Raw genomic sequence first — 140,992 nt, forward strand, 5'->3', positions numbered from 1 at the left:
GATTCCTTGTCTATTATGTTTATGTATTTATTTTCTTATGTCATATTCTCGATGAAACGAAAATCCATGCTCATATGTTCTTGGTTGTCCTATTAGAATTCTTATTTTGATTGTCTAGAGTTCATGCGATTTTAGATTTTTACAAGAATTATTAATTGGTATCATAGTCAATGCTCTGTTTCATCGATTTCATGATTTAAAATTAAAGATTTCGTTTATCTTTTGGATTTTATATTGGATTAAATTTTACTAGTATAAATTATATTTGATCATCGAAATCTTTATATAGAAAATTTAGGAAATGATTATAGTTTAATCGAGGATTACCAATTTGATTATCAACCCTAAAATATCGAATAGAATCAATGATAATTGATTAAAAAAATTTCTTAATCGATTATCGCATAAACTCGCGACAGATGAATTAGTAATCGATTAAATTTTGATTTAATCGATTACGGTTTAATGCAATCTCTAAACGGTTACGTCTACTATTTCAACGGGAAAGAGCATTTGTATGTATTCGACTGTTTCATGCATTATAAAAACAAAACTGTTTCATTGAAAAGAAAAAAATGAAACAGTATAAAGAGAAAAAAAATTATTTCGTTGAAACAGTACAGGCATATTGTTTCGTTGAAACAGTTTTACATGAAGAAATTAATACTATTTAATTATAGAAAAAGTAAATTTTAATTTCTTAAGAAAAATGTTTATATATGGTCATATAGGCATATCATAAATTTTCAAAACCATTGAGATAATAAATTGAATCATACTAATCGACTATCATAAAATATCAATTGATTAATAAGTCTAATTTTATATTATTAAGGTTGATTAAATAATTTGTTCGAATTAAGTTTTTAGAATTTTCTTGAGTCTATCCACACAATTTACTACTAAATTAAACTAATGTGTCGGGCCAAAAGAATGTACCTTAGGTACGTTTAGTATATTTTGTGTTGGTAGACGTATATCTATGCTAAAAGTAATTGACCTAAAGAAAGATTACTTTTATGTCAGATATATACATAAGGTAGCTTACAATTATAGAACAAAATATTATTTTATTCAGATCATACACAAAATATGTCGACCCAAAGGAATGCATATTATGTGGTTGATTAAGGTTGGTGTGAGCTATGGATCAAAATATAACTCATATAAAGTATCATATTATGCGCACAATGGGTCGACCCAAAGGAAGACACATTATCTGGTCAATTAAAGTTTGAGTTATATTAGATATTATCACTAATAAATAAGGTGTCAGCTCAAAGGAAGACACATTATGTTGTACTTGGTATCTCATAAAAAGTCCATTTATATGCATTTAAAATTTTATTTTATTTGCATAATTTTATATTACTTATATGTTTTTAGCTTTAGTAAAATTGTGAGTTTAAATAAATTTCTCTCTTTAATTTCAATGCAATCTGTAACTGCCAACATTAATAACATCCCAACATTAACTAGTTCAAATTTTGTTGAATGGAAAGAATACATGATCGTAGTCTTAGGCTGCATGAACTCATACTATGCATTAAGGAATGATTATCCCATACCTCTGACTACTGCTAACACTATAAAGCAAAGGACTGAATTTCAGCTGTGGGAGAAATTAAATCGCATATGTCTGAGTATCATGAAGTTTTCCATATCGGCACCAATAAAGGGCTCAATAACCGAGGGAGGAGATGCTAGGAGTTTTTTGGACCAATTGACAGACCAATTCACCTCAAATGAAAAGGTCGAGACTACCATATTTCTTACGAAGTTGTTAACCATGCGGTATAATAGAAAAGGAAACGTAAGGGAGATACTGAGGCTTGAGACACCTGAAAGTGCTCATCTAGCATCTAGATCTCAAGGTTCAAGCAAGAAGAAAAAGAGGATTAATAAAGAAAAAGAAAGCAGATTGCAGATTCTGGAAGTTTTCAAAATTTTATTAGTTCAGAAGTTAATTTATCTATAGTACCCCACTGACACTTGGTGGATAGATATCAGTGCTACTACTCACATAAGTGTCACTATGCAAGGTTGTCTCTAGAGCCGACTTCCGCTTGATGGTGAAAGATATATCTATACAGGAAATGGCAAGAAGGCTAAAGTCGAGTCGATTGGTGTTTTTAGGTTTTTTTTAGGAACCAATATTTTTCTGGATTTAGAAAATACATTTATTGTACTATCTTTTCGACGGAATTTAATTTCAATTTCTTGTTTGGACAAATCAGGTTATTTTTATTCATTTAGAAACGGAATTTTCAATATTTTCTTTAATTCAATGTTGGTTGGCAATAGTTTCTTAGTTGATAAGTTTTATAAATTGAATACCTTTACTCATACTGATCCTGTCAGAATCGCTGAATCAACGGACGTTGGGCACGTGGTGCTCTCCTTGTCGCTGACGTAGATCTTCGGCCGGTCGGACGGCGCTCCGGTGGGCCTACAAAGAAGTCGGGCCAGGAGGGGGTTCCCGGTGACGACCCTCCGACGCTCAAGTCAGGCGAAGCTCAACAAGAAAGTGGCTCCAAGAATCGTAGAATGCATACCTCTGGTGAAGTGCAAAGCTCCTTATATAGAGCTGGGAAGGAGCTCAGGCACACATACCTATGCAAATACGTGTCCTTAGCCCATACCTCAGTAAGGGCCTGTCAGTAAGCTTACCTGCCACCATACTGCCACAGTCCACGCACGTCTTTGATGGGATACCGGAACCCCTGGTCGTAAGATTTGGAGTATGGCCGAATTATAGAGCATGCCCGCTGTCAGAAGATGTCCCTTGTCCTTTTCTCCTTACTCCCTGCCTGGGGTCCAACCGGCCAGCATTCGCCTTACGTCCGGCCGGTCATATATAGTGGTTTACTTAGGAGATTCTTGATAACGTGTTCTGTGGAGACTGTTAGCAGTATGCTACCTTATATCTTTAGCCGAGCGTGACACCCGTTCGGCCTTGCGATCCTGTTCAATGAGCGTCGGAACCCCGACTCCTGCCGGGGCGCCTTTTACCATCAGTCAGACACCGATCGGCCGACCGGGCGGTCAGTCCACCCTTCTCCGGTCGGCCACCTGGCCCTTTGACTTCCACGTGGCGTTGACTCCCCAGAACGGGGGTCCCCTGTTCTTACCGCCGAATCACTTGCCTCCCCTTCAAGTCTAGTCAAAGGAGGCGATTAGTCCGACTGACTGGACTGCTAGCCTAGCCGGGCGGCGCCTTCAGGCACTCCTCCTCCGCTCGGCTTTCCGCATGGATGGCCGTTAGGTTAGTCAACAGCAACCTTCCTCGAATCTCCTCGTATTCTGCGCTAATCTTTGACATTAAGGCTGAGCATGCGCTCATTAAATGACTCGAATGGCTGAATGCCACGTGGCGTACTGTCGTCATCGTACGGCGGCGGCGTGGTGCTGCGATGGGATCGAGGCGGTTCGAAATGGACGGCGCGATGTGCGTTTGATTCCCGTGACCTGGATCCAACGGTGGAGGCCGCTCGGCCTCTGCCATATAAAATCTTCGTTCTCCCCTATTCCCCTCATTTGCTTTCGCGACTTCTACCTTCGTCCCCGGTGTTTCGGTGCTCCGGCAATTCCATTCCTGCTCTCCGACGCTCTTCGGCGCCTCTTCCTTGATCCTTTTTCTCGCAGTAAGGTTCTATATATTTTCTTCCTTGTTTCCGGTGTTTGCTCCACATTTCTACCCCCGGTTTCAATCCTTGGGCCTCTTTTCGCTTGCTGCCGTCTTTCTTCTACCTTTCTGCCTTTTTGATTTCTCCCGCTCGGATCATGGCTAGTTCTTCTCATCCTGAAGACCAGTCCCTCGGCCCATGGTACACCACCATGTAGTCCCGATTCGACCAGCGTGATTTTGATGTTCTGACAGACAATTTTGACATCCCCGATGATTTTGAACTTCTTTTGGCCGGTCCCTCCGCTCGGCCACACAGGCCGCCGCACGGAGCCTTCTGTGTCTTCTGCGACCAGTTTACCGCTGGTCTGCGCTTCCCTGTACATCCTTTCATTATAGATGTTTGTAACTTTTTCGGTGTTCCGCTCGGCAGTCTAGTACCCAACACCTTTCGCCTTCTCTGCGGGGTTGTTGTTTTGTTCAAAATCCACAACATCCCTCTAGCCCAGATCTTTTATTTCTATTACCCCAAGCAGTCCGAGCCGGGCACCTTCATGTTCCAAGCTCGGCCCGGCCTAGTCTTCTTTAACAAACTGCCTTCTTCCAATAAACATTGGAAGGAGTATTTTTTCTACATCCGTATGCCCGAGCAGACCAATTTCCGGACCAAGTGGCAGGTCGACCTACCTCCACTCCTGAACTGAAGAAATTCAAGACCCGACCGGACTACCTCCATGCTGCAAATATGCTAGCCGGTCTACGGCTCGACATCAATAAGCTTCTTCACGAAGGAGTGATGTACATCTTCGGTCTGAGTCCCATGCGGACTCCCCTTCCGAGCAGCTTCGGTAAGAACTTAACTTGGGCATATACTTTGATTGCTAACTGATTTATCTTCTTTCCTATGCAGCGGACATCGTCATGGAGTCGGTAATGGCCGACATTTTGAAGAGAAAAGCGGCGGCGCTCGAAGCCGCGACAACAAAGGAAATGAAGACGCTCGGGATCCAGCCGGTCGGCTCAAATGAAGAAGAGAGCGGGACACATGCCGGGGAGTCGGCCGCTCAGGCTTCTCTCCCAGAACCAGCGGTTGGAGCAACCATCAACCAAGAGCCTTCCGCTCGGGGTGACGGGTCAGCTCCGGAGGCAGAGCAGCCTCTTCCGAAAAGGCGCCGAGTGGAGACTCCCGTCGGCTCAGCCACATCTGCTGTTCAACCTTCCGCCCGAGCCACTGCAAGTGCTCGCGGAAAGGCTCCGGAGATCGAAGCCATTTCGTCCGATCGGACTCCTTCGGAATGGGATGAGCCGGAGGCCCCTATTGAGGCTATTCCGGTCAGCACCCTTCCGCCCCCTCAACCAGTCAGGCGTTCAACCATCCACTCTCAGTTTTCGGCGCCGGCCTCTGATCCTCTTCCGGATGCCGGTCGGACGACCCCAGGTCATGGCCGCACCATACGAGTCACTCTTCATCTTTCAACTGAAAAACTGCTGCCAGAGGCCGACCAACCAACAACGCCCGAGCATACCATCACTTTGAAGGGCCCACTAGCTGAGATGTGGGTCGACGCTCGGGCACGCGTCGCGCTCATCCCCCTCCGAAATTTGGCCAATAGCCATATGCAGCAGGCCACGGGGGTAAGTTTATTTTCTCTCCGAGTTTTGTGTACATTCCTTCCGATCGGCCAATAACAAACTCTTATTTCTTTCGTCAGAGATGGGTGAAGGAGATTGCTGTCTCCAACCGCCTGGCCATGGTAGATGAAGAACTAAGGCAACTGAAGGCGACCGTCGGTCCGTCCGGCTCTAAAGCCCCCTCCTATTCTGAGGTGCAAAAGGAGCTGAAGAAAGCTCAAAATTTGTTAGTGGCCGAGCAGAAAAAGACGACCGATCAGGCCCATGCCTTAGCCGAGTCCGAGCGACAAGTCAAGTCGCTCGACACAAAAATAACCTTAGCCACCACTCGAAAAAACACGGTCATTTCCGACTTGGAGAAGAAGAACGTGGAGGCTCGAGGCCTGGAGCAGAAGGTAAAGGAGCTGATGGAGCAGCTCGATAGAGAGAAGGCGGGCCACTCGGCCGACGCAGACAAGCAGAAGGAAGAGCTTCAAAATACTAAGGAGGCTCTCACCGCCTCTCAGGCGGCCTTCAAAGAGTATCAAGAGGCCGAGCCGAGTCGGGTCGCTGCCCTAAGACAGGGCTACATCCGCTCGCCTGAATTCTCGGAGAAAATCTGCGAGCGGATGTACACAGCCTTCGACTTGGCTATGACCGCCACCACTACGTATCTGAAGTCTAAGGGTCTTCTTCCGGAGTCCACTACTATTCCGGCCGGCGATCAAGTGACGCTCCTGGACAACATTCCCAAGGATCTTTACGATTATATAGAGTAGATATTTTGTATGTAACTCTACTGCTCGGCCAAAAATGATCCTTTTTTGTACTTAGGCTGCTCGGCCTAAAGTTTTATTTTTAATGCAATGCTTTCCTTTCGCGTACTTTGTCCTTTTGCTAGTCAATGTGTGTTGTCCGCTCGTCTATTATCACACATCTAGTATCCGAAAGGGATTTTTACGAAGTAATTGGTGTGACCCTTCCGCTCGGCTAAATATGTAATACTCCGGATACGTAACATTCCGCTTTGATAGCAGAGATCATTCGCTAGATGCTGATGAAGTACCTTTGGGTACTGAGCCGGGCGGAACGCAGAGACGGTCGAACAATATTGACGGCGAGTCCCTTGGACACTCGCATCCTTTTTATTGTCGTCATCCGCTCGGAGGGTTTATAGACGCCGGCTTGTCTCTCGATTTTTAACGTCGGAGCTCGACGGTCTTCCGCTCGGTGGGTTTATAGACGTCGGCTCGTCTCTCGATATTTAACGTCGGAGCTCGACGGTCTTCCGCTCGGATGATTTATAGACGCCGACTCGTCTCTCGATATTTAACGTCGGAGCTCGACGGTCTTCCGCTCGGCGGGTTTATAGACGCCGGCTCGTCTCTCGATATTTAACGTCGGAGCTCGACGGTCTTCCGCTCGGAGGGTTTATAGACGCCGGCTCGTCTCTCGATATTTAACGTCGGAGCTCGACGGTCTTCCGCTCGGAGGGTTTATAGACGCCGGCTCGTCTCTCGATTTTTAACATCGGAGCTCGACGGTCTTCCGCTCGGAGGGTTTATAGACGCCGGCTCGTCTCTCGATATTTAACGTCGGAGCTCGACGGTCTTCCGCTCGGATGATTTATAGACGCCGGCTCGTCTCTCGATATTTAACGTCGGAGCTCGACGATCTTCCACTCGGATGATTTATAGGCGCCGGCTCGTCTCTCGATATTTAACGTCGGAGCTCGACGGTCTTCCGCTCGGATGATTTATAGACGCCGGCTCGTCTCTCGATATTTAACGTCGGAGCTCGACGGTCTTCCGCTCGGATGATTTATAGACGCCGGCTCGTCTCTCGATATTTAACGTCGGAGCTCGACGGTCTTCTGCTGGAATGATTTATAGATGCCGGCTCGTCTCTCGATATTTAACGTCGGAGCTCGACGACCTTTAAGGCTAACTTGACACAGCCGTTCGGCGAAGCTATTTGCCACCCTTCAATTATTTTGGCTTCCTGCATTACAGGTACATGGGCGACCAAAACGTATACGAAATTACACCAGCGCACCTCTTACCCAGCTCGGTACGGCTGAAGATGATTCGCACTCCACGGCCGATCCAGCTGCCGCCCGTCTTCGTCTTCCAAATAATAAGCGCCCGAGCGGAGCTTTTCGATAATTTTGAAGGGGTCCGCCCAAGGAGCTTCTAGTTTGCTGACGTCGCTGGCCGGCTTCACTTTCTTCTAGACAAGGTCGCTGACCTGGAATGATCTGGGGATGACACGCCAGTTGTAGTTTTGCTTCATCAGGTTGTCGGTACGCCATCAACCGGACGAACGCCTTGGCTCGCTCCTCGTCAACCAAATCTAGCTCCATGTTCCTCCGCTCGGCGTTGCCATCATCATAATTCTGGATCCGGGCGGACTCGACGCCGACTTCAATAGGAATCACCGCTTCGCCGCCGTACACCAGATGGAAAGGCGTGACGCCCGTTCCTTCCTTTGGGATCGTTCGGATGGCCCACAGAACGTCCTGTAAAATACGGCAACAAAATAATAATTAAAAATAGGGTTATTTGACAAATAATCTTATTGGAATTTTTAGAAATTTTTAGAAATTTTCTGAGATTTAATTGGAGCTCGTATGACGTACTTAGAGGAGATGCGTTTATGGGCTCGAGAAAAGTCTGTTTGGATATTCTAATTAAGTGGGAGTTGATTGAGAAATTAATCTAGGGCTTAATAAAAAAATACCTAAGTCTATAAATTCGAATTTTGCCTCGTGCCCTAGCTTCTCTCAACGCCGATCCTCTTCCCTAGCCCTCTCCCTCTCGCGACTCACCTCCCTCGCCGAGCTCAGCCGGCCTCTCCCCTGTCCCGCGCACGAGCACCACGCGGTCGCCGGCCTCTTCTTCCCTCACGTGAGCCACACGACCGGCGATCTCCTCTTTCTGCGAGCACCTAGCAGCCGTCGGCTCTCGCACGAGCACCACACCGCCGACCTCCTTCCCTCACGCGAGCTTCAGCCTATCTCCTCTCGTGATCTCCTCACCGAAGCCCTCGAGCCACAGCCGACTACTCCCCTTTGCACGCCAGCACAGAGACGTCGCACCATCGCCGATCGCGACGAGCCAATGCCAGCCCCCTCTTCCTGACGCTGACTGTGCCCTAACCGATCCAGCAATTAGAATTCCTTGGTAAGTATGAGATGAATGTTTCTTTCCGTAGGTTACAATATGATCCGGATGAGGTCTTTCTTCTTTTCTTTTCCAATACTTCGGGAATTTGGGCATTTTGAGTGAGCTTGGTTTTGTCGGATTGAGATCTGGACCAAGTTACTGGTGGCTTAGGGTAGGTTTGATGGTATATGGCTTCTTTCTATTTCCACCAAAGGTTTGGGTCAGATTGTTAGTGTCCTAAATGTTTTCTTTGGTTCCTATTGCTTTAGAAATGTCGGACTGCTTTGCAAGGTGTGGGTTTAGTTTTGGTAATGTTGTTGGAATTGCCATGGATTTAGTATTAAGGCAAATTTGATGTGTCCTACTACTTTGAATAATTATAGATCTTGGGTGGAGGCAATTTGATGTGGTTCATGCCTCAGAGAGGGTTAGGAACGTCAGGACAAACTGGAGGTTGAGGTTTTGGTTGTGAGGTGTGATTAGTTTTGGTGGTTGTTTTTATTTTCTGTGCTTTGGGATGACTTCAGTTTGCTGGACCAAATGGAATTAATGGTTGAAGTGTGATTAGTTTTTGTTCCTTGCATTAGTTTTAACTTACTGGATAACTGGGGATGTTGCCTTGGTTGTGTTGTATCTTGCTCCCTGTGTAAGTTTGGATGTCGGTGGGAAAGAAAGTGTTGCTCTGGGTGAGTGTGAGGGTGCTTTCGCTCCTTGAGTTAGTGTTGGTTGGCTGGGCAGATTTGTTTATTTTGGTTTCGATGTTGGTTCTATTTTGGGCATGCTAGTCTCAGATTTCTGGATGGATTTAGATGAATCGAGGTTCGTAGTTGGATTGGGTTTTTTTCCCTAATTAGGTTGGGTTTGGTTGTAGTTAGATATTGTTTATGGAATTAGCTAAATTGTATATCACATGATTTGCAGGACTCTGATTTAGGGCAAGCAGCACAACGTGGATTTATTCTGATACGATCGATAAGTAAAGGCGGGTACTTCTTCCTTTGATTCTCTAGTTCTACGAACTTAGTGCATGAGCAATTTTGGATAAGAATTGCTTTACCTTGACTCCACTCGAAAATTTTCCTATGCTTGATACTTCCACTCAAAACCTTTGAGTTACTCGTTTTTATATTTATACAGTCTCTTGTTGTTGTCCATGATCAGTAGCAGATATTAAATATCATATTTGTATTCTTTAACTGTTGTTTATTTATGTACTATATTGAGCATGCTGGCTTCATGTAGCATACCTGTTTCTGCTATATATATATATATATGATGACTGTTGCATTGTTCGCATCATGTCATTGCATGCATGCCGCATCCTCGGCCACTCGTGAGAGTGGTAGCTGGAGTTGATGCCGCTTGTCCTGTCGTGCCGCACTCGGCCACTCGTGTGAGTGGTAGCTGGAGTACGAGCAGCAGGGACCCCGTCGCAGATGTAGCTAGTTAGCTACTATGCAACTGTCCCCTCGGCCACTCGTGTGAGTGGTAGTTGGTGTAAAATACCGGAAAATAGGCAAATATTAATAAGGGAATTTTCCGGAATTTTTGGAAATTTTTTCGGGAATTTTTCGGAGCTCGTACGGACGAGTTGACGGGGATAAAAATGGGATCCGGAAAAGCCTGTTTAGGCTACCCCATTTAAATGAGGAAAAGTTTGCTTTTTCTTTTATTTCTTTCTTTATTTGTTTTTTTTATTTCCTCCGTTTTTCTCTTTGTCGCCGTTTCTTCCTTGCCGAGCCACTCCCGCAAGCCCGACTTCTCCCCCCGTGCCTTAACCGGCCGCACGGGCGGTTTCTCCTCCCCGAGAGCACAAAACCCTCGGCCACTTCTTATTCTTGCTTCTTCTCGCCACTGCCGAAGCTTCCTCTTCTTCCTTGACTCTGAATTGGCGCCGACTCCTCCTCCTCTTTGGGCTTGCGACACCGCCGGCGAACCATCTCCTTTCTTCTTACCGCCGGCCAAAGCCAAGCAGTGCTGATCAAGCCGCCGACCTCCTCTGTGCCGCGACGCTACTGCTTCCTCTTCTTCGAGCCTGATCTCTGCCCACCGACGCTGAGTTGTGCCCTAGTCGCCACTGCCGCCTTCTACTGTTGATCCTCTGCCCTATTTGTAAGCCGAGGCTTTTGAATTGGGTCTTCTTCTTCCTTTTCCTCCCTGTTCAAGACTGCTCCTTCTCAGCCCTAGCCGACGCCACTACTGCTTGTTGGAGGGGAAGGGTTAGCCGACCATCAGGTTCTGCCGAGCCCTAGAATTTCCACTGTCGGGTTCTTTCTTCATCTATCGCAGCAACCAATTCAGCTTTGGGTAAGATTGATCTATATAAGAGTTAAATTGAGTATATGGCATGAAGGTCAATTGTTGCTTACTGCACAATTTCGGCAGTGGGTTTCCCGGATCGCGTGCAATAGTAGAGTGCTGCTGGTCGGATACAAGAATCGCTAAAGAGGAAGCGATTGACACCAATTTGGGTAAGACATGGTTGATATCAAATTTGGTAGGGATTGGAGTTGTGTTTGTGAATATGGGTGCATTGATCATTAGGTTTGTGTAGATTTATTTGGTTATCTAGATTTGGATCTTATAATTGTTTATGGGTAATGGATCCTTGATGTAGATTGGTTTGGTTTAAAATGGAACGAGGGTTAAGACAATTAACCCTAGTCAATTGTTAGATTTAATTTAGGGTTAAATAATTTATTTAGCTATTTATAAGCATTTAGCTAAATAATCGTATATGTATTGGTGACACAGGACTGTGACGCGAGACGAGTATCTCGGAGTCAGATTTGGACTTTTCTTATCGGAGGCGGGTACTTTTGACTTATTGTCTTTGATATGCTTAGTAATTAAATTAACAAGATGCATTAATTGTGTTTCTTACTTGTTTCGGTTAATCACTGCCCAATACATGCTACCTGTTGATTGATTGTTTGTTTACATCTTGTATGGATATATATACCTGATTCCACATGCTCATGGGTAGTGATATAACCATATTTTACCATGTCAGGACCTAGGTTTTATACCTTATATGATCAGATACCTTGATATGATTCATTCGCTTTGGTGCACATTATGATATGTCCAGAGATTGGTTTAGTATATTACCATGTTTAGTGACATGCACCATTCGCATGATTGCATGCTGAGTGATTGATTGCTCCTTTATTGTTGAGCACTTTGCGGTTTTCATTGATTGCTCGTTGTGGCCTTCGTGGGTAGCGGGACCTGCGTAGTAAGCGTCGTTTAGCTCTTCCTGCTCCGTTGGTCCGTTCGTGGGTAGTGTGTGTGTAGCGTTAGAGATCCCTCCCGTCGCGTGTCAGGGAGTTGAGGCATTCGCTCCCCATTTATGATTTGGGGTAGAATGATGTGTACTCACAGCATCCGTCCACTCGATCACTCGTGAGTAGTGTTCTTTGAGTCTGCGGTTGTCATGACCTACCCTCGGTCCCAGCTGTTGTTGTGAGTCGGTGGTGGCGTCGGGGGTGACCGTGCATTAGCGTCATATCGTGTCATTTATTGTTGTGTTTGTGTTTGTTGCACTTATATCCTGCACGTTGCTTGGATACCTTGATTGACATACATCTTGTCCCTCTGACTGTTTGTCCTTTCTTCAGGTCCTGGTTAGTACAGATTCTCTCCTGTCTTCTTCGGTTTGTAGTTACCTTTATCTTTATCAGGAGACTGTACGCATGATTAGTGCTAGGTGTTATTTCTTTACTTTGCATATCAATTGTGCCTGCTGAGTGTTGGACTCACCCGGCCTCCATTGTTGATATTTTCAGGTTGATGCTGTCAGGAGAGAGTTCCAGTTGCTGGTCCCTGCAGACCTCGAGGATGTGATTGGCTTTTCATTTGGTTTCTTTTTCTGTTCTAGACTATTTGGACTTGTTATGTTCTGGATTTATTTACTTATGGACATGGTATAGATTTTATTATATCGATGGATTTGGATTTGGTTTTTATTCTACTACATGCTTGCCTGGACGACAGAAGAGGTAAGAAAAATCGGATTTGGGCTTTACGAGTGTAGTTGAGTAGGGTTGTTTTCGAGTCAGAGTATTACTATGTTGTGACAGCCAGAGGCTGAATACATATATAAACTGCGTGGTGATTGATTTTATTTACTGTTGTTATTCCAGCCGCCTGTGGCTGAGGTATTTGTGAGATGTAGAAAAGTTTCAGATTGTCCACCGTACAGGGGAGATGCTGCCAAAATTTTCTCGGACAGGGACTCCTCTGGGGGCGTGACAGCTGGAGTGGTGTACAGTCTGTCACTGACCCGGCCTCTCGACTATACAGGGGTTATGGTGCAGAGAGGTGGGCGGGAGTGACCATCCGTGCATACGCTGTTATTATATTTGCTTGGGCTGCTGTTGTTTATATATGCTGTTATTGCTAACTTACTACTGTCGGTTACATACGCTGTTATTGCTTGTATATACCTTGCTTGTTGTCTCTGTAGTTATGAGTAGTACTGTAGCAGATTAGTACCAGTTCTGTCTTACTATACCTAGCCTAGGATATGGTTTCAGGTATGAGTGCTTATTTTGGTCCTTTTGTAGTATCTGCTATTTCTTTTATGAGACTGTATACTCTTGGCTCGCTTTCTACTTATATGTTATGTTCATGCACTATCTCTCTCCTTAGCCGCTGAGTTCCAATACTCACCACCCCGCAAAATGGTTTTCTTTCGCCAGGTAACAGGTAGATGAGTCATGGATGCTTGGAGAGTCCCAGCTGCCAGTCCCACGACGCACTCGAGGATAGTTTCTTTTTTTTCTTTTTTTTTTTTTGGTTTTGGTTGCTAACGCTATTTATGTTTTGGTTTTGTGAACTTGGTATTGTATGCTTCGATATGGATTTTGGAGTCTAGTCTGGTGGTTGCAGGCAATTTAGTCAGTGACTTTGTCGGTTATACATTTGTTTTCTTTTTGTGATTTTCGCTGCGTTTACATCCTGCCGTGTAGGCTGAGTATTTATCGTTCTGTCTTTCGCTGTGTGTGTGTTTCGATTTTGTTCCAGCCGTTTAGGCTGATGGTTATATATGGTGGTTATGTGTTATTTCATTTTGTCCAGCCGGGTAGGCTGAGTATATTAAACTGCGTGTTATGTTGTTTCTATTTGTGCATATATTCCAACCGAGTGTGGCTGATGTATATTTTGTATGTAGTAATGTTTCAGATTGTCACCCGTGCAGGGGAGATCTTGTGAAATTTCTTACGGGGCCCCCACAACATGCTCGGGAGCTTGTCGACCCAGCTACCTCCGATGTGGTCGAGCCGAGCGCGAAGGATTCGAAGAATCTCCCGATTGGCGAACTCCACTTGCTCGTTGCTCTAGGGATAGGCCACGGAGGTGAAGGTTTGTTGAATACCGTAGCCCTCGCACCATTACCTGAGCATCTGACCGGTGAACTGTCTCCCATTGTCTGATATGAGCTTACGCGGAATACCGAACCGGCATATGATGTGTTGCCAGATAAACTTCACGACCATCTGCTCGGTTATCCTTCCAAGCGGCTCGGCCTCCACCCACTTCGAGAAATAGTCCACCACAACTAGCAGAAATTTTCGCTGACCGATCGCCATGGGGAACGACCAGACAATGTCTATGCTCCATTGGTCGAACGGACAAAACACTATGGACGTCTTCATCTTCTCGGTCGGCCAATGCGAGAGGTTATGATATTCTTGGCAGGACAGGCAGGTGACCACTGTCCGAGCGACATCCTCTTGGAGAATCGGCCAAAAGTATCCGGCCAGAAGTATTTTCCTAATGAGCCGTCCGCTCGGATGTCCTCCGCGGGATCCTTGATGCACCTCTCGCAAGATATATTCAGCATCCTCCGATCCGAGCATTTGAGTAGAAGCCTGGAAAAGGCTTTTTTATATAATTGATCCCCGATCAGGGTGAACCGTCCGGCTCTTTTCCTCAGCAAGCGAGCTTCATCCTGATTAGAAGGTGCGGCTCTTGACCGTAGGAACTCTGTTATAGCCATCCTCTAGTCGTTCGGGAAGGTGACCCCTTCCATTCAATCAATGTGTGCGACCAAAGATACTTGCTCGATCAGCTGTGCTATGTCGATCGACGATAACACACTAACTAGTTTGGCCAGCTCATCTGCAGCCTGATTCTCCGATCGGGGGATCTTCTGTATAATGACCTCCCGGAAGTTGGCTCTCAGTTTTTTGAAGGCTTTCGCATAAAGCTTGAGTCGGGCATTGCTTATCTCGAACGTCCCAGACAGCTACTGAGCGACCAACTGGGAGCCCGAGTGGATGAGGACTTTGACAGCTCCCACATGTGAGCGACCTATAGTCCGGCAATCAGTGCCTCAAACTCAGCTTCATTATTGGTGGCTTTGTAGTCCAGCCGAACGGACAATTACATCCGGTCTTCTTGTGGTGAGATGAGCACTATCCCGATGTCGCTTCCCTACTGAGTGGACAAACCATCCATGTATATCCAAACGGCTTCTGGTTCTGGATTCTGTACATCGATGATGAAATATGCCAAGGATTGTGCTTTGATGGCTGTTCGGGGGTTGATACTGGATGTCGAACTCACTGAGCTCCGTCGTCCACTTGATCAGCCGTCCGGATGCCTCAGGATTGAGGAGGACTCTCCCCAGGGTATTGTTGGTCATTACAATTATTGAGTGTGCGAGGAAGTACGAGCGAAGTCTCCGAGCGGCGAGCATTAATGCATAAGCCAACTTTTCGAGACCAGTGTAGCGGGACTCTGCATCTTTTAATATATAGCTCAAAAAGTACACAGGTTGTTCTTCGCCATTCTACCTAACTAAAGCCGAGTCAACCGCGTGCTCGATAGACGACAAGTAGATCCGCAGTGGCTCGCCGACACATGGCTTAGCTAGAACGGGCAAGGAGTTGAGGTACTCTTTGAGCTCTTCGAATGCCCGATAGCTGTTATCCGACCAGTCAAGCGCTGCACTTCCCTCAGGTTTCTTGGAGGCGGCATATCTTGTAAGGCTTTCACCTTGCTGGGATTTGCTTCGATACCCTGCTCGGTCACTATGTAACCCAGGAAACACCCTCCTTTTGCTTCGAACAGACACTTCAGGGGATTAGTTTAACTCCATACCTTCTTAGCGTTCAGAAAGTCTCCTCTATGTCTTCAAAGAGATCGGCCGCTCGGACGGATTTGATGAGAATGTCGTCCACGTATACTTCCAAATTTCGCCCGATCTGCTCCTTGAACACTTTGTTCATCAAGCGTTGGTAAGTGGCTCCCGCGTTCTTTAGTCCGAACGGCATCACATTATAGCAGTAGGTGCCGTCGGCCGTAACGAAGCTTACTTTTTCTTGATCTTCCCGGGCGAGCGGCACCTGATGATATCCTTGATAAGCGTCGAGCATGCATATCAACTCGCAGTCGGCCGTAGAGTCCACCAGTTGATCGATCCGGGGCAGGGGATAAAAATCCTTTGGGCATGCCTTGTTAAGATCACGGAAATCGATGCACACTCTCCACTTATTGCCGGGCTTGGAGACAAGCACCACGTTCGCCAACCAGCTCGGGAATTGGACCTCACGTATGTGGCCGACCTCCAGGAGTTTCTCCACCTCCGCTCGGATGATGGCATTCTGTTCGGCGCTGAAATCCCTCTTTCTCTGCTTCAACGGCCGAGCATCCGGTCGGACATGGAGCTCATGCTGCGCTATACTTGGTGAAATTCCAGGCAGCTCATGCGTCGCCCAGACGAAGACATCATGGTTTCTCTGGAGGCATTGGATCACTTCCTCCTTCTGGTTCGCCTCCAGATCGGACGCGATGAATGTCGTGGCCTCCGATCGGGTCGGGTGAATTTGCACTTCCTCTTTTTCTTCATAAATCAAAGAGGGTGGCCTTTTAGTGATAGCGTTCACCTCGATCCGGGGCGTCTTCCGAGCGGCATTGGCTTCTGCTCGGACCGTCTCGACGTAACATCGCCGAGCTGCCAGTTGATCCCCTCGTACTTTTCCCACTTTGTCCTCGACGGGGAACTTGATCTTTTGGTGGAAGGTGGAAACGACCGCTCGGAATTCACTGAGAGCTGGTCGCCCCAATATGACGTTGTATGCCGACGGAGAATCCACCACGACGAAGTTTGCGGTTCGCGTCACTCCTCTCCCAGCGATATGGCCAGCCGGATCTGTCCGACCGGCTGAACTTCATTGCCCGTAAACCCGTAAAGGGGGGTTGTCATGGGCAGCAGCTCTGCTCGATCAATTTGCAGTTGCTCGAATGCCTTTTTGAATATGATATTGACCGAGCTTCCTGTGTCAATAAAAACGCGATAAATAGTATAATTGGCTATTACCGCTTTGATGAGAAGAGCGTCGTCGTGGGGGACTTCAACTCCTTCCAAGTCCCTGGGCCCGAAACTGATTTCGGGTCCACTTGCCCGTTCCTGGCTGCAGCCGACCGCATGGATCTGGAGTTGCCGGACGCTCGCCTTCCTTGCTCGGTTAGAGTCACCTCCGGTCGGCCCGCCGACAATAATGTTGATCTCGCCTCAGGAAGTATTACTTTTATTTTCTTCTTCCCGAGCGGACGGTCGGGGCCGTTCTCTAGACATCCGGAGATTCTCCCGCCTCGGAGAGCGATGCCGCTCAGGAGTCTGTTGTTGTCGCCTGTCAACTTGCGCCCGATCGGCTTCACGAGGCCTCTGTCGCCTGTCGGCTGATGGCGATCGACGACCGCCACTCCGGGGAACGGGCTGAGCGATCAAGGGAAGACTTCGACAATCTCTTGTGTTGTGCGTATCCGTCCGGTGGAAGGAACAGAACATTAGGGTCCATTTCTTCTTTGACGTGGGCCGAGCGGCAGCTACCTCTTGCACGTGGGACATAGCATGGGGGGAGCGGATTGCTTCGGCCCTCGGTCCTCTAGGTGGCTGATGAGCGGCGTGCTACTTTCGCTCGGCAGGGGGAGCCCGCTCGGTTGGAGTTTCTTTTTTCCGGGCCGCTTAGGCTTCTTCCACGTTGATGTATTCGTTGGCCCGGTGTAGCATGTGGTCGTAGTCTCGGGGCGGTTTCCGAATGAGTGATTGGAAGAAATCCCCATCCACGAGGCCTTGTGTGAAGGTATTCATCATGGTCTCCGAGGTGGCCGTTGGAATATCCATGACCACTTTGTTGAACCGCTGGATGTAGGCTCGGAGCGATTCACGGGCTTCCTGTTTGATGGCAAACAGACTAACACTGGTTTTTTGATAGCGCCGACTGCTTGCGAAGTGGTGGAGGAAAGCCGTTCGGAAGTCTTTGAAACTTGAGATAGATCCGTCCGGCAGTCTCCGAAACCACCGTTGAGCCGATCCAGAGAGGGTGGTGAGGAAAACCCGACACTTCACCCCATCTGTGTATTGATGCAGGGTTGCCGTGTTATCAAACTTACCCAAATGATCATCAGGATCGGTGGTTCCATTGTATTCGCCGATCGTCGAAGGCACATAGTGCTTGGGCAGAGGGTCTCGTATAATAGCCTCTAAAAATTGGCGATTGATCCGCTCGGGCGATGCGTCCGTTCGGGGGGCTTTCCCTTTTTTGTCGTCTCGTCTTGGCATTTCATCCGAAGAAGATCCCCGATCTCGATTAGTTGCTGCGGCTTCAGGGGTGTAGAATAGGGCCCGATGGAATGCAACTGTGGCCTGCGGTGCTTCCGCTCGGCCGCCTGATGCTGATGTCGCTGCTGCTCCGCCCGCTCGGCTTGTGACTTTTGTCTCTGTTCCATGAGCTTGGCGGCTCTTGTCTCGATCAAAGCATCGAGCTCCTCTGTGGAGAGCATCACCGAGTGCGATCGTCCAGCTTCATCCATTGTTTCCGATCGGATGCAGGAGCGTTCCCATAGACGGCGCCAAATTGATCCTGTCTGAATCGCTGAATCAACGGATGTTGGGCACGTGGTGCTCTCCTTGTCGCTGACGTAGATCTTCGGCCGATCGGACGGCGCTCCGGTGGACCTACAAAGAAGTCGGGCCGGGAGGGGGTTCCCGGCGACGACCCTCCGACGCTCAAGTCAAGCGAAGCTCAACAAGAAAGTGGCTCCAAGAATCGTAGAATGCATACCTCTGGTGAAGTGCAAAGCTCCTTATATAGAGCTGGGAAGGAGCTCAGGCACACATACCTATGCAAATACGTGTCTTTAGCCCATACCTCAGTAAGGGCCTGTCAGCAAGCTTACCTGCCACCATACTGCCACAGTCCACGCACGTCTTCGATGGGATAGCGGAACCCCTGGTCGTAAGATTTGGAGTATGGCCGAATTATAGAGCATGCCCGCTGTCAGAAGATGTCCCTTGTCCTTTTCTCCTTACTCCCTGCCTGGGGTCCGACCGGCCAGCATTCGCCTTACGTCCGGCCGGTCATATATAGTGGTCTACTTGGGAGATTCTTGATAACGTGTTCTGTGGAGACTGTTAGTAGTATGCTATCTTATATCTTTGGCCGAGCGTGACACCCGTTCGGCCTTGCGATCCTGTTCAATGAGCGTCGGAACCCCGACTCCTGCCGGGGCGCCTTTTGCCATCAGTCAGACACCGGTCGGCCGACCGGGCGGTCAGTCCACCCTTCTCCGGTCGGCCACTTGGCCCTTTGACTTCCACGTGACGTTGACTCCCCAGAACGGGGGTCCCCTGTTCTTACCGCCGGATCACATACGATTGACAACGTAATAATGCATAATATAGGTACGAAACGCAAATTAATCGAGGAGAATTCTTCTATGTTATAGTATAGACGTTTAGGACATATATTCAAACAACGCTTAGAAAGATTAATGTCACATGGAATTCTCGATTACCTTGACATATCAGACTTTGATGTTTGCATAGAGTGTATTAAGGGGAAGACTACTAACAAAAATAATAAGGGGGCTAGCCATTATAGTGATATTTTGGAGCTAATACATACGCATATATATTTGTGGACCATTTCCTAAGGCATCTTAGAATGGACACACATATTTTATTAGCTTCATAGATGACTGTTCCAGATTTGACTATCTGTACCTTATCCATGAGAAATCGTAATATTTGGATATGCTCAAAATTTTCAAAGCCAAAGTTGAACTTCATCTAGGTAAGAAAATTAAAGTTGTCCAATCCGACCATTGAGATAAATATTACGGTCGATATGATGAATCAAGTGAACAACGTCCAGGACCTTTTGCAAATTACCTTGCTGAGTGTGGAATTGTGCCTCAGTATACCATGTCTGATACACCCAGTAATAATGGTGTAGCTGAGCGTCACAATCGAACTCTAAAAGACATGGTAAGAAGTATGATGACTTTCACTTCTCTAGCAGAATCCTTGTGGGGTGAAACACTTAAGACTGCAGTTTACCTACTCAATAGAGTACCTAGTAGTAACTAAAACCTCATTCGAGATGTGGGCGGGTAAGAAGCCTAGAATTAGACACTTACATGTCTGGGGTGTCCAGCTGAAACTAGGTCTTACAAGCCTAATGAAAGGAAACTGGACTCAAAGAACAGTTAGCTATAATTTTGTAGGATACTCTGAGAAGTCAAGAGGGTATAAATTTTATGATCCCTCTATCCTTATTCGAAACGAGAAATGCCAAGTTTTTTTAGGATAGAGGGAGTAATAAAATCAGGGAAATGTCTTTTAAGGAAAACATTGGTGATCCTCCTGTAGTTACTACTAGTGCGATCAGTAGCGGTATGGTAACCGCACATTATGGGTATCACATATCTAGTGAGCGTAGTGAACTAAGATATTCTCATGACATCTCCAATGCAATTGGGGGAACCTACCACTAAAATTGAAGTATTGTCTCATATTGATGAGCAAATACCTCAATCACCTCAAGCACAAGTGCCTTTAAGGTGATCCACAAGGGAACGGAGAACCACGAATTCTCGTGATTATATTTATCTCTAAGCGTATGATTTTGACATAGGGTTGGAGAGTGATCTTACATCTTTATAAGAAGTCGAATAGTGTTCTAACCCTAAAAGGTGGGTTAACACCATGCAAGAAGAGTTGAAGTCTATGGCGGACAATGACGTTTGGGAACTTGTCAAATTGCCTGAAGGAAAGAAGCCCGTTGGCTGTAAATGGATATTTAAAATCAAGCGGGATTCAAGGGGCAATGTCGAAAAGTATAAACCTCGTCTTGTTGCCAAAGGATTCACTCAGAAAGAAGACATTGATTATAAGGAGACTTTCTCCCCTGTGTCGATGAAAGACTCCCTTAGGGTAATCATGACACTTGTAGCTCATTATGATTTAGAGCTACATCAAATGGACATAAAAACTGCATTTCTTAATGTAGACATGGATGAGTTTATATATATGGTGTAACTAGAGAACTTTGAGTCTAAGGACTTAAAGCACCTAGTATCTAAATTAAAGAAGTCCATTTATGCTTTAAAGCAGGCGTCCCGACAGTGGTACCGGAAATTTGATCAAGTGGTTACCTCATTTGGATTTAAAGATAACCTCGTTGATCAGTGCACATATGTCAAGTTCAGTGGGAGCAAGTTTGTTATATTTGTTTTGTATGTGTATGATATATTGCTTGCGAGCAATAATAAGGATTTGCTTCAAATTAAGTTATTTCTATCTGGTAATTTTGAAATGAAAGATCTTGGTGAAGCATCTTTTGTTTTAAGCATATAGATCTATCGTGATCATTCAAGAGACATTCTTGGACTTTCACAACATGCCTATATTGAAAAGGTACTTATAAGGTATGGTATGCAGAATTGTACACCCGATGACACACCTATGTCAAGAGGTGACAAGTTCAGCTTGCAGCAGTGTCCACAGCTTAAACTTGAAATAAAGAAGATGGAGCAATTCCCATATACATCAGTAGTGGAAAGTCTCATATATGCACAAGTTTGTACTCGACCAGACATAACATTTATAGTGGGGATGTTAGGCAGATATATTAGTAACCTAGGACCGTCACACTGGAAAGCGATAAAAGAGAATGATGCAGTATTTACAGGGAACTAAAGGACATATACTCACGTATCGGAGATAAGATCATCTGGAGGTGATTGAATATTCAAACTCTGATTTTGCTGGATGCTTGAATAGCAGAAAATCTACTTCGGGTTATATTTTCATGTTTGCTGAAGAGGCTATATCTTGGAAGAGCGTCAATCAGACGCTAGTAACCACTTCTACTATGGAGGCGGAGTTAATAGCATGTTATGAAGCATCCAATTACGAGATTTGGATGCTGAACTTCATTACAACATTACAGATTGTTGATGATATTGATAGGCCACTGAGGATCTACTGTGATAATAAAGTCATAGAACTTTATGCCAAGAACAACCGTAGTTCGTCGAAGTCTAAACACATCGACATCAAGTTTCTAACGGTTAAAGAAAAAGTTCAGAGTTGTCAGATTATGGTAGAGCACATCAGAACATATTTCATGTTGGCCGATCTACTCACCAACAGCTTGGTGCCTAAGGTGTTTCATGCGTATGTTGTGGATATGAGAGTTCTTCTTATGGAAGAAAAACTCATCTAGTAGGAGTCTGTATTTATTTTTATTGCTCTATGTTGATTAATAAAGATAAACATTTGTTTTGATTATTGTACGTACTTAAAGTTCAAAACATTAATGAGAATTTATATGCTTGTTTGACACTTTGACTGTGATATCATCATTTACTATTGCTGTTTAGCATTTGATATTTGTAAATATGATAAAAATTTCTTTTGGAATCATAAAGTTGATCACAATTTGCTATTGCAGTTTAGCATAAAATATTTTGCAAATATGATCTGACCTTTTTTGAGGTCATCTTAGGACCAGTTAAAAATTGTCATTGATTGATCACATTTCATGTAATTTCCACTCCACACATCCACATCTTATCTATGTCATTAATGACATTGGTATTGTGATTACTGTTGGGGCTTGTTACGATCATATACAGTAGCTATGACCTCTTTAGTTCAATACCAATGAAGTTAATGGACCATATTGTTTACAAGGGTATTTTGTGGCAATAAAGTTTGATATCAACTAAAGTTTTACTTGTATTTCACATACAACTCATATATAACTCAAGTAGGAGATTGTTGGAATTAATTATCCCTATTAGGTGGATTTATTTGTAAGTTGCACACGTGAATACAATCCGAACCCTTTAAAATGATTTAACTTATGCCTAGTGGGTTTCGGGTAATTGGATGTGGATCTCATATGTATAGAACATATAGTCCTGCATCTATTATCATCTATTTGCTGATAATAGATGTTCAGTATATATATGGACTTATAGTCTGACATCTATTATTATCGATGGACTAATAATAAACGTTCACTATATATAGGGTTGGTTCCGAAGAGCTTAGGGAATAATCTTGACATAGTTTCTTGTTCCCATTGACAAAAGGTTTTACAACGACATCATCCCTTAAGTCCTTTGGAAGACTTTCATTTTTACTGCATCTTCTTCCATAAAGATTAAACCGATGACACTAAAAATAAAGATATGACTCTTCAATCTAATTTACACGACTTAAATTTTTACCAGAACTATTATTATTTGTTAAGTCATCATAATTTATCTATTCTGTATTTAATCCTGAGATAGATGGATGACAATACTATAAAGTGAAAATATTCACCTTTTACCGAATAGTTTGTGAAGGTTAGTAAATTGGTAAGTTTATAACCGATCCTGAATGCATGCAACTTTTTTATTATTGTATCATATGCTGGGGTGCCGCCGTGCCAGTTGGCAATGTTCTTTGTTTTTTCTTTTTTTTTTTAATAAAAATGTCTTATTTTGTTTTATGTAAAAAAGTTTTCTCAGTGTGTTTCCAAATAATTGTATGTAGTACAAGTTAGTTTGTAAATTAAATTATAATACATTTTAAAGTTAACAAATATATTTTTCTGCTTCAAAAAGTTTGAAATGTCTCAAAATTTAAAATAAGAAAAATTTAAGGTTTTCAAATGTACAAATTACATTTTTTTCTATATACAACCAATTACGAAAACTTTTTTTGGGGGTAAAATGCTAAAAAAAACAAAAAGGAGCATTTTGATTTAATTCATTACTTTTGACCCGTAGCTATTGAAAGTTCAAATGCCTCTAAATCATATTTTTCAGAATTGGCTATTAAAGGCTTAATACAATGCTCTATTTTTAAATTTTCCGTTCGGGCTTGACATCCACAATGACTTCTTCTGCTGCAGTCGACTTGAACTTCTTTCGACAGATCAGTACTCAGAATCAAGACTAAAGAGCAGGTAGCAACACCAAGATGCATAGTTTTCATCAGTGTCAAAAAAAAAAAAAAAAAAAAAACAGACGTCTCAATCTCCAACGAGATTTAACTTGTATATGGTGGGGATAAAACTAATAAAAACAGTCTGAAAAAAAAAGAAAAAATTATAGAGCTGACCACTTACATTGCACGTGAGAAATTTCGACAAGGTTGCATCATATAAAAATTCCAAAGCCCCATGTGCAATAAGTGTCTCTTCTTCGTAAGAAAGAAATAAACTTTAGAGCCAGAATGTATCATAAATTTCATGTGTGCGCATCTATTGTAGTATTGCTATGGAATGTTTCTTCAACCCACAAAGATTCAATGCAGGGGCGGGCGAGAAGAACGAGGGCGCACAGGAGTCTTGGAAGGGCTCACCCTGCAAGATCAACAGTTGGCTTAGTTTAGGATGGTTGTTTCAACTGATTGAAGAAATTAAGTCACTGAAAAATGATATTGGATAAGAGTAGGCTTATATACCTCGAAACCAATAAACCCAACTGAACTAAAGTGATTCAAATAGAAAATTTTATATTATAAGTTTAATGGTTTAATTTTGATTTTCAAGAATGGGCATTATTGGTTTTGGTTTGATCAGATACAAACGGTTAAAAAAAAACAAACAATTAAGGTTTTATAAGATGTGTGTGTATATATCATTAAGTTAATATGATAATTAGTATGATTTTGATTGGTATTACAATATTTTTCAGTCTTATTGAGGTTCTATAATATCTATATGTGTGTGTATATAAGTTAGTATGCTAATAATTATAATTTTTTATTTCTGTTTACTTGTTATATTCACTAATTAACATAAATCTTAACTTTCAACAGAAGTTATTAGTGTCCTCAATTTGCTTGGAATATATATATATATATATATATATAAACTTTTGTTAGCCTAAACATCCGTTCGGTATACACTCCGTAGGCTAACAAACATCTCTCTCTCTCTCTAACTAAAACGAAATGGTTCAATTTCAAATTGAATTTTAAAACATGAAATATTTCAATTTGGTTTCTATTTCTCACATTAAACCGATAAACTGAATATGGATACATATATAAAAATGTACCTGATTGGCAAGGATCCTAAGACAACTCCACTACAGCTCAAAGCATTAGTTGCGCACTCAGCCTGGAGAAAGAGTTTCAAGCAACAAGATTCAAGTTTTGACACTAGCATTTCATAATCAAAGTGAAAAAAAAGGACACGGTGCATGAAATTCCCACCAATGTGGGGTCCCAAGGATGGGTGTACTCAGCCTTATCTTGTATTGCAAGAGGCTATGATGTCTAGGTCTATTTCATAATCAAAGTGAATGAGATAAAAAAAAACAAAGTTCAAAATTTTGTTATGTCTCATTCTGTGATTGAATATTCAAGCAGTTGAAGAGCAGCCTAAAAAAGCAAGTTCGGGCGAATATTCAACGTATTAAAGCAGTTGATAAGATAGTGGGAGCACCGGCATGAAATAATACAATAACATTGTAACAGTGTAGCATTGGGGCACATTTGCAAGAGTTTGATGCCATGCTAAGGGGATAGATCTAGCATGAAAGAAATGCCCTTCGTGCAATTTCACATGAAGACTCCCCTAATAGCCACATCAGCCAGCCTGGATTAAAGCCACCAAATCATGCAGTTGTAGACGGAACCTTCATCGACTTAATGGTAACAACATGGCAGTTTTTAACTCAAATAAAATGAGTCCACACGCTTGTCAGGCCATCATTTTGTTGAATTAAGGGTGTTAGTGGTTGGGTCTAAAATAACAAGAATTTCATAACTCTCCAGGCCATTTTGGCAAACTTCAAACTCTGGGAAGCATTTTGAAAAAGTAAAAAAAATCATATGCAGTAAAATAAAATTCCCTATTTTTTAATTCTCACATACTCTCATGATTTCTTCCTTTTCTTCAATCTAAGCAATGATGTAAATGACGGTAAGTGGTGGCGGGGTGGTGAGACCTACCACCTTGGCTGCTTAGGAGGTTACTTTTTTTTACTATTTTTATATATAATATTATAAATAATCATTATTTTTTATAATATTACTTTTAATAAAATATATTAATTTAAAATTAAATATTTAATCTATATATATATATATATATATATATATATATAAATTAATGGAATAATTTTATTAGACTTTAATTAAGGTTATTTAAATTATTTCAATCGTAGCTAGGAGTTGATTAAAATTATTAACCTAAAGTTATTTAATTAAAATATAACTTACAACTTATCCACGTACCCTATTTTTGCCAAGCGACGAGTTGACGCGTCGTCGTGATCACGTGAAGCATCCAAATACATCGCCAAGCTTGGCAAAGCGTCCGATGGGCCCGGGCGAAGCCCCGAGCCTAGGAGACGCATCATGGCCCATTGCCGAGCTTGAGTGACGCTTGCTTACAAGGAGGTGAGTTACCGCCTAAAGCACTGCCTTAGGCAAAGACAATGCGGTTGATGCCTGCCGCCTAAGCGGTGCGTAGGCAACCACCTCGGCCGCCATTTAGAACACTAGATCTAAGTTTATATTTGTATTTGATAAATTGCTTGTCCAAATACATGAAAATCAAGGAAAGGGCATCATATAGTCTAACCAGTCAAACAAGTAATACTAACCCTTACAAACTCAACAAAAGCGATCCGAGTAGAATGATTTTGGTCTCCGAGAAGCCTTAGCCGGTAAACCTGAAGCATAAGAATCATGATTTGTATTGGAAATTATTCTAACCAGAAATGCTTTCAAAGAGTGAAAATGACTATGAACAGAGGAAACAAACCTCTCCACATAAAAACTCAAAGAAAAGTCTAATTTCTGCTTGAGAAACCTGAAAATATAATACCGTAAGAACAAGGAACGCATTGAGGCACATGATGCTCAGACAAAAGAAACCAAGAAAACAAAGCCGGGAAGAAAAATCTTTCTCAATGGGCATGATTTAGAACAAATAGGCGGTGCTGCAATTTTCTTTTTAGGGCAACAGAAGGGAAATTAACCACCCTTATGTATATATATTAAAAATGAATATTTACATGTTTACATTTTTTTTGTACATGGAGTGCGCTCTTTTCCTATGTATATTACACTTATGGTTTGTTAGCATTAAATATGGAACTTACATTTAGGTCCATATGTCTTACCAATTGGCATACAATAGTTAAAAGCGATTGGAGGGATTACATATGAATTTATGTAACTTTTTGCTATATTCTCCATGATGGAAAGATAGGAGTTTTCAATGCAATGGAGATGGTTGTTCTTCAACATATAAGGGAGAAATAAAAGGTGGAGAAATCAAGTACAAGAGATACAAAAAAAAAGTGAAAATAAACTGCAATTTTTATGTTCAAGAGGCACCTAAAATTGTAGTGACTGACAACAGAGAAGCTAGTGATCAACACATAGCTAATGCAATTGTAACGGAAACAATACTGCAGTGCAGAAATATTATAACTATTCAAGTATCAGGTTTGAGTTTGGCATTGTTTAGTGAAAAACTGAAGTCTAGACCATAATGAAATATTTATCCATATATCAGACCAAAGTTCTTTGTTTGTCAAAGTAATGGACAAATTGTCGTTTCCAACTTAATGTTCACAGCTTAACTAACCCAAGGAGAATGAAATACCTAAACAACAACTATTTAAAATTAACTAATTTGTAAACTATAAAAGAAGTTGTACTAAACTGCTATGAGAATGATGGATTGACCAACATCAGAATGTATCACCTACCTTCTTGTCAATATTTGTGCAGTATACAGTCCTTGAACACATCTCGCGTTCATCATCCGACTAAAACCAGAGGAAAGCTAAGCAATCAAATATAAAACAATTGCAATACACAAGATGCATGAGATGATATTGATGAACTGATTTCTCATACGCTTGGCAAAAATGTAGGGTTCACAGGCGCAATTGCAGTCTTTGAAGGAAGCACCCTAAGAGGGTAAGACCCAAGCATGGCTCCTGACAGATTTAAAGCAGCTCTTGCACTCTCTGGATTTGCATAATCACAAATAACGAAAAGAACATGAAGTATCAAATCAATTTAGTTGCAGAATAAGATGTAAAATACACTGAACCATAACTTACCATCATCCTCAAATTCTATGAAAGCAAACCGAAGAATAGTTTTTGGGTCCCCACACATTCGACAGTCAACAACCTGAAAGATTAAATGATCTTACATTTTATACATATTAATCAAATTGAAGTGGCTAGAAAAGCATTAATTTATTTACATGCCCACAGCGGTTGAAAAGTATTGCAAGCTCTTCTTCAGTAACCTACATATCCGAGGCACAAAAGTTTTAGCTATTTTAGCCACGTTTTAAATTGCAAGTGGAAGGTTTGTACAATCTGACATTAAACTACATATGATGAAGTGACAGAATAAGCTAAAAAACTCTTAATCGACAATGCAAAAATCCATCAACTATGAAACAACATTAGCTCAATTTAAATATTCTAAAACATGTTTCTTAGTGTAATTCTTATGCATTTCTAAAATATCAAAATAAGAGTAAATCAAAACCTACATGGACAAGAAACTCTAAGCATGATATCCACCATGACCAGAACTGCATGATATCACACATTATCAAAGGCATGCTTGCTTAAGTTCACTCCTCCTGTGAATGCATTAGGAGATTTACAAACCCCTAAAAAAACTATGGATAAAATATTAAATCAATAGAACAAAAGAATGAGTGAAATAAAAGATTGTGGATCCTAGATTCCTAGTTGTAGATTCATTTTTGCCAATGTTGCAATCTTAGTAGCTTCCCTGTTATTCATCTGAAAATGTATACATCTTTTGACGATTATGTTAGTCTACATTCTATGGATATGTCGGCCCTTAAAAAATGCAAAATGCAAAATAAAAAAAAAAACAAAGTAAAAAAAAAAAAAAAAAAAATGCAAGGAATCAATAGTCTTTCTTCTTTATAAGGTTGTAATGATAGATATAGGAAAAAAAAGATTTTCTAGTCATGGCTCGAAGGTATAGCTCTACTTCTTTCTTATGATTTTATGATTTTAGATGAAGGAACTTCATTGTTGATTATTAAGCAGCCATTACCACCTGGGTCATCCTCCACATTTAAAATTCCTATTTACATTCAAAGCATCAAACAAATCTGGCTAAAAAAAAATTGAATTGGTCAGAAGTTATGCATCCAAGGACCCCATGACAAGCCCTTAAAGCCCTAACATGTAACACTTCTGTAAATTGAGAAGAATGGTATGCCTATATTGTTGGTTTTCGAGATCCTAGAGCCACAGACACTTAGCAAGATGCCTTGCTGAATCTCAATCTATCTAAAATTTGAAACAATTTCTTGAAGCTAGTTTATCATAAAACGGTCATGTAGGTATATGGACAACACATGTTTGAAGACAATGTAGCATCCAAATATCTTTCAACCAAGTTTTGTAACCAAAATTTAGAAAAATCTAGATCTACTGAATCTCTTCCAGTGCATGACTTCCACGGTTCCACCCTTTACAGATTACCCAACATTGCATGCCCATTTCATCCCATCTTGTGCTCCTGTGACTAAGGACATTTGGTGAAATAATAATCCGTTTCTTCAAAATCTACAGTTAAATATTCGCTCAAAAATTGCACTTGCATGAGCCAATATCTATGGGCGCACAACCCCATTTGACTCAGCTTGCTTAGATAAATTCAATCCCTGCAGGACTCTATGAAACCTGCAATAATCAAAAGCCATCCTTCCAAAAATGTGACAGCAGCACAACAGCAAAAAGGAAGAGGATACAAAAAGTATAAAACACATCCTAGTTCACCAATAACATTTTCCGAGGACTCTATGAAACCTGTAATAATCAAAAGCCATCCTTCCAAAAATGTGACAGCAGCACAACAGCAAAAAGGAAGAGGATACAAAAAGTATAAAACACATCCTAGTTCACCAATAACATTTTCCGAGAGATAAATTGCCACCCCGGAGCCAAAATTGAAAAGAAGAATGTCTCAAAGCCTCTTCACCTGACGATCTACATCTGCAACGTATACAGTCCTTCTGATCACCTCATCTCTCTGTGCCAGACTCGTCCGGCTATTCATCCGACGATTCCCCTGACCGTATCCGTTTTTGTTCTAATCGAACAAATTAAGCCTAATAAGAAATTAACAAAGAGAGTAAAAGAATAAAATAACAGAGGAGAAGACCATACCCTCCTTCCACTGCCTCCATCGAAGCCACCATTTCCCAAAGCAAGGGTCGCCCCAAATCCACCCCCATAAAATCCGCCACCAAAACCAACGCCAAGACCTCCGTAGGGTGCGGCCAGTCCACCTCCGGCGATTGAAGGCGGAACGAACTCCGCCGCCATCGGATTCAGCTTCGACAGGAGCTCCTCCAGATCCCTCATCTCCTGCTCCGACCCCTGGGGTCGCTGCGACGCTGCGGCCGGCCCCGGACTGGAGACGCGGTGCAGCTGCTGATCCTTGAGGTGGAAGCCATTAGGATTGGGGTGAGGGAGGAAGGTGGGAAGAGAATCGCCGACGGCGACGACTGTAGCGCTGGAGGCGAGATCCACGGACTTATTGGAGTCGGGCGCTTCCTTGCGGTCGAGATCGCCGGTGGCTGACGCCGAATAGGCGGCCAGATCAACGCCGTTTGCGGTCTCGGAGACGACCATGGACAGGTGGTGAGCAGACCAATTCGTAGAAACTCTCTCTCTCTCTCGGAGTCGTCGGCGGCTGCTTCGGTTGAACTATGAATCGTATTTAACTCGACGGATGTCAGCATCGATGCCATCGAATAATCCTCTCCGTCTGGACAAAATGGGGCTATTTTCGCCACTGATTTTTTTTAAGAATTAACAAAAGGTTAATTTTGTCTGGCACTTTATCCAGTTTAGGTCAATCAATCATTCAGAAGTTTTCACTAAATTAATTAAATTGGATAATATCGAGTCTAGGATAATCAATTCGGTCTATAGAAATTTTTCATCGATCATCAAATAAATCAGAAAGCACATGTGACGGCCAGCTCAGAAGTCCAACATCCTTTGATTACGCTTCCCATTTGAAAGAAAAATTCCTGTAAATACGAACCGCAGGTGCTTGAGAGATAATTTTAATATCCTACCATGACATCATGACCCCGGGGACAGCTACTAAGCTATTAAGATCAATAAGAAAGTGATTACAGTAGGGAGCCGATTAACACTCAACTATTTTAGATCAACCTTTTATTAAAAAAAAAATCATTGGTTAATTTATCTAATATAAACTCGATTGTTTACGAAATTGAGAAGACAAATGCAAAAATAATTTTGACATCCGTTTACTTGTTGAACGGCCGATGACCATCAAAATTGTCCTTTCCATAATATGGGCCAACGTGGGCTTCATAGGTGGTTCTCGGCCCGAAACAGGAGCACGTGCTCGTCACGCCCTCCCACTCCATCACTAGTGCTACTCCACGCCGACGCTCGCTATAAATTACCCACTCGGGTTCGAATCGCCTTGCATCCAGCGAGGGCTCGATCGCGAGCGTTAGAGGGCGGAGCTTGAGCTCGTCGAAGATTGATTGTACATTCCTCTTTCGGTTTGCTCTCTTGAACGACCTTTTTTTTCCCCTTATTTTTCTGTTTATTAGCTGTTGTTTTGCTTGATCTGATCACACCTTCAGGGGTTTCTTTGCAATACGTGTTAGACATGTGTAATTTGTGGTGTTGTCGCCCCAGATTTGTTTTTATCCAGATCAGTTTATGATTTACTTATTGCATCTGAGGCTTGAGGATTGATTCATGCGACGTCGATTTTGTGTAGGTGTTTCTGAGTATCATTCCCGTCCTAGGGTTTTTTTGTGAGATCGGAATTTTTCCTTCCGCAACATCCTCATTGGTTTCTTCCTGGTAGCTTATTGATTTTTATGTCATCCCCTGAGTGCTTTTCATGACGAAATTTCACCAAGCTTGCTGTTTTAGAAAGTATGCTACCACATAAAATTACTCGATTATATGATTTTGCCTGTTTTTCCTATACAATTAGCCATCAGATAGTTTTTGGATTTATCTTTTTTAACCTTGTTTTGCAGGAGTCCAGCATCTAGTATAATTGTGTTTTTTTTTTTTTTTTTGCTAGTTTATACAACTAGTAAGGGCTGTTATTTTATATTGTTTCAGGTTTTAAACTCGTCATTATCCTTTGAAGAAACCTTGAAAGGTAAATGAATAGATCTATTATAAACATTTCTCTATGCGTTGATACCCATACATCCTTCATGATAGATGATGTATGCTGGGAATGGGAGCTTTGGAGCTATCAATAGTACTATAGAGGAGTGGGAGGAGTCTATTTGGAATTTAGGACTTTTGAGAGGTTCTGGCATTCACAGAGGAGGTCTAAAGTGGATGATTTACCCTACATATAATTTGCATTGATTGTTGCTTTGGAGCATTGTGGAGGGCTTGGGGGCAATGGAGCTTGTGGAGCACCATTCACATCAAGAATTGCTTTCTTGGTTTGCTTCACAGTTTTTGGCCTTTTTACTCATCTTTATTGTCAAAACTCAAAATGAGTGTCTGTTGTGTTAAATCAGCATTAATGGAAGTGAAGGACTAACCTAGTGCAAGTTTAGTAGTAAACCATTTTTATGTCTAAGCTTTCTTTTACAGGGCATACATTTACAGCGGTGATCATGAGTGCTCGACTAAGTCATACAATTTATGTGGGCAACCTCCCTATAGATATCCGGGAATCAGAAGTTGAAGATTTGTTTTACAAGGTTCATATTTAAAACTGATTTCTTCATCTGTTGCTGATCAGCACATGAATTAATGTAAACTTGCATGTGCTTTATTTCTTTTGTAAGTTGCTACTAAGATTCCATCCATATGTTCTTCGCAGACTTATAGAGAATTAGCAATAAACATTGAACTCATTAACATTGAAAATAGTTATCATTTATGATGACTAATTCTCATTTTAGAGTTCTTTAACATTGATGTTACTATATTTGATGTATAGTATGTTCAATCTAGTTGTTTTTCAGCAGATGTTTTTTTTTGCAACAGTGGATTCTATTTGAGTGCTTGTGCTTTATGTCAAAAATCTTTATGATTGTTAGAGGCATTAATTTGTGTAAGAACAAGAGATTGTTAAGTGTGCAAATGGAATAAGGTGACTGCATACACTTGTGGCTATTTTTATATTTGTAGACATGAAATATTTGTGATTTGAATCTTCTGGATAGTATTGCATAGCATTGTGCTGTGATTAGTCTCAGACTGTAGACAATCAGTTCTTATTATTTTGATATGTTCTTGTAGTATGGTCGCATTGTGGAAGTTCAATTGAAGAATCCACCTCGACCTCCTGGTTATTGTTTTGTTGAGGTATGCACTTTTAACTTGAGCTGCATTGTGTTTCATTTCCTTCAGTTACAACTTTTATAACTTAAAATTTTTCATAGTTTGGAAGTTCACGGGATGCTGAAGATGCAGTGAGGGGTCGTGATGGCTATGACTTTGATGGTCATCGTCTCAGGGTACTAAGTTCTCTATAATGTTTCGAACAATCTATGCAAATACTAAGTTTTTTCATGTTGCTCCATGCAGGTTGAGTTAGCCCATGGTGGTCGAGGGCAGTCATTTCCAACTGGACGAGGTACTAGGCATGGAGGCGGGGGAAACAAACAAGGAGTGTCACATCGTTCAGATTATCGAGGTACTTTGCATTGACAGGTTGATTCTTATTGTTGTGTTTTACTTGGCGTGTTACAAAATTTGTGATTACTTTTTACAGTGATGGTCCGAGGACTTCCTTCTTCAGCTTCATGGCAGGATCTTAAGGTATGGAAAATCCTTAGAGATAATGTAAACAATTTTTCTAATTTTTTTTGGGTCTTACAACTTCCAGGATCACATGAGGAAGGCCGGGGATGTATGTTTTGCACAAGTTTTCCGTGATGGTGATGGTAGGTTTCAAATATCCATTGTAAATTAGTTTCTATTTCAATATGATAGATAGCGTTTGGAAAAATGTGAAAAGCACCATAGCTCTTGAGGAAGTTTACTGTTTTTTCCACTCTTTCAATGATAACTATGAAAAAAATAAATGTTTCAAATGGTTATCTTAATTATGCTTGGTGCCTTTATGCATTGAACAAATTGTAGAAACTAATTAGTGAATCATTTTTTGAGTGGCAACCATTTGTCACTTGACTTGAATCACCACACACACCCCACACCCGATATTTATGTACACAATTAGCATATGGGATAAACTTAAAGAGATTAACAATATACTCAAATAGGAAAAAATATAATTTGGAGATTTAATTAAATACTGAATTGCAGATACATTGAGGATAAGTTTTTTCCTTTTCTTTTTGAAGTATCAATTAAACATATTAGATCCAAATGATCTGAGCTTTGCTGTCAATATATCCTTTACTTAAAGTTGTGGGTTAAAATTTAATGTTGTTCACCCTAAATAGTTGGTACACATGCTTGTTGCTGCTATTGTAATACATATAATGACCCATCAATAGAATGTTATGCAATGCAAACATGAATCATTCATCATAAACTATATGAACTCTTTTAATGAAGATGCTATAAATTGGCAAAGTCAGCCTGCTTTGTCCGTGACACATGAAGCACATTTTCCTAAAGAAAATAACATGAAAACATATGTTTTTTGACTTGCTATCATTCAACAGCCTTTTCTACAGATACTTTTTAGTGAACCTAAAACCTTTTCATTTCTTTTTGTGTTACTAGATCATGAAATTTTGGATTTTACAAATAACGTGTGAACAAAATTTGAGACATAGAGATCATTTTAAACATTCCATATAGTGTTCAATACAACTCTATGGCCAAATTTATTACTTTGGCTACGTATTTGAATTTTGTTATGCCTGCTTAAATGAAACAATGTTCAGTTTACTTAGAGGAGGAAGTATAAGAGAAATGAAATAATTTAAGTGAAAAGAAATGAATTGTATTTTCACTATATTTCAATTTTATTTACATCTTTATGAGATGAAATTTGCATTTCAGTTCATTTCTTGAATTGGGTGGAAACAAAATAAGATGAAATAGAGGGAATTAAGTTCCTTCTTCTTTATATCCTTGCAAGTTAACAAGATGAAACAATCATTGTATTTCATCTTTTCTTTTCTCAGTTCCATACAATAAACACAACAAACTCCATGAAGGAGAATGAAAAGTGTACATATTTTTTAAGTTTGCATGTAGTGAAGCATTTAACCAGAACATAGCACTAGAGTCTAGACGCTTGATTTCTTTTATTTGTTTGCCTGGCCAATTTACTACTTCTGAGTTTGTTTATTTTTCTATTTTGTTCCTCAGGTGTTATGGGTTTGGTCGATTATACAAATTCTGAAGACATGAAATATGCTGTAAGAATGTTCCTTCGCACTTAATATAGCACATTTGATGTTTCAATTATATACAGTTTTTATTATTTCAATTCTAGTACGTAGATCAGATTTTTTCAGATTAGGGAAGTAAGTTAAAATTTAATTGATTGTAATAAAATCAATAATAAACTTAAGTACATTTTAATTAAAATATAAATAAATTGAAATTTTATTATATCCTTATGAATGGAATTCTATTTTTAAAATGAAGTTCTCAAATTGATTTACAATTTTGACAAAAAAAATTACGTTCTCAATTTATTAGTTTCAGACTTTCAGTAATGGTGTCATATTTAACTAAAAAGATTTGATATATATTAAAATGAATCTAATTTAGTGCATATAATTTAAACTTTGTAAAGTGTTGTAGAATTTGAAATTTACCTTTAATTATGTGTTGTTACATTGTGTATTTTCTTTTTCCCAGATTCGTAAACTTGATGACACGGAGTTTAAAAATCCTTGGTCAAGATCCTACATTCGGGTATGTTTGGTAATGGCAAATATAAAATTACTGAATATACCAATAATGAATTATTTAGCCCGTTCTTCTGAATTCTTTGTCCAACTTGTTTTTTTTTTTTGTTGAATACTAGGTTTAGAAAATTTCATTACTGGCATTTTTAGTTAAGCATTCTAGTAAACATGATGATGAGATCATGAGTTGAGGGGGGAAATTGCACCCTTTTTTCTTAATGATTTATAAGAAAAAATATATTTTAGGGAGTGCGGCCATCCTGACCCTTGGCTTTGTGTCAGTCTCTGCACACGCTAGATTAGTTCCTAATATTCTTGATTGTCTTCTACGATGCAGTATTGCAGCTTAACTTACTAGATTAGTCATTCATATTTAAAATCTTAAATTTGAGTTTGTTATCTCAATTTAAACAATTTTCCCACCTTTGGATGCTACCAACGAGATTAATCTAGTGTTAAATGGACGGCGTAGAACATGATAAATCAGTCTGTTTCGAACTACCTGATGGCTGAATTGTGGTTTGACATTCTTAAAGACACTTTGAATGGTGTCATTATTAGACATCACATGATAATAACACAGTCAAGGTTTCAAACACAGGAATCAGAATCTAGCAAGATATTTGAGAATTTAAATGATGAAAATTATAATATTCTTGTTTTCTATTCTCTTGCCTTTTTCTTTTGTCTAGTGATATATCAGTTTGTGGATGAGATTCATGAAACCAGACTGCAACTTGTTGGAACTAATCTAGCTTGATTGTGATGAGCATGTCTAGGTCAAAAGCTACGAGCGAAGTAAGTCGAGGAGCCCAGGCTCAAGCCGGAGCCCCAGTAGAAGTAGAGGACCACGGAGGAGCCGGAGGTGAAATTCTTGGTTTTTTTCATCATAGTAAAACTCAGCTTTAGTGTTAATTATACTCAAATATTTAGGGGCGATGAAAAATTTTTAGTTCTGTTTTTTTTTAAAAAAAAAAAAAAAAAAAAAATCTCCAGCAAATCAAATGACCGATCACGTTCAAGATCACCATCAAAGTCTGCTTCTCCACGACCTAAATCTGCGTTTCCAGCCAGACTGTCAAGGTGGTTCTGTATAATTATTTTTCATATTTTTTCCTTCTAGTGAATTTTATTGATATTCTTATTTATTTCACTGCAATGAGCGGATGAACATTTTTGCTTGCAGATCAAGATCTAGGTCTCAATCTGGGTGATTATTCCAGGTATTCGTTGAATCACTTGCTACCTTTGTTTTTTATAGGAATGGAATCAATAGCAAAAAATGGAATAGATGGTTTTTTTTTATTGCTGTCATTGGTTTATAGAAATGTTAATAGACAAGAAATAATGCCCCCACAAAGATGGTAACTATTTCCAAGTAATAAGCAATGGTTTGCTGGGCTTATATGGTTCCCCAGGTCCACCCTAAACTCACTTGATGAGTTCATTTGGTCTGGACTGGGTTATCTGATCCCGTCAGTTCTGTTTTTATGTCCAGCTTCGCTAGGTTGGCGTGCTTACATCTTTTCAAGTGCTCAGTCCACCTATCACTCCGATATATATAATGAAATAGAGTATGAACAAATATTTTTATATGGAGTAAGGAATAGAATATGAATAAATAATTTCATAAATAAATATCTACATACGCATTTTCATTTGGTCTGGACTGGGTTATCTGATCCCGTCAGTTCTGTTTTTATGTCCAGCTTCGCTAGGTTGGCGTGCTTACATCTTTTCAAGTGCTCAGACCACCTATCACTCCGATATATATAATGAAATAGAGTATCAACAAATATTTTTATATGGAGTAAGGAATAGAATATGAATAAATAATTTCATAAATAAATATCTACATACGCATTCACAGACAAATTGAAGTATATTGGAATTGAGTGCATGAGGCTCTCGCCATATATATTATGAAAAAGAAGGGAAAAAAAGCATACCTTTGGTTGCCTTAGTAATTAGAAAGATTGAAGATTTTTGCTTTTGCCGGAGCGAAATATGTAGTCTGGTTCATGGATAAAATAGATTGGACAGATACAAGGTCAATGAACACCGGATTCTTTTGATTCAAATATATATATATATATATATATATATATATATATATATATATATAAACTTTGTCAGAAGTCCTGAATTGCTGTTCGCTTGTTCAATTGCATATTTATCTTTTTTTTGGCAAATTTCAGGTGATGAAGATGTGTATGAACGTAATGCTCTCCGCCACTACTGCGTGAATTATGAAAAAACTTTGGGACTTTATCAGCACGTTGGACTTTTGTTTGTAAACTGGACTACTGTTTCCTCTTAGTTGAATATTGATTGAACCTTTTTATGTTGGACGTTTTTCCTATTAATTTGTGGCTTGAACTTTTTTTTTTTCATTTCTTCTTTAACTATACCCTTGTTTTTTTACGATCTGCATTTATTAATACTTTTTTTTTGTGCACTTAAATTATTTTAAGCATTTTTATTAAAATAATGAAATGGATATTACAAAACCGGACCCAGACACTCTGGCATAGCTCGATCGGCCCCTGAAAAATGTTGTCCGATGGCCCACTAACTGTCCATAATGGGCATGGATCATTGACGAGCATAATTATTTGCCTCCGTTAGTAACCCATTAATGTCAAATATCGCTAGTAACCCATTAATGTCGAATATGGATTAGTTTTTGTTATATAAACTATTTCTTGTATTCGCAGTTAAAATGATCTATATTAGTTTGCTTATTAAAAATGCAAGCGCAACAAAAATCATATTTTAAAAAATGCATAAAAAAACGTTAACATGATAATTCATCTGGCATTAAAACTGAAAAAATGTCATAATAAAAATCTAAAATTTTAGAAACATGACCTAGCCATGCATGACAAACTCAACTGACACAATGGAGAACATGAATTTGCGAGAAGTTGACCCAAGGCTCAAAAATATATAAACTTCATAAAGGCACAGATGATAGAAAGTTTGGGAACGAGGAACATAACTATCAGGCTTTATGATTCTGAGATCGTCACCTCAACCTCCACACCAGGTTCAATTGTGATTGAAGTGATCTGCTTCACAACCTCAGGGGAGCTACGAAGATCAATGACTCTCTTGTGTACCCGGAGCTCAAAACGATCCCATGTGTTTGTTCCTATAACAAAATGTTCAATATTGAATTCCACTTTAACAGAGCTCATTCAATATCAAATTCAATAGGTCTACTTGAAGAGAAACATCAAAAGGTAAGAACATTCTCATTATTGAATTCAACATATTAAAAAAATATAAATGTAGTACGAAGTCATTGAAATGCACCGAATTGATTGGACACGCACATCAGCTTTTCCTAGGGCCTACCCATCTATTCACTCCTTTCAGCGGCCAACAAGCCCTAACAGTTTCGCTCTAGACCCAACCAATTCAACATGTCAGCCAGCTTAATCCGCTCAACCCAAATAATCTGACGGTCCAATTTTATCTAACCCCTCAGCCGGATTGGTCAAACAAATCTTATCAAGCCATTTGACAAGAACAGACGCATTCATCTAGACTAACACAATCAAACCATTAGGACCAACCGCATTCAAAATATATATAGTTTTCAGAGGTAAATTAGAAAGTTCATTTTTGCAACAATATCAATTCTTAAATTTATGAAATCAAATAGAAATTAAAGTAGAATGTTAATACAAATTAATTGCTAAAATGACAATATTACCTCTTTTCTGTTAAATGATGTAAATGCAGTACAAAGTTATTAGTTACTACTAGATTCAAAACTTGTCCAGAAGTTCAAACCAAGCCACAAAAAAACTCAAATTAGAGGAAGATTTGGAAGTGACATTATACCCAAGCTTCAGAGATAGTGAAGGATTCTGAATTGTGCATCAGTTTTAAAAAGCTCGATATTTTGACACTTCATCGAGAATATCTCAGTGTTAAACTTTCTTGATCATCATATGCACAGACAGTCAAACCCACACAAAACCATTCACATCTTTATTTTGTTAGAAAAACATCAGTGGATGAGTACACTTTAGATTAGGCATATAAATGAAACTGAATATATATAAAAAATAGTTTTCAAAAGTAAAAAAAAAACTAACAATAGTAAAGATTGGTGGGCATGAAATTTCTGATGAGGTTATCATTAACTGGAAAATGTCATTAATCATACAGAGTTGATAGTACTAATAGAGTAACAGTTTCAAATCTAGTACCATTGTCATGTGTTTCTCAAGCAAAGAATGAAAAAAAAAAATATAGCATCACATGGTGTTTCTCCACACTAGATTCAATCATGATTGAAGTGATCTGCTTCTCAAATAATTATTAAATGCAATGATAAAACGCACAGTACTTTATGGATATTTTCCACCGGATAATAGAATGACTAACTGTGTTATCCATAGATGATATCCTTTAAATTACATGATCACTAGACTACATATATAATAGTGTTATACTACTACAACCGATAGGCTAATTGTACCTTATCTTGAACTGGATGTGCTAAAGACAATCTTATGCCATATAATACAAACTAAAGTGTTGCTTTACAGGATATAGTGATTATAGCATACATATACTGAACATAATGTGCACTATATTCCTCAATATACACTAATTAACACTAATAAAACAGTGATTAAAAACTAGCATTAGGTGTAAAACCATCCAAAAGAGAGATTGCAATACCTTCGCCGCAAGGAGATTTCCTGGTGGTAATGTTAAGAACCTTAGTGGGCATTCTAACAGGCCCTTTAACATTGAGCCCTTTGTCCTTCGCACCCCTTACCAGATCCGCGCACACTGAACAGACAAACACGATCAAAATTCAGAAACGAGAAACGAAAGATAAGAGAGTAAACCACCCGATCGGAGGTCAGACAACGCCTCACCCTTCTCCAGATTCTTCACGTTCTTGGAGGACAGGGTGATCCGGATACGATGCAGCTCCTCCTGGGGCTGTTCCAGCCCTATCTTAGTCGACTTCATTGCACCATACGCCACCGCCGCCATTGTTTTGAGGTTAAGACGACCTTACACGCACGATCTAACACGAGAAATCACAGGGAATCAAAGAGAAACACCTCAGATTAGAACTAGAACTCGTTATATCGAGACGATTCGGGAGAAAAACGATACTCTTACCTCACAATACGCCGCCGCGCTGCTGCTCTTCCGCGAGAAGTAGACAATTGATCAGATTAGGGTTTGTTAGTGCGCTCTTATATATAGACAAATCGAAACGGGCCTACCCGTCAAACCACATTTGGGCTTCTAGAACTCGATATGAAACAACCCAGTAGGAAGCCCAGCACCAAAATTTTAAAATTTGAAAAAATTTACGTGCAGTCCCACACAAACAAAACTTTACGTATAATCTTACTATTTTATTAAAAATCTTCCCCTTTTACTAACTAATTTTGATGAAGCCTAAAATGTATTTACGTTAATATCTTTTTTTCTATTTACACTAAAAATAATTCCAAGGTTTATTAGTAATTCCACAAGCGAAACAATTAGTGATCTATAGTTTGAGACTCAGTTACAACATATTATTATGAATTTTTCTGATTGTTTTATATAAAAAAATATAGTTCTCTTTAGTCCCATATCTTAAAATTAACAATACTATGATCAAAAAAACTTCTATAAATAATTTAGGCCAACAATGTTAAAGAATATACTTTTTTTAGTTTTTTTTACTAAGACAAGTATAATATTAAATTAAAATATTTTTTTACATAGGGAAGCCCGTTAGAGTAGTCACTATTGCATGGGTCTGACGAATCTTACCCAAATAATTAATTCTTTGTTTATAAGGATGACACTAGAAAATTCAAACAATTTGAATTTTCAAAGATCTAAATAATTTATATATTATTATATTACACACGCAACGCGTGTGCACGATCACACTAGTTAAATATAATGAATACTATCTAATTACCTCTATTTCTGGGTATAAAAAAGAAATAAAAAATGTAAAAATAACATATATTTTTAGGTAAAAAATTAAAAAATAAGTATAATTTTTTAAAAATTTAATATATTAAACTACAATCTAGTATATTTTTTATTAAATTGAACAATATTATTAGATTTTGTTTAAATGATATTTAATTTGATGAAAAATATACTAGATTTTCTTTAAATAGTACAAAATTTGGGATGAAATATATTAAGCGGAAAAAATGTTATGATTAATTTGATACAAAATATATACTCAGTTCTAGTTTAACGTGCTAAATTTAAGAGAAATTATACTCATTTTTAGATTTTTTATACTTAAAAAATCTGAGCGGTAATTAGGTAAGAGTATCCACATCAGTTACCCTATTCAAAGATTTTATCCTAACTTTTGGATAGGTTAACTAAAAATCCTCTGTATCAGTTACCCTATCCATTCCCTAAATTTAGATTTGATGAATAGTGATTTTTTAAATTTAGAGAATGAAAACTCTACCCTAAAAATAAAATAATATTTCTTTTTAATCTCTCTCCTTCCACTCATTCCATAAATATAATAATAAAAAATAGAAGAAAGAGAAAAAATAAAAAAAAAATTAAAGATGATAGAAATTTTAGGATATTTAATGTAGTGTGTAGTGAAAATTGATTATCTAAATTTAATAAAATGGGTCATTTATCCTAAATTTTAGATATAGTAAATATGGATGCTATAACGATATTTGTACAAGAAATTGAAGCAAATAAAATTTTAGAGGTAAGAAGTGGAGATAAAGGTCTCTAATTTACCGAAATTTAAATGGCAAATTTCATTTCACGCCTTAAAGTGTTACTTATCTTTTCTAAGACGTCCTCCACGGTTTATAAAATTAAAACTTTAAAATTATAAAAAACAAATAATTTAAAGAAATATTTAAAAGGATAAGATACATATTATTATTTTTTTTAAAGTGTAGGTAAATTTAAAATAAAACATCAATAAATTTAAGCATTAACTTAATTTTTATTTCACTAAATTTGTTGTCTCCCAAAGGACATCCACGTGTGATGCTCCTCATACGCACCTTTCAAGCTCATAGTGACTGATTTCAAAACTAGAACCACCTTATCATACATCTCATTCCAATACATTAGAAATGATAAATTCTAATTGCTGCAATTATTTGTTTTATATTGTTATAATATTTCGAGAACACCCTAGATTCAATGTACGTGTGGCACTATATGCACAAATCCTTATTAATCATTAGAATTCCCAAATAATGTTTTAAAGAGAATGAGTTCACCCTCCAACAAATAACTAAGCATATACTATATAAGAGATTTTTTCTTTAATAAAAAGTTGCTTTAAAAATATGCATCGTCTAAATGAGTCTCTAGAAGTGATTTTCGATCTTGATAGTTGGTAGAAATTTTTTTTTAGTACTAGACCGATTTCCTCCATAATTAATTCGTTAAAAAAATTAAATACCTGAATTATATATAAGAAAACCAAATTAACATAATTAGATGATTTAGAGAGCAATAATGAAAAAATAATAATAGGAAAATGAGCTTAGTAGAAATAATTACTTAGTTCAGATTGTGTTTTTGACTGTATTTGATAGGAGAAGACTTGGAGTATTCATATCAATTTCTTTATAACATTTTTAAAATTTAAATAAATCATTCCCTTTATTAAATTTAAATAATTATTTTTTATTACACACTATAAATTTTCTATTATCATTATCTTTTTTAATTATTTTTTCTCTCTATTCTATTTTTTATTATTTTTTCTTTCTTTCTATTTAATATCTATTTTTAATTCTTCAATCTATTTCCTTTATTTTTTTTCTCCCAAATTAAATATATTTTTTCCTTTCTCCCATATTAAATAATATTTTTTCTTTCTCTAAAATTAAATAATATTTTAATATTTAGGAAATGAATCCTTTCACTAAAGTATTATTAATGAAATTTAAATTTAGAAAATAAATAAGATAATTAATGTAAAAAAAATTAAGTAAAATATAATTTTTTTTAAAAAAAAAATCTATATTTACGGAAGCTGATGCTCTCATTTATCTTCAGGATTATTTAGAATCTCTCGTTAATTTTATAAAGATAAATTGTGCAATCTGAGTGTCAATATATTGAATAAAACTTAAAAGAAAATCCCTGCTGACAATGAATATCGAGTTATGGTTATAAAGAGGTATATATGTTCCTAAGGGATCAACTGCGAATTATTAGTGTACTTAATTAGGTGTTTACCAGGAGGGACCATCCCCATGAATCATCAAGGCTGTGATGGGACCATTACAAGCACAAGCTCCGGATCATGCACATGAGAGATGCCAAACAAGTGCATGCATTCTCCTTGTATTCTAATAAATATTTTTATACATGTACAGCCAAAGGTTATGATCTCTATCATTTTGTTCAACAATATAATAGTTATTAATAATTATTTCCTTTAGTAGCTAACGAGGTAGATTTATATATTTATTTATTTTACTAATATGCGAAGATTAAATATTTAGGTAAATATTTTTTATTTGATTTTCACATTTTAAGGGGTTTAAATAAGTGTAAAATCGTCTCTGGGACTATGGTGTCAAGTAGGGCATTCAGATTGTCATCCAAATATTCATAGATTGAACCTCAGCTATGATATATTTGTAGAAATTTTTTTCTCTAAATGAGGGGCATAACTAAAGGATGTTGGACTTCTGGCCTGTCCGTCACATGCGCTTCCTGATTTACCTTAGTGACCGGTGAGAAACTTTCTTAGGACCTGCCCGGTCACTCCAGTGATAGTCAATGAGGTCAACTGGAATTGTTATTATTATTTTAAATAAGTATAAAATTATTCCCAGATTATAATGCAACAGTAAAGATACTCAGTTATTTAGAAATTTTTTCTTCAAATAAAATTTGTAATTAAGAGATGTTGTGCAAAGAGGGGGGCAATACCTCTCAACCTTTCTGAACCGCGGAAGAAGAGGAAGAGAGAAAAGAGATCGCGCGGAATAACAAGACAAAGACGCACAAAAGAGAGCAAACACCAGGAAGGAGAAGAAGAAGAGAAAGAAAAAGAGTTACCGTGGTTCGGCGACTTGCCTACTCCACAAAACGGCCGAAGCTTTATTAGAATTCTCTTCTACACAAGAGAATCACATCTAATGATTCTTGTGTTTTCTGATCTACAATGGGTTTACAATGATCCCTATAAATACTGCTAAACCCCCAGACCCAGTAAAAACGTAACAGAATTTGTTATGAAAAACATAACAAAATTTTGTTATATAAAATCTTAACAGAATTTTATTACGAAAAATCTTAACAGATTTTTCTTCTATGACATCCCTTCATCCAAATATGAGCCACTCGTCAACAATCTCCACCTTGGCGAATATTCACCCCTTCGAAGAATACGAATATCTGGACAAAACTCCATCTAGATCTCTGGGTCTGGGCTTCCTTCCTCTAGCATCTAGAGATATGGATCAAGTTCAAGCAATGCTTAAACTTCTCTGTGGTCACTGGCTTTGTCAGCATATCTGCAGCATTGTCTGCAGTGTGAACCTTCTCAAGTTGAATTTCCCCGGAAGCAATCAACTCTCTGATCTTGTGAAACCTCACATCAATATGTTTGGTTCTCGCATGATACACCTGATTCTTCGCCAAATAGATAGCACTCTGACTATCGCATAACAACTTGACTCCACCTTGCTGAACACCCAGTTCTCTGACCAACCCTGTAAGCCATAAAGCTTCCTTCGCTGCTTCAGCTGCTGCCATGTACTCGGATTCCGTAGTAGACAATGCAACAATAGATTGTATCATAGATTTCCAACAAATAGGTCCTCCTGCCACAGTGAATACGTATCCTGTAGTAGACCTCCTGTTATCTAAATCTCCTGCATAGTCTGCATCTACGTACCCAGCAACTAAAGGATCTTCCGGTTGTCTACTGAACATGATGCCATAATTAGTTGTATTTCTCAAGTATCTGAAAATCCATTTCACTGCATCCCAATGTGGTCGACCAGGATTTGAGAGAAACTTGCTTACCATACTAACTGCTTGCGCCAAATTTGGTCTCGTGCAAACCATGGCATACATCAGACAACCAACTGCACTGGCATAAGGAACCTTTGACATCTCTTGGATCTCGTCATCCGTCTTTGGACACTGTGTACTGGATAACTTGAAGTGATGCGCCAGGGGTGTGCTCACCGACTTTGCATTCTTCATGTTGAACTATCCAACACCTTCTCCACATAGCTACGTTGAGACAACCATAATCTCCCTGCAACTCTATTCCTATGAATCTCCACCCCAAGAATCTTCTTGGCCTCTCCCAAATCTTTCATGTCAAATTCCTTGCTCAGTAGCCTCTTCAATTTTTCAACCTCTCTCATCTTCTTCGCAACAATGAGCATGTCATCTACGTATAGTAGTAAGAAAATCAGTGATTCATCTTCAAGGCCTTTCACATATATGCAGCAGTCATACTCGCATCTCCTATATCCGTTTTGAATCATGTATGAATCAAAACGTTTGTACCATTGCCTAGGAGATTGTTTCAGTCCATAGAGTGATTTCTTCAACTTACAAACCAACTGCTCTTGTCCGGACTGACTAAATCCCTCAGGTTGTGACATAAAAATCTGCTCCTCCAAATTTCCATGAAGAAATGCCGTCTTCACATCCATTTGCTCCAAATACAAATCGTGATGTGCCACCAAAGCCAATACCGCTCTAATTGACGTATGTCTTACCACTGGAGAGAAAATTTCTTCATAGTCAATCCCCTTTATTTGTGAATACCCCTTTGCTACCAACCGAGCCTTAAACTTCACTTCTTCTCCCTCTGACATTGCTTCTTTCTTCTTGAATATCCACTTGCACCCTATAGCTTTCTCTCCTTCAGGAAGTTCCACTAGATCCCACGTTTGGTTCTTATGCAACGACTCCATCTCCTCTGCCATAGCACCCGTCCACCTGTCCTTCTCAGAGCTATGTATTGCCTCCTGAAAAGATGTAGGGTCTCCGCTACTAGTGGTAAGTGCATAAAATACCAAGTCTTCGAATCCGTATCTAGTGGGTGGTTTTACGACTCGTCTCGTTCTACCACTAGCTATAGTGCGATGCTCCGTGTGCTCTGAGCTAGAATCATCGAAGTCATGAGTCTCTAGCTCCACCTGCACAATATCTTTCTCTTTGTTGCTTTGTGGTGTTTCCTTTCCTTCTTCCTGAGTACGTTGTAACATAGCTTTCTCATCAAACACCACATCTCTGCTGATCACCACCTTGTTTGCCTTAGGTTCCCAAAGCTTGAAGCCTTTAACTCCTTTCTGATAGCCCAGAAAAATGCATTGCTTTGACTTTGCATCCAGCTTTGATTTTTCCTCACTAGATATATGCATATAGGCTGGACATCCAAAAACTCGAAGATGAGAGTAATCTACTTGATTCCCTGTCCATACTTCCTCTGATACTTTGCCTTCTAGTGCTGCCCTTGGTGATCTATTAATGAGATAACATGCCATGTTAACTGCTTCCGCCCAGAAATTCTTTGCAAGCCCTGCATTCAGCCTGAGATATCTTGCCTTCTCAATGATTGTCCTGTTCAACCTTTCCACTACCCCATTCTGCTGAGGTGTCCTGCGAACCGAGAAGTGCCTCATTATCCCATGCTGCTCACAGAATTCCTGAAACTTTGAATCTGTGTACTCAGTCCCATTATCTGACCTAAGGCATTTGATCTTCCTTCCGGTCTGGTTCTCTACTTCAGTTTTCCACAATTTAAACTTTGCAAAAGTTTCTGACTTGTGACGCATAAAGTATACCCATACCTTTCGTGAGAAATCATCAGTAAAACTCACAAAATACAAGTGCCCTCCACGTGATGCTACACTGGCCGGTCCCCAGAGATCCGTATATACGTAGTCCAGAATCCCCTCCGTCTTGTTTGTTGCCGTCTTAAATTACACTTTGCTCTGTTTCCCAAGAACACAGAATTTGCAGAATTCAAGCTTGCACGTTTTGACACCCTTCAACAAATCTCTCTTGTGAAGTTCTAGCATCCCACGTTCACCCATATGCCCTAGCCGCATATGCCACAAGACAGTACTATCTGATTCAGACTCCACCGAGGCGACTCCACCTACAACTGTAGTCCCTATCAACTTGTAGATGTTTCCTGCTACCTTTTGTCCTTTCATTACCGTCAGAGCTCCCTTGCTGACTTTCATCACCCCGCTCACTGATTTGTAATTACAACCAATATCATCCAGTGTGCCTAGTGAGATCAAGTTCTTCCTTAGCTCTGGTATATATCTGACATCACATAAAGTTCTGATCACACCATCAAACATCTTGATTCTGACATTTCCTATGCCGATAATCTTGCATGATGCATCGTTTCCCATCAACACTGAACCAGAATCCACTGCCCTATAGGTGTCAAACCAATCCTTGTTTGGAGTCATGTGATATGAACATGCAGAGTCTAAAATCCATGCATCCGTCAGCTGCTCCGAACTTGACATAACTGATAGCATATCTCCATCACCGCTTTCTGAATTTTCTTCTTCAACTATGTTTGCAGACTTTGCCGAACTACTTTTGTTCTCTGCAACATATTTCTTTATCTCTGGATAATTTCTCTTGATATGACCTTTACCTCCACATTTGTAGCACGTGATCACCTTCTTCCTTCTCGACTTAGAACGAGTCTTGTTGTTGTTGTCATATCCATGTCGAGATTTGCTCCTACCACGCTCTTGGTTGCTATTTACCACAAGTCCTTCTCCTTGAGAAATTTCATCGCTTGTTTTCTTCCTTTGGTGAAAACCTAGCAACGCACTTGTGATCTCCTCCAATTTGAGAGTTTCCTTACCCCACATCAAAGTAGTAACCAAATTCTCGTAGGAGATGAAGGTAGAGAATTCAACAACATCGCGCCTTGTCTTCGTCTTGATCTTCACATCAATCCGCGGATCACTTACAATCTGGTTGAATACGTTGATGTGCTGGCTCAGATCGGTTCCTTCATTCATCTTCAGCCCGAATAATTACTGCTTAAGATACGACTTGTTTATCAATGACTTTGGCATGGATCGACTTTCCATCTTTTGTCAAATTGTAGTCAGTGACTCCTCGTACATGACATAGTACATCACATCATCCATAAGAAAAAACCTAATTGCTGCCACTACCTTCACCTGAAGTTCTTCCCAATTTGATCTCTTCATGCTTTCCAATTTTCTTTCTCTTAGCGCCTTCGCCATGCCTTGTTGCACCAACAAATCCTTGAACCTTCTCTGCCATAATCCAAAGTTTCGGATTTCGTCAAACTTCACCATATCAAACTTAGAAGTCGTCCTCGACATGTTGAAGAAATCGCCAAAACCGGGCTCTGATACCAATTGTTGTGCAAAGAGGGGCAATACCTCTCAACCTTTAACGAAGAAGAAGAGGAAGAGAGAAAAGAGATCGCGCGGAATAACAAGATAAAGACGCACAAAAGAGAGCAAACACCAGGAAGGAGAAGAAGAAGAGAAAGAAAAAGAATTACCGTGGTTCGGCGACTTGCCTACTCCACAAAACGGCCGAAGCTTTATTAGAATTCTCTTCTACACAAGAGAATCACATCTAATGATTCTTGTTTTTTCTGATCTACAATGGGTTTACAATGATCCCTATAAATACTGCTAAACCCCCAGACCCGGTAAAAACGTAACAGAATTTGTTATGAAAAACATAACAAAATTTTGTTATATAAAATCTTAACAGAATTTTATTACGAAAAATCTTAACAGATTTTTCTTCTATGACATCCCTTCATTCAAATATGAGCCACTCGTCAACAAGAGATATTGAATTTCTAGGTCGTCCACCCAAGTATTTTCAATTTACTCTAGTGGTCAGTAATTTTTTTTTATAGAATTAGACAAGTCATCCCAGATTCGATGTTACCCCGTTAGAATAATGGATTTCATCTTTGCATAATTAAATATGCACAAGATTATTAGATAATTATAATCAAAATTATTTTAGTATTGATTAAGACAACTTAAATACTAATTCAAACTATTCTAAATCTAATAAAAACTGATCAAATATAATTGAAGTGACTAAAGCTGCTACAAAGTGGAATAATTTTGATCAAATTGCTACAGTATAAATGCAATCGAACAAATTGCTCAGAGAATTTCCTGTTAGAATAATTTTGCTCAAATTGTTATTTTTAACGTAGGTATCCAATTTCTTTTCAACCGACTAATGTTGTTAAAGATGATTGATCCAACCCAGGTAAATACAGAAAGTATAAATAGATCAGATAGACATGTCTAATGTTACAAGACATTCGAACACAACAGACATATAAGGTGTCCTGTATATATGAGTTTTTAACCCTAATTATCTGGGAGTCTGTCCTACTTCTTAACATCGTGTCGTACCTGACGGCTTCAAATTGCATATTTTGACAAATGACTAATTCCGAAGATAATCGATTCTATCAAACTTTTCTATAAAAATTCAAACCGATCATCTATATAAATCTAAAAATTCAAACGGTTCATCACTTTAAAACCAGTCGTCTCCCAGGTTATCTTTCCTCTGTAGAAAATTAACTTACGCTGCAGATTGGAATCGATCCAAGGGTTTTATCGTTCGACTGTTGCCGGGGCAAAATTTCTCGATATTGAAACTTTGATAGGAACTATTTTAATTGAAGTAGTTTTTATTAAAATTATTATTGGATAACAATATTTCTAAGGTTCCATTTATTATTATTTTTTAAATAGATCGTTGTTAATGAAAAATAAGCAGAGCTAGTGTGCATATCTTGAGCTTGATGACGGTAATTACAATGTTAATTACTTCCATTATTCAATTAACTAGATGACAGTCGCCAGACAAACTGTTTTCTAAAGAAAAAAAAAGAAAGAAAATAAAAAAAAAAGTTACTAATAACGAGAAGAGACGAATAGAATTCGTTCAGTTCTAGTGTGCAATGCTCGAGCTGTCGCGGAGCAACGGCAGGGAGTCGCCGGCGAAGGAAGAACCATTAGGACTAGAAAGCACGGCCTCGAAGCCCTCGAGGCTACAATAGTTCTGTGACCGCGAGGAAGAAGACGAGGAGGAGGAGATGAGGATGATGAGGCGCTGGAAGAGGGCCTCGTCGCAGGGGAGGGCGAGGGGGCCAGGGTGGCCGCCGGAGGAAGGGGAACCGTACTCCTCTTCCTCGGCCCGGCGGAGCAACTGCCGGAAAGCGGGGTGGTTGAGATGGGAGGCGCGCACCACGAACCGCCGCCGGGAGGTGGCCCCCACGCACACCACCGCCACATGGCCCGCCGGGACGTCCGGAGGCGCCTCTGCGGCGTGGCGCCACCGCTGCAGCAGCATCTGCCGGAGCTTGCTGCATTTGCCCATCTCTCTCGCTCGCTAACTGTAATCGAAGTGGAAGGAGAGAGCACAAGGAGAGTAGACAAGAAGGGGTTTTATTTATATTGAAATCAATATAAAATATTTAAATAATTAAAAAGATAAAGAATAATTAGTGACTAATTGCTATTTATAAATTGGGAGTATTAAAGATTTTTTTTTTCAACTAAATATATTAATTTTTTGAATGCATAATTATTTCTCTCAACAAAATGCACATTAACAGCACACTACAAACTTATGTCAACAAAAGTCTGGGTAGTTCTCCAACATACTAAGAGACTGTTTGATTCTTTTTCACAAAAGAAAAGGTCGACAAAGCACACAGTTCCACAATAAGATTATAGCAATTCACTGTGGTCAAATTTTATGACAATCTACACTGAAATATATATGGAAAGTATGTTACGTGACACGAAATATCGAAGGTGCAGTTCAGTGATTAGGCGAACGCTGATAGTCACCTTCGTACTAGTGTCTTCGTGCTTCAAATCGATTGTCTCAGAAGTAGGTGCCCTCTGGAGGTTGAACCAGTTTGCGATTATGCGATGCAGCCATTTCCTTTTTAAGTTGTACCAAGATATGCTCCATTGTGTAATCCCGTTGCCAGTTCCCTAGAACTGCAAATTTCCTTGGATCAACCTGTTTTTTATTGATCAAACATCAATGCTAATCAAAATTTCGACCACAATGAAAATATCACTCTTTAAACAGAAATTGCATACCATTCCAGTGTCAGGATTGACACAAGTCATGTTGATGCGGGAATGGAAACGGACATTAGGCGGTTTCTCGGGATAGTCTTTGTCGCAGAACAACTTGAGTTGATAGATGCGGCCCTCATGGACAGTCTGTGAGAGTGCCAGCAGAAGAAATTACGAAGCTTCACTGTGACAAGGTATTAAAATGGATTTGAGAATGCTTACATTATGAGGACCTAATATTGTCCCAGTCCAGGATCGCATATAAATGTCATCTCCATCATCCATACCATAGCTTACAGTTCCATCTCCTATGCCCTTTTCTCCACGTTCGAGCTCTTCGAGCAATCTGAAGTTCCGAGGAACTGCAAGAAATGGAGGCAAGAGTATAGTGATGATAAGTGAACAATCTAACTGAATGATCGCACTTAAGATGGAAAAATGGGCACAACAAAGGGACATCTTGAGCAAATGTGCATCATTATGTCATTTCTCAAGCATATCTGCTGACGATGTTTAGCAAAAATACTAATTATACAAAAGAATGGTAAAAAGGACAACCCGATACACAAAGCTCCTGTTAATGCAGGGTTCGAGAAAAGGGTCGGACTACGTTGAATCTATTATTGTACACAGCCTTATGTGCATTGCATGAGATTGTTTCTGCAACTCAAACCAGTGATCACAAGGTCACACAACAACTTTATGTCGTGCGAAGGCTCCCTTTCATACAAAAGAATGGTACAACCTAGAAAAATATAATTTTCACGAACAAAGAAATTAATACACTATACAATATTTGAAGGAATTATAAATCAACTATATGTATTGTCTAGATCTCTACTGATAAAAGAAATCAAGGCATACTATAGCCTTATAATAATGTAGGTAACATCAAAGGGCTAATCAGCCACTTTAACATAAGCTATGATCTAAGCCTATCCATGCTAAGTAGAAAACGTTGAACACTTCCATCTATGTCAATGGATGACACCAAAGGAAAAACGGTTTGTGAATGTTAAGCTATGTCACTGTTAGGTAGATTATTCGTACTAAATGTTGACTTTAAACGTTCAAATGCTAGAAGAAAGACAGTGCTGCATTACATTTGCCTTCTCAACCAAATTACAACGGAATTACACAGCATCATATAATTATTTTACGATTCCAAGTGATACAAGATAGCACAGTTCTGTGTGCAAATGTCTTGGTTGATCAAGTGGTTAGCCATTGTACCAAAAATGTCATCAGATTCATACGTGGATGTTCACTAGCTGATCCTGGTACATGACTTTAGAGGCTAGCACCATAAGGAGACATTTCAGCAAAGGTTGCTGTCCAAGGGAGATTGTGAAAAAGAGAAAATAGAGGATAAAGGAAACAATAAGGGCACCACACATTGGTGGGATAAGTAGTATGGAATCAGATGAGTTCTTCTAAAACAAGCACCATGAGAAGGGTCCAACATCTTCATGGTTTCAATGATGCGTGATACATAATAAATCTTCAAGTTGCATAAAGAAACTGCAATTGCGTTAATGCTGGAGTAAGGTGAAATATTACTCAGAGTATGCGTTTTTGGTAATTTGTGCACACAGTTTAACTACTACGGTGTGAAGTGGGAAGAATACTTTTTCAATGTAAAAAGTATAAATACAACAAACGATCAGAAAAAACAAGTATACATCAACTGGCGAGAATGAAAAACAACTATTTCAAGTAAGTGACAATTTGTTCCTTGTTCATGTGGGAAGCCATAATATAGTTTCCACTCTAAACCATAACTCAAATCAATGTAAAGCAATGGATGTACTTCCACGTAGACATGCCTAACTAGTTTGAATTGTTTTCTTCTTAATCACCAATATTGAATGAGTAGATACAGTTTACATACAATTCTGCCACATTGCTATACTTCTAATGGAGTATCTTGCTTTCTCATGGTTTCTAAAAAATTCATACTTGTTTTTTTTTTTAAATTCTCAAGCTTCATATAGAACAAGGAGAGACAAACATGAGTTACAATTTTCTCATGTAACAAACCAAATACAATGTACCATTGAGGATAGTTTTTGACCATCCATGAAAAGGCCATAAATGCTAACAGATCAGTGTTTAAAGTTTGGTTTAACTGATTGGGTAAAAGATGAGATATTAAGATAAATTTACTCATCATGCATAAGGTATATAGCTAAATGGGTGCATAAACCTGTAATTTTAATTGCAAAAAATTGAGAAGTGTGTGTGGCAAGAACTATAAACAGTATTCTGATAGCTATGATTGTGAAAGAAAAAACAGATATTGGATTAAAAGAATTCAGGGGACTAAAAACAGCAAACTCCCACAGACACTGTGCAAAGGCTTGGTGATGAATTGAACAGACATATCAGACAAATGATTCCAAGTTCTTGCAAGCAAGCCGCAGCCTACAATCTGAACTGTTGAGGTTAGCTTATCCTAATGGGATCATGATCCTTTGGTCCAACCATTGCAACATGTGTGTCAACATGGACATAAGAAGCATGATGAGAACATAATCTCCTCACCTTCCTCAGGTTTATCCCTGGCAATTCTGTTCAGGATTTCACAATAACTGGAATGTTGGCTACTTTGGCAGCTCTAATGAACTAAGAAAAACTAGATTCTCTGCAGCAAATAGGGCAGAATTTTCAGTCCAAACCCGATAGAGACCTTGAAAGTGCTTCAAGAGCTGACCATGCAAATATGAGCTAGACCATAGGCAGACATCATAAAAAATGAGTCGCTTTACCTACTTGACAAAGGCGATCAAGAAGATTACATCTTTGAAAGAACAATGAGTCTAAAATAAGGGGTGTAGAGAAGAGATCTTGATAGGATACATTTTGGAGTTGACAGATCCCTCTCTAAACAGATCTTGCATGACTAATTATACTCATCAATCGTTAGCAATCTCAGGGCTTCTGTTACAAAGCAACGGAGTGAAAACAATTAAATACATAAGAAAATCTTCAACCGTGTAGCACTACATCCTGGGCATGATATTGAAGGTGAAAAAACTACCAAAAGGTTGAAATTTATTGAAAATCCAGATTGAAGTCCTAGAAAAAGTAGAAAGCCCATCTTGACAAGTCGCCCTCTTCTCAACAATCTGTGATACGTTCGGCACGGCCACAAGGAAGAACAATCGTGCCGATCAATAATTTCTAAACGAACTCCTACGATCCAGTTACAGAGAACCCTCGGCTCAACAAAAGTTGGGCCATTGATCAGCATCAAATCCCCAATCGCCTAGGTTGCATTGGATGAGAGGAAAACTCACCGACGACGCTGGATCCACCGGAACCGCCGAGCGTCATTGATGGCGAAATCTTCTACGGCGATGGATGATTCGCCTTCGAGCTTCGTCGTCGCCTGGTTGGCACGGGCGACGGAAGAAGAAGACGCAGAAGATGCGAGATTGCAATGGACGGTGTCCTTGGGATGTTGGGCCTTCGACGCCCGCTCGTGATTTATGAGGTCTGGATCAGAATGTAAATTGACGACCCAAAGATGAACCGGGCCGAACCGGAGAGATCAAAGATGTTGCTCAATTGTGCCCTTTTTTTTTATCACGATCTCTCTACCTCGCCGCTGCTCGAGACTGTTCGGCGATCTCATTCCTCCGATCGCATCGAGCGACCTGCGTTGCTCACCGTCCTCTCTCCCTCGGGTCACTCCCCTCCCCTTCGTCTTCGCATGCCAGTCCTCCCCCTTGATCTCATTGCGGGTGTGCCCACGAACCGCACAATCCAAGTGAATGCATCTTCCTGAATCGGTCCCGAAACCGACCGCCGAACTCCTCTCTCTCTCCCCTTCCTCGCGTGATTTCGTTCCTCTGATCTCGCAGGCCCTCCTCTCCGACGACGCAGTTCATCTTATTCGACCGTCGCAGCAGGATTGTGCTTTCATGTTCCAAATCGGATCCAAACCTAAATCCGATCAGTGACCGTGCTCTTCTCGGTTGGTGTTTTCCCCACCGATCGAGGACGGAGGTGCTCCCGAGTCGCTGCCGCTTGCGACGGTTCTCTTTTTTCCACTCAGTTATTCCTTCTGCTCTTTTGCTCCCCTCGCAGTCGCCCTCTGCCGGAACTGACGTAGCCGCTGCCTATACCTGACCTCAGGTACTCTCATGCCGTATCATCTCGTAGCTCCATTTGTCGTGCTACTGCTACCTTAATTTTGACCTCTTTTTAGCTTTGTTTTATAGTCATAGTATTTTTATGAGTCTGTTCTTTTCCCGAGTTCAGAAAGAGATTAGCTTTTGTTGAATGATGCATGATGCAACCCGAGAATACTTGAAAAAATTATTTCCTGTTGATTCTGAAAATCTGATCTTTTCTTATAGATTTCAAGAATTGAAATGTTCTGCTATGTTTCTGTTCATCAAAACAGAAATTAAATTAAGGAGACGATTAATCTATTGCTTCTTTACAGGGGGTGAAGTTCTAAATGTGATTTCTTTTGCCCAATAAAATCCATCATACTATTATAGCTTCTATTCTCTGTTGTTTATATAGCCCCTTGAATTCAGTAAAATCATAACCTTCAGTTTTTTGCTCTTACTTTTTAATGTCCTTGCTCTGTGTTCAAATTTAGTAATTTACATAGCTTTTCTATCTATCAATCGGCATGGAATCTCATATGTTTTTTGTTGCACAATGCATGACTTTTAAATTTTTTTTGGTCGCTTAGGATTCTATTGGTGTTTATATGGAGTCTCTTCTGACACCAAATAGGAAAGTGAAAATGAATTTGAGAACCTTTACCGAGCATACATTTGAAAATTTTCAAATGTTTTTCTCTTAGGTCTAATCGACTTATCAACTACTGTTCATTTCAATAGTCAATTATTACATTGGTATGCCACAAAAATGAACTGGTTAATTCTGTAATTCCTCATATCCAAGAACATGGAAAGGCACTATGATCCACAAAAATGAAAGATATTGACATTTTTATATGGAAAGTACCATGTTATTGCTCGTGTCTTTCCTGCACTAGCATTGAGTTTTGCCAACTTTGCTCTGCAATTCTATTGGGCAAGGTTATCTCGCTGTGCAATATCTTATTCTTCTGAATAGTTTAATAACTCTAGAAATTTTCTTATTGTCTCTGGAAGCATACTTTGTTTTTTTTGGTAATAAAGGAACTGATGTTATCTATATATAAGAAACCATCGAAACATAAAAAGAAACGAATTCTCAGTACTCCACTTTTAGTGCATTTGTAGGAACTTCTTTCCTTCAATTGCATTCACAGAAATACTTTGTTTCATGGATCTTGGTACAGTGAGAACTCATCATCTAAGTATATGCAAAGCCAAATGTTCAATTGATTGGAACTAACCTTCTATTCCGGAAAAGACATTATATGGCGTTAATTCTTGTTGCTAGCAGATAGTGGAGATCAATAATGCAGATAGTGGAGATCAATAATGTAACAGAGTTATGGGTTTTGGTTAGGCTTTATGATTGATTGGTTCTCTCTCTTTTCTTTTGAAGTAATTGATGTATGAATTCATACAGGAGTTGCAGACTAAGGGAACATTAGCTGCAAGGAACTGATGAGTAATCCGTCTGCTTATAGCAAGAACATTCGTGCAGCCTTCTCTTATTGCGTGCAGCAAGTTCGTAGTTATGATTACCATCACTACCTTTGCCTTCTCCAGCTTCTTCCAGATATGCGTAAGGCTGCATTTGTTCTCCGTGCTTTCAATGTTGAAACTGCACGGGCCATGGATGTTGCATCTGATCCCAATACTGGGCTCATGCGCCTTCTATGGTGGCAAGATACAATTGACAAATTGTTTGCGAAGAAAAAGGTTGAACACCCAGTTGCGCAAGCCCTCTCCTCGGTGATTTCAGATTATAAGATCAGCAAGCACTGGCTGAAGCGCTCTGTTGATGCCAGAATAAAGGATGCAAGTCGGGAAGGAGTGATTCCTGAAACTATTGCGGATTTGGAGCAGTATGCAGAAGACACTGCGTCAACAATGCTCTACATGACTCTTCAAGCTGGTGGCATTCGCTCAACAAACGTTGATCATGCAGCTTCCCACATTGGCAAAGCCAGCGGGCTTCTTCTCCTGCTCAAGTCCTTGCCATACCATGGGAGTCGCCAAGGAAGGATTGAATACATTCCTGCCGACGTTGCTAGTAGGCACGGTTTACTAACAACAAGCAATGGAGGACCGGAGATCAAGATAGAGTCAAGTGAGGCACTTCCAGATGCTGTGTTTGAGGTGGCCTCTGTGGCTAGTCTTCATCTGCAAAAAGCTCGGGAGTTGGCTCCCACAATTCCTCCTGAGGCTCTTCTTGTGCTCCTGCCAGCCGTGCCTGCACAAGTGCTTTTGGATACTTTACGACAAAGGAACTTCAACGTCTTCGATTCCAGGATTTCACGCGGTATCCATGGCATCTCTCCGCTATGGTATCTATTGAAGCTAAAATGGCATGCCTGGAGAAAAACATATTAACTTGATCTTCTGGCAGGTCAAATTGTTGTTTGAAGTTCTTTTTTTTTTCAGAGTTTATAATCTTTTTTGTCCCAATAAATTCATGATCCTTTGTTTCAGGCTTCAAAAACAATAGAATTAGTTTTGCAGAATTTTTTTCTGGAAATGTTATTATGATCCAGTGTCTAAGTAAAACAGCAGAAAAATACAAACCGTGACTTTTCTCCATTTATGTTTGTCATCTTTGCTTAGGGCCTCGCTATTAATCTTCTCTTTATGTTATAATTTCGTCGGAAACTCCAAAGTGATCCAAACTTTATCATTTTAGTTAGAACGTGAGATCTTCACATATGACGAGAAATTTTAGTCGGACAAACTCTAGGTAACAAGGTTCAAATCTCATCCTAGATATATTACACTAGGTCATCCTTCAAATTTATCTATACTTTTTGATTTATTTTAATGTAACTTGATTATAAAAAAAAAGGTTAAATATTAGTTTATGAAAATTGTGATATCTTATCGATCTTAAACTTTTTCGAATGAACGGGTCTTTTTTGATCCGGCCTAACTCGACTCAGCTCGACTTGATTCACACCAATGAGAGCATCAGCAACGTGTAAACCATGGCCAATAAATCCCACCCAGCTCAAGGTGGGACAAGGTGGCCCGAGCAGTACAAGCCTCCACCCGCTCTGCCACCGCACCAGCACCCAAAAATTAAAAGGGGGCCACCCTAATGATCGGGTCCATCCACGCCGGGCCCCACCCAGCCATCATCATATCCTCTTCCTCGCTCTTCTTCCTCCTTTGGTGCCCAAGAAGCCACTAGAGTGGCCGAGTCAAATGGGTAATAAAGAAGAACAACTTTTACTACTATTCTTTAAGTTTAAAACTGCATTGCATGTCATGCCTTCTTCTTATTCCCTTCTTTTTCTTCTTCTCTTGTTCTCAATGTTACGAGCTGAGGCAAGAAGGGAAAAAAGGAAGAAGAAGCATGCATGATGTTGGAAGGTGGGAAAAGGTGGGTGGGGACAATGAGTTTTTTCTTTCTTTTTTTAAAGAAATTTTTTAAAAAAAATCATTTTACTTCTTATATTTTAACATTTTCTAAAAATATCCTATACTTTTAATTTTTTTTTATTAGTGTCAAAATTAAATAAAATTTAATGATGTTCAACCCCATTTAATAAAATAACTAATCCAAATTAAATTATTTTTTATACTTTTTAAATTTGTTTGATGGTTGGTGAGCTTGATATTAGCCAACAAAATTAACTGTAAAAATATTAACGGAGTGAGAGGAAATGGTAATCTTGAGACTACAAGAATGTTTTAAAAAATAGGTAAAATATTTTTCTTTCGAAAGAATTAATTAATTAATTTAATTGAGCAGAAAAGGAAGAGATCATATAAAAGGCGAGGGATGGCGATATTTTAGAAGGTGCAGAAGGGTCCCACACATTGCTGGATTACAGGGACAGTGGAGGTGGCCGTTCAGTTACGTCTCCGCCATTATATGCCTTTCTTTCTTTCTTTCTTTTGTATTTTCCCCACACCCTAATTTTACCTCCCCTCTAACTAAACTCCTTTATTTTTTAGGGTAGCCATGATTTTTCTATCGTATTCAAATTTCAATGATATGAATTAAAGAAAGGCATGGAAAATAATGACCTTTTTTTTTAAAAAAAATTGCTAATTAGTTAGTAGGGAGTTAGTTTTGTTAGGGTTCACATATATTTCTTTAGAAGCTCCATTGAGGAAGTATTCAATTGCACTCATATTTGATCATGGCAATATTGCACAAGAATGTCGATCAACTCTATTTCACTATATAGTTACGAAATCTAACTCATGTAGATAACTTATTACTTGTAAATAATGTGATGGCTAGCTAATTACAATAAAGTCTATTCTAACTCGATCTACTTGGAACTTGTATCTCACACTAACATGTTCGTCGCAATTATGACTCCACCAACAACGAACCCTCATTCGAGGGCTGTTATAGTTGGTCGATCAAATCCATCACGATATTAGCTGGTCAAGTAAGTTACTAAGTTACACTTGAATTTATGTAGCTAGGGTTTCTTCAACAGTACTCAGAAAACCCTGTTTAGAAGACTATTCTATTGTTTACTTACTTGTCAAAACTCAAAATTCTTTGAAACACATGCGCTTATAAATGATACTCGGGAGATAATTATAAGTACTGAAAATAATAATAATAAAAAAGAGAGTAAAATCTTCTGTAGGGTAGAAAGAATCACATATATAAAGACAGGCCTGTTCCTTGTTTGTTTTCTTTATGGTCATATATAATTATAAGCAGCAAAGAAAAGTTGGAGGAGGTGGTTGCAAGTGCAAGAGGCCAACCCTCAAAACCTCAACCAGAAGCTTTCTTCCTTATTACACTCCTTCACTCTCCTCCTCCGTTTCCGTTCTCGGCTCGCTCCTCCTCCTCCTCCTCTCTCTTGCTCTTTGTCGAATGTCGGTTTATTGAAGCTCAACGACAAGGTTTTGATCTATGCCATATCTTATCCATCTCTGATAGCCTACCTCCATCCTTTTCTCCTCGTCTCCTCGGCACCCAATTTCTGTGTAGATCGATAAAGGGACCGATCGACGAGAAAGAGAGCACCAGGATCTTAAGGCACCAGTAAGCCAAAGTAATATTCTGAAGGTTGCAGGTGATCACTCTCAATGTGTCTGCATATATGGTACATAATATTTCATGTTCGATCGGTCGGGTCTTCCTCTTCTTCTTCTTTTTCTTTTTTCTTTTCGCTTGGACTATATATGTGCTCTACTTAGATCTACATATGTTTCAGCTCAATGATCATAATGATTACTCATAATTACATACATTTCATAAATATTATGCACACACTTTGATCATATATATGATGATTTCTTGTGGATCTATTCCTTTAATTTTCAAGTGCTTTTGTTTCTCTGAGTAGAGAATTCTACAAAACTAAATTATTTTTCAACAACTACTTTTTTTTTATTGAAGTAGAGAATAGGGCAACATTAGATCTTTGGTTTCATTTGAAGATTAATTGTGTTTTATTATAATGATTAAGCAAATTAATGGTTTAAGAACTTTACATAATTATGATTTGGGGTTTGTAAAAATATTTCTAATATGCAGAGAATTCATGAGAAGAAAATTAAGTTATTTTCATTTATTGAACATAAATGCAATGAGGATATAGTGAATTTCCTCACTTATTATAAAGTTAATTTTATGCATAAAATTGAATCTCTTGTCTATCAAATTTGATTAATTTCATTTGATTGAAAACATATAAAATATTTATTCTCATAAAATGAGAGATTATAAATTAACAGAAGAGACTCATTACATGTGATATAACTTGCACCATCTAAACATTTCATGAATTTTGCAGGACTTGACTCCAAGTACATCCACAAGATCAAGATGAACACTGTTTTGCGCATTCCACCCGGCTTTCGGTTCCACCCCACCGACGAAGAATTGGTAGACTACTACCTTAGGAAGAAAGTGGCTACTCGAAGGATCGACTTAGATGTAATAAAAGATGTTGATCTATACAAAATTGAACCTTGGGATCTTCAAGGTGCTACACTACAAGTTCATGATTTTAATTTCTTATGTTTGTGGGATCTTTGTAGCATTTGCCTCTATAATAATATGAGTGATTGATGATACATGTTTTCGATAAATCCTGTAGAGATATGTAGGTTTGGTGCGGAAGAGCAAAGTGATTGGTACTTCTTCAGTCATAAGGACAAAAAATATCCAACCGGAACTCGAACCAACCGAGCAACAACAGCCGGGTTTTGGAAGGCAACTGGGAGAGACAAGCCAATTTACTCCAAGCTTAGGTTGATTGGGATGAGAAAGACTTTGGTCTATTACAAGGGAAGAGCCCCCAATGGACTAAAGTCGGATTGGATCATGCATGAGTATCGCCTTGAGACGAACGAAAATGGACCTCCACAGGCAAGTTGATTTGTTTCTTTCCAAGATATTTTCATTTTGAACAAGTTGATTATACAAATTTAGGAACAGTAATGAGCTCAAACAACCATTTATGGGTTTTCTTATTTAACCCTAAACCCTAAACTCTAAAAGCCTAACTGCTTGAGATATAATTAAATAGGTGCCCTAACCATTGAAACTTATAACATATGTGTTCAAAGTCTTAAATTTTGTGTTACATTTCTTTGCAAAATTCAGAATTTGAATATTTCAAGATCTCAATTGGGTGTGATTCTTGAACCATTTACAGGAAGAGGGTTGGGTGGTGTGTAGGGTGTTCAAGAAACGAGCTCCTACCGCTCAAAAAGTGAGTGACGATATGCCGTGGTATGACATGGAACAAGGATCGCTCGTTAGAGACATCGACTCACCGAGGACTTTGCCTTTGCAATCTGCCTTAGAATACAATCGCCAACTCTTCTACAAGCACGAGAAGAAGCTTCAATACCACTCCCCACAAGAGTACACTTATCATGAAGTACTTCCACCAATTGAGAGTCCCAATAGCAATGGCAATTACATGAACCATGGAAGCTCTCTCAGATCCATCTTCTCGGAGAACAATGAAGCAATTGTGCAACCTAGACACCAACTTGAGGTGATCGAGATTGACAACAACACTGAGAACATTAGCCAAGCTTCTGACCTAGTGACCGATTGGAGGGTTTTCGATAAGTTTGTCGCCTCCCAACTTAGCCATGATGCTTCAAAGGAAGCAATGTACTCAGAGGAAGCTGAACACATACTTCAAGTCACTGAAGAACAAGAAGTTGGCATGGAGCTACCATCTACATCGACCGCAAGCTGCCAAATTTATCCATGGAAATGAATCAAACAACAAAGCAGAATTGAATTCTAGAACAATTGAAACCATATATATAGCTAGCTACTCTTATTGTGCAAACTATATGGTGCAATATGAATCATTTGTGAAATGACAATATATATGATGGTATTGTACATACGAGCAAGACGATTGCAATGCGGTTGTTTCTCTAAGTATTCCTACTTATTGATCAGTAATAACTACTACAAACACATTGATGGCTGTGTTCTTGCCCAAGCTTTTGTGATTCTGAACTAATTTATTTATTTATTTATTTATTTTCATCAGAGCAAATTAGACAAATGTGTAATGTAAACACTTGCATCAGACCATGTTTTATCCAAGTAAACAGACCTAAATGTAATTGATTGTGTGCTACAATAATTTTTAATTTTTGTATATCAAATTATATAAATAGCCATCAAAATTTGTCTCTAATGCAACAGTGAAAACTAATCTTACTCTAATGACTCATTGTTTATATAGATTATACAGTTTGTGCACATAATTACAGTTCTTAATTAAAAACCTATATCTATCTATCTATATATATATGAACTTAATCATCTACTTATAAACAATCACATTAAGGGAAGTTTTTGTTCATACAGGAGGAGCATATAATTAATTACATCTTCACAATATAATTTTTTTTATCATAATTCTAAGGTTTGTTCATGCATATATTCAACACCTACTTACAGCAAATATAAAGAGTATATATAAAATAAAGATCCCTATAAGAACTTTAAGGTCTGAGAACAACAAGAAAGCATAATGATGTTATATATGGTGTCATTCTTGTTCTTGAGATAAATAATAAATAATTGTGACCAAGCAATATAATTGATCATTGATATTTAGAGCTAATTATGCTCCTAAATCCTAATTAAACCATACACTTCTCTTCCTTAGTTTTGTACGAACTACACCTCTTATTTAATCCGGCAAAACAAGTACTAAAACACTATATATAATCAATACAGATAATCTGAGTCAGTCACATAACAAAAGATATTCACCATCAAACATGAATTTTTTTACCTTGTTGTTGGCGTTTGAAAATATATATATTGAAGTTGATCGTCATGGAAAGAAGAACTTTGTTCGCCTGTGCTCATATTCAATACTCCTCCAGAGTAGAATCAAACCATGCATATGAATCAGAAGCAAAGAAGAAGAAGAAGAAGAAGAAGAAGTTTTCATATTCCTTCAAATGGAACTAAATCACCATGACTTTATGACAAGGAGGACGAGGACGAGGACGAGGACGAGGACAAGGACGAAGACGAGGACGAAGAAGACGAGGACGAAGAGGTATCCATGCAGGGAAGCATGGGTATGACTTTGATATTCCTTGAAAGCAAACTAACTGTTTTAGTGGGTTATATATGTGTGTCAGAGGTGATGAGGGTTGGGACTTGAGAGAGAGAGAGAGAGAGAGAGAGATTCATTTAGGTCAAAAAGGAGGGCTGTTGGGAACCAAGTGGACATGAGGATTAATGCATGCAAAGATGTACATAATTTAGGGTTGAGGAGGAGGTGAGTTTAAGTGCATGTTGTTTGTGGAGGAAGATAACATGATGTGTGCGTGAAAGCTCTCATGTGAAGACTCATCATGCCCACCATATCATCTTCCCTTCCACGCCTACTGTGTGCAATTTTGCATGCACAAACAATTGTGGGAGGATTTTTAATCGAACGAATTTACCCAAAAATGTATTATTAAATTAACTTAATAATTACTCTAGCTCTCATCAATCTGCATCATCATGCATGCTTGCTTCTTCTCTTCTCCTACTCTTATGCTTAGTTTATGTGGATTATTATGGAGGATATATAGGATGGCCGGTGTCTTGTTAATTACCTACTTTAAGTTACCACAAACATTTCATTGGTTATCCATTACATAATTATATTAATTAGTTCGAGCAATCAATTAGTTAACTAATTATCCAAACACTATATAATAATGGAACAATTCTTCTACTTACATCACTATATGTGTAGATTAATGAAGTTAATTATAATAATGGTTATCATATCACGTGCCTAACTTGACAGTGAATTTTTTTGATTAATTAAAGAAACTTGTCGAGCTATAAAGTAGCTGATTACTTTTGTTAAACTAATTAATTAAGTTCTTTTTGGACATTCATTCATAAGCTAGAGCTAAGCAATCGACTTAAGTGTTTATAGTTGGATTAATTAGTCTCTTTTTTTTTTCTTTTCAAGATATCTAAGTGACAAGTACACAAACATGCTTAACTATTGAAAAATTCATCATCTAAATTAAATATCCCGATATATATATTTTAGTCGTTCTAAAAATTAAACACGTAGAACATATACATACACCAACACATACACTACACATACAATGATATGATTAATATTCTTTGAGGGTATATTCTATTGACTTTGGAGCCCTACATATTCGCCAAACATCGATCGCGAACAGAAGTAGAACTCATGAGGAAGTAGAACTCATGAGTAGGGCAAAAAACAGCTTATAAAATATAATTGTTTAGCATATTTGTGTATTACTATACGTAGGTCCTTATTATTTTTTCTTGTAATTATTTTGTTGGGAATTCATTCATTATATCTGTGGAAGGCAAAGGCCAATAATTGTACACATAAAGGTGGATGATGTAGTACACAAAGATTTATGTTACTTGTGAAGGGAAACACATGATGAGGATGAAGAGCATCTGTAATAATTTGAAGTGGTGGAATTGATTAAGTAAAGTAAAGGAGACAGTGCTTCTGACTCCACTGGTTCATGCTTACTCTCCATGAGCCAGACAGCATGGGGAGCCAAACCCTAAACCCCATCATCATGTTGCTTTTAAGCTCAGCCACCTCACACCGAGAGTGTCGCGGAGAATTGTATGTTAGTCGTCGTGTTGTTATAATTAATTAAAGTAGTATTTGTTGCCCTCTCCTTTCGTTAGAAACTTATGTTGATTAGGTCCAATTGAGATTTTTGACCTAGCTATGTTATGTAAGTGGCATAGCTCTTGCACATTTGATTATCACCATTGACTACTTGTCCTCTTGCCTTGAGAAAAAAAGGCCATAATATTGTCCTCACGGGATGGACAATTGGTTAGTGCATAATGGTGTTGTCACCATGAGATCTGGAGGTTAAATCTTGACTAGTAGCTGGGTGTATGCACTCCGTCATGTCTTATTCAATTGCCTAAGATTAATAGTTACTCATGATTTACCTTTTTCGTGTTGGCCTGAAGGCCCATTGACGGGGACACTGAGAGCTAACAAAGCACCTCTTGCCACCATTTGAGAAAAAGGCCATTGCTCTTGCCACCATTTGAGAAAAAGGCTATTGCTACAAATTTTGCTACAATTGAGAAAAAGGCCATTAAAAGGGGGAGAAATAACTTTAGGATTAAGCTTTCTTCAAAATTTAGAGTTAGAAATGATAAGTCAAATCATATAAATCAATATTATAAACATTTGTATTAATTTAAGAGTAATATATAAAATTGATATAACTTAGTAAATAAATTAATTCTTATTTATATAGTTAAAAAAATTAATATATTTTTTAAAAGTTTTGTCTATTATATTGAGTTAGCTCATATCTAATATTATAAGTTAAGTATTTGTATGTGTGTTATATCTAATTTTCTTATATTGACTTTGTGGTTCTTCTCTTTTCATTAGGAGTGCTAACTTCAAATTAACTTTTATTAGAGTAACAGCTTGATGTATATAACAGAATAAATCAAAGTAAAATTTACTTCAAGATTAATAAAAATAATTAACACTGGCACGTTTCGATACATTAAAAAGAACATAGTGAGTATCTTAAAGGTCATAAGCCACTAAGTTTGACAAGAGTTAAAATAGAGAACTGGCCTTTGTAGCAATGTCTTCTCCTTTTGCCTAAAACCAAAAGAATACACAAATTGAGTTAGAGATTTGCCTTCAGCAGTAACATCTCATGGTGTTTGCTTCCTTTTCATTCTTAGAACATCTTCTGGCGAATGATTAGTTGCATTTTATCTATAGATTCAGCAATCGTTCAAACTCCGAAAAGCAGAAGTCCGATCGACGAATGAGTAACAGAGTGCGCTGGTGAACACGTGGCCGTCCAACCTGTCAAGGATGCCTCCTGCGTGGAATATAGGAAACATTTTAGGTCGAAGAAATGTAAAATATTACAGAGCTTAGCTGTATGATGTGGCACATTGGAAGAGGCAATAGAGGTTGTGTTTCATATTGATGCTTCAAATTCACAGTCAATCAATCGAGACACATACAGTTTGAAGCATAAGACTATAAGAGATTCGAATTGCAGTGACACAAGAAGCAAGTATCCTGACTCCTAACTATTTGAGATTTAAAACACAAGAATTACTGGGAGTAACATAAATGAAAGTAAGCTCCCCAGTTCATTTCAAGCCAAACTTTCGGTCTTCAGAACAATATAATATCGGCGCTATGGTGGCGTATGCCAACACATGGTGCCAGAGACTAATCTGTAAATTCATAGCACCATTTGGGCCATTTGGCCTTTCATTTAGATCTATTTTCTATCTTAATGATTTCAGATTTGTTTCAAGATTACTCAATTCTGTAGTTCCTTTTGATCCTTCAAGTCTTCAACCATTCACGCGAATGTACTTCACAATCGTGAAAAAACACTACTGTTGCGTATACTCAGTAATTACTCTCTTCTTTTCTCTCATGCCATCCACAGATTTATTGCAAGTAGCTTAGCTGAATATCATGTCTTATGTTACTCAGATTCTTGTACTAGTGCCTGACATGACTATTTTAAAATATTTTTGCATGCAATTAATAGAATAATTGAATACAGTTAGAGTGCCATTTTAAGTGTCGATATCTGACAACAGGTATAGAGTAGGACAGATGAAGAGTACAAGTAAGCTCATGTCAATTAACTATGAGATATGCCACAAAATTGTTGTATGATCATGTCAAATTAATCTGAGATATCCCACAGCTACAAGGATCTTTCACGAAAACACATCAAAACCGAAACAAACAGAGACCGCTGCATTTGTGTCTAGAAGAGTGTTCCAGTGGAAGTATAAATGTAGGTCTCAAGAACATTAGTGAATGTCACAAAACAATTAGTTAAGTACCTTAATGATGTTGTAGGCCGGCATCAAATCCGTGACCATATGACAGAAGTCGTGGTGCAGCTAATTAAACCAGCAATAAGATCTTCTTTGGACTAATACCTGTAAGCGGTATCTGGCCAAATGCCTAGAAATTACAGAAAATTGCATTATTATATGGTGGGGAAGTAGGACAACAAGGAAATAGAAAGAAACTTAGGAGATATGCTAATTCAATTTCACAAAACGAGCATGAAAAGAAAATAGACAACTCTATTCTCAATATTCTTCTTAATCCAAAAATCCTCCCCAACTCCTTTGCATACAAACTATTTAAAGACTTAAGTTAAATGCAATAATAAAGTGCTTTAGTTTTTCTAAGCGTTGGCACAATTTCCCCAGCTTTTGACTTAACTCCCAAGCATTTTTGACTTCAACTCCCAAGCCTTTGTAATTTACTAGCAGCCTTTTCAATTCCCCAATCTTTGACTCCATTCCCTAGCCATTAGCTATCTGCCCTGCATCATCGTGGATATGAAGATGATATTGATTTCTAGATCATTTACCAAAAGTGCAAAGAGGAAGTACACGACGATTAATTGCTACATATGACTTTCTTTTTAAGGGAGCGCGTTTATGCATTCCCAAATGTTCTCTAAGAGATCATATCATAAGAGAACTTCATGGTGGAGGGCTTGGTGGACATTTTGGATGAGATAAGACTTGGCTGCTTAGGGCATCTCCAATAGTTAAGAGTTTTACAAAAGCTTTTTTTATGATCTCAATATGTCACATCATGCCACATCAATATTCTAAAAGGGTAATGCTAAATGGCCAGAATCTGGCCAGCTAGAATTCATGCATGCATGCATGTACAAGGGTATTTTAGTAATATCATATGCATATATTAATTACATGCATGTACATGCATGTATTATGATTAGACGATAGAGAATTCTAGTTGGCCAGATTCTAGCCAACAAGATTTACTCATTCTAAAAATCTATTGAAACATCTCCAATAGTTAGAGCTTTAAATGATTTTTGTGTGCTCCATTTTATAATATATAATTGCATGACTACATGCATGTTACATCAATTTCAACATAAAAAAGCAGCTGTGAAATTTCACTCCTGTTCTTTAACAACAAACTTCAAATCTTACATCCACAATTGTTAGAACTTTTTTATTTAGCTTTTTCATTTTACAAACCTCTTTAAAAACCTTGCATTGGAGATGCTCTTATAACAAGAAGTATTTTTTGGCCTATAGTTTATCGAGATATTGTGAAATTCATGAAAAGGTGCCGAATATGCCAAACTTGCAAGGGACAAAACCAAAACTTGGGTGCTTATACTCCCTTACCTATTCCTGATCCTCCTTGGGAAGCTGTTAGCATGGACTTTGTTGTTGGGTTGCAAAAGACACGAGGTATTGATTCTAACTTTGTGGTGGTGGATCGCTTTTCAAAAAAGATGCATTTTATTCCTTGAAAGAAGACCATGGATGCTTCATATATTGCTTATTTGTATTTTAAAGAAGTCATCAAACTCCATGAAATCCCAAGACTATTACGTCAGATTGTGACTCAAAATTCCTTAGTCATTTTTGAAGAAGTTTGTGGCAGAGATTGGGTACTAAACTACTTTATAGTAGTGCATACCATCTTGAAATGGATGGATAAATTGAGATTGTGAATCGCGCATTGGGAAACTTACTTCGAAGCTGTGCTTCAAAAAGGCCAAAGCAATGGGATACCGTCCTTTCTAAAGTTGAGTTTTCTTATAATTCTGTTGTGAATCACTCTACAAGAAAAACTGCTTTTGAAATAATGTATGAGAGCAATCCTCGTTACTATCTGAACTTTGTTGATGTTCCTACCCTTAGTAAGGCGGCTGAAGATTTTGCAAGAACAATGACAAGGGTCCAAGAAGAGGTTTAAAAGAAGCTACATGAAAGTAATAAATCCTATGAAGAAGTTGCAAATACCCATAGAAGAATTCAGATTTTCAATGAAAATGATCTTGTCTGGGTTTATTTGAAGAAAGAGAGATTTCGTGCCGGAACCTACAACAAGATCAAAGAAAAGAAGATTGGACCATGTGACTTTTGAAGAATATAAATACAAATGCCTACAAGGTCGAGCTCCCATCACACGTGCATACTCATCCAACGTTCAATGTTCACGATTTGACTCCTTATCATGGAGAAAATGAGCTGAACTTTGAGTCGAGTTCTTTCTCGCGTAGGGAGGATGATATAGGGAAGATCACTAGTGGCTAGGCAATGGAGTCAAAAGGTTGGGGAGTTGAAAAGACTGCTAGTAAATTACAAAGGCTTGAGAGTTGTTGTAAAAAATGCTTAGGAGTTAAGTCAAAAGCTGGGGAAATTGTGCCAACACTTAGAAAAACTAAAGCACTTTATTATTACATTTAATTTAAATCTTTAAATAGTTTTTATGTAAAGGAGTTGGGGAGGATTTTTGGATTAAGAAGAATATTGAGAAGAGTTGTATATTTTCTTTTAATGCTCGTTTTGTGAAGTTGAATTTGTTGGTGCAATTTTCCTAGGTCAAAGTTGACCAATTTGACTAAGCTTGAGTTGACTCAAGCTTGAATCATGATGTTTGAGTTTTGATATTTGACAATATATGAAGATTGTAGGTGTAATCGTCCGTTTGTGAGAAGAGTCAAGTAAGTCAAGATTGACTGACATTTGGGAAGAGCCGGTGAGTGAAGCCGGACAGATGAAAAACCCTAGTGAGTGAAGTTAGATAGTTGAAAAATCCTAGTGAGTGAAGTCAGGTAAGAAGTCCCAATGAGTGAACTATGCAGTTGGAAAATCCTAGTGAGTGAAGTCAGGTGAGAAGTCTCGGTGAGTGAAGTCTGGCAGATGAAAGCCAAGTTAGGCAGCTGGAAAATTCTGGTGAGTGAAGCTAGATGAAAAGCTCTAGTGAGTGAAGGTAGGTAGTGAGGAAGTCCTGGTGAGTAAAACCAGGCAGTTGAAAGTCCAAGTGAGTCAATGGTTGACCCGACACTTGGTGATTGGAAGTCAAGGCTGATTGGACACTTGGCATAAGGAGAAAAAATCCAAGTGGGTCAAAGGAGTGACCGGACACTTGGCATAAGGAGAAAAGTCCAACTGAATCAAAGGGTTGACTAGACACTTGGTGAAGAAGTTCCAGCAGGTCAAGGTTGACCGATGCTAGACAATGAGGAGTCCCAACAAGTCATGGTTGACCGGATGTTGGGTAGAGGAAACCTAAACTTAGGTTTGAAAGTTAGATAATCGATTAGGCTAATCGATTACCATAGCTTAAGCGATTACCCTAATTGCTTAAGCCCGATAAGCAATCAACTTGATCGTTTAAGTCAGGAATTCGCAAATACACAGAAGCTTTGGTAAGCGATTAAGCAGGGTTGCTTAATCGCTTACGGGTCGTGATCGCACAAACAGAAGAATGCCTAATCGATCAAGCTAGTCGATTAGGCATGCGTAATCGATTAGGGTAAATGATTAAACTTCAGAAAAATAGCCGTTATACAGGTTGCTGACGTGGTAGTTGATTAAGGAGATTCTTAATCGATTAAAGCATCCGAAGAGCCGAAGAAAAAGGTGGACGTAAGCACTGTTTCAGTAACTCTCCTGTCCCACTCTCTTCAACGATTCTCTCCAACTCACCACCAGATTTCTTGAAGATGTTGCATTTCCAAATTGATCAAGAGGTGGACAAGCAAGAAGGAGTTTCAATGTTGTAAATTTTGTAAGATTTGTTTGTATTAGCTTATTTTTTCTTCTTATTGTATTGGAGTCTTGTACGTGGTTTCTCCACCTCTAGAGTGTTTACGAGGAGTGTTTTGATAGTGGATGTGTGAGAGAGGGCCGGATCCTTGGATTAGTCACCTCATTTGAGGTGGATACCATGTAAATCCTTAGCGTTAGCATTTGCTTGAGTGTTTTCCGTTGCAACAACTCATCGACCAAGAGAACGGAGCTAATCACTCCCCCTCTAGCTCCCGAAGTGTCCCAACAGTATATCTCCTAAGTTTCTTTCTATTTCCTTGTTGTCCAACTTCCCCACCATATAATTCCTGCATCACTATATCATGCATGTCTAACAATAACACATTTCAGAATGAACATACTAAAAAACACACTTATGTTAAAAGACCTTTGCATCCTACAACATGGAAAAGAAGAGGGAGGAAAGTTAGTATGAATTTGTTCATAAAGGAACAACCTAAGGGAAATGATATACCCTTGAGTTTTAGTTCATAATAATAGAGATTTTCAATAACATAAGAAAAAAAGGTGTCCTCTAGGTAAATATTGAGTGAACAGCTTAATAATTAAGCATGCATAACCTAATATAATGGTTAAGAGAGTGAATGATCAGGAAATCCAAGAGGCATGCAAATTTTGGATCTATTACAAGAATACCAATTGGCGGTTTCTATTTTCTTTAACTTCATAAGAGATCAATTTTAGTGAAGACTTTATATGTCTTCAATGCTATCGGACAGAATGGAAGAAGAGGTTGGAGAAACTATACTTAGCTTAGTCACCAAAGAAATTAGAGAAATAGTTATCTAAAAAGTAGTATGACATCGACATTCAGAGAGAGCTACTCTCCAGTTAAGTTACTCGATGCATGAATAAAATTCACACTACACATGTTTAAATATATAGCAGCAATTTGAAAACTTCTAATAAAATAGAATGCAGTGACCACTTTGGCACAAATGTGTTTCGAAACCTGTATAAATCTAATGAGAAAAAGACTTACCATTCCACCTTAAAAAGCCAAGGTGTCTGCTGCAATTATGCTGCTAATAGATATCGAGGTTGCTACAAGTCCAAATATGCAAAGTATCAAGAAAATACAAACTTAAGGCAATTACAAAAATAACTTGGAATGTCTGTGATGTGAAAAATAAAAACCACAGCTCGTAAAGCTAATGACTCAATACGTTGAGTATAACGAGGTCTGCAGCCAAATGGTTAAAATTCACAGAGAAAGCAGGTTTAATTGACTAGATTTCACCTTGCATAGCTCAGAGAAAATGAGTGGCATCCAGCTTAAAGCAAGGAACATTTACAGATTTCCACACCTCAGTTTAATTTTTACAGTGTATCCAAAAGTTAAAGCATTAGTTCTGTATGATGATGTTTAAAACTAACGACTGGATGAACTATAAGCTCCATACCTAGATTTTTCTATATATCTCATTGATAAATCCTATGCCTCCATACTTAGTGAGCATATAATAAGTTTCTCTAGCATTCATAATGGATCCAGGCCATTAAACTGAAGAAGACAGAATTTAACATCCAATGATATTCATTAAGCGAATATGAAACAAATTTTCTGTGAAGTATTGAATAATAATGGAAAAAAAGAAAAAAAAAAACGTTGACATTGATCCCGTCTAGAAGCGGTGGGAGATGGAGGGCCGGTGAGATGGCACTGGTGTTGACTAGCTTGAAGAACTCCAATGAACACCTTGCTATGAACTCCAAACAATTCTGTGCAAGTGATCAATAGCAAAAAGGGGAAAAGAGATCGTTAGAAGGTGAGCCGGGGGGTCCCTGGGGCAGTCACAGAGCCACTCCGATGATCAAGTCAAATAACGACGATAGCACAAGAACAACAAGAACAGTAAGAACTTGTGCCAACGGAGAGGGACTCCCTTATATAATGTCTCTCACAATCTCCTCATTAATGAGGCATTATCCTACAACCAGTCAAGCTATCACATCGGTATGTTTACACAGTGTCGCATCAATCATATAAGTATGGTCAAGGCATATTGTGCATGCTGCATATTTGTACGCAGATACATCCTCTAACAACTCCATGTGTTGCATTAATGGCAGAAGGTAGGCTTTTGGGGCCGTTAGATTTAGAGGAACCTATTGGACCTGTTTGTCCCGAATAATGGGCCTGAAGATGGCCCCTTTTAAATGAGGGTCATGTCCTTGGACTTAATACTGTATGTGAATCAAAAGGGATATGAGGCACGTGACTATTTTGGTTGAACCATATTTGTCCTTCTTATTGCTTTATCTGATCGACAAAACTGATTGGGAGACTAAGGAGGGCCAATGACCATCTCTTTCAGATCAAAGTAGACCAAGGTCCCCCAGACAGAGCCGCTCAGATAGGGTCGTTCAGACAGACCAGGACCTTCTCAGACCAGGGCCGCTAGAGCATCCGACCGACCAGTCTTTCTAGCTAAGCAGAGCATCCGACTGACCAATCTTCTTGGCAAAGCAGAACTAAGTCAATCCATTAAAAGCCCCATTAGACTGCTGGGCGCATCACCCCTCTTTTTGCCTCATCTATTGACATTTAGACAGAGGTAACATGACCTCTGACATTTTTGTCTGAATATGACCCTCTAACACCTAGACAAAGGTATCATGACCCTCTGATATTTCTTTGTCTTGACATGACCCTTCTATAAAAAGTCTTGCCCTGCATGCACGCAAGGAAAAAAGAAAGAAAAGGGAGGGGGGGTTAGAGAAAAGGAGATTCCTATTCTCCTGTACCATTCATCTTCTTCATTCAAGAGATCACCGAAGACAGACTTAAGCAGTTACGACCAACTCATCGATCTATCCGAGGACGCCCCCGGGCCAAGGAATGTGGCCCTCGTTTATTTCTCACACGTTTCCTTAATCTCCTATTTAACCCACTTCTTACTACATTTTTGGGACCGGCCTAGAACGTCGGAGTGCAAGGCCGGGACAAGTCCGATCTATTTGCAAATTCTTCCAGCGACGGGGACAGTTCACCCCCTCCTCCTGGTTTCTAGCTCGAAGTCTCCTCACGATCAATACTAACACCACATCACCGGTGGTCCACTCTTCTCAGCTTCCCGACGGGATCAATATAGAAGAGCAAGAATATGCCAATGGAACCATGAGTTTGACATATCCATTTATGTAAACCAATTTGCCTAAAAGAATTCTTTCTTTCTCCATTTGTATGGCATAGTTCTAACATGAAGCATCTTTCCCCACCCTTTCTGATCCATTATGCAACTCTAGCTCAGGAACATACAATGCCCGTCCTGATTGAAGTGTAAAATTTAACGACATCGAAAAACAGTGAACTTACAGAGTCAGTATGGGCATGAGAGCATAAATAGGCGAGCAAACTCTCGATACATATCTTGGTGGCGGCGTCATCCCAGCGGCAATCCCCCAACTTCGAACCAACTCAAGGCCGCAAGGAAGGCTGCAGCAGCCTCCCCCCACAGTGAACATCCATCCGCCAGCCAGAACAATTCCACCAGCACCCAGCCCGATGCCAAGGCCAAAGATCACCCGCTTCCTCTTTCGGCTTCACGACCACTGCCTCCGCACCCTTCGCCTGCAGATAGGCAATTTAACTATACGCCGACAAAATTGGGACAGAAAAAACACAATCTTGATGGGAAAAGGGAGAGAAGAGTACCTCGACGGCCTTGCGGAAAGGAACGAAAGCCGCAGGCCCGCAGAAATACGATAAGGGAGGAGGCGGCTGGAGGGGAGGAGGCGAAGCAGGAGAGATGGGATTAGGACGCCACCGCCCAACTGCAAGGGGCGGCGAAGGGGGATGTATTTGGCACTGTGGGGGGAGAGGGAGGTGGAAGAAGCCGCATCGGCCGACTTCAAGGAAGGAAGCAGCGGCCGGCATCGAGGCGGAGAGCGTTGGGCGAGGCGAAAGGCAAATCAGAACTAAGTCGGCGGCGGAGGAGATCGAGATCGCCGAAGAAATCGCTGAAGGTCATCTCCTCCGACTCTCCCAATTCACATTTCTTTTTTCCTTTTCTGTAAATGTAAATCGAATATATAAAATTAAATTGAAGTTTGGTAAAATGTGGTGAAACCAATCCATTTCCCTTCCCATCTCCTCTCCTCTCTCGCTCGCCCACTTCACGCAAAAATGAGAGACTGAAGAATGAAAGCGAAGTGGTTGGCAGCGGAGACAGAAGTAGCATCGAAGGTTAAGGCGGCGGCATAGCCGGACGTGAGCAAGGTCGGTGATCGCTCTCTGTTTCCTTCTGTCTTTCTCTCTCACTCAACTTTGTTTGCGATCCGTACTCGCCTCTTGGCTTCGTTATCCCTTTTGGACTCCGATCTCAATAGTGGGAGCTCGAAGATCGCATTAGGAGCAGGAATGCAACATTCCGTTCCGTAGATTTTTCGGCGGCGACCGCATTTTGCGAAATTTCTACTTTTTTATGTGTTGCCATTGTTCGCAAATACTTTGGTTGATCGATCGATCGATCGGCCCGTAGAAACCATCCTATTTCTTCTGATTCCTTCGGCCGCTGTTACAAAAGGGGTGAGCCTTCGCTTTTTTTTTTTTTTTGTTCCGCTCAATTTTCTGCTGTTTCGGATAATGTTTGAGCTCGGATCGCCTCTGAGCATTCTGTTTTGAGCGATTCTCCTGGGAATCTTTCTGTAAACTTTTGTCTCGCAACCTGTTCACAAGAAGACAAAATTCTCAATGAGAAATCGCTGCCACTGTTCTGCCTTCCTGTTCTTCCTGTTTGCTTTCAAACTGCCTATAATGCCTTTTTGGTCTGTTTTCTCTTTCGTGAATGCGTTCTCTCTTCCTTCATCCTCTTCACTTTCCATCATCCTTCTTCGTTATTCACCATCTTTCTTCCGCTGAAGATCACCCTTCTTGCGGGATCAATCTCTTCTTTGGTAACAATTTTTGTCGCTGTTGTTCTTGCAGTAGGTGCAGAATCCTTGGTTGTTTCTAGTTCAATGCTTTAAATGCCAGATTTTTGTTTCATTCTTCGAATTCTGCTACGAAACTATGCTTCATCATCAGATATTGTTCTATCCGTCTTCTTTACTATTTTGATGAAATTATTTTGAGATATAGTTCATCATTAGATTTACGTGACGGTAGTTTACTTATTGTATCTCTAGCATTGAAAACCTTGATCCGGATGAACTGTAATTTTCATGCCCCAGCTGCCATTCATACTCAATATATTAATTTCTTGCAGCTGGTAAAGAATAGGATCTAATGCAGTAAATGAGGTCGATTTATCCAGTTGTCAAAGATATGGAAGGAGAACAAGTAAGCAATCGCATCCTTCGGAACTTGGATGCTTGTTTTTATCTTGTTCTAATTTGTATCTAACTACAAATAAGCTGTGAGTGGAGTAGATCTCCAAATAAGATTTTGAGTGAAACCCCAACTGATATGCTTGTATCGCAGGAAACTGGTAGTGATACTGAATCTAGATTGATCGCACCGGGTGTAGTAGCGAGGCTAATGGGGCTTGATTCTATGGCAGTGCAGAATTCAATGAGAAGGAAAGCGAAAGCTCGAAATAAGAACTGTTTAAGCACTGGTTTTGTGGGAGAGTTTCATCAATGCCAATGGCAGGAGGGTGGCAACTCTATGCCATGTGAGGTTCATTCTTTCGCAGGTGAAGAAGATTGTAGAGATATATATGAAGTAGAACAGCCGCTAAAGAATACCTGGTCTGAAGAACAGTTGTATCAACGACGAATGGCCCTTGTTCGGGAGAAGTTCATAGAAGCAAAAAACTTGGCCATTCATGGCAAGTTCCTTGAGTCTAAGGAGTTCCAAGATGCAGTAGAGGTTTTGAACTCGAACAGAGATTTGTTCCTTAAATTTCTGGAAGAACCAAACTCAATGTTCAGAAAACATGTCTTGGAGCCACAGAGCGTTTCTCAACCCTCTCAGATGACTCGTATTACTGTGCTGAAACCTTCCAATACCATGGACAGGAAAGCTAAAAGATTGATGGAAAAACGACGGCTATCAGATTCTGATGAAAGTGTGGGGAAAGCAAATAGGCATTGGAGCACTGGTTTCTCTGAGCCTGGATGCAATGCTTTATCCTCACCGACAAGGATAGTTGTTCTGAAGCCAAGCCCTGGAAAACCCTATGACACAACGACTATACTTCCCAACAATTTCCCAACATTGATGGGTACACATAGTTCTATTGGAGATGTGACTTGTGATGATGAATCAGTAAGTTCAAGAGAAGCAGTTGAGAAGATAAGTTATCAGGAACAAGAAATCCAGGGTAGAAGCAAAAAAGATGAAGCTTTATCGTCCTCAGTATTATCAAATGTATACATTGGCCATCAGAGCTCATTCAACAAGTCAGGAATTGCATACTTGGACTATGAGGTTAAAAGTACAAGGCATTCTGAGATGGCAACTTCAGCTACAGAGCGTTCTTGGGACAGAAGTGGTAGTCCAGTAACAGCCTCATCCTTTGATCAAACATCTGATTCTCCTGAATCGTCGTTTATTATAGAAGCCAAGAAAAAGCTGTCGGAGCGGCTAGCTTTGGTGGCATCAAATGCCAATTTTCAGGAGCCAAGGCATGTAAGGAGATCCAGAAGGATGCTAGGGGAGATGCTTGCTATTCCTGAGTCGACAAAAGAAGGAATCAATGAGGAGCTAACTCATTCCAAGTTTGATGCAGAATATGACCCAAATGCACTCTCCGAATTCTTGTTAAAACTTAGGCCCAAGGATGAATATACTGAAGAAATTCCCCAACTTAATGCAGGGATGTCTAGTTACTCAATCTCTAAATCTAGTGTTCAAAAAGTAGCTCAAAAGCCAAATAATGGGAGGTTATCTGTGAAGGATAAGATCTCAAGTTTTTTCTTATCTAGAAGCAAAAGGCCAAGAGGAGACAAGCATTCTATAGCTCGTTCAGTTGATGATGTTTTATCATCTTTTAATGCTACTTTCACACCACAAATCCTAGGTGCTTCTGATGGACCATATGATAGACCAACTGAAATCTTGATGTTTCCTGAGGTATGAAATCCCCCTCAATTTTTTTCTTCCTTTGTGTCGTATAAATAATTCATCATAGGTTACTAAATCATTCTTTTGGATTCCTACATTGGGGTGTACATGATTTGCAGGTTGCCCCTATCGAAAATTTTGAGGAAGAACAAGATAAGTCTAACAACGGTTCAGTTTCACAAGCAAAATTACGATTCGATGTAAACATTGGTATATCTCCAGCATCTGGAGGTTCTATTGTTAGACGTCCATGTAAGTACCACATATCTAATTCTACTTCTATTGATGCATATACTCTACTGGAAGTTACTAACGATGCCAATCTAATTAAGCAGCAACGTCTAGATCCCTACCGATTGAATCCATGGCTCGTTCATTATCACATTGTGCCTCTTGCTTTGATTTAGCGTCACCAAAGTCCTTGAATTCTTTTATGACTTTCACGAAGGCAGATGAAGAGCATGATCAATTTGTCTTTCTTCAGAACTTGTTATTGTCCTCTAGACTGGACAGCAAAAAGAGGATGGTTTATGAAGGGTGGCATTCGATCGATAGTCCTTTGAATCCATCTCTGTTATACAAGTCGTGCCACATGGAAGACAAGGAAGAGAAATGTCGAAAGAGATGTTCCAGCAGGAAGTTGCTGTTCGACTCTGTAAATGCTGCATTATTGGACATCGACCAATCTGCACTGTTTGCAGCATATCCGTGGAACCGAAAGCAATTCCATGAGTTCTATGAAGATGGTGATGCTGCAGTGACAGAGCAAGTATGGAAGATTGTTAGAAAAGGTGTGGTAGGCGATAAGGGGGAGCTGAGTTGCAATGGCAGTGTGGTAGATCGGTCGGTGAACGAAGAGGTGGCCGGGAAGGGATTGGATCAAACAAGGTGGTTGGAAGTGTGTGAATTCAGCAAGGAGATTGGTGGGGAGGTGATGGAGGAGCTGGTCGAAGAGTTGCTGTCTGAATTACTATCTTCTCGCTGACCCAACCAATCAAAGTTCTCTTCTTTTGTGTTTGTGAATTCTTTCAATCGAAATCCATTGTTGAAGGTTATGATAAGGTGGTGCTCGGTTGGACGTCACACACCTAATAGAATATCAAGTTGCCCGCAATTTGTAATGTGTTTGTCATTTGTGTTTCTTTTGCGATACATGGAATGCAGGGGGAATTCCTTATTTCACTCGATCATCTTGATTCATGGATGAATCAGACTCCCAGTCGACCGAAATTGCCTACTCATTTATCAAAACCAAGGGGTTAAGATGATCATCCATCTAATATTTCAGAAATCAAGCGTGTCTGAAAGGAATTTCCCGACTTTGCCTTCTTACTTACCCGCAGGATGAGGCTGGTAACCATCGAGCACCATCATTGCTGCTATGCTGAGTTTGCGAGTGAGAGAGGTTCATTTTCGGATATGATTAGAGAAGAGCAGAAGTGTCGATAGTCTGTGCCCGTAAGTAGACGTTGTCGGCTTAGCATGACCAAGTTGTTCCTTGTGTGCTGGCTTGAGTTGTAACTAACTTGACATGTGCAGAGTTAATTTTTAACTCTCAATGATGATGTTCAAATTTATTTATTTTTAAAATTTATCGAGTTTGAGATCGGCATAAGAAAGTATGCATAAATTATATTTTAAATTTATAAGACGAAGTCATTTTTTTTTCAAAAATTAATGACAAAACTCAAACACCTAAATTATATATAAAAAATAATTACAATAAACTAATAATAACACATGAATATATATGGTAAAAGTTCCAAGTGGACATAAAAATATGTAATTTACTCTAACCTAACCTAACCGATCTGACAGTGACCAGATTACGAGAGCAGCAGCAACAGAGTAGCAACGTTTTAAGTTTTTTTTTTTAATTAATTAATTAATTTTTAAATTTTTACCATTAAATTTCCAGCTCTAATAGGCCAACCCAGACAGGCATGAGGACAAATAGTCAGTTTGTCATTCCATCAAACTGCTCCAACATCCAACTTCTCCGCTTGAAATGCTGATTGGTGAAGCAACTTGATAAACAGAGGATCACCAACATTTTTTTATTTAATAATTCAAGTATCCAAATTTCTTTCGACTAAGTTTGGAGATAGAAAGTCTTCCTCCTGATTCGTCTACGGTCTACTGGATAAATCCAGAGCAACGACCGACCTTCATTAACATTGATCCATCTTTTTACAGCCCTAAATGTTTTGTAGAATCTAAATGCTTACCGGCCAAATCGCCATCTTCCTTCCCAGCATTCTCTTTGAATCTTTGGGTCCACAGAGTTGCCTAAGAGTCCACTTTGGTTTAAGCTCGATACTGCAAGACAGGAAATATCAATGACCAGAAGGCTTAGGTTATAAAGATTGCATATGAAGATTCTGATGTATATACCTCAAAAGGGAAAAGGATAATTGCTCACCATATCGACGAGGACACATTGGATGCTGGTAAATGTCTAGTTTGTTTGCAAAGATACGTAACATGTATGTTTATAAGAATACATTTGATTAGACAATTCATAAATAAGAGAGTATTGAAAAAAAAAAAAAAAATCCGGTGCACGAAGCTCTCGCCATACAGGGTCCAGGAAAACATCCATTGTACACAGCCTTACTCTATTTTTTACAATAGACTGTTTCCAGGAAATAAGAGAGTATTGAACTTGAGAAAAATGGAAAACTAGTTAAAACATGCATACAATCATTTACAAAACCAAATTCCACACTGGGAAAGAGCAATATATGATCTATAAGATGTTTCATAAAAATAGGGGAGTTGATATAGCCTTCATGAAACCCCATCTCCACTTGGCTTTCAGAGTTTCTCTGAAGCTTAATGTACATTTTATGCATTGAATCATGGGGAAAGGAGAGAAAATAGATTGTTTGTTACATATATTTCATACTGTGTCGACAATTAATAGGAACAGATCTTACAATACATAATGAATGAGAAACAGCAACCCAGAAAAACGAGAGTTTATTTAGGTCATCCAGAAAACAGTTGTGCAGGATTAAGATTGCAAGGAGAGGAAGGATTCACTAGGCAGCTACAGAATTCATCTTCATCCTCTGGAAATGGAGTTGGAAGGGGATGGTCTGGAATTATGCCAACCTGAAAAAGTTTTGCCATTAGAACATCAAATTCTCAGAGGACATAATTTACTTAAAAGTAGCTCAACATTCATAAAATTTTATAAGTAACCTGTTTTTTCCTTAAAAAAATCTTATAATAATAAACCGTTAGTGTGAAGGATTAGGAGTTGTCTCAAAGGTACAATTTCTAGCAGGTATAGTCATGATTAAAAACATAGCCTAATTGTTTTATTACAATAAGAAAGTCATGTAACAATTTAAATGTGATTGTTGAATTAGGATACCAAATGATTCACTAAGCTGTAAGCTATAGTTTCATCTCCGTTACAAAGGGCGAAAACAGAAAAATGCAATGAATGGTGTCTTGAAGAAGAGAGAACCAGTTATGGACCTTGTCGATATTTGTGTGCGCAGGGGTTTCATATCGAGCAACTGTAACAATTAACCCAGAACCATCGGACAGCTCGAAAACAGACTGTATTTTCCTGTAGATGCATATTGTGTTAGTTTGAGACCACAATAAGGAATAACTCCAATAGGAGCAGTTACCCCTTTCCAAAAGTAGGTTCCCCAAATAAAACGGCTCGTTTGTTGTCCTTCAGTGCTCCAGCTAATATTTCACTCGCACTTGCAGTTCCTTTGTTTACCTAATACAAACAGAATAAAAATGAAGCTTTTTAGTATCCTTAAAATGGAGGAAAAAAAGTGATTACTGCTTTAACAGAGATCAAAGGCAGAATACTCCATAAGGTACACTGTATGAGTATGTACAAGATAAGTTTAAGGCAACAGGGGAAGCACTTGAGCATAGGATGAACCGAGATTGCTGCAAGCATATGATGGATGATAGAATCCATATCTTAATGCTATTTTCTCAATTATCATGAATAAAAAATAGGTGCCGACTTCTTGTTCATATACAGACAGGTGATTAGAAGATTCTAGTTCCAAGAGCAGTCATAACAATAATATATACATGAAATTTGATGGTTTTGAAATGATCCAGAAGCATCCAGAAGAACAACTGTCAACTGAATTTTTCTATATATTCTTGGAACTTCACTTTAGAATGTTTTTATGCATTGAACTGTACAGTTATATATCTGACAAAAGCTAATGAAGATGTCAGAGCAGTATCACGTGAATTCATTTGCAATCTAGAGTCATGAGAGACCAGATCATACCAGCACAGCTAAAGGTTCAGATACTGCAACACTATTGCTTCCATCTGCCTCATAAATATCTCGAACACCACGGTTATCGCATATATAAACAATAACACCTTTGTCCAACCTTATATCAGAAATAAGTTTTAGTAGAATGAGATGGGAATATAAGATAGTATCATGAATTTGGATATGCAATGTAAAAGCTAGAGATCTTACACAAACAGTCTCCCATCTATTTTACCAATAACAGCACAACTATTTACATAAAGAAAAATCATAAACCATCTATATGCATAACCTGTGTAGTTTGGAATGATGATGAAAAAAGAGATATATGCTAATATCAGTACGAATATATTCAAAGAAGATTAACAAATTCTATAATAAGAAAAGTTGAGTAACTTAGAAGTGAGTTGTAAGAGGAAGAGTTCAATCATGGTAACATTCAATTTATAGATCAATATCACTGTATGTGCATTGGAAGCATCTTTGCATGGGATTTGGGAATTGTGTTTTGCAATAATTTTCAAGGGATCATTGAAATTGGGCATGTTTCTACTCATAGCACTGTCCTGGATGGAGCCTTCAGATGGAATTCCCATTATTTTTTTGAGCTTGAAGTTCTTGTACCACTCTGTTGAGCTAGGAAGATCACAAGACACTTTGCTTATAGTGTTTTTACTAGAAAAGAAAATTCCAAATGATGAAAAGAACAAACTTGGAAAAGAAAAATTAGATCAATAACACGCCAAATATGTTTGAGCTTTGTAGTACTCAGACTATAATCATACAATATATAAATAATTATTCTCAAACAGCTCCGGCTACACGTGATGCAGATACACTAGAATCAATCAAAACTGGTTTCTTAATAAATCAGACTTTTGTAAAAAAAAAGTGTCACATCAATCTCTTAGAAGGAATTTGCGATATGTAGAATCTTACCAAATCTTTGAAATCTCAATTCCTTCAGGGAAAAGGCCGCCACTGTTCCAGAGAGGAGCATATTAACAATAGAATATACTTGAGAAAGAGACTTTATCTTACAATGTGACTACCTATTATTTCTGAGATCCAACACAAAGGCTTTCACACCATTGCTTCTTAAAGTATCTATCGCATTCTTAACTTCTCCTGTAAAGAAGTAAAATGGTAAAAGACACAATTATATATGCACAAAGTTAATGCACATTAATCTCTAAAATTAAAAAACTTGTTTATGAATTTAGCCAGGTTGCAGAAAGATTGTCTATTACATGGATAATTTTCATCATTAAGACTTCCATGACCATCTAGAACTTCAACAGTCATGGAAAAAAAACATGGAGAGCTATGCGTAAATCAATATAGTAAAGCTTGAATATATACAAATTAAAAGAAGTTTAGCGCTTTCTAATATTTGAGATATTACTTCCAAAGGTACAGTGAATTAAGGAACAAGATGTTGATAATTTGAGTATTAATCCACTAACAATTATATATCACAGAACTGTGTTTCCTTTGTCACAGTTATGTTGATATTTGATTATTTTCTCTAAAACCATGCAATTCTTGTGTGATTCCTTCAATTCAGTAATAGAATCCTATCTCAATTCTCAAATTTGAAGAATTAAGTGAAGCTCCTACTTTGTATAATAATAACACATATCAAGGATCAAATATCTTGGCCAAGTACAATTTAACTAAAACTCTGACTACACCTGTGACACATTATTATGCGATCAAGGCAGCATATCAAAGTAACCAATTGAACTGTCATCACTACATTTTCAAACTCCAGCTCAAAATATTTTGTTTACTGCACAAGCCGCTACCTTCAATTGCACAATTTATGTGGCTAATAGTTGCAGATTGAAATTGCTAGATCAGTTCATTCATTTAGTCAAACTAACAACAATATGTACTAACCTGAAGCATTTTGATTAAAAGATGTCAGTTTGATATATCCAACCATGGATTTTTCTGTTCCTGATCTTGAAACTTCACAGAGTCGTGACTTGACTGGACTAAACTTCACTTTTTCACGCCTAGACATAATTCAAATATATCACCAACAGAGCATCTGTAGCTTCTGGATATCTCAAATGTAATTGAATATTGATGAATCAATTAGAATTGATAATTAATAACAACGGTACATAACTCTATAGATCAACAGACAACCGCACTAAAATTACCTCAGGTTTACATTCTTAGTCTCAATTCCACTGCAAATGACTAATTTAACCACACTTCCTTCAGTTCCCCTGAATAATATATGCACAGCGGAGAAATAAACTAGTCAGTATTAGAAAACATATCTCAAAGCTTATTTTAGTATGCCACTTCTATTCAACTTATTGCTTCTTTTCAACTTAAAGGCCAACTAAATCAAAAAAGATTAATTAGGTGAAAAGACTATATTATCAATCCACTAGAATAGGCCCATGCATTGGTTGGATCTTTTGAACAATAAAATAAAGGCACTCAGATCTCAATGCTAAAATTTAGATTTTTCTGCAATATATCTGAAGGGTGTGACATTGTTCCTTTGAAACAACAGAATATAAATGCGGCCATCAAAATAGGTATTAATTCAACTTAATCAAGAAAACAAGGCATAAGGATAGTAATTCACATGCAATGTCTCTGAACTAGGTTCCATGGATATGAGTATGTGTATAATAAGAGCTTGAATTACAATATTCTTCAAAACCAGTGTTTAACTAAAATGCTCTTTTTGTAACAGCGTAGATTACATGAATCAGATATCAGGGAGGTAATTCTTACTGTAAACGGTCAGCAGCATCATATATATCCATGTCTTCTGTACTTTCACCATCAATTGCCAAGATAATATCTCCAGATAGAATGCCAGCTTTATTAGCAGGACCTCCTGGTGCCGAAGAGACAACAACAAGCCCAGAAGGTGTTCCATCAACAACTAAAGGGTAGCCGATTGACAACCCTACACCTGTGAGAGCACCTTGTGTGCCAGACTGCCTTCATATTTACATATCTCATAAGTAGACATAACAAGTATGTAGTGACATCAAATTACCAAACATCATAGTAGACCATGGTTATGAATTCAAAGTATATGCAATGTCTAAGATGCAAAAAAATTCATACCCGCAAGCTCTTGAATTTCTCAGGTTCTAAGAATCGGGTGAAAGGATCATCCAATGTTGAAAGCATTTTCTTTATTGCTTTGTCTGGAAAAAAAAAATATAACAAAAATGTTTCACCCACATGACAGTTGTTATATCTTATGCAGTGGAAATATGATAATGAATCAAAAGCTTGTTTTCCATAAATTGAAAAGGTATAATCAACATGGTGGATGTTTTTATAACAAGTGTAATTGTTCATGTCTAAACTTGGTCTAAGTCATTAATGGAGCCAAAGAAAAAAAAAATCACATGACATTATATGTTCACGAAGCTAAAGAAGATAACTGTGCTACAAACTATAGAAAAAGACTGAGTAAAATACATGTTTCCTCCCTAGTAGACATTGGTTCATTACGAAGCGCGCTTTCCCGATAACGAAACCAACTTTGGCCATTGAAGGTTTTGTCAACATATGCACGATCCACTGCTCTCCATGCCTCAAGGAAAAGAAGATTTTCCTCAGTAAGTGCCACTGCATTAAAGTAATGTACAATAATTATCAATAGATTCATCTTTGCAACATATCAAGAGGATAAATGATGAAAAATTGGCCAAATACTCACATGCAGGTGTTTTATTGATGGTCACAGATAATGATATGACAAGCATCACACTGATGAGCAAGCGATAGAGAAAAATGGAGACATAGTGCTTGAACCCCTCTTGCCAACCAAGACATTTATGGATCTTGGCATGAAATCCTACAAGATTGCCAACTCTGACCGGCAATGAGACATACCAAGACAGTTTTTTGTTGAGTCCCTGAGAGGTCTGAAGAAAAGAGCTGTACAATAAAGATTCATCAGCTCTCTTAACAGCTCCAGAGCTTTTTGTTCTTCCTTTCAAGCTAAAGGATACACATTGTAGTGACCTACTAGAATGGCATATAGCAATAGTATAGGCTCGAAATTTCCACATAACCTGGAAGAGACATATATGAGATATAAGGCAGTATTGTAGGATAATAAGTATTAAGTTGCATGTAAAGAAAATAAAAATTTAGATGCTCAGCTTATCGAAGCCAAATGTTTAAAGCTCAGTGGCCTTTTTCCAATCTACCAAAGCTAACAAGGAACAAGAGGAATTTTGTTGATATTTAGATTTTCAATAGCAGTTGTGACTCTATTTTTATTTCTGCCCATTTTTCTCTTTTGTGCCAAAAATAAGAATAAATTACCCTACGGTTTCAAGGAAAAAAAATGAGTTTTTTTAGCAAAAACTACTGATTTTTATCGTTCGAGTAAAAGCTGATTTACGTAAATTGTTTTACAGTAATAAGAAACTAGAATTTTATCAGTGAAAGTCACTAAATTCCCTATCAACCAAAAGCCTATTTTTTGTTCATCTGCCCAAAAATTTGTTATACAGGAATCAAAAGACTCCAATTCTCACGCATGTGTCGTGAAAACGATATACGACTAAATTTTGACCACGACTTGAAATAAATTAATTGAAATCGACCAAGATCGAGGATAAATAAGAATTCCAAGATAAATGTTTCACAAGAAAAAAAAAAGGTTTAGTACACGAGCATCCTCGCGAGGGGTTCGAGAGCACGGATGCTGGTAGCATCTAGAATTCCTGTCCGTCAGCGTGAACCTTGACGGAAGACATCGAGAGTGGAGAGGAAACCGAGAGAGAGCAACGATGGCTTCCATCGACGGCGAGAACAAAACTGAGACAAGATAAAGGAAGCGACTCCTATCGTTCGCTTGCTCGGAACGGCGAAGCGAGCAGCTCTCACCGTCTTCGAGACAGCAACCGAAGCCGACGCTCCGAGGAGGAAGGGAAGAGGGAGTGTGGCGGAGGAGTTCCGACCGTAATCGTCTCAGATATAGGGATTGGATTTACAACAAAATTTCATTTTGGCCCCTACAATAGTGTTTATCATTTTTTTTTACAGAAAATCAAAAGAACCCTTTTATTTACCTACATCATAAAAAAACACACTCTTCTTTTAAAAAGTATCAAACCAATATCGCATTTATTATTTTCTATCTAAAATATTGCCTTGCACTGCACATTAAAACTGCGTTATATAAGATAAAACCACCTTAAAAAAGAATTGTTTTGTATAAAACAATACAAAATAATTTTAAAAGGGAACACATTAAAGTATTTTCAAAATTAAATAATGCATAGAATGCTATTTTAATAAATTTAAAAGTAGGAGGATTCTTTTAATAATATGGATAAAAAAACTTTTTAAATTTTCAGATTCTATCATAAAGTAACAGTCTTAATGCATACCAACTTGCAATCCAAAACAAGATCCAATAACTAAGTTTACTGGTTCAAAAGGTTCAGATTCATCTTAGGCCACGAGCTTTCTAATTCAGCAGAGGAGTAGACACTAGAACCCGCTAAGCAAAGCTAGCACGTTACAAAGATATACAAAGTTTCATAATAAAACGAGCTCCTAGAAAACTGGTAAGCTTGAGTTACAATGGCGCAGGTCCTTTGGATTCCTCCAATTTACTTGAATTTTGGTCTCTTGGAAGGCAGCATCCTTTTTGGGGCACTTCTTTCCGGAATGTGAGACTTCCCGAGAACTTTCACCTTCCTCCTCCGCTTCTCCTCTTCGCTGTCTGACTCGTCGCCCTTGTCTCTGTCAGCATTGCTCGCCTCCCTCTCTAACTCCTCCCATGTCTTTCCTTTCTCCTCCTCTGAGTCCTCACTGGATTCCTCCTCCTCGTCATCCTCATCGGATTCCACCAATGACTCACTGGCACTGTCTTCATCCTCTGAAGCGGACTCTGGCTCGATATCAGATGGCTCGTACCCTTTGTCTGATTCCTCAGTGTTGTCAGAATCCGACTCACTGGCATCCATGTTCAAGAACTCCCATCCACCATCCTCAATAAACTTCTCAGGGTCCTCAGTAATAGTTTTCAGAATTGGGCGCCAATTCAGATTCAGCCTACTCTCATAATACTTCAAATCAGTCATGTCCAGCCACTCCTTAATTCCATCGAGAGATGAAGATGGAATCGAATCTATGCGCAGCACGTCCCTTTTGAAATCCTTGAACACGATGGCCATGTCAACATTCTTCTGTCCAAACCCAATCCTCTCAAGATTAACAATTTCAACCTCGCCCAAGGAAACCACCAAGAAGGGTGTCTCAATGAGTTCAACCAAACAACTTGAGGTCGGAACAATGAAAGCTGACGACTTGTGAGGAACTCCATAGAATCCAAGCTCCCTCAATGGCATATCAAACTCCAAATCTAAACCTTTAAACTGTGGCTGTGCCCAGATGTCATGTACCTTGTTCACAAAGTTCTGAAAATCCATATTTATCTTATTCTTTCTATCCCTCTCTCTTTGCTCTTCCTCAATCTCATCGGGATCGAGTGCCGATCTTCTCCCACCACCTAAAGTCTGCACAACATCCATAACTTCGACATAGAACTGAATATCTTTGGTCTTCTTGTTGCCTACCATGATATGATTGTGAAGGTGGAAGTGCAACAGAGTAATCATCTCCTTTTCTGCAGGCTGGAAGAAGGCATGCTTTATGTTTGCAAACATTACATCGACTCGCTCATCCGGTTTTGATGTAGCATAGCGGAAGCCATTAACATGAGCCTCCAAACTGCCAGTGAGCTTTCTTCCACGGCCAACGAATGCAGGACGTATCCACAAGTCTTGTAACTTGATTGGCTTCATCCGATTTCCAGCGAGCTGCAGCCTCTCCTGGGTAACCAAAGTGGCCCTTTCAGCTCTCTCTGACTCCCTTGATGTAACCTGCCTTCGGAGGGTCTTGATTTGTTGAACCACTTCACTTATATGCCTGGAATCCTTAGACCTAAAAGTGATCTCTTTTAAGTAGATCGAGCCTTGAAACTTGAGAGTGTTGGCATCATGGGGATTGAATGGTGTACCAGGCACATAAAATATAACACGGATGGTGCAAGTTCCATGATCCTGATGGGAGGTCACGCTCTTTACAGTAGAAACATGGAAGGGTACCATGCTTCCATAGATTGGTAAGAGCACAGCCTCATTCTTCTGATCGACTTGTATAGCGAGTTGTTTAGCAAAGGGTATATCATTAACATTTTTGTAAGCAATCAGCTCACTGGATGTTTTGGCAGGACCTCGGCCTTCTCCAGCAGCAGATACACTGCCAGCAAGCCTCCTGGCAATCTCCTCATTCTTTTGTCGCGCAAGCTCTGCCTGATGCTGTCTCCTCAACTCTTCTTTCGACATCTCCTGCTTGTCTGATCTCAGTGTTGCTTTGGAGGAGAGCACCCCAGTGCCATTCAAATCAGATCTTACTCTAAGAGGCTCTTCATCCTCTTCCTCGCTGAAAGAGTAAGCAACATCCTTAACTGCTTTGGAGCAGCCTGCAGTCAAGACCTCAGGAGGTTTCTTGCCCACTATAACAGTATCAGCCAGCAACAAAGAGTACTTTTCAGTCTTCGGATTCTTAGTCCGTGCCTGAAGATTCTGGAAACCAAGTGAGACATTGAAAACCATCCCTGATTTCAATACCCGGTCATTTTTTGAATTTAGACTTAGCCCAGACTCACGGAACTCAAGACCTATCCCTGTTCCAGCAGATTTGGTCAGGTTTGGAAGAAGTTCTGGTGCTTCCTTTTGAATGACAGAAAGAGCAGCTTGATACACAGCTCCGACAATGTTTCCAGGCTTTAAAGCTCCTACTGCAGCATCATGGGCTTTAAGAAGCACCTCATAGGCCTTCCTCTGAGTCTCAGTTGCATCAATCAAAAATGTTCTGGCAATATTCGAGCAGTAGCTGTTATACCGTGAGCCAATTGCGCAAATGATCACACTAGTTGAATTGTAGTATAGATCATCGTCATTGCTGGCTGCATTGGGTCGGAGATCAAACTGTCCTCCACTTTGGAAGATGGGAGGATAGCATATATCCACATCTTCTGCCTTCAATTCAACCTTGACCCTTGCAGGATTAAGTACTGCCTTTTCTGCATCATCCATCAATGAAGAATGAGAAACTTTCTTTTCTTCATCAATTACCCGCTCAAGCTTCGGAACCACAAAAATTTTCATCACTGATGTGGTTAAATGTGCAGCTTCCTTGATGCAGATAAGCTCCGTGCCATCTTTGATGGAAAACAATTCAGAGAAACCATTTGTAACATCAGTAAGTTGTAAGTTTGAGTTGGCAAGCTTCTCAGACCAAGTCTCCAGAAGCTTCCCTTCAGGTGCTTCCTTTGAGATGTATCCAACAATGGGAGACTCTGATTTTGATTGTGTGTGAATAGAACCTATGATCTCCTCCATCAGGGATGTCCCATCATTATCCTTTGCCTTAACATGTATAGTGAGATCAACTCCAACAGCCTCACGGGCAGATTTTATTGTGGTTTCAAGCAGTTTAGCCTTCTTCTGACTACATAAGAAATGAATCTGCTTGTTCATGAAAACCATGATGGTCTCTGGAAACTCATAACCAAGTAACCAGATATTCAAAGCTGACGACTTGAGGTACCGAAGATCTTCTGAAGTAGGAGGTGTAGCAATTGCAATAGCATCTGTAAAGCCCCATAGATCAGATTTATGGTCACTCCAACAAGTGTAAAATCCCTTGAGGCGTTTCCTGAAGTTATCAAGATTGATTGTATAGGCACTAGCAGCTGAGGCTGGTGGTTTTGCAACTCCATTTTGATGATTCACCATCAGAAGTCATCAAATGGAATTCACAAGGGCAAGGATGACACGAGTGCAAACAATCTAAAAAAGGAATAATAAAAAATAAGGTAAACATCTGAAATTTGAGACGTAATTAATATTCATATATAAGGTACAAAATTAGATGACCTCATCCAGTGGGATAAGGCTTGGTTGTTGTTTACAAAATTGACTAGGACAAACAAACTTATTGAGCAAATGGAGAAGCAACAAAAAAAATGTTTACTCCAACATGATTTCATAGCAAGGATCTAAATAATACAAGGAGTAGAACAAAATGTAAAATATTTCATTTTAAACCATGAAAAAAATTAAAATAATCCAGCCATGAATAACCTATTTTGAAGTCTTTGTTGTATAGGAAAGTATGAAAACTAGACCATACACAAATTAATAAAAATTAGAATAATGAAATTAAGATAACAAGAAAGAAATGTTAGTTAGTGAACAGAAATGCTAATCCTAATGTGCTTGTACAACAATTAGATATCAAGTTAGTATCAACTGTTGGGCCCTCCCTTTTCTTTGTGTTGCTCAAATTTACGGATTGTAACTCACTAATGCGTCTAGTATGTTCCAGTCTTCTACATGATTTTCAAAAGCTCCCACTTGGGCATTCTAAGCAGTTACATGGTGGATTTTAAACGACACAGCATATTGATCCCATATGACCGCATATCATATGCAGACTATGTTTGTTGTTAAAAAAAACTTCATTTGTTCATTAAACTAATTAAACTTAAAACAAAATTGACCTAAAAGCCTAAGCTACCATATTTAGTAGCTTTTAACCTGTAGGTGTTGATCATTTTCTAAGTGATAAATATTTAGAGATCAATATAAATATTTTTAATATTTCAATATTGACTGCTTCCACATTATGCATTGGTTCAACATCATAGTTTTTGAAAACTTGATCTTCTCTTCTCCAATCCTATGTATTCATTGACTCTTAAGCATTGAAGAAAATGAAATCCTATATACCCGTTTCATTCTCTGAAGCATGGAAGGAAATGAAATCATGCACGCTCATTTCACTCTTTGAAGTATTGAAGGAAACAAAATTCTATGTAGTCCTATGTAAGTTTTTTAGACAACGAAACATATTTTTTGTTACGTTAAATATCCATACTGACAATACAAACAAACAAACGCGACAACTGAATACTTGTACAGACAATCTGTGTTAATTAACTATAGCAATAAGCTAACTTGTATAGACAGCAGACATCACAAGATCAAACGTTGATGTACTGGAACAGAGTATAACAGCAACGATCTCAAGCAATCTACGGGAGTATCAAAACCTTCAAATCCGGAATCCATACATCAGAAAAAAGAACATATAAAATAGTTCTCTAGGGTTCTCAAGAAATATTTTATAAAAAATATAAAAATAATAAATTGCTCTGTGAACCAAAACCTAATCGAAAAAAAAACCATCAAGTATCGAAGAAAATACAGTAAAAATACGAAGATCGACCGTACAAAGCATCCATCGAAACCCAAGACCTGGCCTGAAAGCGCACGAACAAGCCACTTTTTTCGCTCGAGACGCAGTAAATCTTCGGTGAAAAACAAGGAAGGCAGGAAGGAGAAGAGCGATTACCTAGTAGAAGCTATGAAAACAAAGACTTGGCTTTCCTCGCAGGATCGAAGCTCCAAACGAGCAGGGGGCGCATCGAGAAGAAGTATTCAAACCTTTCCTTACATAAAACAATTATCTACCCATAGAAACACCCAACGATTCTTTGGGAGACTCTCGCAGGTCCCTTAAAAACTCAAACTTACCCGGACGACTATCGAACAGAGGAAGCGACCACGTGATTTTACTGCCATGAGAAATGTAATATTAAAAACTGTTCTATTTATTCAATATATATAATTTTTTTAAGAAATTAGAGTATAGTTAAATATTATGTCAATTTATTTTGAAAGACTTTCAATTCAAATTTATATAATGGCATTTTAAAAGGGGGGAAAATAAAAATAATTTTACGTATAATATAACAAAGTTAAAAAAAATATTAAAAATTTAATATACCATTTATATCAAAAATGATCTCTATATCGTTTTTTATGAAGAATTTTTTTAGATTATTTTTATGATATAGAAAATGGAGGAGTCTTAGATCATTTTTGTGATATAGAGAATTATCTCTTTATATTTATTGATGGGGATAGATGATCCCTATCTATTTTACAAGTGAAAGTCATCCATCCCATCAATAAATACAAAATGATCATCCTCTAAACCACAAAAAACGATCTAGAGGATCATGATCTAAAAGATCTCCTCCAAAAATGATAGTCCTTTTGTATACATTGATCGGAGGAATAACCTCCACTTATAAAATAGATAAGAATCATTCATCTTCAAAAGATCATCTATATCATCTTGTAATTTTTAATATCAATATAAAATTTATATTAAAAATTTTAGTATAGTGATACTCAAAATTTATTATAAACAATATAAATTTTTTATACTGAAATTTTGAAAACGACATGCAGTTTAGTATTTGATATACCTTTTGAAGCACCTTAATCTCGGAAAAACATCAAAATCATTTTAAAATTATATATATATATATATATATATATATATATATATATATATATATATATAATACTTTCTTATAATTTTAAGTTTTTTTAATAGAATTGATAAAATAATTTTTCTACCGGCATTAATATTGTTATACAAATTTAAATCTCCAACTTTTTATAAAAAAAATACAGAAATCCGTCGATTTAAAAAATTCAAACGAGATGATAAAAAGACAATATTTATTCTACAGAATCATTTAACATTAACCAAAAGCCCCAAAATATAGCATCTCATGAAATAAATATACAAACTTGGCGGATTCTATGAACAATATCAAGCTTATTGCATACAATTGCTTCTCTCTCACACACACAAATCTATTTGGTATTTGATATGTTGTTGTGATAAACATTCTCTTTTTGAAGTCAAACTTTCAACTAGAAACTAGGGGTAAAAAAAAAAAATTTGAAATGGAATTTTGGTGTTAATTTAGGACTAATACCTTCGATTATGCGGGCAACACAAGAAATGAATACAATGAATAAGCATCTGTTCCCAACTCAAGGAACTGACAATGGAGCTGTAAAAAGAGTTGCCATCCATTATCATGATTTGCATAGAAAATAGGTCTACATAATTTTAGAGAAATAAGATCTAACATACTTATCCTCGGAGTCGTTCGAATCACTGTAAACAAAAGGATGAAAATTAGATAAAAGATATATTTAATCGAGCATAATATAATTAAAACCATACAAATATAACTATGTAATTAATTTTGTTGCATAATCATCCCAACTTATATTTATATCCACCAATTATCATATATGATAGCCGTCTCAATCCTCCATGAAACTCAATTTGTTGAATGGTTGAAATAGCTTATATTTGGGACCTAGTTTATCCAATAAAAAATAATCAAGTCCTTTTATGATGCACAGATGGATCCTCCTCTCTTCCAGAAATATGCATTTATTACGAATAGGACCATACACAAATACAGTTTGTGAAAATACACTATTCTTCAAACACAATCATATAATAGAAACATGAAGGATAGCACTAATTGGAACTTGGAAATATGAACAAAAATTCGAGAGAGTATCAATGTCAAAATTAGTATTAAAGAAGAAACTAAAGGAGAGGTTTGGTAGATCAAAATTAAAGGCTTATATAAAAATCAATTGTCTGACCTTATGTAATGCAGTTTACCTAAACTAAAAGTCTAAATCCTACCTAAAATGGGCATTGGAGATATCAAATTATGGAACAAAATTATTATCTTAAGAAATAATACTCATCAACTAAGCTTGATTCAATTGTACATGGAAATAGTGACAAGACTAGAGAGATTTCAAAATAGTTTTCAACCTCTAATTGAATCCAAATTTGATCGGAAGGGCACGGGAATTTTAGGACACATTGTACTAATGGAATATAAATTCAATCGGTAGTTACCGACGGATTTGTATTCAGTCGGCATAGTACCGACGAAATCCAAAATATCAATCAAATCCAAATTCGGTTGGTATTTGGCTGAAGGCTTGAACACTAGAATTTTAAAGGCAAATGTACCAACGGAATACAAATTCTTTTGTATTCAGTCAGAATCCAAATTACTGATTGAATCTAAATTCGATCAGTATTTGACGTAAGTACCAACGGAACCCAAATTCAGTCGATATTTACCGATTGAATTAGAATCCGTTGGTAAGTTTCGACTAAATTCTAATTCTATCGATAAAATCCTATTAATTGTGATGGATTGAAATTTCGTCGTTAATTCCGTAGCTATTTGAAGATTTTCTTGTAGTGACTCCCATTGAAAACATGTTGCTATTTGTAGTTAGGTGACAGTATCCTATGCAGTTAACCAGATCTTTCACAATCATTGGTGCAATTAGGGTGCCGACTAACCTGTAATTTGTCTAAATTTGTTATTCTAGATAAAGAGTTGCTTGTTATCATACAGTGCAATCTAAATCTATTACTAGTGCCGAATAACCCAAGCAAATGATTTAGCAAAAGTACAAAGAGAGTTTTCTTTCATACTCACTCGAGTGATTAAATAAACAAACATGATATTGAGATGAAATTAACACCAGCTCATGATGAATAGCTAAATTGAATTACCCAATACTGAAATGAAAAACAAATTCAACTAAATTTCTCTTCACAAAAATCAGCAACTAATCATTTAACCCTAACGTAAGTGATGATAACAGAACAGGCAGGAGCATCTGCCACGGAATTTGATCGACAATTTTTGTGAATCAAAATATCAACAACTGACCTTGGCTCGAATTCCAGCACCTCTACAAGGTTGTTGCCGCTGCGATCATTCCACTGAACTTTTCTCCTCGATCCCTGCTCCCCATTGGCCGAGATGCCAACATTCATAGCTGGCACCAGCAACATGGTCGTCTCCCCCTCCTCAGACTCCTCCTTCCTCGAATCAGAAATATTCTCTTCTGTGGAACAGTTGCGGTCCAACTCCATCCGTATTCTCTCAACGGCGAGTTTTCTAACTCAATCGATCTAGCGGCATAACAATAATCCCAATATTCCAAAAGAAATCGGCGATTTCGCCCCAAACAAACATCTTCCTCCGATCTTGAAAAAGCAAAATCCGAATCTACGATGTCTGTGCAAAAGTAGACTTTTTTTTAAAAAAAAACCAAAATCAGCAACAATTTCAACTCAAAACCATTTAAAACTAGATCGGCCAACGAACCGGGGGAACAAACCCCAGACAAGTTAAAATTACAAGTCAAAGATCAAAACTTTGAGATTGTGAAACGGGTTACAACTTACAAAAGGATGGAAGAAATTGCGGCTGAAAGTAGAACCAGAAGAGACAATAATCCGGGACCGAAGGATGCCAAACCCGAGGCTTCGATCGTCGCCGTGGAAATTGTTCGGAGGAGGACCGCGGGTGATGGGGAAGGACAGAGAGAGGAGGAGGAGGAGAGAGAGAGGCGGGAAGTGGACTTCCAGCTCGATGGTTGCCTTTTATTATTTGGTGCGATTCGCTATCGTGCACCGAAGGAAGCGGGCCACTCCTGCTCCCTCCCGATGTAGCGGACGTTACATGTTCCGAGCGAAATATCAGCGCTACGATGAGGAGTTAGAATCGTGCGTTTTAATCGTTCGTTGTCGGGCGAAAACCGTTACGTTATATGCAGATATATAATGGTGTTCATTTGGGCCGCACCGAACACGAAACTGGGTCAGACCGAGCATGACAGTCTTCAACAAAACCTACTCATTTTTTAAAAAAAATTATTTACACATAAATTATTTTATAGAAATTAAATACTACTATTTCCATACCATTTTCGATGTTGATGATTTCGATACATCAAATATTCGAGCAAATTCATTCTTCAAAGGCACCGTTAATCTGTTAACGCTCACCAGTCACATAAAATATCTCTTTTACTTTTGTCTCTTTTCCTTTTGAAAGTGCAACAGGAATGAAAATGCTTCAGAACTTTTTCAAAATTATTATTATTATTTTAATTTTTTATACCAAGTATAGAGATGTTACAATATAACTTTTTCAATACTATTGTAGTACGCTCAATGCTAAAACAATCAATCATGAGTGAGGACCAATATCCAAAATCAGACACAAAATGGAGCCCATTCTCCCAGGAATTGGAAGTCTTTTGCCACTAACACGTTTTAAAATCTTGATCGAAATCCTAAAGAACAAAGATTTCTCACACATCTGTATTCCCCAAAATTCTTTTCAGCCAAATTATCTGCAACACATGAGCTGGGGGCACGAGTTGTTTAAGGATCACTGTCGGAAGGACAAAGCTAGCAGGAGACATTGCAATTTGGTTTAGATTTTAGGCCTGATCTCGATTCCCTCAATGATGAGGCCATCCTTCCAGTGCCCTCCTTTCACTTCCAACAAACTAATATCGACTTCATTATCCTCGCCCTCTTCCCCATTGTTGTAGAGCTCACCCAGCTCGATTTCCATCCATCCATCGCCCCTTGACTGCGGAACAACATGCCCAGTGGCTTCCTCATCAGTATCTTCCTCATCTGTGTCTTGATTCTTGTTGGGCTGCAAGCAGACCAAGTTAGTGGACGACTGTGTTCCTAGTTTTACTGATGCCTCTTGAGGTGGATAGTCTAGACCGACAGCACTATCAGATAGTTTGAAGATGAGATGTGCAGCATATTTTGTTTTTGAAGAAAGCATTTTGCTGTTAAAGTGCCCATGAATCTCCAACCAACATACATCTAAGAGCTCAGCAACCTCTGAGAACCTGTTGGAGACAGTTTTGCTCAGTTAATTGTTCAGTAACAAAGCTTATTTAAATTTCAAACATGAAATCAAACATATAAAAGATCTGATAGGTTAAAACAGAACTCAATAAAAATTGTGTTTCTATGCAACTATATGGGGATTGTGGATGGACTAGAAAAGAAATAATGGTATACGGAGCATCGTATATTGAGGATATAAATACAAAAAATTGATCCTTTCATGAATAGCTCCAGCTTTTAGAATAAGTAGATGGTAATCAACTTTAACAATGCTGTCATCTGAGTGAAGGTCTTAGGTTTAAATCTTAATATTATCTCATTAATTCATGTATTTTAATTTGGGCTTGCCAAACAAAGTAGATCCACCTAAACATTAAAGGGGGGAATATAAAGGATACAAATACAAAGATTGGTCTTTTACCTAAAAGTTTAAGCTTTTAGATAAGAAATTAATCGATCAACTTTAACATTATACATACTCCTTGCTTTATGAAACTCGTGGCCACTCTGGCACTAGACAGATAGATTAGCCACGACATGGAGAACAAGTATGATCCAAAATATTGCTGATTGATTTGTGTGCTCGATTTGGATTTTTCAAATGAAGTGCATGCACATAGTCATGAAGGGGAGTATAAATACAAAGATTGCTTTGTCTCCCTAAAAGTTTAATAGTGGTTAGTCGTTCAACTTTGACATTATGAATCATCTCTTTATGCTTTATGCTTCATGCTTTGTGAGACTTGTTAACACTCTGGCACTAGACAAAGGTATGGCAAGAAGAAAGATCATGATCCAAAATGTTGGTCATCTCAACAGAAAGACCAAACAGATAACAAGCATGATCCAGAGAATTGCTCATCTCAAGAGAACAGCAACTGTTCAGAAAGTTAAAACTTTGATTACAGAATTATACTTCAAATTAAGCAAGCATTCAGTGCCAAACAAAAAGAAAAGGAAGAACATTTGTTAATTAGTGCCAAACAAAAAGAAAAGGAAGAACATTTGTTAATTAGTACATACCTGGAGTCTGGATCCGGAACCCACCTCCAGTAGACGTTCGTATCTGCCCACGTAATGACTAGCTCTCTAGCAGAAAGCATATAGCACTTCGCTCCGCTCGATCTATCCAATGATAAAGTCTGCGACACAATCCGATAAAACAAGCACCAAATAAAAAGAACTGGTGCTTCGCTAAAAGTTCCCCCCATGTCTCTTGAGTTATCAAAATGAGTTGAAACGAACCATTTTGCCGCCGTCGAAGAAGATCGGTCTGTCGCAGAGCCGGAAAAAGAGCTCCCTCTTGGACGAGAAGTCGACCGGATGATCGGCACGGGCGAGGATCGACTTCAGATCGGAAGGGAGAAAGCGGTCCCAGACGGTGTCAGAAGCAACAGCCGAGCGGAAGGCGGCGGAGACGGCGGAGCTGCGGCAGGCGTCGCGGGGCGACGTGAGGGAGATGGCGTTGGCGATGCACGCCTCGGGAAGCGCCTCGATTCCCGGCTCGCCACCGGCCATTCCAACTCGAACGCTCTCGGATTCCTCCGCCATCTTCCCGAAACCTAGCGAAAACAAAAGCGGTTCCTTTTCTATGGATCGGAAGGGAAACGTCGAAGGGCGGTATCCATAGCGGCGCATGGCCACCATGACCAGGCTGTCGATGGAGCAAGCTTAGACACACCACATGCGAGATTAAGAAAATGGTAAAAAGCTTGTAAAAAAAAATGGTAAAAAGAAATTTTAGAAGGTGTTAAATGCAATAATACTATTTTTTTTTTTTTTTATCTTCTGGTTATTTCAAGCTCACTTTTTTTATTGTCACCACCTCTTGCAAAAATAAACTCACTTTTTTATTGTCATCACCTCTTGATAAAAAGTTTCTTCGGATGACTATTTATCATTAATTTAGATGACTTAGATATAAGAAAGATATACTCGAACAAGTTCATCTAAGATATAAAAAAGATATACTCGAATATATCAAGTTATGATACTAAGATCATGAATTTCTCAAAAAATTTCTTGCTTTTGATATTGATCGGCAATAAAATATGAAATAGTAGTTTTAACCCGACTCCTTTATGGTTGTCCTTCGTTATTTGAAAAGAAGATAAATCATAAAAGTTTCGTTCAGCAATAACAGTCTATATCAAGAGGGGTTAAAATAATATGAAGGATATTATTACCTTTGTCTTTGATATTAATGGTATGGTAAAAGTTCTTACTATTTTCCAATTAAAAAAAAAATAAAAATAACCTTTTAATTTTTACCATTTTTCTTTATTGATACGAGATGTTATGAGTAGATTCAGATATGACATGGTAGTTAAAGTCAAGATAGCGTGACAGATAAATTCAAGGAGAGGTGGCAGCCAGCGTGTCATTCTCCAAGAGGCTTTGCTCTTCCCAGTGCTAAGGCCTTTAGTATGAGGTCGATCGGCCTATGAGTCGATCGGACCAAGGATACCTAGTGCTCCATTCCTGTATCAAGACATCTATTATATATCTGATCAATCGATAGCCGATAAAATTTAAGGGATGTCTGACCTACTATAGATCCTACTGGTCATACGTCCGGGCAGAGTAAAGAGACCTAACTTCCCACTCAGTACAAGTCTTTCAGCATATGACCGGTTGACCCCACTGTTGGTCGACCCCACTGTTGGTCGACCCTATGAGTTTTCTCACATGTCAGTCCTCCTTCATATAGCCAGTCAGTAATAATGTCAGTCAGATTTATACGGTTCAGCATGCCCATCTCCTTTACATACAAAGATAAAAGTGTAAAACAACTCTCCTTATAAACTCGGCAGAACTTCCAGATCTCAGGTTCTCACTTCAAATGCAAGTCTTCTCTTATATGGGCGATCAACTTAAAGTACTGATCGAATCCCTGGGGACTCAGTTCCCCATTTCTCAAAGGTAAGTATTTTGGTATATGGCCAGTTAGCTAAAGAATTGATCGAACCTAAAGAACTTAGCTTCATATTACTTCCAGAGTGGATCTCCAGTAACACCTAGTGCATAACCAAGTGGCTTAAGGGAAGAACGGCTATACACTCAATCAGTTTAAAGATCTGGTCGAGATACATTCAGTAGACAACATGATTAAAGAATTACAACAACCTATCAGAATAATAATCGTTTTGTCAAAAAAAATATTCTTCTATTGTAATACGAGCATTCACTAGAACCTTTTTCGAAAGTGATTACACTTCCCATCAACCGACAACTTATGACACCATATTCCCTCATTGATGGTCTAAGTTACAAAAGGGGTGCTTGCGAGTAATGAAAATTCCTTGGATGGTGACTATACGTCTCCCAGGATGTATATATTCTCTTGACAACTTCTGACATCTGACATTCTCTGTCACCTCATGATTGTAGAGGTTATGAGAGGTGGTATATAAAGGAGGGGTCTTCTTCGTTGGCAAAGTAAGTGAAATCATATTAAGTATTTCTCCAGTTTTCATACCAGATCAAATTTTGCACCATTTGTGGGAACTTTTCACCTGAATATGAAGCGTAGAGATGGAAGAAACTAGACGATTCATTACTATCACCTTGTCTCAAGAAGATTTTGAGTTGCTAGTCACAACCCATGCTCAAAAGATGATGCAACAGCAACATGTAGTTATCGCTAGCATGTTGTCGCACGATCCGGCTACATCCAAGATGGGTCCTCATATTGAAAGTGCTCGAGTAGAAGGTCCGGTTGGGTTTCAGCCAATTTCTCCACTAGCTACGAGGTCATCCATCCAGCCAGTCGACCTACAACATGTGCAACCATCTCCGATACACGCCACCGTGTACTATTCCACACTCCATTCGGGAAAATGAGCCGAGAGGAAAGGCACAAAGTATCGTCTACTAGGAATGCGCCTGTGCGGGATATGTGTAAGGGAAAAGCCCCGAGAATCAACGACTCTCCCAAATGGGTAAGCATGTTGTTCTCCTAGGAGATATTGGGAGACAAACACCAAAACACTATCAACCCCTAACGATAGGAGAATATGGAGGGTCAAGTGACCCCAAGATCACCTCCTCAAGTTTGAGAACGTCGCCCTCCTTCACCAGTACACGGACGGCGTGAAGTGCCGAGTGTTCCGCACTACACTTTCTAGCTTGGCACAGAGGTGATTCAAGCGATTGCTAGCCGAATTTATTTGTTATTTTAAGGATTTCCGTAAGGCTTTTCTTCATTATTTCGCCAACAGTTGTTGTTACCACAAAACCCCCTGAGCCTCTTTTTGCTCAAACAGGGGCCCAAAGAGACGCTCAAGGCCTACATCAAAAAATTTAATCAAGTGACCATGGTTGTCCCCTCGGCCACTCCGAAATTCTTGTGAGCATATGTTCTCAAGGGCTTGAAGACAACGATTTCTTTCTCTATATATCTAATCAGGAAGCCCCCCATGAGATTTTGATCACCTACTCGCTCGAGCGATTGAGTATATCAATGTCGAAAAGGCATAGTCCATCCGGACGAAGGAAGTCGCCACACCCGCTTAGGCCTCAGCTCCTGAGCATCAAGCGCCACCATCTCTTCCACATAAAGGAACTCGGACGGGCCTCAGCCTCATCATCAAGAGTCATGGCCCCACGTCTTACAGCATGTGGAGGTAGAGTGGGCAAGATATCCTAAGCCCCCTAGATGGGCTCCTCGAAATTTTTGTACATACCATCGGTCGGAGACGCATGATATCTATTGTGATTGTTACAATCTGGAGAATCACCAAGCAACCAACCAAGGATTCTGTCGACACTCACCATCACCCAATCGTCGTAGTTACCAATGGTAGAATGGACCGCCATGAAGACATTACCAAGGCGCTAAACGACATCAAAGAACACCCCAACCGCAAGGAGACTAGGCCCAGACTCCCACCCAAATCCAACAAAAGCCCCCCCCCCCCCCCCCCCCCCCCCCCGACACGACAAGAGGAGAACAGCAATAACGCTGCTCAGGGGATATTGGCATGATTGCTGGACTGGAGGACCAACCAACAAAGACTCCAACTGAGCAAGGAAATCACATGTTCGTCGACTAGAGATCTACACAATCGGCTGCAGTCAGGAGCAGGCCTAGGGACTTGAAATAAGCTTTTGGCCCAAAGATCTAGAAGGGGGCAAAGTACCCCATGACAATGCTTTAATAATTAAGGTTGTTATAACTAATTATAATATCTATCATGTCTTTAGCAATACATGTAGTTCGATTAACATCATCTTCAAACAGACGTTCAAATAGCTATAGATCGATTAAGGCGAGGTCCTTCCTATGATGACTCCGTTATATGAATTCACGGGCAATGAGGTCCAACCGCTTAGCCAAATTAAGCTAGTCATATCCTTAGTGGAGGAGCCCTCAATAAAGACATGTCGATCAACCTTTATAGTAGTGGGTGTGCTCTCAGCCTATAATATTATTTTGGGTCGACTGACCCTAAATAAATTCTGGACAGTCGTATCAACCTTATAAAAAATAAATAAAGTTCCCTGTGTTTACATGAAAATTGAAAAAAAAATTAATATTTAAAAAGACCAGCATTCCATTTTGCGTTTGTATGGATAAAATGTTCGACAAAATAATCTGCAGGAGATATTTGGTACTTTATCGAACTTAAATTACACGAAATTAGATTCAACTTATCTGTAGAGATGACCTGAACAAATAATCTTAGGCTATCGGCAGGGGCTGATTTCTGCTAATTTTTTAGTACAGACCGAACTCCGAGTCCGACCAGCAAAGTCCGAGTGGACTGAAGGGCTGAGCTAGCAAGTAGTAGATTGGTCGACCGGGCAGACAGGTTGAGTGGGCAGTTAGCCTTACAGTGGAAGGTAGGGCGGCCTAAAGGCAGAGAGGCCGAGCGATCTAAGCAAGCGGCCGGGCAAGTGAGCGACAGAACGAGCCAGTCGTAAACCAAGTGACCGAACTGGCGAGTGAGTAAGCGAGCGGTCGAACGAACTGACTGATCGAGCAGCCGAGCAAGTAGAGGGGCCGAGCGGTCTAGCAGACTGAGCGGCGTAGCAAGTGACCGACCAAGGAGACTGATCTAGTGGCCGGGCGAGCAAAGGGCCAAGCGAGTGTGCAGCCGGATGGGAGAACCGGGCGAGCAAACGACGGACCGAGTGAGTGAGCGGTCGAACGAGCAATCGAAAGAGTGGCCTAGCAAACTAGGCGAGTGGCCGAGCGAACAAAGTGAGTGAGCTGTGGTCGATCGGGCGTGCGTCTGTATGGACAAAGAGGCTAACTGGGTGATCAGAGAGGCAGACCGAGCAGTGAGATCGGGCGGGCAAGAGGCCGACCGAGTGAGCGTACCGAGGCCTGTGCTGGACGCAGTTTTCTTGAAACAGATTTGCCCCACCTCCGGCTATGCTTTGAGGTTTCCTCGGGTCGTCTGTTTCCCAAGATATAACGGTGAACCGTGATTCCCACCAAGCACTGATGGTCAGTGTCAACTGAGAGATACCCGACTGCTATTATGGGCTCTCCACCAAGCAAAAGTTGCATGATAGAGGACGAGGGGGGGCATAGGTGTAGAGCTTTAAATTTTTGAGTATGTAACCTTTTGCATGTGGTCGCAGTCTCCTTATATAACAAAAGTTTAATGCATTGGATAAATTTTACTCCAACTGATCCGGCATTTGACGCACGCAGGTGGTGCTCGCATGCGAGTCAACTTGGTTTAGTGCAATCCGGACCCTGAATTTATACCCCTGCACACCCATGCGTGAGAGAGAGTCTCTCTCCATGCATTTGTTCACATCATCAAAGCATGTGAATCAATATAAACCAACAAAAATATCTTAAAACTCCTAATATGGGACTAAAGTCATATTCACAATGAAGTTTATTCCCTCTTCTACCTCTCTCTCTCTCTCTCTCTCTCTCTCTCTCTCTCTCTCTCTCTATATATATATATATATATATATATATATTGTTCCTGTCGGGAAGCTGAGAAGATGGACTTGCCGGAATGACGCGTTTGGAATGTTGACTGCATCTCCATAACCCGGATGGTGAGTCATCTTCTGTGTTGACCAAGTCGTTTGATGTCCTCTGGTCAACACTACCTGCAGCCAGCGACCGGGTCACCCCGGTCTCTGGTACCCGGATGCTCGAGGCGAGTCCCACGAATATATAAGCAGCCGAATAATGATAACACAACTAAATAAATACAAGACGAGTATAATGACGTACCCTGGCCTGGGGGGGCACCCTCGGATGGGTCGATGAGTTGGCCATCGTGTTGATCGAGTCATAGCGGCCCGAACGAGTAGATGGGTGTGAGCCAGCTGAGGAGCCGGCTTTAGGGGCGACGACATGGAATCCGGTGCAGTATGGATCCAAGAGGTGATATGTCGGCCGAAATATGACGGCGGCTCCTGGGTCGGAATACTACAACGGTTCACAGGCCGGGATATGATGAAGGCTCGCAGGCCGGCACACGGCACGCAACCTGGACATGATAGCGGCTCGTAGGCCGGATGATACAAGTAACTTATAAGCATGATAACAATATGAATAGCAAAACACAACACGGCTTGATGGTCGAAACCTCATCTCGACTCGAAGGTCGGAGCAAACAAATAGTACGCAAGCGACGACTGCCCAGAGGGTGGCGGCGTCCACGGGAGACGGCGGCTGTGACAGCGGGAGGAGGCGACGGCGGTTGCTGGAGGCAACATCCGCTGGAGGTGATGTTGGCAGCTACTGGAGGCGTCGGCGGCAACGGCGGGAGGCACCGACGGTCGATGGAGGAGGTGTTGACGCCCGCCAAGGGCGTCGGCGATGGCCTCTGAGGCGGTTGTGGTGGCGTGATGCGGCTGGAGGAAGCGTCAATGCTCGCTGGAGGAGGCAGCGCCGGTGGCGTCGGAGGTGAGAGGCGACCCAGCAGCGTCGACAACCTGGGCAGTGTCGGCAAAGGGAGGTCGGTGGTGTACGTGAGGGCAAAGGGGCGTTGAGTCCGTCCTGTGGCGACACCGCGAGGAGGTGATCTCAGCGCACAGGAGGCGAGAGGAGAAGAGGTGGCGGTCGGCAGTCGACGTCGGCGCCGGCAAGGAAAGTGGGAAGGAGGAAGAAAGGCCTCCTCATTCCTGTCGGCGGTGGTGCGAGGAGGAGAGGAGTCGGTGACACTGCAAGGAAGAGAAGAGGAGTCAACGGCGTTGCGAGGAGGAGAAGGATGGGAGTCGGTGCTCTAGCACCCATCGAAGCCACCCCCTGTTTTGTGGCGACGGCTTGAACTACACAAAGCGCCTCCCCCCTCTATGTAATCTCTCTTATGCCATATAAGACATCCGCATCACAAGCCTCCCCTTCAAGTCTAGTCGAAGGATGCGTGTGTCCGACTGACTAGACCAAGCCCAAGGTAAAGCAAAATCACCCCTAAATGTAGAGCCAGATCACTAGGCATGTCTTATAACGTCCTATGAATAGCGACGAAGGGAGAGAGTCTGATAGAGCGACGAGCAAAAAATAAGTGCAAACTGAGTGGTGAAAGAATATGTCAAGCATATGCCAATCAATCGGTCAAATGCCGAGTGAGACCGAGTGATATCGAACAGACGATCGGGTGATGTTGAGCAGAGCGATCGGGCGCGATCAAGCAAACTGTCAAGTGATATTGATCAGATGGCTACGAAGATACCAAGCAAACTATGAGAAATAACACAGAGTCGATAATCAGACAGATGCCGAGCAAGCGACCGGACGACAAGCGGGACGCCGAGCGAGCTATCAAAAAAGTGTCAACCGGGGTAGTCAGAAGAATGCCAATCAGGTGGAGAGACGCTGAGCAAACGAGGCAAAACATGCAACCACGAAGATGCTAACCGAGAGATCAGGAGAATGCCGACCGAGCGACACGTGGGATGCCAAGCAGACCGAGTGAACGAGCGGGCGATGCTGAGTGCGCAACCATGAAGATGTCGACCGGACGATCGAAAGGATGTCGATCGGGTTGATAGACGCCGGGTGGACGATGCCGAGCGCATAACTGTGAAGATGTCGACCGGGCGATCGAAAGGATGCCGATCGGGTGGATAGACGTCGAGCGGACGATGCCGAGCGTGCAACTGCAAAGATGTCGACCAGGCAATCGAAAGGATGTCGAGTGAAATAAGCACGTGACTAAGTGGATGATTGGGCAAAGGATCAAGCGGCTACCAACGTGTCGATCGGGCGATGAAAAATAGTGTCAAGCGATTGCCAGGCAAGCTCTCGGCCGAACGCCAAGTGAGTGCATAGACGAATACCGAGCGAGCGATAAAACAGTGTCGGGCGGAAGTGGAGCTCGAAAACGGAGTGGAAGCCTAGCCCGCAAAATCACATGCACACGGAAACAGAAATCATGAGCCGAACGGGCGTATCACACGTGAATTGAACTGGAGTGTAGCCTGTGAGTTGAAGGCGCATGGACACGAAAGTCGTGAGCCAAACGGGTGCATCACACGTGAACTGAACTGGAGTGTAGCCTGTGAGTCGAAGGCGTATGGACGCGAAAGTCGTGAGCTGAACGGTTGCAGAGCCTATGCGATATCCGGGTTCGAAACTAGTGGAGATACTCTTGTTCACGACCATTAGGGATAGTTCGACCCCGAACGGGGGAGATAAGCTGCTCTGATATGCTTCGTGACCAATGAAGACCTCTGGACCCCGAACGGGGGAGATATGAAATCCGATGAGTTGGTCCGAGACCAGTGAAGATCACTCGACCCCGAACGAGGGAGATAGAATATCTGATGCTGGTCCGCGATCAGTGAAGACCGCTCGACCCCGAACGGGAGAGATAGGAGATCCGATATGTAACGATCGCTCGACCCCGAACAGGGGAGATAGGAGATCCAATGAGATTGGTCCGTGACCAGTGAAGATTTCTCGACTCCGAGCGGGGAAGATAGATGCTCTGATAAGCTGGTCCGAGATCAGTGAAGAGCACTCGACCCCGAACAAGGGAGATAAGGAAATATGATATGCTGGTCCGAGACCAGTGAAGACCACTCGACCCTGAGCGGGGGAGATAGATCCTCTGATTAGCTGATCCGAGATCAGTGAAGACCACTCGACCTTGAACGGGGGAGATAAGGAAATATGATATGCTGGTCCGAGACCAGTGAAGACTACTCGACCCCGAGCGAGGGAGATAGATGCTCAGATAAGCTGGTCCGAGATCAATGAAGACCACTCAACCCCGAACGGGGGAGATAAGGAAATATGATATGCTGGTCCGAGACCAGTGAAGACCACTCGACCCCGAGCGGGGGAGATAGATGCTCTGATAAGATGGTCGGTGAAGACACGAGTTTAAGGTCGTCGCTCGACCGTCGGTGGAGACCTGGGTTTAACGTCGCCGCTCGACGGTCTTCTAAGGCAGGGTTTAAGGTCACCGCTCGACCGTCGGTGGAGACCTGGGTTTAACGTCGCCGCTCGACGGTCTTTAAGGCAGGGTTTTTATAGTCGCCGCTTCGACTCTGGGATTTAACGTCGCCACTCGACAGTCTTCAAGGCGGGGTTTTTATAGTCGCCAAACCTGACCGATCGACACGGGAGTCTTTGACAATGAGCTCGTGGCTCTAATAAAATATAAGCTTGGCCAATCGGCACGGGGTCTTCGACAATGAGTCTGTGACTCTGATATAATATAAACCCGGTCGATCGGCACAGTGTCTTCGACAGTGAGCCTGTGACTCTGATATAATATAAACCCGACTGATCGGCTCGGGATCTTTGACAGTGAGCCTTTGACTCTGATATAATATAAACTCGGCCGATCGGCTCGGGGTCTTCGACAGGGAGCCTGTGGCTCTGATATAATATAAACCCGGTCGATCGGCTCGAGAGTCTTCGCAAATATAATCCCTACCGATCGGCGCGGGAGTCTTCGCAATTATAATCTCGGCCGATCAATGCGGGAGTCTTCGCAATTATAATCCCGGCCGATCGACGCGGGAGTCTTCGCAATTATAATCCCGGCCGATCGGCGCGGGAGTCTTCGTAATTATAATCCCGACCGATCGACGCGAAAGTCTTCGCAATTATAATCTCAGCCGATCGGCGCGGGAGTCTTCGAGATTGAGCCTATGGCTCTAATGTAGGACAAGCCCGGCCGATCGGCACGGGAGTATTCGACCGGAGAACTATGGCAGATCCTATGATCAAAAGAGAAAATACAACGGAAAAACTGATCTACCGTCTAGCAGAGGATCTGACTCAATTACTCGACTCCCGAATACCCGTGGAGTGAGGAGAATATGATATAATCGTCGAAATCCATCAAGGTCATGAGTATGATAGAATTTTCCGGTGTCGTCCATCTTCACTTCCAGATCAGGTGTGTTCCCACAGACGACGCCAATTATGTTCCTGTCGGGAAGCTGAGAAGACGGACCTGTCGGAATGACGCGTCTGGAATGTTGATCGCATCTCCATGACCCAGATGGTGAGCTGTCTTCTGTGTTGACCAAGTCATCCGATGTCCTCTAGTAAACACTACCTGCAGCCAGCGACCGGGTCACCCCGGTCTCTGGTACCTCGATGCTCGAGGCGGGTCCCATGAATATATAAGCAGTCGAATAATGATAGTACAACTAAATAAATACAAGACAAGTAGAGTGACGTACCCTGACCCCGGGGGGGAGGGGGCGCCCTCGGATGGGTCGATGAGTTGGTCGTGGTGCTGATTGAGTCGTAACGGCCCGAACGAGTAGATGAGTGTGAGCCAGCTGAGGAGCCGACTCTGGGGGTGACGACATGGAAATCCGGTGCAGCATGAATCCAAGAGGCGACATGTCAGCTAAAATATGACGACAACTCCTGGGCTGGAATACTACAACGACTCACAGGCTGGGATATGATGAAGGCTCGCAGGCCGGATGATACAAGTAACTCACAAGCATGATAACAATATGAATAGAAAAACACAACACGGCTCAATGGTCGGAACCCCATCTCGACTCGAACGTCGGAGCAAATAAACAGTACGCAGGCGGCCACTGCCCGAAGGGTGGCGATGTCCATTGGAGACGACAGCTATGACAGCGGGAGGAGGCGACGGCGGTTGCCGGAGGCGACACCCGCTGGAGGCGGTGTCGGCAGCTATTGGAGGCGTCGACGGTAGCGGCGGGAGGCACCGGCGGCCGATGGAGGAGGTGTTGACGCTCGCCATGGGCATCGACGATGGCTTCCGCAGCCTTTGGAGATGGCAGTGGGGGCGTGAGGCGGCTGGAGGAAGCGTCAATGCTCGCTGGAGGCGGCAGCGCCGGTGGCGTCGGAGGTGAGAGGGGGCCCGACAGCGTCGACAACCCGGGCGACATCGACAAAGGGAGGTCGGTGGTGTACGTGAGGACAAAGGGGCGTCAAATCCGTCCAGTGGCGGCATCGCGAGGAGGCGATCTCAGCGCACAGGAGGCGAGAGGAGAAGAGGTGGCGGCCAGTAGTCGGCGTCGGCGCCGACAAGGAAAGTGGGAAGGAGGAAAAAAGGCCTCCTCGGTCCTGTCGATGGTGGTGCAAGGAGGAGAGGAGTCGACGACACTGCGAGGAAGAGAAGAGGAGTCAACGGTGTTGCGAGGAGGAGAAGGATGGGAGTCGGCTGCTCTAGCACCCATCGAAGCCACCCCTTATTTTGTGGCGGCAGTCTGAACTACACGAAGCCCCTCCCCCCTCTATGTATATATATATATATATATATATATATATATAGCATCACTAATTTATGTTTTTTGGGAGAAAAAGGAACAGAGTGGGAAAAAATATTACCGGCAACGAAAAAGGACATCATGCCTTCCTCTGAGAGTTTCACTGAGGATCCGAGGGAGGAGATGATGTGAATCCAAAGAGAAAGATGTTAGGATCCTTCGTACGCGGCTAGAGAGGGGGGTGTGAATAGCCGACCCCAAATTACTCGTTTCTTCCTACGATTAGGTTAGTGCAGCGGAAATACAAATAGAAACGAAAACAGGAGAAGAAATCAAACCTCAACGCAAGGATGTAACGAGGTTCGGATATTAGGGCTCCTACTCCTCGGCGTGTCCGTAAGGTGGACGAGTCCAGTCAATCCGTCGGTGGATGAGTCCCCGGAGAACCGGCTAATACAATATACTCCTTGTGGGTGGAGAAACCTCGCCACAAACGTTTGCAACAGCAAACAAAGAGTACAAGTACAAAGAATAAGCAAGAAATACAAATAAGAATACTCAAGCACTCTACCAATCTTGCTTTCTCGTCGACTGGAGTCCGGATGAAGCAGCAGCTTCAAAAACTCTAACAGCAGCAGCTGTTCCAGTCGGGGAAGCTCACGCGAAGCTTTGGACGAGCTCAACAAGGCTCAAGCACAGCAGCACTTAGCAACAGGAAGGAGGAAGAAGTTCTCGCGCAGCAGCAGCCCTCGACCCCTTTATACCTGCGAAGAAGACAGCGAAGAAACTAGCCGTTGCGTCGCAACGGCTAGAACCCTGATCGGTCTGCAGACCGATCAGGTGTCGCGATCGAAGCCCTGATCGGTCTGTGGACCGATCAGGAAACATCCTGATCGGTCTGCAGACCAATCAGGAAAGAAGCCTATGCTTCTGTTCCGTCCCTGATCGGTCCATGGACCGATCAGGAAACCTCCTGATCGGTCCACAGACCGATCAGGGAACCTCCTGATCGGTCTACGGACCGATCAGGCTTCTTTCTCCGCTGCCACTGATCTCCTTCTGATCGGTCTCCAGACCGATCAGATAACCATCAGTAGCATACTGATCGGTCACTGATCGGTCACCAGACCGATCAGATGAGCCATGTATCATTGGATCGGTCCGCAGCCCGATCCAAACTTTTCAGCCCTAAACCTAAGGCTTCCACACCAACATCCGGTCAACCTTGACCTGTTGGTACATCATGCCTAGCATCCGGTCACTCCCTTGACCTGCTAGCACTCCCCGCTAAGTGTCCGGTCAATCCCTTTGACCCACTTAGACTTTTCAACACCAGAAGTCCGATCATCCCTGATCCATCTGGATTTTCCCTTGCCTGGTTTCACTCACCAGGACTTTCCAACTGCCTAACATCCCAGTTAGGACTTTCCCACTGCCTAACATCCCAGTTAGGACTTTCCCACTGCCTCACATCCCCTGCCTAACATCCCAGTTAGGACTTTCCCTCGTGCCAAGCTCCCTGCTTGGACTTTTCCAGTACCAAGTCTCCATACTTGGACTTTTCGCGTGCCAAGCTCCCTGCTTGGACTTTTCCAGTGCCAAGTCTCCATACTTGGACTTTTCTAGTGCCAAGCTCCCTGCTTGGACTTTTCCGTTGCCAAGTCTCCATACTTGGACTTTTCCCGAATCAGGTCAACCAGGTCAACCTTGACCTACGGTTGCACCAATAATCTCCCAAACATCTATTCTTGTCCCATATCAAGAATACAACTCTTCCACGAGTGTCAAACATCAAAATACAACTCAACTAGGTCAACCTTGACCTAAGGTTGCACCAACAATCTTCCTAAGTCAAACATCAAAATACAACTCGAGTCAGGTCAACTCGAGTCAGGTCAACCAGGTCAACCTTGACCTAAGGTTGCACCAACAATCTCCCCCTTTTTGATGTTTGACAAAACCATAATCAAGTTAGGTTAACCCGATAACCTAACTTAGGTTTTCAATCATCTTCCAATGTCCAATGTTCTTTCCTTGAACATTCTCTGGACATTCTCCCCTTAGGTTAACCCGATAACCTAACTTGGGTTCTCCAATAATTCTCCCCCTTTTTGACACACATCAAAAAGTATTCCAATGTTCTTCCTCGAACATTCCTTGACATTCTTCCCCTAGCTTAGGTTAACCCGATAACCTAGCTTGGGTTCTTCAATAATTCTCCAATGAACACTCTCCCCTTTTTGACACACATCAAAAAGAACAAGGAGGGTATCAAGGTCAAGAGTTTCTTCCTAATGAAAGTCTCATACCTTTCATTTGAAACTCTTAATTTCCCCCTTGATACTAAACCCAACAATCAACTTAGTGACAATCCCATATCACTAATCCTTAAGAGTCTTTTGGAGTAAAAAAAACTCCCCCTAAAAGTCAACTCCCCTTGACAATTAGGTAAAACTCCCCCTAGAGGTCAACTCCCCCTTGACCATTGCACCAACAATGTCTTTGAGAGTTCCAAACCTTAGAAATCCACAAAAACCCAACTTCCAGCTGAAATTTCAGACCAACAGCTGAAAAATCAGAAACTGGCACGCACTGATCGGTCCCCAAACCGATCAGAATCCCCCTGGATCGGTCCCCAGACCGATCCACGCTTCACTGATCGCACTGGATCGTCACTGATCGGTCACCAGACCGATCAGAACTTCCCTGGATCGGTCCGGTGACCGATCCACACTCTGAAATCAGAGATTTCTGATTTCCCTTCCCGGAAATTCAGAAACTCCTAATAAATTCCAGAAAATTCCAAAAATCGTAAAATTCTGAGGATACACTCCTCATACCATATACTATCACGGAAAAATAATTTTCTATGAAAATAGTTTCCATTTTTCAATCTTAATACAAAGTTCAAAAACTTTGAAATAGTTCAAAGTTAAGTCAACTTTGTATCACAATGTTCAATGATGAATGCAATCACTAAGATGGCTTCATCAAGGTTTTCCAAATCAATTTCAAAATGATTTTAAAACCATTTGAATTTAGGACCATAATCTTAGGGCTAGATGTACATGACTTGTACACAAGCTTTCCCTATGATCCTTAATTTCTTGAATTAGGGTCATCTAGGTACAAGGACTATGCACCTTGATCCTAACTCATGATCCTAATATCTCACACACATCTAAAGTGTATCAAACACATCCAAGTCAATTTGATGTGAGATATGGGTTAAGGTCAACTTAGGCTAAGGTCTCATGCATTTTCTAAACACAAATTTGATCTCAATATCAAGATGTGTTCTTCATCCTTAAATCAATTCAATTGATTATTAATGCAAGAGATGATGACATGCCATAAATGATATCATAAATGGAAAACATGTGCCAATGTCATGATGTCATGGCATAAAGTATGAAAACTTAAATAGAGCATGACATATAAACTAGCCTAAGCACTATCATGACATTTCAAATGATGATAAAACTAAACATGATGTCATGACATGTCATATGGCAAACAACCATGGTAAGTTAACACAAATAAAATACCTAGATTACCTATCTAAGTATCCTTAATCACTTAGTTAACTTAAATTCTAATCCTAGATTGCCCAAAGTGCTCCAAGAAAATGTCAAAACCCAAATTGGCATTTCTTGATCTCTTGTTTGATTTATACCATTTTAAAAATTTTACAAGAGTAGCACTTCTAAATTAAGGTCTGGATTGCCTTGATTACCTAAAAGAATATCAAAAATCCCAATTTGATATTTCTCTAGGTTTTTCCACATTGTGTCAATTTAAAGTAAGATTAATATATTCTCACTTTGGCACACTTTACTCTTCCAAGGAGTGAATGATAAAGATTATTCCATTTCATTTTCAAAGGTTCCCAAAAACCTTGAAAATGCTCCTTGAGTGTCAATTTCCTCAAAGTTGGGTTAACTACCCTTCTTATTGGAGTTGACACTCTCTAACCCATCTATGGGGTAGAGAAAATGCTCCTAGGAACCCAATACCTACTTGAGCTCATTGGGTTCACTAAAAATTCACTAGGGATGACTTCCCTAGCAACCCTCCTAATGACCCTCTTAGGCTTTAAAGCCTTGGTCATTTGGGTCTCATCAAGGTCAACTATAGGGGTGACTCCCCTTGTGACCTTGGTAATGGTCTTCCTAGCCTTAGGTTTTGTTCCATAATCGAATGGAACATTATGATAGGTGGGCTTGACCATTTGGGACTTAGGTTTGTGACCCAAACCCTTTTTGTCCTTGGACATTGGTTTTTGACCCTTAAACCCTAGAGATGACTTCTCCAAGTTTTTAAGAGCCTTTTCCAAAGTATCAAGTCTTGACCTCAAGACTTGATTCTCCTTCTCTAATACCTCAATTTTTGATTTGTCATTCTTCTTTGAGGCATTCCTAGGCATGTGTCTAGTCTTCTTGGGATTTCTACCTAGGTTTTCCTTAACTTTAGAAGTGTTAATCCTAGGGTTGGTATTTCTAGTGTTATCCTTACCTAGGCTAACATGTTTAGCTCCTAAGCACATGTATTGGTTCCTAAAGTTAACATGCTTATCATTATTAACAATTGCAACAAAACTACTAGCATGAGTTTTATTAGAATTGCAATAATGAACCTTAGAGGTTACCTTAGGGTTTGCCTTAGCTCCCCCTATCGATGTGCCCGGTCTCTTGCCCTTGTGAGGTTGCCTCCCCCTCGGACATTGGCTCCTATAGTGTCCCCTTTGCTTGCATTGGAAGCACACCACGTGCTCCTTGCCTTTGCGTATCGGGACTCCGGCTTCCTTGACCTTTGGCGCCGGTGGAGTCTTTCTTACCCTCTTTGGACACTTACTCTTGTAGTGCCCAAATTCCCTACACTCAAAACACATTATGTGCAATTTACTTGAACTTAAAGTGTTTGAGTTACCTAGGGTTGAGGATGAATGGATGCTCTCTTCTTCATCCCTCCTGGAGGTAGAAGCTTCTTCTTCGTGCTCCGATCTTGAAGAAGAACTCACTTCCTCTTCTTCTTTAGATGTTGAGTAACCCTCAACTTCCAATTTGCTCTCTTCATGATGTGAGCTACTTGGCTCACTAGGCTCCTCTTCATGGCTTGAAGTGGAGCTCTCTTCATGGTACTTGGCCAAGTTATCCCATAATTCCTTGGCATTGTTGTAACCTATCTTACACAAGATGTTAGTAGGCAATGAAAATTCAATTATTTTCGTTACCTCTTTGTTGATTTCGGATTTGTGAATTTGTTCTCTTGTCCACTCCTTCTTCTCAAGTGGTTTTCCTTCCTTATCCACCGGAGGAGTAAATCCTTCTTGTACACAAAACCAATTCATTATGTTAGTCATAAGAAAATACTTCATCCTTACCTTCCAATACGCGAAGTCGCCGCATTCGTAGAAGGGTGGAATGGTGACATCTTCTCCATAGAGATCCATTCTCTAGCTTTGCTCCCACGGGTGTTGATCCGATGAAGAGCGAACCTTCGCTCTGATACCACTTGTTAGGATCCTTCGTACGCGGCTAGAGAGGGGGGTGTGAATAGCCGACCCCAAATTACTCGTTTCTTCCTACGATTAGGTTAGTGCAGCGGAAATACAAATAGAAACGAAAACAGGAGAAGAAATCAAACCTCAACGCAAGGATGTAACGAGGTTCGGAGATTAGGGCTCCTACTCCTCGGCGTGTCCGTAAGGTGGACGAGTCCAGTCAATCCGTCGGTGGATGAGTCCCCGGAGAACCGGCTAATACAATATACTCCTTGTGGGTGGAGAAACCTCGCCACAAACGTTTGCAACAGCAAACAAAGAGTACAAGTACAAAGAATAAGCAAGAAATACAAATAAGAATACTCAAGCACTCTACCAATCTTGCTTTCTCGTCGACTGGAGTCCGGATGAAGCAGCAGCTTCAAAAACTCTAACAGCAGCAGCTGTTCCAGTCGGGGAAGCTCACGCGAAGCTTTGGACGAGCTCAACAAGGCTCAAGCACAGCAGCACTTAGCAACAGGAAGGAGGAAGAAGTTATCGCGCAGCAGCAGCCCTCGACCCCTTTATACCTGCGAAGAAGACAGCGAAGAAACTAGCCGTTGCGTCGCAACGGCTAGAACCCTGATCGGTCTGCAGACCGATCAGGTGTCGCGATCGAAGCCCTGATCGGTCTGTGGACCGATCAGGCAACATCCTGATCGGTCTGCAGCACTTCTGTTCCGTCCCTGATCGGTCGATCGGTCCATGGACCGATCAGAAACCTGATCGGTCCACGAACATCGAGAACCCCGATCGGTCTACGGACCGATCAGCTTTTCTCCGCCGCCATCGATCTCCTTCGATCGGTCTCGGACCGATCGATAACCATCGAGCATATCGATCGGTCACCGATCGGTCACCGCACCGATCGATGAGCTATATCATTGATCGGCCGATCCAAACTTTTCACCCTAAACCTAAGGCTTCCACACCAACATCCGGTCAACCTTGACTGTTGGTACATCATGCCTAGCATCCGGCCACTCCTGACCTGCTAGCACTTCCCGCTAAGTGTCCGGTCAATCCTTTGACCCACTTAGACTTTTCAACACCGTAAGTCCGATCATCCCCGATCCATCTGGATTTTCCTGCCCGGTTTCACTCACGGGACTTTCCAACCGCCTAACATCCCAGTTAGGACTTTCCCACCGCTAACATCCCAGCTAGGACTTTCCCACCGCCTGGCTTCACTCACGGGACTTTCCAACCGCCTAGCATCCCAGTTAGGACTTTCCCTCGTGCCAAGCTCCCTGCTTGGACTTTTCCAGTACCAAGTCTCCATACTTGGACTTTTCGCGTGCCAAGCTCCCTGCTTGGACTTTTCCAGTGCCAAGTCTCCATACTTGGACTTTTCTAGTGCCAAGCTCCCTGCTTGGACTTTTCCGTTGCCAAGTCTCCATACTTGGACTTTTTCCCGAATCAGGTCAACCAGGTCAACCTTGACCTACGGTTGCACCAATAATCTCCCAAACATCTATTCTTGTCCCATATCAAGAATACAACTCTTCCACGAGTGTCAAACATCAAAATACAACTCAACTAGGTCAACCTTGACCTAAGGTTGCACCAACAATCTTCCTAAGTCAAACATCAAAATATAACTCGAGTCAGGTCAACTCGAGTCAGGTCAACCAGGTCAACCTTGACCTAAGGTTGCACCAACAAAAGATATCTTAAGAACCCACAACGAATGGAAGAAAAAAGAAAGAAAGAACTAAATCAATAAGATTTATGAAAAGAACCTCGACCTAATGCTTAGGAAAACATGAACCTTGGTATAGAAGATGGTAGACGCCACAACCTTGGGATGGAGGTTGATAAGTCTTTGAACGCCACAAGGAAATGCCTTAATAAGTCCTAATTCAATGAAGAATCAACAAGTGAGAGCTTCATCGTGCTTTAGATTGAAAAATATCTCAAAGATACATGTGTGATCGTCACCCCCTTAATTTATAGCTATAAGGTGACCAAAAAACCCTAAAAGGCCAAAAGAAAACTCATTTAGTAAAGACCTATGTAGACTACTTAGCCATTTTAAGCTTATGGCTTTATTACAACCCAAATAAAAGTAGAAATTAAGTTTAAATTGAACCTACATATCCCTACTACATAGACATGAGACTTAAGTGCTAATTAAGCTTATCTAAGACTTGAATTAGGTTGAGTATGTCGAATGACTTGCTCTTGGTCAAACCTTATTCAATGGTAGTTTTGACCTTTACATCTTCAATTAGTACATTAAGTGCTTCCTTTATCTTTCTAGCCTTAGCCCTTGTAATTGGGCCTCCATTGATGCATAATGGATCATCATTAATATCTAGAGTAGATTGACCATGATCCATATCATTAGCTTGTTGTTCTCTTTATTTGACTCCATCATTCCCCCTTTCCCCAAAAGGATTCGTTCTCGAATCTTGATCACCTACTTCAAAGAGAGAAAGATCAAAAGCATTAAATGTAGCACTCACATTATACTCACATGATAAGTCAAGCTTGTATTCATTATCATTGATTCTAGCAATGACTTGAAATGGGTCATCTCCTCGTGGATGCAACTTAGTACGATATTTAGTAGGGAATCTTTCCTTCCTCATATGAACCAAACCCAATCTCCGAGTTCAAAGATCACTTTCTTTCGTCCCCTGTTGACTTGCGTAGCATATTGTTCAGTCCTCTTTTCAATTTGCAATCGAACTTTTTCATATAGTTGCCTCACAAACTTAGCTTTTCTGATACCATCTAAACTGGCACGCTCAGAGACAAGCAAAGGTGACAAATCTAAAGGAGTTAAAGGGTTGAACCCATATACCACTTCAAAAGGTGAAAAATTAGTAGTAGAATACACATATCAATGTGTGGTAAACAATGTGTGGTAAGCAATCTTCCCAACCTTTTAAATTCTTTTGAATGATAGCTCTCAATAAAGTAGATAAAGTTCGATTTACTATCTCAGTTTGCCCATTTGTTTGTGGATGACAAGTTGTAGAAAACAAAAGCTTTATTCCCAATTTTCCCCATAGTGTCTTCCAAAAGTAGCTTAGGAACTTTGCATCACGATCTGAAATTATGCTCCTTGATACTCCATGAAGCCGCACAATCTCCCTAAAAAATAATAGATTAGCAATATGGTTAGCATCATCTGTTTTCCATAAGGAATAAAATGAGTCATTTTAGAAAATCTGCCCACAATGACATAAATAGAATCTATACCTCATTTAGACCTTGGTAGTCCTACAACAAAGTCCATGGAAATATCAACCCAAGGTTCACTAGGAATTGGTAAAGGTATATACAATCCATGAGGTAAAGATCTAGATTTTTCTTGCTTACATGTAATACACTTCTCACAAAACTTGACTACATCTCGTTTCATGTGTAGCCAAAAGAAATGCTCTACCAACACTTCTAGAGTTTTTCTTACTCCAAAATATCCCATTAGTCCCCCACCATGAGCTTCTTGGATTAATAATTCCCTTAATGAACAATTAGGGATACACAACCTATTCACTCTAAAAAGAAATCCCTCATTCCTATAAAACTTTCCAAATGTAGCATGTTCACAAATATCAAATATATTTCCAAAGTCGGAATCATTAGAATATAGATCTTTAATGTATTCAAATCCTAACAATTTAGTGTTCAAAGTAGAGATCAAGGTATACCTTCGAGACAAAGCATCTGCAACAATGTTTTCCATATCTTGTTTATATTTGATCACATAAGGGAATGATTCAATAAACTCCGCCCATTTTGCATGACATCTATTAAACTTACTTTGGTTGTTCAAATGCTTTAACGATTCATGATCAATGTGAATGACAAACTCTTTGGGCCACAAGAAATGCTGCCAAGTCTCTAAAGCCCTCACCAATGCATACATCTCCATGTCATAAGTTGGATAGTTCAAAGCTGCTCCGTTGAATTTCTCGCTAAAATAAGCAAGAGGTCGACCTTCTTGTATTAACACAACTCCAATACCTATTCCTGATATATCACACTCAATTTTGAAAGTTTTAGCAAAGTTAGGTAATGTAAGTAATGGTGCAGAACTTAGCTTCTCCTTAAGTAAGTTGAAAGCTGAAACTTGTTCACTATCCCAATGAAACCCAATATTCTTTTTAACAACTTTAGTCAAGGGTGCAACTATAGAACTAAAATTTTTAACAAACCTCCAATAAAAACTCGCCAACCCATGAAATCTACGTATCTCAGTTATCGTTTTTGGTGTTGGTCACTCACGAATTGTCTTAACCTTTTCTTCATTAACTGTTATTCCCTTAGCACTAACAATATAACCAAAAAAGTCTATTTGACTAGTGCTAAAAGAACACTTTTGAAGGTTAGCATATAATTTTTCATTTCTTAAAACAAGTAGAACTTTTTGTAAATGATTAACATGCTCATCTAAATTCTTACTGTAAATCAAGATGTCATCAAAATATACTACAACAAAGTTCCCAATATAAGCACGCAAAATATGGTTCATTAATCTCATGAAAGTACTAGGTGCATTAGTTAGTCAAAATGGCATGACTAACCATTCGTACAAACTATACCTAGTCTTAAAAGCAGTTTTCCATTCATCTCCCTCACACATGTGAAATTTGATGATAGCCAGACTTCAAATCAATTTTAGAGAAAATGCAAGAACCATATGGTTCATCTAACATATCATCTAATCTAGGAATAGGATGATGATACTTTACCATAATTTTGTTGATAGCCCTACAATCAACGCACATTCTCTAAGTTCCATCCTTCTTAGGCACAAGCAAAACAGGAACTAAACAAGGACTCAAACTTTCTCGGACATACCCTTTTCTCATCAACTCTTTGTAAAATACCGAAAATAGGCGAATATTAATAAGGGAATTTTCCGGAATTTTTGGAAATTTTTCGGGAATTTTTCGGAGCTCATATGGATGAGTTTGCGGGGATAAAAACGGGGTCCAGGAAAGCCTGTTTAGGCTACCCTGTTTTAACGAGGAAAAGTTTATTTATTTATTTATTTTTCCTTTATTTTTCATTTTCCCTTGTTTTTTTCTCCCGCGCGCTCCCCTCTTTCTCCCCTTGCCGAACCCGACGCCGTGCCCTAACCTCCTCGCGGCCGTTCCTTCTTCCTCACCCTCTGCCCCTCACGGCGACAGCATCCTCTGCCCTAGCCGACGCCACCACCGGTCGATTCCCTTCCTCGGCTTCCCTCCCTCTCGGCGTCGAACACCTCTTCAATTGCTCTTTCCCAAGCCGCACTAGGCGCCGCCACCGCCTGAGGCGAACGGAGCAGCGCCAATCCACCGTCGGCGCGCCTGTGCCCTAGCACCGACCGCGACTTCTTCGACCTGAGCGCCACTCGGGAGTCTTCTTCCAGAACAACGCCGGTGTGGCGTTGTCTTCCCCGTGCCCTAGCGCCGGCAACCATCTTCCCTCTGTTCTAGTTCCGACTCACGGTCGCCGGTGCAAACCTTCGACCAAGGGCCGAGCCGTGCCCTAGATCTGTCCTTGTGTACCACTGCCGACCGCCGGATCGAGCTGTTCCAGCCTCTCCACGCCGAGCCCTAGTTTCCCGGCGCCACTCCGATCGTCCTCTGCCCTAGCACTGGTCTGTCAGCCGTCCAGTGCCAGCCGCTAGCTTGTTATCGACCTGAGTCTCTGGTATTAAGGTTTCCAGCAGTAGCTTCGTCGGGTTCTTGGTCATCCCAGGCGATTAGAGGAAGAGGTAAGGTGCTCAGGTTGTTCTGGGAATTTGGTTGTTGTTTGGATGTCGATTTCTTGAGCTTCATTTTTGATCTAGACAGTGCATTGCAGGCCGTTTCTTGATTTCCAATAGCTACCTCTGTTCCGACAGCAAGTTGTCTTTGCTATGGGTTTGTTGGGCTGTGGATTAAGGTATGAAGTAGGGAAATTGATTCATGTTGTTGATGAATTAGGTATGTATTGAATTAGGGCTAAATCAAGTAAGATACTATGATTGGTTATTTTATTGCAAGCCCTAATTCGAATGAATTAATTAGAATTGATTGAGGAGTTAAATGATCCAATTAGGGTTTATAATTGGATTTGGATTTATGTTAGTTTCTCGAGGATTTGATTTAGCTAATTAATTGGTATTTAATTAGCTAAATCTGTATACTATGTACTACAGGACTGTGACGCGAGATGAGCAACTCGACGTTGGATTTGGATCGGATACGACCCTTTCTATTGGAGGCGGGTACCTCTTGACTTATCTTTTATGATATTGTCTTTGGATATGTATAGTATTTTATAACTACAAGCAATGAACATGTTTGTCTTTGGTATGTCACTGTTTGATATCCATAGCATGTTAGGTTTATCGCCTGTGACGTATCTGTGCTTATATCATGTGATTTATTGTCATGAGTACTGTATTACCATGAGTATCTTAGTTTCTAGAATAAGTGACATACCATGTTTTACCGAGGTTAGGACTAGGTTCTGGACTTTTGGTTTCAGTCATGTGTATCGAGATTATCTGATACTTAGGTTTTATGCCGTGACTGGTTTGTGTACCTCTATTTGTATATCATATATGATTCATGTACCTAGACCTTGATTCTTGATATGTGCATATTGTCGGTACATATGTTATGGAAGGAGATATGTTTAGGATCTAGGTTGCTATACCATAGAGGACCTGTATGCCCTAGATCCGTGGATTGACCTACTGATACTGTGGTACCCATATTATGTATATATGGATTTTTCTGTGCTGATCAGGATATTCCATACTTATTATGTTCAGGACATAGGTTTTTGATATTCTATCTGACCTGTGTACTATAGATTTTGGTATGTGACCATCGCTTTTACAGTACCCATTTTGTATATATGGATATGGTTATGTTGATCAGTTTTTATTATGCATAGTGACATGCATCATGATTGCATGCTGTGCGATTGTCGGCTCCACTATGGTTGAGCCCATCGCCAGTTACATGTACTGCACACACCCCCACTCATGGTTTAGTGGTATATCAGGCAGGTGTGTGGCGGTTACTGGCTCCGTTGGTCATATGACCCAGCGTGGTAGCCAACAGTCAGTTCCGCTCTGTTTGGCTCCGCTGGCATTTAGTGTAGCAGCGTAGTAGCCGACAGACGGTGGACTCTGTTTGGCTCCGTTAGTCAGGTGACTCAGTGTGGTAGCCGGCAGAGATACCTCCCCGTCATCGTGTACCGGGAGTTGAGAGCATTGAGCTCCCCCATTTATGATTTGGGGTCACAGGACAGGAGTACTCCGACAGCATCCCGTCCACTCGGTCACTCATCAGGAGTAGTGACGACAGAGTGCACGGTTGTCACAGCCCTACCCACTCGGTCTCACCATTTGTGTGTGAGATGATTGACTGGCGTCAGGGTTGACCAGGACGCATCATTAGCATCATATGCATTGATGCATTTATATTCTTATGATTGTGTTTGCTGCATTTGGTTGCTGCATTTTGGTTGGATGCATACTTTTGACCTGCATACAGGATTATTGACACTTTCGGTTTGACGACCCTTTTGTCTGGATAGGAGTTCCTGGTGAGTACAGCTTCCTCAGTTACCTTTCAGTTTTGCATATTCCCTATATATGATTAGGAAGCTGTATTCCATGTTTGTTGTTGTTAGATATATCTTACTACTCATGTCCATTGGTATTCGCTGAGTTGTTGAACTCACCCCCGTTGACACTATCTTTTCAGGTACCAGGTTATTTATGGTGTCGCTTGGAGCATCCTGTCTACTGGTCCCCACGTCACATCAGAAGACTTATCGGTTTCACGTATGTTTTGTTTTGTTTTATGTATCAGTTTGTTAGCTCTGTACTCCGGTTTTATTTTTGGAGTGTTGATGTTGTTATGTGGTATTTTGTATTTGTTGTTGGTTGTGTAAGCCTAGCCGGCTAGCAGTTTTGTGTTTTGGTTTTGGTACAGCCGAGTGGGCTGCTTTGATATTAACTGCGTGGTGTTTGTTTCCTTTTATTGTTATTATTCCAGCCGCATGTGGCTGAGGTATATAGTGCTTGTAGAAAAGTTTCAGATTGTCCGCCGTACAGGGGAGATGCTGCCGAAATTTCTTCGGACAGAGACTCCTCCGGGGCGTGACACTCTTCAACTTGCTTTTAAAGCTCCTTCATCTCCATAGGATTGCTCTTATAAGCTGGTCGATTAGGAATGACTGCTCCTAGGATGAAGTCAATTTGGTACTCTTTTCCCCTAAGTGGTGGCAATCCATCAGGAACTTCTTCAGGAAACATCAAATTCCTGCAAAAGAGATTTAATAACACTAGTCAAAGAAGGGTTAAAATTGTTAGTGTTGAAATAAGTCTCTTTGTACAAAAGTACAATCATCAGCTATTGAGAATAAAAAGCTCTCTTAACATCTCTTTCTTTTGCATAAAATCTCCTTTTTTACTCTCTTGCTCTAGATTTTTTATTTCTTTTTCATTCTTTTTTTACTACTCTCATCCTCACTTTTTCTTTTCTTACACTCCTTTTCTTTTTCAATTTTTTTCTCTCATAATCTTTTTTTTTTCACTCTCTTTTTTTTATCCTCAATTGATCTTCATATACTTGCTTAGGAGTTAATGGTACAAGAGTTACAAGTTTACCATGCATCTTAAAAGAATATTTATTTGTGAAGCCATCGTGCATGACCCTCCTATCAAATTGCCATGGTCTACCTAAAAGCAAATGACTTGCATGCATTGGTACTACATCACAAAGAACATCATCATGATACCTACCAATGGATAATGAAACCAACACTTGCTTAGTGATCTTAACTTCCTCACAATCATTCAACCATTGTAGTTTATAAGGTTTAGGATATTTAGTGGTAAGTAAGCACAATTTCTCAACCAACATAGTACTAGCAACATTAGTGCAACTTCCCCCATTTATAATCATACTACATACTTATCTTTGATGTGGCAACGGGTATAAAATATGTTGTCTCATTGTTCTTCATCTTCTTCCTTCACTTGCACATTTAGAGCACACCTAGTGACAAGGGTTTCACCTTCGACGGGATACTCTTCTACATCACTTTCCACCAATGGTGGCACGACATTATCATCTTCTTCAGACTCACTCTCAGTTTCAATATCTCTATTTTCTTTCAAAAGCATAATTCTTTTGTTTGAACATTGTGAAGCAATATGTCCTCAAACATTTAAAGCATTTAATATCTCTATTTCTTGAAGATTGGATAGGTTCTTTACCTTTGACCAATGGAGAACCAGCATCTTTATTCTTGAAAAACTCGGTCTTACTCTTTGATGGAAATTTATCATTTCTTTTGTTCCAACTAGATTTCCAAGTGGATGAATTTTGACTATGCTTGATTGAACCCTTCCTTTTGAGTTGTCTTTCAACTTTCATGGACATATGCACCATATCTTTCAGCTCCACATAATGTTGCAATATCTCTATTTCTTGAAGATTGGATAGGTTCTTTACCTTTGACCAATGGAGAACCAGCATCTTTATTCTTGAAAAACTCGGTCTTACTCTTTGATGGAAATTTATCATTTCTTTTGTTCCAACTAGATTTCCAAGTGGATGAATTTTGACCATGCTTGATTGAACCCTTCCTTTTGAGTTGCCTTTCAACTTTCATGGACATATGCACCATATCTTTCAGCTCCACATAATGTTGCAACTCCACTACATTTGCAATTTCTGAATTCAAACCTTGTAAAAAGCTTGCCATGGTTGCTTCTCGGTCCTCCTCCACATTGGCTCAAATCATGGCAATCTTCATCTCCTTATGATATTCCTCCACAGTTTTGGATCTTTGGGTTAGACTTTGTAGTCATTGGTACAAATCTCGATAGTAATGTGATGACACGAATCTTTTTCTCATAATAGATTTCATCTCTTCCCAAGTGCCAACGGATCTCTCGTTGTCTCTTCTTCTGCTTAGAATAATTTGATCCCGCCAAATAATAGCATAATCAATAAATTTAACAGCAACTAGTTTTATCTTCTTCTCTTCAGAGTAGTTGTGACAATCAAACACTAATTCAACTTTCTTTTCCACTCCAAATATACGTCTGGATCGCTTTTGCCTTGAAATGAAGGAATCTTCATCTTGATATTTCCCAAGTTTCTATCAACATAATCATTCATTCTTCCTCTTCTACCACCAATTCTAGCATGACCAGATCTGCCACTATAAACTCTATCATCAATATCCTCAGATACGCCATCATCATCATTATTATTATTGTCATCACGGTTATATTGCCTTGAATTTCATGTAGGAACTCTACCAGCTTGACTATTTTACAATCCCGAAATTACAGCATCTTGTCTCTCTAATCTGTCGAGGATTTGATTGAATTTAATTTCCATGTGTTCCAAGTGTTGTCTCAAGGCTCGTTGTTCAAGTGTTTCTCTAGGTCTTGCTTCCTCTCCACTTGTCGTTATAAATGCAATCTATTGACACTCAATCACTCAACTCACTAATGTTAGCTCTTTAAAGAAATTAGAATTGTGGCAATTTCCCTATAAGCGTTCGTTGACTAATTTAAACTCCCAAGGGTATTAGGATAAAATATAGGAATTGATATAAAAATACAAGTTGCAGTATTGAAAACTGATATTAAGGACTGAAAGAAAATTTGCCAGAATTAAATCTTGGCAGAACTTAAATGGAAAATATGGAATTGGAAAATGCAAGTATACTAGACAAGACTTTAAAGAAAATACGAAATTGGAAAACGCAAGTATACTAGGCAAGACTTTAAAGGAGATGCGGAGTATACTAGGCAAGACTTTAAAGAAAATACGGAATTAGAAAACGCAAGTATACTAGGCAAGATTTTAAAGGAGATGCGGAGTATACTAGGCAAGACTTTAAAGAAAATATGGAATTGAAAAATTCAAGTATACTAGGCAGGATTTTCAAGAAAATACGGAACTAAAAAATGCAAGTATAGTAGGCAAGACTTTAAAGGAAATGCAGAATTGGAAAATGTAAGTATAGTAATAATAATTCTTTATACCCACATTTTTTTTACTTTCAATTTTTTTTTTGCTGAAATTATTTTTTTTTTTAATTTTGACCTTTTTTTTTTATAGCAACGATGACTAAAACTCACTAAGATTGAGATGATAACGATAAGTAGATAATGTTGAACAAAATAAACAAAGATTTAAGCACAAAAGAAAAAGGATAACGAAATTGATTTAGAAAAATCAAAGCTATGATATCAAATGATGTGAATCCAAAGAGAAGGATATCTCAAGAACCCACAACGAATGAAAGAAGAAAGAAAGAAAGAACTAAATCGATAAGATTAATGAAAAGAATCTCGACCCAATGCTTAGGAAAGCAAGAACCTTGGTATAGAATATGATAGACTCCACAACCTTGGGATGGAGGTTGATAAGTCTTCTAACACCACAAGAAAATGTCTTGATAAGTCCTAATTCAATGAAGAACCAACAAGTGAGAGTCTCACCGTGCTTTAGATTGAAAAATATGTCAAAGATACATGTGTGACCGTCACCCCCTTTATTTATAACCATAAAGTGACCAAAAAATCCTAAAAGGCCAAAAGAAAGCTCATTTAGTAAAGGTCTATGTAGACTATTTAATCATTTTAAGCTTATGGCTTTATTACAACCCAAATAAAAATAGAAATTGAGTCTAAATTGAGCCTACATATCCCTACTACATAGACATGAAACTTAAGTGCTAATTAAGCTCATCTAAAACTTGAATTAGGTTGAATATGCCGAATGACTTGCTCTTAGTCAAATCTTCTTCAATGATAGCTTTGACCTTCACATCTTTAATTAGTACATTAAATGTTTCCTTCATCTTTCTAGCCTTAACCCTTGTAATTGGACCTCCATTGATGCATAATATATTATCATTAATATCTAGAGTGGGTTGATCATGATCCATATCATTAGCCTGTTGTTCTCTTTCTTTGACTCCATTAGAAGATCAGATCCTTTGTCTTAAAATTCCCATATTCCATGTCCTTTCATTGATCGAACGAATTAAATCACATCTCAAAAATACAGTGCACATTGTAAGGGACGTCATGTCCTCGTAAAGAGAAAGGTGCAACAGAATGAGGATCACTATGGATCATGATAACGAGGGTTTTGTCAAATTGGAAAAATACGGTGAAAAAAAAAATGAAAATGAGTCTTATATAATGGGTATATTTAATAATCTGAATGTGCGTGGTGACAACCAATTGGAGATTTCTAATGAATGTTTAAATTTTTTGTAAATATAACGGGCCCCAATAAAACTTGGGACCTAGGCATAATTGCAGCATAGGTCATTAAAATTTGTACCTTGAGCCAGATATATTAGATTGGACCGGTCATATCTAACTAACAAAAAACAGGAAAAAAACCCTTTAATTTTTTGATTTTTTTATATAAAACATATCTAATTAGTCGAACATTAGCCTTCCTCCTGAATTATCTATTTATGCTTTATTATGATTTTTTTTACAAGGTTGTATCTTTGGAAATGCCAATAGTGAAGGAGAATTCTTGGTAAAATGAAAAAAAAAAAAAAAAAAAAAAAAAACCAACTACACCAAATTACTTCAGAAATTTAATTCGGTCACTCAGAGATTTAATTTTTATTTTTAAAAATATTGATTAATTCTGTTCCATTTCAATTTGAAGTTAAAAATTTGATTAATCGAATTATTAAAAAAAAAAATTGAATTTTTATTTATCAGGCTTTATATACAATTTATAATATTTTTTATATTTAATATTATTGGTAATTTTTATTATTTTAAGGTTGAATTATGATAAAAAAATATCAAATTTTAATTGTTAATTTTTATTTATTTTTTAAAATAAATTTTGTTAATATAATGTTAACTGAAGTAATTAATTTTAAATTCAATTTAATTAATTTGATTTTAATAAAATTTATTAGTCAAAATTAAAATATTTTTGATTAATTTAATTTAATTATTGACCGAATTAACTGAATGCTATATGTCTATCACTAGTTTATGTAGAGTAACATTACCCGGTAATATTACAAGGAAGCACAATGATCGAATCTTAAGTTTCTTAGTTTTGGAATCCATCTGTGTAACCAATCATTCATACAGAAAACAACCCGGATGGAACATTTGTACACATCACACTGTTTATTGCACGATTGTGGTAGAACATACAGACAATGAGTGCTACAAAGGAATGAATCTTACAACTTTCAGGTTGCGTTTCCATCTGAATGGCCGTTCTTTTTTGAGCTGCTGAATTGACTCGTCACACTTTTACCCATGAACTTCCCAGCTCTGCTCACGGCACCGAATCCACTTCCGACCAACCCAACGCCAGCGCCGAGGCCGGAGCCGACTAGGCCAACACCTGCACCAACGCCAGAGCCAACTAAGCCCACGCCCGCTCCGATACCTGTACCAACCAGGGATGCTGCGCCACCAAGTGCGTCCATTGTGCTTCCTATGAGCCCAGCTTCCTTCAGTCTCTTCCTCTCCTCCAAAATCCTCTTCTCTTCTTCTAGTGCAGCAAGCTGCTCCTCTTTTGTGAATGGATGATACAGTACCTGATGGAAGATAATTGGGAACTTGATCATATGAATTGACTCATATATTAGAACACATCGTCCTAGATTGAAGCAAACATATGAATTGATCTCAAAAATCACAGAGCACGAAAAAGAAGTCCATCTCAAACCATACTGACCTTTATGGTAAGACTCCCTCTGTCCTTCTTATCCTTGACCTTTAGTGTATCTAGTGATGCAAGCAAGTTTAGCTGAATTTCTTTCGTAACACCAGGTTCTAATTCTTGCAAACCTAACTTTGCGACACCCATTTTCTTATCTTGTTGAAGTTTGTCCTCGTCATAAACCTGGAAAACCAAGTAACAAATATTAGTGAAAAAAAGGTATCTAATGACACACGAAGGAACTATCAATCATATATGGTAAAAGCTGGCATGGAGCATTTGTAGTCACTACAAGGATAGAATAAATCTTCTTGTTAGCTTTAAGTGGTTCACTTCATTTCCCGTTTACATGATACAGTGATGTATGCTCTTAAGGAAGTTGCTCATCAGTTCTCACAGTAAAAATAATGTGCTGACTGCACAATAAAAATAGAGAGACATACTGAAATCATGCCACATCATAATCTTAGATAGTATAAGAACCTCTTGCTAAGTACAAGCGTCCTACTCCTACCATAATTTTCAAAAAGAATATATAAAGTTTGAAGCCAAGAGCTACCACTTCATCCTTAATTGTCCATTTACAACAACACTACAGTTGTTTATAATTTCCATTTACAACAACATTTTAAAACTAACCTGGTACTAGGTTGACCTTTGATTTCCAATTTAACTGTTTGAATTGGCTAACTCCAATTTTCAAAACACTGCTCCTCACATAATATTAGACTCTCAGCTTATGAATCCACAACATGAATTGGGATCAATGATCCCCTTGGTTGTTCTCAACTAGACCTGTCAGTTTGCCACCTCAAGGCCCGTGTCTCTCCCAATCTTCCTCCTGTTCATCCATGCATAACAACCCCTTAGCCCACCCATGACTCTCCCATTGTTTGAGATCTGATGTCCAGTTAGGCAAAATATCCTAGTGCCGCCACAGGTTGACACATTGGTGTCACTAAAGAAAAAATGACAGTTTCATGTGCAGCCTTGCAACTTGACGCTGCTAGTGACATACAACACATCCTAACAAATATTTTCGCAAAGATTATGGTTTTTAACACAACCTAAGCTAAAAGTCAGGATGGTAAGCTTTTACAAAATCTAACATGGGTAAAAGAACAGCAATAGCAGAACCTAAATCAAAAGATGCGTTGGCCATATGTTAACGCAGAACTGGTTCTTCTACTCCTTTATTTTTACTTTAACAAATACAACAATAACAGGAAAAAAACTAAAGGTAGCATGATGCCATACTTTTCATAAACGATGGATAAGTAATAATAGATCATGGAAGAGTAATCACAACTTGGGTGCTCTTTCCGTTTCTTGTACATATGTAGACACTAAAAGAGGTTATCGAGTTTAGCCAAGTGGACAGAATGGTAGTGAACACACCATAACAAATTACCTAGTAATGCATTATGCATCATCTACCTGAATCAATTATAGAACGCATAAATTTTCTCCCTTTTTATAGAACGCATAAATTTTCTCCCTTTTTCGTCACATGAAATTGAAGCTTTGCCTTCTCATCCAGATATACTCTCCAGTCTCATCTTCGTTTTACAATTAATGCAGTAGGAGATAAGATCTACCATGTATTTGAAAGAGTTAGATACAAGAATGTACCTCAAAAATAATAGATTGTGTTTCCTTGTCTTCAGCAAGCAGTTGAAATGTTTCATTCCACACAGGGTTGAGATTGTCGTCCACTACCTTTGTTTTAACTTTGAATGTTGGGCGAACATATAAAACCACATATGGATCAGATTTTCCCACAAACTCTAGATTCTTTAGACTATTAGCTCGAACAATTGTTACTGTGAGTTTTCCCTGTGGTTTAAGCTCTAGCTCGCTGCACAACATCATAAACAAATCAATTCATCAAATTATTGTTGAAGGGAATACAAAACCTACAATGCAATACTAGATTATAGATTTCTGGTTAGTAGAAGAAAGAAATAAAATCCTATTTTTCAATGTACCTCTAGGGCATGAAAGCTATAGATTTAATTGAACGTCATTTCAAATTTGAAAGAAGGCATAGAATATGGCATGAAACACTTGGTTATCTAAATTTATATAACAATTTGAATGGCAGGGAGTAGCTTTTAAAGAGTTGTTTGGTCTTTAGATAAGGGATAGATGGAAACTAGGTGATTAATTAAGTTAAACGGAGTGAAAAAAAAAAATCCTAACAGGAGCTCTACATATTTGAGATTTAGTATAAGACATGAAAATTTTTTTAGTAATATAAGCTCAGTTTAATATCAAGAACAAATCCACGTGGAAAACCTCAAATTTTGGGTTGTAATGTTGTATGAAAGAACAAAAAAGGACAGATATGATCATAAAATAAAGCTAAAATTAAATGAAAAATGGCATTAAGGATTTTGGTGATCAGCGAGCATTCTGATTTTGATGTTCAGTAATCTAATGATTTGTTTAAAACTGCAGCATGTGATAAAATTTTGAATAAGTGACTAAAAGCTAACAAAAAAAAGCAGCCACAACTTTTTGGAACAACATCCAATTGCTATTATTGATGTTTGATGATTCATCAAAGTGCAGTGACACTTAATAACTCGAACATTCTTTGTAGTAGTCAACTTAATAACTTGAACATCCTTTATATTTCTTCAATTAGCATGCAAATCTTCAGCAACTGGCTTAAACAAAATATTTGCCAATATGTGACATTTAATGTGTTTTACAAGAACAAAGGGTTTATTAATGGTTTATAGGACAGCTAGATATCTAATTTAATTAAAGAAAACTGGAAAAAGGATAGTTCAAAGTCCTGTTTAACATTTTAATTTCTCATACCAACATCACAGAGGATCCCGAAGTTATTAGGCGAGAGTAAAAATAAGCATTGCGATGTACCTGGAAACTATATTTACATATCATAATAGTTTCCAGTTTCATGGATCATATAATACATGAATGGTCCAATATGAACTAGAAAGTCTAAAATAAGTCTTGAAGAGAGGTCGGTATTACCCCCAGAAAGAATAAACAAAAGGAACCAAATTAAGTTACACTGACTTTATTGAGATAGGCTTAAAAGTGCATAATAGCTTTCAGTTAAATATTCTATAAACCAAAGAAACATGATAAACATACAAAAACAGAGATAGTACCTAACATCGACATCAACTCCGCCGAGTGGAACAACAATTCTGTGGGGCCATTCAAGCATGTCAGTGACTATTGTAGTGACAGTATCCTACATATCAAATTCAGAATGAGCTTCACCATTATTTGATGACTTTGAAAAATAATATCAAGTTTCTAAAGAGATTATAAGAAACTAAAATTACATCGATCATGTCTGAAAGGCCAGGAATTGCAGTAAGGCTCCCTCCTACAGCCTTCAATGTATAATCTATTTTAGGCTTTGGCTGAAAGGAAAACGCACAAGTCAATATAAACTTGAAAAAAAATCAAAGTTGAGTACATCTGTTAGATGCAATATGCAGAAGCAATGTCTGGCAAAATTGTTTTCATGATATGGCAGGAATAATGTAAAGTGTACCACATTGGCAGAAAAGTCAAATACATCAGTTACATGCAAATATACAGAAACAATAACGGCTGAAATTATTTCCATGATACGGCAGGAAAAATATGAAGTTAACCACATTTCACAGCTTGGATAGGTTTTTTCCACACTGCCAGCAATCTACCTTGACACCAAATTTTCAAAAAAATTTCCATTGGACAAATCTATGCTAACAATGTTACTAGTGATTACACACAAAATTGGGATGCCATATGGCAGTGCTTTGAACTCCCATACATCTAAACCAGTAATAACTAAATAGTTGTTGCCAGGAATTTGTTGAAGTTTAACAAAGAAGTTAGACCAAACATGAAAACATATGTGATAATTGTCTAGAATAATAACAAAGATTGTTTCAGATAATGATCGTAAACTATAGCCAACAATATAACATAATTGTGCAAATAATAGTAACATACCTCAGCAAGAAGGGCGACAACAACAGCAGAAATGCAGGGTATCTCTTCAGAAAGTTGAAATATAACACGTATGACAGTAAAGACCTGGAGATCTTTTAACTACAACCAGAAAAGTGAAGAAGCACATACAATCGCATAAGGCATAAATATAATCAAGGGCAACATAGATTCTTAGAAAATTACAATCAACTACTAAACCTGAATAGGAAGTGAAGCAACAAGTGCTTCAACTGCAAGAATTATGCTCAAGTCTCCACCCCACCGGAAATCTATATCCATTGTAATTTGACTATTCTTGAGACTTTGAACTCGGATACCTTTGAAAAAAGATAAATGCATAAACTACAATGTACAACTTAACTAAGCTGAATAGCTAATTTCAATGGTTTATGTTGTTTGAAGTCTCCTCCTGAATCAAAAGTCAGAATACTCAAGATGATGAAAAGAATCAAAAAGAAAACAGTACCGTTCAGACTGGAATCAATCAGAATAGATTCACATAGGCAAAAGTTTCAATTCACTGTGAATAAGTAAACTAAGCCATGAAGCTTAATGGAAAGAATTAGAAAAGTATAATTCATAAACTCAGTCTGCCTTGAAGAAAATAAAGAGAAGAAAACAGTCTTATATACCCTCCCATTTTGGCATAACTAATTAGTATTTCACTGTGAAAACACAATTCATAGATGGTAAAATTAATTCAAAATCTGTCTGTGAGAAATAAACACTATGAGAAGAGTTAGAGTTGTATTTTAAGCAACAGGACAATAGCAAAATGGAGCGACATTGTTGATTGTTCTAACAATTAAGGAAGCATATAAAAAATAATTAGAAATATAGACTTCCTATACAATGGAAGGCTGGAAGCATATATAATTTTATTCAAAATGTAGATGTTTGAAACTAAAACCTAAACAAACCTTCAATTTTAGGTGGTACAGTCCCAAGAGATAGCTTGCTGAATTTAAGCGAAGTTATTCCTGCAGGACGATAATCATCCAGTAATGGTTCAACTGTTTCCCTGATTACCAGTGTTGCTGCCTAAGACCAAGTAAAACCTATAAGTTAGTATGCAATTATAATTCGATAAACTCAAACACTAGCAAATCAAAAGATATATACTATTGGATAAAGAAAATAACTTTAAACATATCAAAAATCATAAATAAACAAAACAAAATGTATGACAGTAGGATTAGCACCCACTGTTGAAAGTCAATAACAGAAGGAAACACAATTTTACATTTTTAGATTCAGACTGCAGCCAATCCAATAAAAAAAATACCACAACTGCCAATCCAATAAAAAAAATTCCTCTTTTGCAGTGTGATCTTTCTAATTGAAATATTAAAACCACCACCACCACAACAACAACAACAACCAAGCCTTATCCCACTAGGTGGGGTCGGCTATATGGATCATTTTATGCCATTGAGCTCTATCTCCTACTATATCATCATCTATACTTAAATAAATTTAATCTTGTTTTATTGTTGCTAACGAAGTCTTTTTTGGTATTCCTCTTCCTCGTTTGATATGCATATTTGTCATAGTTTCACATCGTCTAACTAGAGCATTTATTGGTCATCTAAGTAAACGTGTCTCTTGGAGTTTTCCCTCAATAAATGCAACTCCGACTTTCTTTCTAATGCTCTCATTTCTTATTCTGTCCATTTTCGTATGTCCACACGTCCACCTTAACATCCTCATCTCAGCAACTCTCATCTTTTGCTCATATGCTCGAGTCATAGCCCAACATTCAATTCCATATAACATAGCAGGTCTAACTACGATTTTGTAAAATCTTCCTTTAAATTTTAAAGGTACTTTACGATCACATAAAACACCCGACGCTCTCCTCTATTTCAACCATCCTGTTTGTATTCTATGTAAGACATCTCTCTAAATCTCTCTATCATTTTGCAAAAATGATCCTAAATATTTAAAGCTTTCGGTTCCGGGCAACTCGTCATCTCCTATCTTAACAATCGTCTCATTATGTCTAATATTGTTAAATTTAAATTTCATATATTCTGTATTTATTCTATTAAACCTAAAATCTTTGCCTTCTAGTGTTTCTCGCTAAGATTTTAGTTTAGCATTTACTCCTTCACATGTTTTATCTTGTAAATAACATACGCCATGGTACTGTGTCTTGAATGTGGGCAGTGAGTTTGTCCATAATTAGTGTAAAAAGATAGGGACTTAGAGATGATCTTTGATGTAACCCTATCTTTATTAGAAATACTTCAGTTACTCTGCCTGAAGTATTTACTCTAATCATTGCATCCTCGTACATATCCTTAATTAGTTCAATATATGTTACGCTAACACATCTCTTTTCTAGAATTCTCCATATAATTTCTCTTGGGACTTTATCATAATCTTTTTCTAAGTTAATGAATATCATGTATAGATCTTGTTTTTACTCCCGATATTTTTCAATTAATTGCCTAAGAAGATGTATAGCTTCTATTGTTGACCTTCCGGCATGAACCCAAATTGATTTTCGGTCACCGTGGTCTCCTTCCTTAATCTTTTTTCTATTATTTTTTCTCAAAGTTTCATGATACGACTCATTAGTTTAATACCCCTATAGTTTGCACAATTTTATATGTCTCCCTTGTTCTTATATAAGGGAACTAGAGTACTTATCCTCCATTGATTAAACATTTTTTTCGTTTTCAATATCATGTTAAATAATTTTGTAAGTCATTAAGTACCTTATTTTCCGCATTTCCATACCTCTATCAGAATATCATCTGGTCCAATGGTTTTTCCATTTGCATCTCATTTAAGGCTTGTTCTACTTCTGAAGTTTGAATTCTACGATAAAAATTTAAATTTTTATGCTCATTTGACCTACTTAAATTACCTAAGTTAAGTTGGTTACCTAAACCTTCATTAAAAAGTTGATAAAAATACCTCTTCCATCATTCTTATTTCTCCATCGTTTACTAGTACCTTATTACATTCATCTTTAATATATTTTATTTGGATAAGATCTCTTGTCTTCCTTTCTCTAACTTTAGCTATTCTATAAATGTCTCATTCCCTTTCTTTTGTATCCAATTTTTGATATAATCATTCAAAAGTTTTATTCTTTGCTTCATTCACTACTCTCTTAGCTTCTTTCTTAGCTATTGTATTGGCTATTAAAACCGTCAATACAATAAAAAAAAAATATAGAGCATCCAAAAGAAATGAGGTTATTCAATATTACTAATCATAAACTCAGAATAACTCTTATAAATGGAATAAAAGATATATTAATAATTTAAATCTTAGAGTAGAGGTAGAGTTCTAAACAGAAAATCACTAAGCTTACATCTGCGATATAAGGCCACAATTTACCCAACATCTTGTTCAGCCATTTCACCTGGAAAAAAACTGAACACAAATTAAATTTATTAAAGAGAGTTGTGTAAAACTGAACCAAGCGAAATAAAACAATCAAATGAAGATACTGCCAAGAGACCAAGATTTTCATTTTACCTTGGATGCGTGAAGGGAAAAAATACATCATCCCATTTAAAAAGAGAAATAACTGTTAGGAAAAGAAAAATACCAAAGGCCTAGTGGTGTGACCTGGTGTGACAAGGCCAGGGAGTGATTGATGGAGAAGAGAGGTCCGATAAGGTGTAGCTCTTGTCAAGCTTCTAGGATGCAGGAGCAAGAACGAACCAAAATCCACACCAAAGTAAGGACACCAAAGTAAGGAAAGTGTGACTAGGTCATGGGTGTAAATACCTTAAATGGATTAAGTATGTGCTATAGATAATGAGACACGTTTTGGTGGAACTAGATAGGTTCTACCTAAAAACTCCTAGTTAAGTGTGCTCAGTGTGGAGCAATCCGAGATGGGTGACGTTCGGGAAATTCCTCGCCTTGTAGTCAAATTCCATCATGAGACAAAACAAAATTAGGTCTTACATCTATGAAAAAAACAAGGATGAAAGAATGCAGATGACAGTTACAAAATAACTGGGTAGTTTATTTAACTACTGATGAGATTCCCAGTTGCAACTTCAAATAGCTCAACCACTTCATCATTAAATCTGGTAGCTTGAAATGATTATCTAGCCTATGTTCATATTATATATTGTCTATGTTAAAGCAACAAGTTTCATAAAATAGCATTCTACCTAAACCATAATAACAGCTAATAATCATGGTATGCATCGTGTCAAAATTCCAAGGATACCCATCCAGTATCATCATTTTAGAGTTTTTAGCCCTTGTCTCTCTTCCTATGTTGCATGGATACGCATGTAGGTATCATATCAAATATGATATGGATAAGGCGATAGGGCAAATTTTGAAAATATAAGACATGATAAGGCTAGGATACGACAAATTTAAAATATATATATATATATATATATATATAATGTTTTTTATTTTTGATCCACACAAAAAATAAAATTTAGAAACCCCATGAACAGACAGACAGCAAATTCACATAAAAACATCAATGCTAATTTATAAATTTTTATTATTTAAAAATCCAACCCCATATTTTTGTCTATAAACCAGAATCATCCACCACTTTACCTAATCAAGAAACAATAATATTGTTTGTTGGAGAAATGTCATTTAGGAAAAGTCCAACCAACACTCTTCTTCCTTCCTATCTCTTTCACCATTCACAATTTCAGAAAGAAAAATAGAAAGAATGAATGGTGATAACATACCTATGGACCAATACTTCAAAAAAAAAAAATTTAGAGTATTCGTGCTATTATGCTCTCTTCATGTCTTTCTTGAACGTCACCTACTTGTCAGAACTCATGATTCAGGTGTTCAAAATGGACGGAAGGTGAAGAAGGATGCTTTACATTCCTGTTCTCATTAGCTTTTACAAGAACTACTAAACTTTTTAAGGAGTTGAAAAAAATGTAAGACACCTAGTTCTCATCTACCAGTTCACATTGAGTTTTAGAGCCCATTCAGTTTTTTCTTTTTTTTTTGGTTCAAAATGTTACCATAAGCCCGTGAATCCATGATGAAATATCTAATGTCAACAAGATAGCATAATGAATACACATTTCAGAAGTATGTCAAAAAAAAAAACAGGTCTGAATATGGATAATTATTCTGTTGAAATAACCTGTTCATAAGCAGGAAATGAAATCCATTCAGGATAATTATCACCACATAGTTTCTTCAGATCTTCTCTACCCAGAGACCCAAGAAGTTTTATGTCAGCAGCCTGTAGATATGTGAGGATAAAAATATTAGTCCATAATTTGATATTCATGCTGCTGCAATCACTAGCTAACCTAAGCATGACCGAATTAATCTCTCCAGTGAAATAGAGAAAAGTAATCACATTAACATGCAGCAAGCTACAATAACCAAGTTAAACCATAAACTGGCCATAATAATGAACTTGACTTGATTGTTTCTTGCTTGGTGCTTGTTGAAAATAAATTTTATGGACTCAGTCACCACCTCCTAGAGTCGTTTGATTCCAATACAATGTTTCATAGATCGATCGACCATGCTCCAGAGGGCTTTGGTTGAGACGATCCTCAACGAAAAAGGAAGATCTAGCGTAAGCTGTTATCAAAGCCAAGCAGCGGCTTAGTACTAGTAATGTCCTGCCCCTTCTGTCAACTCAACCAGAGGGAGATAAATAGAATAACAATCTTCGATAATTTCAAGAGTCATTCATGACAATACGAATAACAAAATTTCCGTAGCAATTCCAGATCCAAAATGACACTACACTAAAACGCCGCTCAAATTACTCACAAGGCGCGATCCTATCCATCAAAAGCTTCAAGTCAACAAGGTAGTCAAACAAGATCCCAAAAGAGAAGAGGGGGAGAACAAAATTCGCACCTTGGTGACGCGCTTAGAGCTGCGGCGCCTCATCATGCGTGCCCACCCAGCCATGAGCGCGACTCCGACCATCGCCCCCATGACCAGCCCGGAGATCAGCCCCATCCTCGCTTCGGGCCTCGAATTCCAGAAAGGCCACCACCAATCCAATCGAAGACCAAACCGACCCGATCGGCAACTCCCGCGAGATTCGATCCCTTGCCGACGAGAAACCGAACGGTATCGAGGCGTTACGGCAGCACAAGACAAGGGAGAGAAGTTGACTAGTCGAGTGAGTTGTCGGCGTTACGAAACGAGTGGCATCGGGTGGCTTTGCTTGGAGAAGATGGAGGGAACAAATGGGCCCTGCATCATT

At 39.4% G+C, this 140,992-nt stretch overlaps 13 protein-coding genes, 1 long non-coding RNA gene and 1 other non-coding gene across 29 annotated transcripts; 4 read left to right on the forward strand and 11 right to left on the reverse strand.

Moving 5' to 3' along the window:
• Nucleotides 1-23,482: 23,482 nt before the first annotated feature.
• On the reverse strand, nucleotides 23,483-30,470 carry LOC122024136 (polyadenylate-binding protein-interacting protein 11-like). 3 transcript variants are annotated; one of them, XR_006123342.1, is made up of 11 exons: nucleotides 29,899-30,469; nucleotides 29,711-29,821; nucleotides 27,939-27,983; nucleotides 27,790-27,862; nucleotides 27,581-27,693; nucleotides 27,430-27,489; nucleotides 26,475-26,522; nucleotides 26,314-26,382; nucleotides 24,760-24,821; nucleotides 23,823-24,059; nucleotides 23,483-23,649 (listed from the first exon to the last, which is right to left on the reverse strand). XR_006123342.1 is itself a non-coding variant. In XM_042582692.1 (10 exons), exons 1-10 carry the CDS (start codon nucleotides 30,364-30,366, stop codon nucleotides 24,002-24,004), a joined length of 1,107 nt encoding a protein of 368 aa, XP_042438626.1. In that variant the 5' UTR covers nucleotides 30,367-30,469; the 3' UTR covers nucleotides 23,727-24,001. The 3 variants fall into 3 exon arrangements, 2 of the variants coding, with proteins under 2 accessions (XP_042438626.1, XP_042438627.1); XM_042582692.1 differs by lacking the exon at nucleotides 23,483-23,649 and having other exon boundaries at nucleotides 23,727-24,059; XM_042582693.1 differs by lacking the exons at nucleotides 23,483-23,649; nucleotides 24,760-24,821 and having other exon boundaries at nucleotides 23,727-24,059; nucleotides 29,899-30,470.
• A 698-nt stretch (nucleotides 30,471-31,168) lies between these two features.
• Nucleotides 31,169-37,996, forward strand: LOC122022750 (serine/arginine-rich splicing factor SR34A-like). Of its 6 annotated transcripts, none has more exons than XM_042580849.1 (15): nucleotides 31,199-31,280; nucleotides 31,861-31,900; nucleotides 31,966-32,198; nucleotides 32,353-32,462; nucleotides 33,007-33,072; nucleotides 33,150-33,224; nucleotides 33,295-33,403; nucleotides 33,482-33,528; nucleotides 33,596-33,653; nucleotides 35,056-35,105; nucleotides 35,554-35,610; nucleotides 36,383-36,468; nucleotides 36,600-36,686; nucleotides 36,790-36,826; nucleotides 37,802-37,996. In XM_042580849.1, exons 4-14 carry the CDS (start codon nucleotides 32,376-32,378, stop codon nucleotides 36,815-36,817), a joined length of 750 nt encoding a protein of 249 aa, XP_042436783.1. In that variant the 5' UTR covers nucleotides 31,199-31,280; nucleotides 31,861-31,900; nucleotides 31,966-32,198; nucleotides 32,353-32,375; the 3' UTR covers nucleotides 36,818-36,826; nucleotides 37,802-37,996. The 6 variants fall into 6 exon arrangements, with proteins under 6 accessions (XP_042436782.1, XP_042436783.1, XP_042436781.1 ...); XM_042580850.1 differs by having other exon boundaries at nucleotides 31,201-31,264; XM_042580848.1 differs by lacking the exon at nucleotides 31,966-32,198 and having other exon boundaries at nucleotides 31,169-31,280.
• Nucleotides 37,997-38,400: 404 nt separating this feature from the next.
• LOC122022752 (40S ribosomal protein S20-2-like) lies at nucleotides 38,401-40,828 on the reverse strand. Its single transcript, XM_042580851.1, has 4 exons — nucleotides 40,761-40,828; nucleotides 40,508-40,662; nucleotides 40,305-40,418; nucleotides 38,401-38,757 (listed from the first exon to the last, which is right to left on the reverse strand). The coding sequence occupies exons 2-4, from the start codon at nucleotides 40,626-40,628 to the stop codon at nucleotides 38,615-38,617; spliced, it is 378 nt and encodes a 125-aa protein (XP_042436785.1). The 5' UTR covers nucleotides 40,629-40,662; nucleotides 40,761-40,828; the 3' UTR covers nucleotides 38,401-38,614.
• On the reverse strand, nucleotides 39,488-39,571 carry LOC122025805. Its single transcript, XR_006123832.1, has one exon. It is a non-coding gene; the product is annotated as a small nucleolar RNA SNORD36 (small nucleolar RNA).
• Nucleotides 40,829-50,437: 9,609 nt separating the features above from the next.
• LOC122022776 (auxin-responsive protein SAUR40-like) lies at nucleotides 50,438-51,169 on the reverse strand. The gene has a single exon (XM_042580893.1). It carries the CDS (start codon nucleotides 51,012-51,014, stop codon nucleotides 50,586-50,588), a length of 429 nt encoding a protein of 142 aa, XP_042436827.1. The 5' UTR covers nucleotides 51,015-51,169; the 3' UTR covers nucleotides 50,438-50,585.
• Nucleotides 51,170-51,264: 95 nt separating this feature from the next.
• LOC122022775 (ubiquitin-conjugating enzyme E2 variant 1C-like) lies at nucleotides 51,265-55,209 on the reverse strand. The gene is made up of 4 exons (XM_042580892.1): nucleotides 55,030-55,209; nucleotides 51,953-52,092; nucleotides 51,752-51,877; nucleotides 51,265-51,668 (listed from the first exon to the last, which is right to left on the reverse strand). Exons 1-4 carry the CDS (start codon nucleotides 55,064-55,066, stop codon nucleotides 51,528-51,530), a joined length of 444 nt encoding a protein of 147 aa, XP_042436826.1. The 5' UTR covers nucleotides 55,067-55,209; the 3' UTR covers nucleotides 51,265-51,527.
• Nucleotides 55,210-55,284: 75 nt separating this feature from the next.
• Nucleotides 55,285-58,420, forward strand: LOC122022774 (NADH dehydrogenase (ubiquinone) complex I, assembly factor 6-like). 3 transcript variants are annotated; one of them, XM_042580889.1, is made up of 3 exons: nucleotides 55,285-55,524; nucleotides 55,597-55,870; nucleotides 57,275-58,420. In XM_042580889.1, exon 3 carries the CDS (start codon nucleotides 57,313-57,315, stop codon nucleotides 58,222-58,224), a length of 912 nt encoding a protein of 303 aa, XP_042436823.1. In that variant the 5' UTR covers nucleotides 55,285-55,524; nucleotides 55,597-55,870; nucleotides 57,275-57,312; the 3' UTR covers nucleotides 58,225-58,420. The 3 variants fall into 3 exon arrangements, with proteins under 3 accessions (XP_042436823.1, XP_042436824.1, XP_042436825.1); XM_042580890.1 differs by having other exon boundaries at nucleotides 55,285-55,502; XM_042580891.1 differs by having other exon boundaries at nucleotides 55,285-55,476.
• A 2,097-nt stretch (nucleotides 58,421-60,517) lies between these two features.
• Nucleotides 60,518-63,062, forward strand: LOC122022849 (NAC domain-containing protein 7-like). Its single transcript, XM_042580963.1, has 4 exons — nucleotides 60,518-60,893; nucleotides 61,617-61,808; nucleotides 61,923-62,194; nucleotides 62,484-63,062. Exons 2-4 carry the CDS (start codon nucleotides 61,649-61,651, stop codon nucleotides 63,060-63,062), a joined length of 1,011 nt encoding a protein of 336 aa, XP_042436897.1. The 5' UTR covers nucleotides 60,518-60,893; nucleotides 61,617-61,648.
• Nucleotides 63,063-66,865: 3,803 nt separating this feature from the next.
• LOC122025379 lies at nucleotides 66,866-75,777 on the reverse strand. The gene is made up of 4 exons (XR_006123681.1): nucleotides 75,636-75,777; nucleotides 75,297-75,551; nucleotides 68,198-68,321; nucleotides 66,866-67,200 (listed from the first exon to the last, which is right to left on the reverse strand). It is a non-coding gene; the product is annotated as an uncharacterized LOC122025379 (long non-coding RNA).
• LOC122025378 lies at nucleotides 75,197-80,547 on the forward strand. 2 transcript variants are annotated; one of them, XM_042584186.1, is made up of 5 exons: nucleotides 75,197-75,946; nucleotides 77,188-77,261; nucleotides 77,403-78,998; nucleotides 79,109-79,241; nucleotides 79,325-80,547. In XM_042584186.1, the coding sequence occupies exons 2-5, from the start codon at nucleotides 77,217-77,219 to the stop codon at nucleotides 79,972-79,974; spliced, it is 2,424 nt and encodes an 807-aa protein (XP_042440120.1). In that variant the 5' UTR covers nucleotides 75,197-75,946; nucleotides 77,188-77,216; the 3' UTR covers nucleotides 79,975-80,547. The 2 variants fall into 2 exon arrangements, with proteins under 2 accessions (XP_042440120.1, XP_042440119.1); XM_042584185.1 differs by lacking the exon at nucleotides 75,197-75,946 and adding an exon at nucleotides 76,063-76,199.
• A 1,185-nt stretch (nucleotides 80,548-81,732) lies between these two features.
• On the reverse strand, nucleotides 81,733-88,228 carry LOC122023908 (carboxyl-terminal-processing peptidase 2, chloroplastic-like). Its single transcript, XM_042582332.1, has 13 exons — nucleotides 87,935-88,228; nucleotides 86,972-87,329; nucleotides 86,731-86,880; nucleotides 86,368-86,450; nucleotides 86,026-86,234; nucleotides 85,434-85,502; nucleotides 85,165-85,283; nucleotides 84,315-84,390; nucleotides 84,202-84,243; nucleotides 83,272-83,380; nucleotides 82,637-82,734; nucleotides 82,479-82,572; nucleotides 81,733-82,106 (listed from the first exon to the last, which is right to left on the reverse strand). Exons 1-13 carry the CDS (start codon nucleotides 88,064-88,066, stop codon nucleotides 81,981-81,983), a joined length of 1,665 nt encoding a protein of 554 aa, XP_042438266.1. The 5' UTR covers nucleotides 88,067-88,228; the 3' UTR covers nucleotides 81,733-81,980.
• Nucleotides 88,229-88,662: 434 nt separating this feature from the next.
• On the reverse strand, nucleotides 88,663-97,625 carry LOC122024777 (FACT complex subunit SPT16-like). Of its 5 annotated transcripts, XM_042583475.1 has the most exons (5): nucleotides 97,456-97,625; nucleotides 96,935-97,285; nucleotides 95,305-95,328; nucleotides 95,144-95,221; nucleotides 88,663-92,132 (listed from the first exon to the last, which is right to left on the reverse strand). In XM_042583475.1, the coding sequence occupies exon 5, from the start codon at nucleotides 92,076-92,078 to the stop codon at nucleotides 88,884-88,886; it is 3,195 nt and encodes a 1,064-aa protein (XP_042439409.1). In that variant the 5' UTR covers nucleotides 92,079-92,132; nucleotides 95,144-95,221; nucleotides 95,305-95,328; nucleotides 96,935-97,285; nucleotides 97,456-97,625; the 3' UTR covers nucleotides 88,663-88,883. The 5 variants fall into 5 exon arrangements, with proteins under 5 accessions (XP_042439409.1, XP_042439407.1, XP_042439410.1 ...); XM_042583473.1 differs by having other exon boundaries at nucleotides 95,144-95,328; XM_042583476.1 differs by having other exon boundaries at nucleotides 95,144-95,328; nucleotides 96,935-97,300.
• A 575-nt stretch (nucleotides 97,626-98,200) lies between these two features.
• Nucleotides 98,201-100,614, reverse strand: LOC122022278 (F-box protein PP2-B10-like). The gene is made up of 3 exons (XM_042580236.1): nucleotides 100,174-100,614; nucleotides 99,952-100,070; nucleotides 98,201-98,927 (listed from the first exon to the last, which is right to left on the reverse strand). The coding sequence occupies exons 1-3, from the start codon at nucleotides 100,573-100,575 to the stop codon at nucleotides 98,492-98,494; spliced, it is 957 nt and encodes a 318-aa protein (XP_042436170.1). The 5' UTR covers nucleotides 100,576-100,614; the 3' UTR covers nucleotides 98,201-98,491.
• Nucleotides 100,615-106,436: 5,822 nt separating this feature from the next.
• Nucleotides 106,437-111,098, reverse strand: LOC122022850 (formin-like protein 20). The gene is made up of 2 exons (XM_042580964.1): nucleotides 110,910-111,098; nucleotides 106,437-107,132 (listed from the first exon to the last, which is right to left on the reverse strand). Exons 1-2 carry the CDS (start codon nucleotides 111,096-111,098, stop codon nucleotides 106,437-106,439), a joined length of 885 nt encoding a protein of 294 aa, XP_042436898.1.
• Nucleotides 111,099-130,144: 19,046 nt separating this feature from the next.
• LOC122023712 (calcium-dependent lipid-binding protein-like) lies at nucleotides 130,145-140,966 on the reverse strand. The gene is made up of 11 exons (XM_042581990.1): nucleotides 140,638-140,966; nucleotides 139,901-140,002; nucleotides 138,119-138,169; nucleotides 135,711-135,831; nucleotides 134,989-135,107; nucleotides 134,791-134,889; nucleotides 134,130-134,210; nucleotides 133,950-134,035; nucleotides 132,436-132,661; nucleotides 130,819-130,986; nucleotides 130,145-130,678 (listed from the first exon to the last, which is right to left on the reverse strand). The coding sequence occupies exons 1-11, from the start codon at nucleotides 140,740-140,742 to the stop codon at nucleotides 130,325-130,327; spliced, it is 1,512 nt and encodes a 503-aa protein (XP_042437924.1). The 5' UTR covers nucleotides 140,743-140,966; the 3' UTR covers nucleotides 130,145-130,324.
• Between the last annotated feature and the right edge of the window lie 26 nt (nucleotides 140,967-140,992).

This window comes from Zingiber officinale, chromosome 9B, assembly GCF_018446385.1.
Source record: "Zingiber officinale cultivar Zhangliang chromosome 9B, Zo_v1.1, whole genome shotgun sequence".
NCBI classification, from domain to species: Eukaryota; Viridiplantae; Streptophyta; class Magnoliopsida; order Zingiberales; family Zingiberaceae; genus Zingiber; species Zingiber officinale.

Bases quoted from the DNA above. Each gene is read 5' to 3' on its own strand.
- LOC122024136 (XM_042582692.1), bottom strand. From the start codon at position 30,366: ATGGTCGTCTCCGAGACCGCAAACGGCGTTGATCTGGCCGCCTATTCG. The intron at 27,694-27,789 runs GTAAGTTATGGT...ATGCAAATCCAG, and splicing joins CATAGAATTTGAGGATGATG to AGAGTGCAAGAGCTGCTTTA. The intron at 26,383-26,474 runs GTTTGTTTCCTC...CTTATGCTTCAG, and splicing joins TTGAGTTTTTATGTGGAGAG to GTTTACCGGCTAAGGCTTCT.
- LOC122022750 (XM_042580845.1), top strand. The intron at 33,225-33,294 runs GTACTAAGTTCT...TGCTCCATGCAG, and splicing joins TTGATGGTCATCGTCTCAGG to GTTGAGTTAGCCCATGGTGG. The intron at 33,404-33,481 runs GTACTTTGCATT...TACTTTTTACAG, and splicing joins ACATCGTTCAGATTATCGAG to TGATGGTCCGAGGACTTCCT.
- LOC122022752 (XM_042580851.1), bottom strand. From the start codon at position 40,628: ATGGCGGCGGTGGCGTATGGTGCAATGAAGTCGACTAAGATAGGGCTG. The intron at 40,419-40,507 runs GTGAGGCGTTGT...TTGTCTGTTCAG, and splicing joins CGTGAAGAATCTGGAGAAGG to TGTGCGCGGATCTGGTAAGG. The intron at 38,758-40,304 runs GTATTGCAATCT...ATTTTGTTATAG, and splicing joins GAAATCTCCTTGCGGCGAAG to GAACAAACACATGGGATCGT.
- LOC122022776 (XM_042580893.1), bottom strand. From the start codon at position 51,014: ATGGGCAAATGCAGCAAGCTCCGGCAGATGCTGCTGCAGCGGTGGCGC.
- LOC122022775 (XM_042580892.1), bottom strand. From the start codon at position 55,066: ATGACGCTCGGCGGTTCCGGTGGATCCAGCGTCGTCG. The intron at 51,878-51,952 runs GTAAGCATTCTC...GCACTCTCACAG, and splicing joins CAATATTAGGTCCTCATAAT to ACTGTCCATGAGGGCCGCAT. The intron at 51,669-51,751 runs GTATGCAATTTC...AATAAAAAACAG, and splicing joins TCAATCCTGACACTGGAATG to GTTGATCCAAGGAAATTTGC.
- LOC122022774 (XM_042580889.1), top strand. From the start codon at position 57,313: ATGAGTAATCCGTCTGCTTATAGCAAGAACATTCGTGCAGCCTTCTCT.
- LOC122022849 (XM_042580963.1), top strand. From the start codon at position 61,649: ATGAACACTGTTTTGCGCATTCCACCCGGCTTTCGGTTCCACCCCACC. The intron at 61,809-61,922 runs GTGCTACACTAC...TAAATCCTGTAG, and splicing joins TGAACCTTGGGATCTTCAAG to AGATATGTAGGTTTGGTGCG. The intron at 62,195-62,483 runs GCAAGTTGATTT...AACCATTTACAG, and splicing joins ACGAAAATGGACCTCCACAG to GAAGAGGGTTGGGTGGTGTG.
- LOC122025378 (XM_042584186.1), top strand. From the start codon at position 77,217: ATGAGGTCGATTTATCCAGTTGTCAAAGATATGGAAGGAGAACAA. The intron at 77,262-77,402 runs GTAAGCAATCGC...CTTGTATCGCAG, and splicing joins AAGATATGGAAGGAGAACAA to GAAACTGGTAGTGATACTGA. The intron at 78,999-79,108 runs GTATGAAATCCC...CATGATTTGCAG, and splicing joins AAATCTTGATGTTTCCTGAG to GTTGCCCCTATCGAAAATTT.
- LOC122023908 (XM_042582332.1), bottom strand. From the start codon at position 88,066: ATGGAAGCCATCGTTGCTCTCTCTCGGTTTCCTCTCCACTCTCGATGT. The intron at 86,451-86,730 runs GTATTTTACTCA...TTTTTTTTCCAG, and splicing joins GTCTACTAGGGAGGAAACAT to ACAAAGCAATAAAGAAAATG. The intron at 85,503-86,025 runs GTAAGAATTACC...TATATTATTCAG, and splicing joins GATGCTGCTGACCGTTTACA to GGGAACTGAAGGAAGTGTGG.
- LOC122024777 (XM_042583477.1), bottom strand. From the start codon at position 92,078: ATGGTGAATCATCAAAATGGAGTTGCAAAACCACCAGCCTCAGCTGCT.
- LOC122022278 (XM_042580236.1), bottom strand. From the start codon at position 100,575: ATGGTGGCCATGCGCCGCTATGGATACCGCCCTTCGACGTTTCCCTTC. The intron at 100,071-100,173 runs GTTCGTTTCAAC...ATTGTGTCGCAG, and splicing joins TCTTCGACGGCGGCAAAATG to ACTTTATCATTGGATAGATC. The intron at 98,928-99,951 runs GTATGTACTAAT...TGTCTCCAACAG, and splicing joins GTTCCGGATCCAGACTCCAG to GTTCTCAGAGGTTGCTGAGC.
- LOC122022850 (XM_042580964.1), bottom strand. From the start codon at position 111,098: ATGGCGAGCGTCAACACCTCCTCCATCGGCCGCCGGTGCCTCCCGCCG. The intron at 107,133-110,909 runs GTTTATTTGCTC...GATGGGTGCTAG, and splicing joins GCAGTGGCCGCCTGCGTACT to AGCACCGACTCCCATCCTTC.
- LOC122023712 (XM_042581990.1), bottom strand. From the start codon at position 140,742: ATGGGGCTGATCTCCGGGCTGGTCATGGGGGCGATGGTCGGAGTCGCG. The intron at 135,108-135,710 runs GTTTGTTTAGGT...CTTTTTTCAAAG, and splicing joins TGTACCACCTAAAATTGAAG to GTATCCGAGTTCAAAGTCTC. The intron at 132,662-133,949 runs GTACTATCTCTG...GATGTTGTGCAG, and splicing joins GGAGTTGATGTCGATGTTAG to CGAGCTAGAGCTTAAACCAC.